General features: G+C 37.1%; 6 protein-coding genes across 6 annotated transcripts in view; 1 reads left to right on the forward strand and 5 right to left on the reverse strand.

The window, feature by feature from the left end:
* The first annotated feature begins 21,911 nt into the window (after positions 1-21,911).
* Positions 21,912-24,639, forward strand: LOC134847628 (Krueppel-like factor luna). Its single transcript, XM_063864778.1, has one exon. It carries the CDS (start codon positions 22,057-22,059, stop codon positions 24,211-24,213), a length of 2,157 nt encoding a protein of 718 aa, XP_063720848.1. The 5' UTR covers positions 21,912-22,056; the 3' UTR covers positions 24,214-24,639.
* A 10,306-nt stretch (positions 24,640-34,945) lies between these two features.
* On the reverse strand, positions 34,946-62,075 carry LOC134847900 (ubiquitin carboxyl-terminal hydrolase 33-like). The gene is made up of 16 exons (XM_063865161.1): positions 61,728-62,075; positions 54,756-55,005; positions 53,750-54,035; positions 47,532-47,682; positions 46,483-46,619; positions 45,938-46,212; positions 45,401-45,561; positions 44,598-44,728; positions 44,084-44,188; positions 43,044-43,264; positions 39,828-39,954; positions 39,131-39,510; positions 37,218-37,408; positions 36,577-36,676; positions 36,086-36,148; positions 34,946-35,357 (listed from the first exon to the last, which is right to left on the reverse strand). The coding sequence occupies exons 1-16, from the start codon at positions 61,953-61,955 to the stop codon at positions 35,227-35,229; spliced, it is 2,937 nt and encodes a 978-aa protein (XP_063721231.1). The 5' UTR covers positions 61,956-62,075; the 3' UTR covers positions 34,946-35,226.
* A 93-nt stretch (positions 62,076-62,168) lies between these two features.
* Positions 62,169-64,516, reverse strand: LOC134847872 (male-specific lethal 3 homolog). The gene is made up of 3 exons (XM_063865126.1): positions 64,205-64,516; positions 63,256-63,743; positions 62,169-62,935 (listed from the first exon to the last, which is right to left on the reverse strand). Exons 1-3 carry the CDS (start codon positions 64,508-64,510, stop codon positions 62,194-62,196), a joined length of 1,536 nt encoding a protein of 511 aa, XP_063721196.1. The 5' UTR covers positions 64,511-64,516; the 3' UTR covers positions 62,169-62,193.
* Positions 64,517-69,338: 4,822 nt separating this feature from the next.
* LOC134847786 (dnaJ homolog subfamily C member 16-like) lies at positions 69,339-71,469 on the reverse strand. The gene has a single exon (XM_063865002.1). It carries the CDS (start codon positions 71,463-71,465, stop codon positions 69,522-69,524), a length of 1,944 nt encoding a protein of 647 aa, XP_063721072.1. The 5' UTR covers positions 71,466-71,469; the 3' UTR covers positions 69,339-69,521.
* A 4,586-nt stretch (positions 71,470-76,055) lies between these two features.
* LOC134848662 (centrosomal protein of 89 kDa-like) lies at positions 76,056-78,071 on the reverse strand. The gene has a single exon (XM_063866179.1). The coding sequence runs from the start codon at positions 78,069-78,071 to the stop codon at positions 76,056-76,058; it is 2,016 nt and encodes a 671-aa protein (XP_063722249.1).
* A 7,701-nt stretch (positions 78,072-85,772) lies between these two features.
* LOC134847533 (chromodomain-helicase-DNA-binding protein 1-like) overlaps positions 85,773-144,179 on the reverse strand; it is a 118,267-nt gene continuing 59,860 nt past the window's right edge. Inside the window, exons 2-3 of the mRNA XM_063864590.1 lie at positions 88,781-88,909; positions 85,773-88,677 (exon numbers count right to left, since the gene is read on the reverse strand). Coding sequence (XP_063720660.1) covers positions 85,900-88,677; positions 88,781-88,894 — 2,892 coding nt within the window. The 5' untranslated portion in view covers positions 88,895-88,909 and the 3' untranslated portion in view covers positions 85,773-85,899. The remainder of the gene's footprint in view (positions 88,678-88,780; positions 88,910-144,179) is intronic.

Genomic DNA, 144,179 nt, shown 5'->3' on the forward strand with positions numbered 1-144,179 from the left:
TGAAGAACACTCTAAGAACATTTGATCTACAACTTGTTAAAATTTTTTTATCAGAGCAGTGAAGAAACAATCAAAATTTGGAATAAATAATTAAAACGTTTAAAAAACGATAATTATTTACTGAGAGCAAAGTATTGGTTATGGGATATTTTTACAAAAATTAGGCAGAATAATTTACAATATCATATAAACAAGAATGACAACTAAAATCTCTTGGTTGCAAGCATAGCAGAGTGTTTGGACAAATACATTCCAAAAACCCAGAAAAAATGTTCTGACTGGAAAATGAGGGGCCTCAAATCTAGTAAAAAAGCTTGTAACAACTAAAAGAGTAATAACTGGCGCTATAAAGATAATCCTGCCGCAGAAAATGAAATAGTTCTTGCAAAAATAAAAGATCATGTTAAACAAGTTTGTCGCAAACCCAAAGCAACACACTATCAGAATTGATTACAATCAAACTCAAAAAATAACATGCAAAAAAGTTACAGTGTAATTAATGAAATGAAAAGCAAAACATTTAGCAAACTAGAAAGAAATATCCGTCACCTGATGACTTTAATTCCAATTTTTATCAATTGGTGAAAACTTAACATAAAAGCACAACTGTTTGCAAATTTAACCAAAATAAATGAAAGTGAAAGCGTGTCTGTGGAAACAATTAATGCGAGAAGGAAATTTGCTGTATAATCAGGGGATTCAAAGACAATCATAGACAAAACACCCACCAGCAAAGCAATTTTCTCATCTGAAAAAACGGATCCCCTTTTTGCGAATGGATATCAATCCTCATCAAAAATAACTGTCTGAGGCATTTTCCTTAGATGCTTAAAAATTTAAGAAGTTCAACCCGTTCGCAAAAGTGGACCATAGACAGCTAAGCAACTATAGAGCAATAGTTTTAATTCCAACTCTTGCAAAAATTTTGAAACAGTTTTGTGTAAACGAATGATTAGTTTTTTTTTTATAAAAACAGTAAATTCTAGTTGACGAACAGTTTGATTAGGCAATAAACGGGGCGCAGTTGAAGCAATCAGTTAATTATTTGAATGTATTAGGCGTTTTCAAGCAAAAAAATTTACAATGAATTGTACAATGCTAGATCTTTCAAAAGCTTTTGACACAGTTGACAATGGATTTCTGGTTAAGAAATGAAGACAAAATGAATTAAGGGTGAGCACTGAAAAAATTATATCAACGTGTCTTAAAAATTGATTTCAACATGTAGGAGTAGAAGAGAGCATGGTTTCGAGTTCAAAACTTTTCTCCTATGGAGTTACACAAGGAGCCCCTTATTTTTCTAGTCTATATTAACGGTCTCCTAAATTTTTTTGTGAGTCAAAAAGAACCCTCTGTGCCAATATTTGTAATTTAGGTTCTACAACAAAAATTAGAAGTAGACGCAAAAGCGGATGCTTTAGAAGTTGTCAAACTTGGCTGACTGGAAAAAAATTAACTTACAACCAAGATAGAAAAATTATTTTTAAAAATTATCGACTCAGGGAAAGGCATTTGTTTCAATTAAGATTGAGTCAAAAAAGAAGTGAACCACGAAACTGCTCAGAATCCTCTAATAGACCAATGTGAACATTCTCAATGCGCGTGCTCACACAAATTGGCGAGTTGGTGAAAAGCGGGTCTAAAATCAAACGTGAAGTGAAAATTTAAATTAGAAAAAATAAATGAAAATTTAATCTAAAAAACTTTTTATAAACAATGTTGTATTTGCAACTCGGGGTTCAATTTTTTGCTAGTCAAATTTTTCAGCTTAAGGTTGTGAAAACTGCTTTCAAAAATTGTCAACACATTTGCATTGGCTTAAACAGTAAGCAGACAAATTCAACATCATCAAATCTGATCAGATGGGCTAACACAGGCTTTGAAGTGTCGTTTTCAAAATTGTGATCAAACCTAAACTATAAAAAATGAGTTAATTTTAAAAATATTTTGATGCTACCCCAAACTACAATTTTAGTTTGAATACATTGCTAAAAAACTAACTATCTAAATAACGCAAAAACTAACGCAAAATCAAAAAAGCGTTACAAAAATTGTCTTTTCTTTTAAAAATATCATTCGTGTGTTCTAGGAGTCAAGCTTAGCTATTTTCTGCTCAGCCAGGTTATCGTGCGTTCCTTCTAGAGAAAAATCGCAGCGAAGAAAAGCGATTTCATGATTTTCTTCTTTAGCATATTTTGTCTGCAAGTAAAAATTAAGTTAACTTATATTCTACGTTACAAGAAGTTGCTGTCGCGACTTTCTGTTTTGCCATTAATCTTAGATGTTTCTGTTCGACAAGTAAATAACTGAAATTTATAATTTTTTTCAACGACAGCTTGCCTTTTATATGTTTTCTCCTTTCAATGCAATTTTATGAAAACTATTCAAATTAAACACATCAAATCTTGGTAAAAAAAGTAGAAAAAGAAAAAAATGAACCCAAACTCGCAACCATTGGTAATTGCACTTCAGCATTCTAAAAAGCACCACAATTGAAATTTAAAAAATTCTTTTACTTGCTTTTCGAGTACTTAGCATCAATCAAAATGCAACCAAAAAACAAGAATTTACTCTGCGGCGTAGTTAAAATTGCCGTGACTAAAAACATCAACTTAGTGTCCTTTCTGAAGGACTCACTAAAAATTTTTGAACTATTACTTGCGATCTAAAACTTGAGATAGTAAACAAGGTCGATATGCCTTGATTTTTTTGCCAATTTTTATGAAGAAATGATCAGTTCAAATGATTTTTCCTACGAAAACCTGTAATCAGCGCAGTTTTCCAAAAATAAACACTGTTTTCGTGGGAAAAATATCACCCTATTAGGATGACTAACAGATTGCGGACAAAAATTGGAGTTGCCACACTCGTTTCTAAAACCTTAGGAGTTGCTTGAGGAGAGGAAAAATTATAAATTGTAAATACAAACAATTGAAATCAAAATTGATAAAAATCACCCTGAATTTGATAAAACAGTAGAGTGTATTTACAACACTATACAAAGCACCACAAATTAAATCAGAACAATTCCATTGTTTGCTTGTCGAGTACTCACTATCAATCAAATTGCAACCAAAAACACGAATATACTCCGCGGCGGTTATAACGTTAACTTGACAAAAACAACAAGGTAGTGTCCTGTCTGAAGAACACTCTAAGAACAGTTGATCTACAACTTGTTAAAAATTTTTTATCAGAGCAGTGAAGAAACAATCAAAATTTGGAATAAATAATTTAAACGTTTAAAAAACGATAATTTTTTACTGAAAGCAAAGTATTGTTTATTGCATATTTTTACAAAAATTAGGCAGACTAATTTACAAGAACATATAAACAAGAATGACAACTAAAATCTCTTGGTTGCAAGCATAGCAGAGTGTTTGGACAAATACATTCCAAAAACCCAGAAAAAAATGTTCTGACTGGAAAACGAGGGGCCTCAAATCTAGTAAAAATGCTTGTAACAACTAAAAGAGTAATAACTGCCGCTATAAAGATAATCCTGCCGCAGAAAATGAAATAGTTCTTGCAAAAACAAAAGATCATGTTAAACAATTTTGTCGCAAAGCCAAAGCAACACACTATCAGAATTGATTACAATCAAACTCAAAAAATAACATGCAAAAAAGTTACAGTGTAATTAATGAAATGAAAAGCAAAACATTTAGCAAACTAGAAAGAAATAACCGTCACCTGATGACTTAAATTCCAATTTTTAACAATTGGTGAAAACTTAACATAAAAGCACAACTGTTTGCAAATTTAGCCAACATAAATGAAAGTGAAAGCGTGTCTGTGGAAAAAATTAATGCGAGAAGGAAATTTGCTGTATAATCAGGGGATTCAAAGACAATCATAGTAAAAAAACCCACCAGCAAAGCAATTTTCTCATCTGAAAAAACGGATCCCCTTTTTGCGAATGGATATCAATCCTCTTCAAAAATCACTGTCTGAGGCATTTTCCTTAGCTGCTTAAAAATTTAAGAAGTTCAACCCGTTCGCAAAAGTGGACCATAGACAGCTAAGTAACTATAGAGCAATAATTTTAATTCCAACTCTTGCAAAATTTTTTGAATTTTTGAAACAGTTTTGTCTAAACGAATGATTAGTTTTTTTCCATAAAAACAGTAAATTCTAGTTGACGAACAGTTTGGTTAGGCAATAAACGGGGCGCAGTTGAAGCATTGAGTGAATTAGTTGAATGTATTAGGCATTTTCAAGAAAAAAAAATACAATGAATTGTACAATGCTAGATATTTCAAAAACTTTTGACACAGTTGACAATGGATTTCTGGTTAAGAAATGTAGAGAAAATGAATTAAGGGTGAGCACTGAAAAAATTATATCAACGTGTCTTAAAAATTGATTTCAACATGTAGGAGTAGAAGAGAGCATGGTTTCGAGTTCAAAACTTTTCTCCTATGGAGTTACACAAGGAGCCCCTTATTTTTCTAGTCTATATTAACGGTCTCCTAAATTTTTTTGTGAGTCAAAAAGAACCCTCTGTGCCAATATTTGTAATTTAGGTTCTACAACAAAAATTAGAAGTAGACGCAAAAGCGGATGCTTTAGAAGTTGTCAAACTTGGCTGACTGGAAAAAAATTAACTTACAACCAAGATAGAAAAATTATTTTTAAAATTTTTGACCATAATCAACCGAAATGATCAATTCAAAGGTAAAAACGTCCTAGAAAGTCTTGGCCTCTATCTGGATCATAAACTGAGTTTCAAAAAGCATATCCAAAAAGTTTTTAAAAGAACATCTCGGAATGCGTCCATTACATACCATTTGCGTCGAATATTTATTTAGAACCAACTCCTAATTATTTATAAAACTTATGTTCAACCAAGGTATCATTATGCTGTACTGATATATGGTGCTGCTACCTAAAACCGAACCAGTGAAAATTGAAAAACAGTGAAAGGTAATACTTCGAAATTGCTTCAATTTGCTGAAAAACAGAAAAAATTAAGTTGTGTTACATCAGAGAATTAAACATATATGAGCTATTGAAAAATAACGACTATAACCATGAGGAGGCAGCACCCATGCTTACTAGTTAGCTACCGAACGTAAATTCAGGCTACGAAACGCCGAAAAAAAACGAGCCACATTAAGAAACAAACTCAAAAACAGGGTTCGTTCATTCTGTAATTGTTTTAATGCGTTGTAGTAGCTCCTGAGAGAGGATCGTGTTGTAAATAAAAATTGAAATATCGGTATCCTTACTGATCTGTCTCTTTGCTAGGTTGTCTAATGACAGTACAGTTCCCGGAATCCATCAGCCAATTTGTATTGATTACTCATTGGACTACAGCTTTACGGAATCCACTTACATTTCCGGAATCCAATTACATCATTCCATTTCATACAAACATTTTCTGGACTCCACTTATTTTTGGGTTTCAAGAACAACTTGCTCTTTTCGTTTCTTTCGGAAAATCACATCTAGCGTGAAAAAATTCTGGCGAGCTATAGCGGGATTGCGACGACTGCTTATCAAAAAAAGTCTTCCTGTTCTTACTGCTGCAAATTTAAGACAATGATAAAAATGTTAAGAGTAAAAAATGTTTCAATTTTTTTTGCTGCAGCTTATAAAAATCAGGATAAGTTTCCTCTTTAAGCGTAGTGCCATTTTTTGAAAGTATTCAACCGGAATAGAAAAATGTTTCAAACGTTTTCAGATAATTCACATTGTATACAAGATTTGGTGTTCGGTAGATCAGAAGAAAGCGTAGCGTGTTTACACATGCTGATTTTAGCCTGACACTGTAAGGCTTCTTTTTTCCAGCCTAAATAACAAATAGTGCTGTTGAAGCTATTTAATAGCTTGTGCATTGACCTTTGATTATTGATACAATATATTAAAATTGATTCAATAAAATTTATTTCATAAAATAAAGCGAAGAAAGCTATTTGGTTTAAAACAACAATACAATTTAAAAAAGCTTATTTCAGAAATTTTTCAAACTAAAATTTTTAAAATTTTAAAGACAAATGTGTTTTTAAAAGTATTTGGAAGCTCCCTTTTGTTTATCGCTTCTCGCTTTTCTTTGACTTCTTCCAGCGTCAGCAGGACAATTATGTAGGGCAATCGACTAGAAAACTTGAATTCAAAGGGCCGAGGTTTAATTTCTTTTACTCTCTTTTTTTGACACTGAAAAATACTTCTTTACTTTTTGACTTTAGTTTTTTTTGCTTATACCTGAGGAGTGTAGTTTGGTGAATAGTTGGATTTTGTCTAAAATTTATCGGAAAGTCATAGAAACAAAAATTGCTGAAATGAAGCTTCAGAACAAAATTTTTTTTTAGATGGTGAACGACTGTTGTTCTAACACTAACAAAGACATAGTTTGATATAATCTGTTTAACATGAAAGTTTGACTGCAAATACGAAAGCTAGGTGCCATAAACCTGTCTTCGAGATTCGAAAAAGTTCAGGTTTGATTAGACTTCTTATAGTTAAGAACTTATTGTTACGACACTAGTAAACAAGAACACATATTTAGCCTAAGCCCAGTTTCCAATGTCTTCTTGATTAGTTTTTATCTAGTTTACTTTATAGCACTTATATTAAAGGGCATCGCTGACTGTGAGCGGTCAATTGCGTTTTTTGCCGTAATTAGGACTTATGACATGTGGTAGGGGCGAATAACAGCAGCTATTATTAACCTTGGCAATCTTTACAAAATCTCCGAAATTGATATTTCTAGCGGATGTATGTTTGTGTGCGACGATAGCGTTTGTGGTAATCGAAGGGATCATCAGCTACTATCAAAAAATATTACTGATTGCTATGCGAGCAAGACATGATTAGGCGTAATGACCCGGAGCTGTTTTGGAGAAATGCAAACGGATGAGAGGAAAAAATTTTTAGGGTTTGCTGAACAGCACAGTCTGTGGTCTGAAATCTTTTGTCTGTTTTTTTTTGGAAAATCACCGAGCAACTTACCGAGTATCGGCACCCGAAGCAAACGATTTTTAAAATACGCTTACTTTCCGGGGACAAGTTTAGCAGCCTCAAATTGAAACAGAGCTTCCATCTTTCAGTGAAACGTACACTGGGTAAGACAAGGTTCAATGATCATTTCGATGAGCAGCTGAAGTGCACCTAAAAACTCAAGTCTGCGAGCAGCTGAAAATTCAATTTTTTGAATTATCGACTCAGGGAAAGGCATTTGTTTCAATTAAGATTGAGTCAAAAAAGAAGTGAACCACGAAACTGCTCAGAATCCTCTAATAGACCAATGTGAACATTCTCAATGCGCGTGCTCACACAAATTGGCGAGTTGGTGAAAAGCGGGTCTAAAATCAAACGTGAAGTGAAAATTTAAATTAGAAAAAATAAATGAAAATTTAATCTAAAAAACTTTTTATAAACAATGTTGTATTTGCAATTCGGGGTTCAAATTTTTACTAGTCAAATTTTTCAGCTTAAGGTTGTGAAAACTGCTTTCAAAAATTGTCAACACATTTGCATTGGCTTAAACAACATAACAATCTGAGTTAGCCTTCGGACTTGATAGTTGTTTTGAATCTACTTTAAAACTTTTCTGCTAGCAAAACGGGACCAAGTTAACATCCTCTCCCCAAAGCCGTTTGGGGGGAGGATCTTAACTTGGTTCTAAGTTGGGAATTTTCAGCCGACCAGAATTGAGCATTTTACATGCAGCGCTTAGCAAAGTTAAAATGTAAAAAACTTAGCACCATGCAATTTAATAAGCGCACAAAAATTAAATCAGAAGTTAAAATGATTGTACAAATCGAGATTCAATTGAAAAACAAAAGCAGCAAGTAACCTTTAAGCAACCTAAGCCACTTGAAAAAAAGAAGCATAAAGTAACTTTCAAGCAATCTAACAGCTACATAGAAATATTTATGTTTCAACCGATAAATCACTTGAGCGTTGGCAAAAAGTCTAAACCCATGTTTTACTGATTTATCAAAAGTTCTTAATAAATCAATACAACACAGGTTTATACTTAGTGACTACGCTCAAGTGGCTATTTATGAGAGGAAAACTTTTCTCATGTGGCTGTTTGATCGAGTATGTAAAAGTTAATACAACTTTTATATCTTAAACAAGGATAACCGAATACTGTACAAGTTGCACAGAATGTTCCGACCAGTCTTAGAAAAAAAACACAAAATTTTTTAATTTCAAAATGGTGTCATATTTTTCTGCATGTTGTGATAAAAAGATCTGAACGAAAAAATAGAATTTAAGCATTTTTGAGAGTCATAAAAAATAGGTTAATTGGAAAACAGTTTTTGAAGAAAATTGACAAGGAAAACGAAAAAAAAATTTTAAACCAATTTTGAAAAAGTTTTTTTTTGCAGACATTTTTTGAATTTTCAAGTTTTTGATTCACAAAATTGCCCTAAAAAATTCCAAAAACTACCTTTATTGGAGTAAAACTAAGTTTTCACGGCTTAAGCTAAGCTTATTTAAGCTATTGTTAACATACATTGTCGCCTTATTAGCTAAAAATTAGACAAAAAATCAAAAAAATTCATACCGATTTTTCTCAATACGACTGAAAGGGCTTCAATAAAATATACCACTCAACCCAGTCCAATAATTTTTCGTGGTATCTGATTTTGTCTGGAAAACAAAACGAAATAAAGAAAAGTAAAACACACCAGAATACAAATTCTTTTGGTTTTTTTTCGCACAGCCACATTTGAGTTTTTGATTTTGAGAGTGAAAGATTTTGGGTTTTTTAGAAGTTACACAGGCTTTTTTTATTTTCATCGGAATGAATATTTTGTTTGTAAAAACAAGAATATTACTTTTCCTTATTAAAAAGTTTCTAAAAACGTTTAAAATCTGACTTTTGTTAAATTTCATTCAAACGAAACTTTTCTAACGGAGAACTCTTGCACAGTAATCGAATTTCTTGTTTTTAAAGTTTTTATTTAGAAATACGTGTAAGTGCTGACAAGCAAAACTATCCTGAAACTTTAATTAAAAACACTTTGTCATTAAAATTGTTGCTTTTAAATGTTGCAAAAAAAGTTTCTAAGTGAAAAGTTGAATTTTTCGGATTTGTTTTCTGTTTCACTTTTTGTCAAATCTTTTTCTGTTTTGTTTTTAATTGGCAACTATCCTATCAGAAAAAGCGTAAGCTTTGTTCTCAAACCAGATGACTTGGTACATAAGATATTCTTATCAAAATTTTAAATGAGTTCTGTTGAAAAATACAAGTTTTATTGTATTCACTATTTTTCCTCCTTTTTGTTGACAAAATGGGTAGCTAATTTGTTTTCGCTGTAATTTTTCTGTTTGGACACTTTTTCAAATATTGACTGTTTCATCTATAACATTCAGATATTTTAATTTACGATTGGACGCTATCATTAGAATTTTTAGGTCTAATTGGACGTACCGGCTTAGGAATGGGTGGGTAATTTTTTTCTGCTGTAATTTTTCAATGGATATTTTTTTGATTTTTTAACAAATTCATTTTGACGTATTTTGTTATACCATTTTGAAAAAATTTATTTCAAAATTTAATCAGTTTTCTAATAAAAACTGTTTTGACCACAATTTTACCTCAAATCATTTGTAGGGTTTCACAAGTGGTGTCATTGTAAAGCTCTTTTAAATTTGATTTAAAAGAAAAAATTCCTGTTGGTGTCGAAAAAAGTTAGTCAAAAATTTTCTTTTTTTTCAATCTCCTAACCAGTCTTAAAATTAGTGCTCAATTTAAAACTACTCTCACATTTTTTCACCTAAGTAAAATGCCCATTGCCAAAAAATTCATATAGTATATAAAAAATATTTCAACGCTTTTCTGAACGTTCATACTTTTTTCTACAATTAGGTAGAAAAAAACTTTGAATTAATTAAAATTTGGCTTAGTCTCGGTTGCGATCTGCAAATTATAGATTTTGAGTTTCACGCACTAACCATTCAGCCACGGACGCTTAATAAAATACAAACACTAGCCACAAATAAAGCAGAGAGCAGATGCTATGAAATTTCCAATGCTACAAATCGTGACCATTGTAAAAATGCCACCAAATGTGAGAGCCTCTTCAATGAATTTTTCTTCCAATTTAGGTTAGAAAAAATGTTCGTCCTAATACATTACGCTCTCAAGCTGTGTAGTGTAAAAAAGTTTGATTTAAGAGCCATTTTATTTATATTCATTTTTTCTCATTTGTTATATTTTTTTCTCAATTATAATTTTTTTATCTGATTATCAATAATAAACTTGGATTTCTGTAAAAATTCTCATGTAAATACTTTTTTATTTTCTTCAGTTTTTAATTTTTCTTATCTTTTTTCTGACTTATTTACCGCTTTCATGAGCTAGGAATGATTAACATCTAAATTTTTGTCTAAATGATTGAAGTTTTGGCAAAAATACTTCAAAAATTTTGTTGACTTCTTTTCCCGTGAACTAGACGTGTTTTCCCGTAAACAACTTTATTACAGGTAATACAGTGAGTAACACAGTGAGACCTTATGAAACTGCTTTTTAAGTGAACATTAGCAGTTTCGAAACTTCCTGACACTTGGCCTAGAGCTAACGCGGTTGCCTTTGTACCCTAGTAGGGTCTGTGGTTTGATGTATGAGGTTGAAACTTCTTAGTGAAAATTTTAATTTTCAGGCTATCGTTTGTTCACATATCGTTTGTCGACTTAGTGACCACGTCGCAAAATTATTTGGTGTTTTCAGCCATTTTCAATTTTCATTATAGGTGCGAGCGTTTTTCAATCATTTCTCTAATTTGTAAGATTCATAGCCCTTGAAGTTGTATATTTTCCTTGATCTTCCTTTTTTTATCGGTTTAAAGCATTCGGCCTAGACGGTTTTAGCTGATGTTTCATTGATTTTTCCCCTGAAACTTTTTAGCTGGTTCGTGTAGCAAGGTTTCAACATTTTAGACTTAAATGAGCAAGATTTTTTTCAAGAAAAATTTTAGGATAATTTTTTTTAGCTTCGCGTGCTTCTACTTGTTTTTTGTGGACTTAAAGGCCGCTCAGTAAAATTTTGAAATTTATTGAATACTAGTTTTTGTGTTCTTTGATTGTTTTTTTTTTCGAAATTATTTTTTTTTTCATTAAAAAAAAAGTTTTTTTTTTTGCAATTTTATCATTTCCGTCTTGCTTTCTATTCCCTAGCTTCAAATGCTGCCCTTGCATTGTATCGCAAAAGATGCAAAGCTCCATTTCTCCTCTAAATATAGACTTCTAAGTAGTTCTTCCTTGTCAATGAAAGAGCATTTTAAAAATTGAGGTTGACTCACTCGACATTAACACTTTTTATATAACTGATGAATTTTGAATTATAACTAGAAGCTCAGTTCATCTTATAAGGCAGCCTTAAAATTTGAATTAGTAGGGTTCTCAAACGCAATTGTTGCGAGGTAACGATTCTGACTACGGGCCACATAATGCTCATTAATTTCAATTTCGGAAAGTTAATAAGGTTCTGAAAAAATCCTGCTCAACAAATAGGTCATATAGTCATAATCAAAAATTTGATTACTAGATTTTAAAAAAAACTTCGTGTGAAACTGACACATCACGTGATGTTTTCTGACCCGGTTTTCCTCTTTCGCATTAACTTTTCGCCGTTTGTGATACTTTGTCTTGGCGTTGCAATTGATGCGACACTCTGTTTATCTTCTCTCTGATCTAAATTTAATTCTAGCGTGACAAAATTTTAAAAAAATCTGTGGGAAGAGCGTCAAATTAGTTCGAAGAAAAATTACCTTTTTTAGCTTTTATTTCAAAAAATGGTTTTAATTGAGCAGGTTTTTTTAAAATCAATTTCTCAAGCAAAAACTAACTGTTGAAGCAATTATAATCTTTACGTTTAAAATGATGCAACGCAAAAGATGCAAAGCTCCGTTTCTCCTCTAAATATAGACTTCTAAGTAGTTCTTCCTTGTCAATGATGGAGCATTTTTAAAATTCAGGTTGACTCACTCGACATTAACACTTTTTATATAACTGATGAATTTTGAATGATAACTAGAAGCTCAATTCATCTTATAAGGCAGCCTTAAAATTTGAATTAGTAGGGTTCTCAAACGCAATTGTTGCGAGGTAACGATTCTGGCTACGGGCCACATAATGCTCATTAATTTCAATTTCGGAAAGTTAATAAGGTTCTGAAAAAATCCTGCTCAACAAATAGGTCATATAGTCATAATCAAAAATTTGATTACTAGATTTTAAAAAAAACTTCGTGTGAAATTGACACATCACGTGATGTTTTCTGACCCGGTTTTCCTCTTTCGCATTAACTTTTCGCCGTTTGTGATACTTTGTCTTGGCGTTGCAATTGATGCGACACTCTGTTTATCTTCTCTCTGATCTAAATTTAATTCTACCGTGATAAAATTTTAAAAAAATCTGTGGGAAGAGCGTCAAATTAGTTCGATGAAAAATTAACTTTTTTAGCTCTTATTTCAAAAAATGGTTTTAATTGAGCAGGTTTTTTTTTAATCAACTTCTCAAGCAAAAACTAACTGTTGAAGCAATTATAATCTTTACGTTTAAAATGATGCAACGCAAAAGATGCAAAGCTCCGTTTCTCCTCTAAATATAGACTTCTAAGTAGTTCTTCCTTGTCAATGATTGAGCATTTTAAAAATTCAGGTTGACTCACTCGACATTAACACTTTTTATATAACTGATGAATTTTGAATGATAACTAGAAGCTCAATTCATCTTATAAGGCAGCCTTAAAATTTGAATTAGTAGGGTTCTCAAACGCAATTGTTGCGAGGTAACGATTCTGGCTACGGGCCACATAATGCTCATTAATTTCAATTTCGGAAAGTTAATAAGGTTCTAAAAAAATCCTGCTCAACAAATAGGTCATATAGTCATAATCAAAAATTTGATTACTAGATTTAAAAAAAAACTTCGTGTGAAATTGACACATCACGTGATGTTTTCTGACCCAGTTTTCATCTTTCGCATTAACTTTTCGCCGTTTGTGATACTTTGTCTTGGCGTTGCAATTGATGCGACACTCTGTTTATCTTCTCTCTGATCTAAATTTAATTCTAGCGTGACAAAAAATTTTAAAAAAATCTGTGAGAAGAGCGTCAAATTAGTTCGAGGAAAAATTAAACTTTTTTAAGCTCTAATTTCAAAAAAGGGTTTTAATTGAGCAGGTTTTTTTTAATCAACTTCTCAAGCAAAAACTAACTGTTGAAGCAATTATAATCTTCACGTTTAAAAAATAGCTTGTCAATTTTTTTCATTTTTCCAGCAGATAGGACTGTTTGTGCTTTTGCGCCTGATAAACATTGAGCTGCAAATAGCCCATTTGTACAAAATGTAGTTTTTTTTATTTTGATTATAATAAGTCGATTTTAAAACTAATGGGCTAAATTTCGAGGAGTAATATCGATTTTTTGAAAGATCGGAACTGAATTCTATCGTATAACAGTGATCAAATGCGTTCACATTTACCTGGTCGGGGTGCTCACTTTGTTTCCACCGTCTCGACCTAAAATCGGCATGTTTCGACCGTGCTTGACCAAAACTCGGTTTGTTTTGATCGTACTCGAGCCTAACGAACAAGCTCAACTAAAATAATGTATTTCGACCGTGCTCGACCAAAAAGAATAGGCTTGACCGTGTTCGACTCAAGCTAAATACGTTTCGAATTTCAATCATGAGTTATACCAACTTGAACGTTTTAATGCATGCTCTCTGGGTAAGATCTTAAATGTTTTTTTTTTATCAAAATGAAATAGAATTATTAGAGTTATTAGCAATATGAATGTTTTGTAAAGATGAACTATTTGTGAGCTATTTTTTTCCCATATTTTGAAATAGTGGTGTGCTTTTGCGTCAAAATGTTAAAACAGAGGCGAAGCGGAGCTTCGTATTACTCGCAATACGAAAATGTATGACTATGATTACCAGCAAATGAAAAGACAAATCATTGATTGAACGAAAAACTGTTCAAAAAAACTCGTTTTTTCTTTGGACAAAAAAGCTATGACAATTGCACAAAAAGACATAAAGCACCTGAAAGAATCTCCAGTTTTGAAAAAAACGGTCCTTTATGAAATTGAACTACCGGGATTTGTCTTCTCAAGCATAGGCGTTACCACTGCATTAAATGCACAGAAGACTTCTTGAATTAATAAAGAAAACAACTTCTAAATACTTTTAATGAACAGCTTGAAAAAAATCCGAAAAAAGCCAAAAAGTTGGCAGAACTTCTTGGAATTCAATTACTTGTCCAAAAACGGAATACATTTTAAAAAATTCAAAATTTGAGTAAACCCATGTTTTAGTCAAATTTGACGCTGCGGCAATTAAGCCGACAAAAAAGACAAACAGAAGTCGGACAAAGATTTTTTGATGCGCGGACATTTTTCCACTCACAAAAAAAAACAGATTCTAACCCTTGACCTTTGATTTTATAGGCAGGTGCGTTACCTCTTTGCCATGTGCGCGAGTTAACGTCTCACTTTTGATTTCATTTGAACCCAAGGTAAAACGATTCAAGCGATTCTGTTAACTGGGTAATTAGTTGTTAACCAGAAAAAAGTCTATATTTAACGCTTTTTTATCGCAAGCGTAAAAAATATGTTGGTTTTTGAAAAAAAAAATTCGGGTTAATCGTTGCTCGAGGTATGTTTCAACCGTGCTCAACGATATCGATGTATATTTTGAATTTGTGCTCGACCTAAGCCCCTGTCTCGACTCTTCCTTTTCGGCGAGTACTGCCATATGCTATTTTTAAAGTCTAAACATAAAGTGAGCACCTAGAGCCGGGATGTTACTGGATTAATGGTACGAATAAATAAATCAGCAGACCTACTTGATCGTTTTAAATTGTACTCATGAGAAATTTTGGTTTTAGCAACACGCACTTATTATTAAGACAGCGTAATTCCGGAAGTCTTGTCCAGAGTTGAATAGTCGACTGAAGGCAATACTGCGACTGAAAACGAATATTTGCGGCTAAGGTCTCGTAACATCGTATTTCTGCCGCGTAAGTCTGGCAACGTGTCACAAGTCTGAAACTGGCCACAATCGTCCGCTTGCCACAACCGCCAAATAAATCAAAGGTCTAAATATATAATACAAGCCAGTTGCTTTGACCAGAGTCCATCAAAAGCTATTTTTTCTGATCACACAACTTAATATACTATTTTTGCAATCTGCAGTGAAATATCATCCGGAGCTGGACTTAAACCAGTTGACAGCTAATTTTCATTTGGAACGCCTGTAAATTTATCTGTTTTCTGAGTTACAGCCATTGCAATTTTGCAGCATTGAAAATTTTCTCTTTATATTTACAGCCGTTGAAGTTTTCAATAAGACTGTGCATCATGATTGAAAAATTAACAAAATTTTTTTGTTTCGAATTTTCATAAGTTGTGTAGATTTTCCGTCTGGACAAAGCTTGAGTTAGAACCGGCAAGTGTTTACAAAATCCCTTTTGAAACGATCTTTATTAGCAGTAAGACTTCCTGTATCGAACTCTCCTACGTCCTTTTTCTCTTGCCCTGGCTGGTTTTATTCGACGTGAGGCTCAACTAGCAAGACGTTTGATGGTAATTCAATTCAAGACAACGAATAATTATCCAAATATACCAGGCCTATTTGATGGCTAAATCATAATTTATCAATTATCTAGATTGATGGGTCTGCGAGCAATCTAATTTTTCGCCTCTGGCAATTTGAATGAATATATGGTAACCTCTAATCCAGTGAATCCCTTCTTACTAAAGGAATCCTAATGTCTGTTCCGCTCACAAACTCCAACGTTTCGATTATCACTTCAACGGTCATTATTCTCGGAGATCAATTCGACTCAAATTTTTGCACTCGTGTGGCTACAGACCCCCTCGCCGTTTTAAACTCTAAATTTATTCAGCCTTTTGGAGGCTTTCCGGTACCTTCCAGTCCCGTACCTCTATTCACACTTAATTACACAACTCCCTATCAGTCCTGACATCCGTTTAATTCGCTCCACTGCCCGTGTTTTATATTTATGCTTACCCTGTTTATATTATATGCTTACCCTGTTACACTGTCAAGTGCCAAGTTCGGTTTATTTAATCAGCCTTGTCACGCTTCTTAGAAGCAGGCATGTGGAGGATGTCACAATTTGACCGGAACAAACGATTTTCATACAATCCTAATCAACTAACTTTTGACCTCCATGAACTGTAGCACCGAGTTCAACTCGACGTCCAAAGTTTACTTAGTGAGCCTTCAAAAATCTGTATTTTAATTATCCCGTAAACATTCTGATTTCCCGGGGGTAAGCTCTTTTTATAGGTAGCTTAATCAATTCAAGTATCCAAAATTGCCGTCTATACTCTATTCAAACCGCGGTCTTCTAGCTATCAGGAGTACAAAGTTCGCCTATTAGGGGTCAAATTAAGCCAAAAAGTCACCTCCGGGGAGTAAAACAAATTTTCTGTAGGTTCATAATATTTAGGAGACTGAATTCCGATACTGCAATACTATTACTGACAATCTCCTCTGGGACTGCTGTTGTTTAGCCTAGTTGAATTGCCGTTATTAGCTCATTCGCCAAGTTAACTTGAACCAAATAATTGCCAAGTCCTTGTTAATTAATTTCACTAGTCGAACACTACAGAAGAATAACAAGATATTCTTTGGGTCCTCAAGACTTCTCATATGCCCCCTACAGGAACCTTTAATCCACCATTTTTCCCACTAATTGATCAAATTTCCTCTCCAGTAGTTATTTCTAAGAGATAAATCAAGTTCCGGTGTCAACTCTAGGGGTTTTCAGACAATTTCAGGTCACAAGCCCAAAAGTAAAAGTCACCCAGGTGTCAGACCTCCTCAGTCAGACTCCTCTCAACTAGCTTCAACCAGATCTGATTAAAAATTAACAGGATATCTCACTTTAAATGTCTGGGAAAAGAACTATAAGCGCCGACAGGAGTCGCCGGCGAGGTTTCAATTAATCGGGTTATTTTTTAGAGTTAGTGTCTATTGCCGCAAAAAATTTAATAACTTGCGTAACTCCCCTATTTCCGGTGAAAGGTGTATTTTTCTCAAAAGATGTTAACTTCCAATCCTTCAAATTGCAATACATGATGTCTCTTGCCACTACCCATTGTATCTCAAGGTTTTGACTCCCTGCGTTCACTTAGAGCCACGAAATGACTTCCGGAGTTTTGGGTGGGGGACTATTTGCTTAGGGCATAACAACGGAAGTAGAGGCCAAAGGGGCCTAGGATTCTAAACTTGAGCTTCCCTCAATTAGGTCTATATGATTATAGTTTTTGATGCCATTCCACCCCAATAAACCGAGTTCCAAAAGGGTCATTAGCACTTCCGGGAAATTTTATCACCAGTGGGTCCGAGGGACCGAATTTTTGCATGCCCGTGTCAAATAATCTCTTGTATCCAACCTCTGAATTCTTGGAAAATAGCTTTGTTAGTTCCGATTTGAGTAAGGCGGGTTTGCTGATTTTGTTTTACCATTATTTTCTGGCATATGAAGGACCAATTCTTTACGGACTCGAAATATTTTAAAAAGGATCCTTTTTTATTTTTCTACTCATTTATTAATTATTACCAAGCTACGTACATCTCATTGGCTTTAATCTTACTGCATGTAATTCAGTAGGTAAAAGTGTTAAAGTTGACGTTCTCCGTTAGCCGGAAACGTACTATGATCCGCGAGTTTCCATTTTTGTTATTTCATCTCAATCAATTTTGAGCGAGTAAAAATATCAAAATATTGGCCATTTAGGCTAAAAAAAACTTTTAACTTACAAAATAGAAAACCACCTCTGGAAGCTTCGTTATGCACTTTCTTAGCCATAAAAGTTTTCATACAATTTTAATTTTTTTGTTGGATTTTTTTTTTTCATTTTTTTGTTTAATTTTCTGAAAAAAATTGTTATTTTTTGCCTGATACAGTAACTTTATACGCGTTTGTATAGTTCTATATTCACACCACGCAGAAAAAAACGCTAATTTGAAGGTAAAAAAAAGTGTCTAGTTCTATATTCACACCACGCAGAAAAAACGCTAATTTGAAGGTTAAAAAAGTTTTTTTTTTAAGTTTTTTTTTCCAAATATTTTGCGCTACTTGCACGGCAACTGGCTATTCTTGTTTTTATTTGTTAATGTTCGATGTTTCCGCTCTTTTTTGGTTCAATCGATGATTTAAAAAGGCATCAACTGTCTTAACTTCTTATTAATCAAACGTCAATGCACATGCTATCAAAAAGGCGTTACGGACTGGAACCAAAATTTGCAACTTCGGTCAGAAAAAAGAAGTCGTTCTATTTCACTACGCTTACTAAAGTGCGCAAGTGTAGAGAAAAAAAGGAAAAACTTAGTCGTTATATTACACTATGCTCAATTAAGTTCGAAAGTGTAAGAACCTTCGTAAATAGGAGACTTAATGATTGTTTTTTAAGTTTTTTAGTTTGTTAAATGGATAGCAGCATATTTTCCTCTTATCCACAATACTCAATGTGTTTTTCTTTCTTGTCCCTATCTACTGAATTAAGCAACTACAAAACAGCAAAAATGCAGCTACAGTTACTGTTTGTTTTGGTAGCTTTCCGCTATTTTTGTCTCTAATAAGACATTTTTTCGACCAATGACCAGTTTGTATTCTCAAGTAATTGCATGTTTACTATAATTTTGAATTCCCGCTTTTCGACTGGAAGATTCAAGTTTTCGAATAAATACTGCTGAAATAGTACGAATTTAATAGTTTTTAATAATTTAATTATATTCTGAAGCTGAACTCAATAAGTTTGAAACTGACATGTCACATGATGATTTTGGTGTTTCATTTCAAGCTCATTTAAAAAAAATTGAATAAAAAACTGATTTCAACTGTTTGTTAGTTGTTCCGACTTTCGAAGAAAGTGACAAATATTTGTGCTCGGGTGTTTTTTTTTCTGACAAAGCAAGTTTTTACCTTTTATTTAGCCGGACTTTTGAACACTCCGAAAATCATGCATGCAAACCATTGAAGCTTAAAAATCATAACCAAGGAGAACCATTTTTCTTTGGAGCTGACATTGCATAAGCGGGAAAAATATATTTTTTTATTGTAAAATTTATAGTTTTCGAAACAGAACCTAGTCAGATAGCTTATAGTGCGGCCAAAATTTTCAAGGTTTAGCCCTGATACAAGCCATCTTGATTGTCTTTGCTTCGCAAATAATGCCAGCTTTTTGCGCGACTCAAAAACGCCAGTTCTCAAACTTGACGAACATGAGTGAGAATTGAGGAAAAGTGCATCTTTTGCGTAACTTTCAGTTCTATTTTAATTTAACTCATGGCGTCCTTTTCTGTTAAATAAATTTTAGAGAAACTTAGATCAAAAATCAAAAGTTTCACGTTTGTAAGTTGCTGATGTTTTTTAATAAATGGCGTCATCAGATTTTCTCGTTCATTTACCACTAAACAAGGAAGCAGCTGGCATTCGACATTTTCATTGCGTCTCAATTAAGGCGAGACTTTTTGTAACTATTTTCATTTAAATTAAATTTGAATAGTTTGTTTAGTCCTCATATTGGTGACCGCCCGACTAGCATAAAAATTTCATATAGCTATGTTTCATGTTTCTCAGAAACACAAAACGACTAAGAATCCTGTCAAACTGAAGCTTGCATTTCTGAGAAATGGAAAAATATCAACAAGCAAATGAAATTCCTTGTCCCATAAATTTCTGGTAGCTTTGGGGCGGATTTGGGAGGCGGTGTTAGGGGGCGTACAGTCACCCACCCCTCCCCCCTCAAGGATTCGATCCCTTGCCGACCCAAAGGGCCCCCCTTTGATAGTAATTTAAGAATTCCTTTTTCAGAAATCCTTTTAAACACCTTTCGTGGCCTGTTTTTTGAAAATTATTTCCCTCTGGAGAAAATCCTAGATCCGCCCCTGCCCCGGCTTGAACAGAACACCGATTGAAAAGTGTGGAAAAACTGTGATTTATGTTTTTTGACGATGTTTGAATTTTGACTATGTTTCGATTTCTATGCTAGTCGATACGATTTTCATTTTAAAATTTTTTATGCCAGTCGAGCTTTATGCTGGTCGATACACTGCCCTCACATTATCAGAAAGCTCCAGGTTTTCGAAGAGTTTATCCCATCTGAAAAATTTGCACTGAAATTGTATACCAGTTATCATCTCGTACACTTTTGGCACTCTGGCAACAAGAATTATATCAGAAGACCCCATTGACGCCATAAACTCATAGCATTGCGTTGAAGAAGCTAGTATGGCAGACAAACTGATGACTGATTATCGCAGTATGACTGCTGAAATTATTACCCGTCTGTGTATTCGTTTTCAGCAACACGCACTTCGATTTAAAATAGCATACTTACCGGGCGTGGATAGGTTTTTTGACCAGACCGACCTTTTACCACACCACAATAGGGGGTTCTCTCATGATGGAGGGTCCGAATGATTGAAAACTTTAAGTAATCAATTGTAGACGTTCCGCTAGGCTAAATGATTTTTGAACAAAATCGAATTCATCATTAACAGAAAATGAAGTATAGCAAGCAGTTTAATAAACTTATGCTGTACTTATCGTGCATATATACAACAAATTTTTCGTTTTATTCAAAGTTCTATGGTTAAGTTCGGTCTGCTAAAAAGTCGACCCCTTCCGGGCGTACTGTAATGAAATTTATTAACCTTACCTAAGTGGGAACGTACTTGACGCTTTAGGTGACATCGAAATGATAAATGGAATAACGTCGAGCCTCTAGCTTGCATTAGGGACTTGACCCTTAATATTCCTAAGCTCAAGGCTATCATACTTATATCGGTTTTTGCAGAGACCCTTCTATCGCAACGCAATTGATCCAAGTCGGTTTTAAGGCTAAAGTTTTGTTTCGACTAATGTAACATAGATTGAGAATGATTATCGAGATTCGTTGCCAGTCGGATGGATACCTTCGCTTTTTTCCTCATTTGCTGATGCGGATACGTAAGGTATTCGTTCGTTGATGTCAGGTTTCTACGATTTATCTCACTGGAATTATGTTGTCGACATACTTGATAACATGCCATCTGAATTCCAATGGGTATTTGAGAAATATTATCCATGGAATTCACAATATACGATCCAAACGCTTCCATTAGTGAAATTGTAGACTGTTTCTTTCCATATTTGGCAGTAAATCAAGGCAAAAGAAAACTAAATAATCCCAGGTGCAGTAGTGTAAATTTATTACTTGCATCGCGATGCTTTTAAAATAAAAATTACAAAATAGAAATAATGAGCTGCGTTAACATGGCGGTTGACTGAGACGCGACTGTTTTTTAAGGGATCCCGTTTTTCTCCAAATATAGAAATCGTTTAAAAAAATTCAGCAGGTCATGGGAATCGGGAACGGGAAAAGTTATATCTTCTAGACCGCGAGTCGCGTGTATTCACTTGGCGACAAAGTAGTATTCTCTAAATTACTATTTTCATTCAGTCGCACATGAATAGATTCAATGTATAATGAACTGATAAAAATAAAACAAGTGTATTATTATTCCTCAGACTCGAATTCGTCATACGTTTGATTCTGGTGGTTATGCAATTGATAGTAACTTCATATTTTCACGAAGACGAATTGCCTTGTAAAGGCATAACGAACTAGAAGAATTTTGTGACGAATCGAGACAAGGAATTTATAAAAATATTAAAACGCTCTTCAATACTATGACGAAGGCAAAATGTTGTGACGAAAGCAGTTACATTACCGAACGGAAATAGTATTCACATTCAGATAGTAACGATAACAGTTAACCCCGAGAGAGTACAAGTATATAAAAAGAGCGCCGTATATGGCCAAAATCATTCCTTTTTTGGTTGAATTTAAACCGCGATTGCCTTGCTCGTCAAACGAAGAACTAGTAGAGAAAATTCATTCAGTCAGTCTTTTAACAAACGAACGCCGAACTAAGTCGGTTCCATTGACGAAAAAATACGATCTTTTATTCACGACTTCTCTCGTTTTCTCGTTTTTTGAGAAAGGGGACTGTACATCTCAAAACAGCGCCTAGAACTTGAACTTTTCAAAGTTACCCTTCTTATGAAGAATGGTAGATATCATTACATCTAACCTTTTCTATCCAAGCAGCATGGACAACTTTTTACAGTCGAATTACGGGTCTTTGGATTCCCTAAACGACATCGAATTATTCGATCCGAACGTTCTTGGCACGCCTACCCCAACTAACAAGATTTCAACTCCTAACTTGAATTATTCATCATATTCTTCTAGGACTCCAGTTCCAATAGACTTGTCGACAGACGATCAAAATACTTCGCTTCTTACTCGAAACCCGCAATCATCTCAAAGCCGTCATTTCACTTTTGATTCAACAGTTCAGCAAACTGTAATTTGTCAAAATTCTTTCTTCAATCAACAACCCCAACTCAGCTATAGTTCTTCGAACTTGTCCTGCGCCGAGCCCATTACTAACATATCTTTACCACCGGCAGGTTTCGAATATCACCCTGAAAGCTCAAAAGACATTAGCCCGCAATTTTCTGTACAAAATATTGACAATAATTTCATCGACGATCTTCATTTGAAAAATGAACCAGACTCAACTAATGTTTTCCAGGGAAATGTTTTTTTTCCCAAAAGCTACGCGGCCATGGAACCTGAAGAAGCTCGACGGAGTACCTCGAAAGAAAGTTTTCCCGCTTTGCAGTTAAACGAAAGTGGAAAAACCGTTGAAAATCGGGATAAAAGAGCAGTGCGGAACAGCACTTCTACACTATGTGATGTGGATTCCCCTGAAGTTCTTGCAATCTACGATTCTTTCAAGCAACTTGCGTCTCAAACTGAGGAAAAGGAGAAAAATGCACTTTTCAACCAGCCACCTCAGCAGAGCATTTGTTCCACATCAAGTCAATCTAACTATGCAAATACATCATCAACTTATTGCATTGGCAGTTCTGTGAGCCGTTCTTCGTCTTTCGAAGAAACCGCCTCAGCTTCCACTTCTTTACCGACAACTTTCACAACTGGACAACATCAAGCTGGTTTATCAGCTGAGAATATGTTACAGCGCCAGCGAAGTAAAAGTCTGGCTCACGTTTTCTACAATAATCCCAGCAGTCAAAATGCAATTTTGTCATCATCAAATATTATTACTACGTCATCGAATTCGAATAATTTCCATTTATGGAGTGATACCATTGTTAAACCCGACATGGACGCAACTATTGTTAGCACTCGGAATAGTTTCAGTGGGGTTATACCAGTGACCCAAACGTTCTCAACTTTCTATCAGGGCACATCTCAAAGCGTTCAGGGATCTTACTCGTCCAGTTTAAACACGACTCCCAGTCCACAATGCAGTTCCGATGTTTCCGATACGACTAACTCTTCGGCTCCCGACAACAATCTGCAACCGCAAACTTTCAGAATTTTTTCTGAAACTGGCGGTCCAATCACAACTGCGGAAGTCAGTTCGCCATATCGACAAGCTCTAAGTCAGATCGCGTCCGCAGAACGAATCTACTTGATAAAACCAAGAAAACCTGCGAATCGAGTCACGAAAGTTCCCGAACAAGACCGGCCATATAAATGTATTATTGCAGAGTGCAACCGAAGATTCAGCCGAAGCGACGAGTTAAACCGACATACCAGGATTCACACTGGCACGAAACCTTACGAGTGCAAAATTTGTTTCCGAAAGTTCACTAGATCCGACCACTTGACGACTCACATGCGTACCCATACCGGTGAAAAACCATTCAAATGTTCACACTGTGAGAAATCATTTGCACGAAGTGACGAGAAAAAACGACATGAAAAGATACACTTCAAAAAACCGAAGGACAAAAGCCGACGAAGAAAATCCACTTCCAATAGCGTAACATCAGTCGATTCGAGTGCAGATCAGCAAAACCTGTTTGGCATCAGTTTCACGGAAGATTCTGAAATGGATTGTGACAATAGTGCGATCGCAAATAGCCAAAGTGTAAATGACTTAATGACATTTCAGTTGGCAAGTACCAATGTTACGTCTGCTAATTACATAACAACTTGTGAATCAATTTTCTCCGGGAATGACATTTCGTTTGCATCGACTAATGCCCCGAGTAAGTTCTTCAACTATCAACAAGTTCCAGGTGCCACATCTGGAAACAGCAATTCAGCTATGGCTAGAAGTAGCTCCATGATCCAGAATAGTCCAATGAGACATCATCCAAATTTGGAGAACAGATTTTCTCTTTGAGTTCTGAAAAAGCTGATCATGATTGATTTGAATTTTTGAACGGACTCTCTTATAGTTCTGCTGCCAATTTTATGCTAATCATATGCTGCTAAACGTTGACATGGTATTAAATGTTTATACGTTGTTAACTTATTAGCTTACACTAAAATCGTGACATTTCAAGAAAATCAATATGATCGATATCAGTCATATCAACTTTTGTAAGGAAGCTACAGTGGATTTGAGATTACACAGAGTCTACTGCTATTGAATAGTTACGGAGCTGTTAATCTGACCATCCATGTGTGTCAAATATATTTTTATATTTCAACGTTAATTTATTTTAGACAATATTTGTATTTTCAACCCATAATATTTAATTTTCTATAAATGTTTTCACTTGCCGTCCATCTAATTTGCTCGATCTAATTTATTATTTTGATTAAATACATTTTTTTCACCCTAGTCAGAGAAAGACCTATCGCAGGGCATTGAAATTTCACTTCCATGTAATCAATCAGGTGTTTTAGGGTCCGAATTGAACAGAAAACAAGTTGAGCTCTTTTGGTCTGATGATAATTATTACGAATTGGAGGGCCGTTTTTTTAGCAGACCAACCTTTTAGCATAAAAGTAAAAACTGGCCGACCAATGTAATATAACTGGAGCATAAATGATTGACAGACGTGAAAAGATGCTTAGTCTGGGGCTGAGCTTCCCTATCACGGTTTGTCCACAACTTTTTTCTTTTTTTTTGACAAAAACTGTTGTCAAAGATGCCAAAATTACTATTACTTTTGAATATGCTTAAGTTTTAAACTTCAGTTCGAACGTATCTCATCACACCAGACAAAACAACACAAGTTCAAAAAAAAACAACTCGGTCTGAACTTTCTGCGCTTCCTGCTCAGCAACCGACTATCTTTGTTTAGCAAATGAACCTATTTGAGTCAAATTTAGGTTTGACCGGCGTAAAAACTCAAAAAGTATTTGTAATGTCCCACTGAAAAAATTGGTTCATAGACTATAGCCTTTCAAAAACTGATCCAGAAAACAGAGTAAATTCCGCCGAAAATGTAACGCTGTGTTGTCAAGTCGAGCGGCCTTGGTAAGTAAGTACGCCTGCTCTGCTGCGTTCCTATTCAGGACGAGAGGTATGGTGTGCGTCAATCAATAGTAGCCGCTTATTATTTCAACCGGCAAAAATTGAAAAAGGGTTAAATCAGACATTTGGCTATATTGTGTTTAAGTTCTGGGCTTAAATACGTATAGCTGAATAGTCTGTGTATTTTTGGCTGAATTGTCTCAAATTTCAAGTTGACTGAAGTGTCTTCGGCCAAATTGCCTGAGCGTGGAAAAATTATACGAAATGAGATGCCCTGATTACCAGTCCTATTTGGAGAAAAACTAGGTCGATTAATGCCAACAAACTCAAATGTCCTCTGCAAATGAGCCTTTTAGGAAGGAGAGCTCTAGAATGGTCTGCTCTGATTTTCTGACACCCTTCCAAACACTGACAACCGCACTTATTTTCGAAAACAACTGAAACGTCACCTCTTCAAACAATTACAATTTACTACAATTTATTACAATTAACTGTATTGTATGTTCAACACTCTTGAGTAAAAGGAAGAGTGTACAAATAATTAAATGATGATGATGATGTATGCGTATTTTGGTATGGCACTGTTAACATCAACCGTTGCCACACCAAGCCCGCGAGGAGACTAAGGGGACCAAGTTAACATGCTCCCCCTAAAGCGATTTAACTTGGTTCTAAGCTGGAGTTTTCAGCCAATCAGAATTGAATATAATTTTTTTGAGTGATTCATTTGATTCCAAAATATAATTTGGAGAGAAAAAATCTTAATTTGGTCTAGGTAGGAGGAGGATGTTAATTTGATCCCACTAAAGTAGTATAATAGACTAACACGAGTGAAATCGTCCTTAAATTTCTTTGAACACACTTGTACTTCTAAAGTCATACCTAATACTCCACCTCCTGATAGCTTCAAGATTATTTTGTCCATACTTAGAAACTTTTGTCGTAAATTTTGTTACAAAATTAGTAACTGGACGACTCATCGGTGCTAGGACTAACAAAGCCAACGCAGAAATGACGTAATTCTCGTTCACCAAAACTAGTTTTCAAAAATTACCACAAAAACATTACGAAAACAGTTCGTCATTCGACCAAATTAGTTCAACACAGCTCAACAAAAATAACAGCTGATCTGTACCATAGCAAACAAACTGCAAAAATACAAAGCCGAATAACTGCAATATGCTCAAAAAAAAAAATCATCATCACTATTTTTAGCTTGTCAGTTTTTTAGCAGTCACTGGTCAAAATTTGAACGAAAAAAAACTATTGGCAATTTGCTCAAAACTTCTTCACATTTGCACAATACAACAACAAATAAAAATCAGAACATATGGTAAAGTCATAAATACAATGAAAAACGACTATAATATTCACAAAAGACTTCATCAGTCACTTTTATCAAAAACTGCATGTCTTGCATAATGCATCATCCAGGTAACACTATAAAATAAGTCGAGTCAAAGAAAATGTGACTAAGTTAGCAACATGTGACTGAAACCTTCAGAAACTTTTAAAAGTGTAAACAGCCACTTATATAAGTTTAATAAACTCAAATAATTTGAAAAACTCAGTCTACAGACAGTTGGAAAAGAGTCAATGAACGGAAAAAAGAAGACAAAAAATACTGACTTCTTTTTGAAAAAAACTCAAAATATGAATTTCAAAGTAAAAAAATAAGGCCTTATTTTTTTACTTTGAAATTCATTTTTGAGTTTTTTTCAAAAAGAAGTCAGTATTTTTTGTCTTCTTTTTTCCGTTCATTGACTCTTTTCCAAGTAAAAAAATAAGGCCTTAAAATTCTTCGAATTTCAAGAAAAGTTAACGATCGACAATTTTTAAATAAACAAAACTCAATTTGAGAAAACTGAATCATTGAGTCAGGCGCGGATCTAGGATTTTCTCGAGAAGGGGGGGGGGGGGGCGGGGCGGATTTTCAAAAAAATTGTTTTAGGCCGACCAAATTGATTTTCTGAATTCTCACAAACCACTATAAAGACCCTAATTTAACCAAATTTTCTGCGCCGCACGCAAAGTTTTGGAAAAAGGTCAAAAAAAGGCATTTTTAGGCACTTTTTTGTAAAATTTCGACCAAAAAATCGCGTTTTTTTGTCGCGCGCTCCCCCCTCAAAATCAGTAAAACTTTAAACGCCTTAGAATAATCCAATTATTCTAACCAAAATTATAGCAATAATAGCTGCATACTTAAAGTCCAGGTTTCTCGTACTCAGATTGCATAGTTGATGAAATCCAGATTATCTAACTGATACTTAAGACCGTGCCCGAATGACATAACGCCATAAAACGCTCATTTTGAAAAATCATAACGAAAAAACACATAGAACCAAATTGCTCCACTAGTTGATCAAATCGGAAAGGTCAATAAACTGGGGAGAAAGTATGTTAGAGAGAGGACTTGTTCAAATACAAAAAATCTTGCGCCTAAGTAGGTGTTTAAATTCCAAAAATGAAAAAACAAAAATTGTTAAGGAATCACCAAAATGACAATACTGGATCAGAAGAAAGTCAAAGACCTGAAAAATAAAATATAACCAAAGAAGAACATAGCCATGTTGGAAAAGAGTAATGAACGCAAGGAAATAGAAAAAACTGACTTATTTTTTGCAAAAGTTTCAATCAACTTTCAAATTTCAAAAACAAAAAAATCGTCTCAAAACTCTTCGAACTTCCCGTAAAATTTGTGATTGACAATTTTTATAATAAAAGTCACTCAACTTGAGAAAGCTGGATCATTATGTGAAATTTTTGTTACGCTGGGAAACCTGAAAATTAAAATCTACTTTATAACTTATAAGTCAATCACGCTTTTCATGACTGAAACAATTTTGCTGTTCGATAGTTGACTGTGCCCTCGCTTTAACAGAGGAAAAGAAAATTGGAGCATGTTCAACATTTTCCTGACTTTAAAGACTTTTCCTGAAAAAAAAAAAAAAAAATGTCACGACTAAATTAAAGCCTTCACTAATGTCATTGACTCTTAACAACAAAAAGTAGCAGCACACAATCCAATGATTTGATTTGAAAAAAAAGATCCAAGAATTAAAACACTAAAACTTTGATTAACTTCTCGAAAATTTTCAAAATCTTTCAAAATTTGGACATAGCTTTTTTGTACGCCTTAGAATAACTGAAATCCGACTATTTTAAAATGAACCGGCGAGTTCTTAGCAGGGTTCTGAGCAGCCGATCGAGCAAAACATTATATTTATCACTATATTTGGTGTAAGAAAACTAAAAAAAACGAAAATTAATAAAGTATCTATCAAATGGATTTAATCCTGATAAATGAAGCCCAAAAATAGCCGAATTTTTGAAGCAACCATTTAAAAACTACGTAAATAACTTTGAGTACATGCTTGATGAAATTCAGACCCTCAAATTATAAAAGACCGTACATCGAATGACGTAACGCCGAAAAACGGTTTCCATTTTGAAAAATTAGAATCAGAAAAATGCCAACAAGCCAAGAGAACAGAGACCAAGACATAAGCCACTAAATTCGAGCAGAAAAACTTTGAAGAAATATAGCACCACGAAGCTCTTCGAATTGCCAGAAATTTTAATTAGTGATAAATTTTTCTGAGAAAACTAATCCAAGTAGCGAAAAAATTGTTTCAAAAAATAGTTCTTTTATTTCTGGTATTTCTGAAAACTTCAATACTTTTTGGAGCTAAAAACAATTCACCTTTTCTCACAAACTATTGCTATTCGCCTTCCTTTAAAGTAACTGAATTTGAATTGAAGAATCAAATTAGAATTCAAACCGCGAACAATGGAAAAGAGTCAATGAACGCAAGGAAACAGAGAAGAAATTTATTTATATAAATTAACTCAACTGGAGATAACTGGATCAATAGGTTAAGTTCTTCGTCCGTTCTTCGTCTTCTTAAGTTCTTCGTTGACAGAGAATTTCGAACTTTCCCTTAAAAAATAATCACGATCTATATAAAAGTCTCTAAATCACTACGTTCATAGACTCTTAAAAACAATAATTTAATTGCCAATTTTCTTGGGTTTGAGATTTATAATCTCTCCGGAGCACAGACAATTTTTTCTTTAAAACACCCAAAATGAGATGTATTTTGTCTGAAGTCACCAACAGAACTGAAGTTGACGAAATTATTCAAAGATTCTATTAGACAAGTTGTTTGCCGGAAGAAAGTATTCTTTTTTTTGTTATACCCCTTAAATGATGATCAAAAATGAAAACAAAACCTTTATGACAAAAAAGGATTGATATTACTATAAAAGGCACGAACCAATTTTATCTAAATAACCCTCACACCGGTTGTTAACTGTAACATTAGCTGTACAAATTTCACAAATACGAGCCCAATTGAAAGTTTAACTATCGTTTTACTATCAGTTTTGCAACTTTCCAGAATGATTCGACGCTCTGGATATCAGCTCTGCAATTTTCACAATTATATCGACCAAATCTATATCAACTCACATATCCTGAATAGGTGAAAACTCACTTTCATTCTAAGCTTCTTCCTTATAACAAAATGCTAACAAGAGGATCCTTGATCAATTTGGAGAAACAAAAAATATCCAGCCGGCGTCTGAAACTAACATTGACTTGTGAAACAGCAAAAGAGCAAACTATAGCTCAATTTCAAATTTTTATCAAATCCAGCAATTTTAGTATACTTGAAAAAAAGATAACTTGAAAGCTAACTTCAAAGCTAAAAAAACACAAACAACTTGAATATGTATTTTCAAGACATCCAGTAATACTTAAACAAACATTTCGAGACAGCAGTTTGAGGCACTGATTTGTAAAAACAAATAATCAAACGAGGTTGAAGCAGCAAAAAAAAACACGAGAATAAAAGCAAAAAATGCACGAGAAAAGGCAAAAAAGCAGCAAACATTGCACGAGAAAATGTACTTCTTAGCGACCCAGTTCAAAATTTTTAAATAATTAAAATTTTACGGCACATAAAATGGGAAAATCTAAAGTTCAAGAAAAGGACCCTTTTGCTAAAAACAGACGGCTGAGCTAAAAAATGCACAGGAAGCACGTTCAATGTACTGGGACGCATGTATACTAAAATCAGTGAACAAAAATTTTTTAGTTTTTTTCGACATTTTCGCTTTTGTAATCGGAGACTGGGATTTGCCCTAGTTTTAATAAATGAGCTTTATTTGCACTTAAAAAATCAAGTCACTCCACGATAAATTATATTTGAGCGTGAACTAATTAAAAGACCTTTTCCAGAAAAAAAGCACCAGCTATTTAAGAATCTTCACTGTGTTCATATGGCTTTTGTTGATTGTTTTCTTCTGAATATTTTTCTACCGTGTTTTGGTGCAGACTTCAAGTCTCCTAGTCGTGATTTCAATTTTGACACGATACTTGATTCTCAGCTTAGGAATGAATTCATCGGCTCTTCTACCGTTATTCCTTAGCTGAGAAAGAAGATTTCGGATGTCAGAATTGAAATCACGACTAGGAGACTTGAAGTATGAACCAAAACACGGCAGAAAAATATTCAGAAAAAAAATATATTAGCTCCTGCAAGCTAATTATTTTTTGAAAAAAAAAAACCAGTTATGGACAACTGAAAAGCACTATTCAAGTAGGATAAGAGATTAACAACCACAATTTAAATGATTGTTTCAAGCCAGCAATTTAATACAATTAGTCGAATTTTGGCTGTTCATGTCAATTATTTTAACTTTTTTGATTCCGCGGATATTTTGAAAACCAAATTCGAAACTGAAACACCATAAATTTTTTGTGACCTTTACATTATCGTTGTTCAATAGAGGAGTTTGTCTTCCTTTCAACAACGGAGATGAGCTGGACTTGAAAAGTAAACACAAGTCAGACCGCAAAAATCCAATTTGAGCCTGAATAAATTTCGACTTTTTTCTGTTACTTACAGGTTTTTTTTTTTTAAAAATCTCTGCTTTCGAATTTCAAAAAATGAAGATATAGTTGACCTTAACCCTCTTGAAATTTAAGGACCAATTTATGATTGCTACTTTTGAATATAATACACTCAATTTGAGAAAACAAGAAAAATATTTATTCCTCTGGAAAAACTAAGAACTAAATGCCACTTTCGAAGCTAAAACTCGTTCACGTTTTTTAGTGCCATTCCACATTCGTATTTGAGGAGTGCAATTTACCTTTAATCAGATGAATTTAAATTGAACACAAAAACTGCGAATATACCTAAAGGCATTCATTAAAGCATTACTAGCGTTTAACGCACCTTCGGTGCTCCGAAATTTTTCGACAACTCATGAGAAACCGCATATATTGGAAACAACAACCTGCACCCAATTACAAACTTTAAATTTTTTTAATTCCCATTTTAAAAGCGTCATCTCGAAAACTTAATGGTCCTCTGGAAAAATTTGGAGGCCAGATTTAAAACCACTGAGAGTCCCTGAGAGCACTCTACTATAGGGTTAGGAATCCAAAATTTTGTGAACTTTTTTAAACCCGAAAAAAAAAAATTGAAAAAAAACGTCTTATCTCAGAAACTAAAAGGATTTGAGCATTCATACTAAGAGGCAAAAATTGAGACGCCTGGGTGTACGCTGACAATAAGGTTGTATCTTCATCAAATTGGTAGTTTCAAATTTTTTGAATTTCTTTAGATAAGTTCTTTGAGAAATTTTGAAAAAATCAAAAATTGTCACATCTCGGAAAATAAAAGCATTTGAGCAGTCGCGTTTATCAGTAGCATGTGGCAAGATTTGCAACTCTTTAGAGTACCCTGACAACACCGAACTATAGCGTTGGGAATTTCAAATTTCGAAAAATAATTAATTTTAACTTTCTGAAAACTTTGAAAAAATCACAAAAAACGTCACATCTCGAAAAGTACAAAGAATTGGGCAGTCACATTTGGAGGCAAGATTCGCAATCCTTGAGAGTACTCTGACATGACCTAACTACAGGGTTGGTAATTTCAGATGTTTAAAGAATAATAATAACTTAAGTTTTCTGAAAATTTTTGAAAAAAATCACAAAAAACATCATATCTCGAAAACTACAAAGAATTGAGCAGTCACATTTGGAGGCAAGATTCGCAATCCTTGAGAGTACTCTGACATGACCTAACTACAGGGTTGGTAATTTCAGATGTTTAAAGAATAATAATAACTTAAGTTTTCTGAAATTTTTCTGAAAAAATCACAAAAAACGTCATATCTCGAAAAGTACAAGGATTTGAACACTCATATTTGGACGCAAGATTTGTTACTCCTTAGAGTACTCTGGCAGCAGCCAACTACAAGGTTGGGAATTTCAAATTTTGAGAAATAATCAATTAAAATTTTCTGAAAATTTTTGAAAAAATCACAAAAAACATCTTATCTCGAAAACTACAAGGATTTGAAAATCATATTTGGAAGCAAGATTCGCGATCCTTGATAGTACTCTGAAAGTAACCAGATTCAGGGTTGGGAATTTTAGATTTTGCGAAAAAAAATAAATATATGTTATCTGAAAATTTTCTGAAAAAAATCACAAAAAACGTCATATCTCGAAAAGTACAAGGATTTGAACACTCATATTTGGACGCAAGATTTGTTACTCCTTAGAGTACTCTGACAGCGCCCAACTACAGGGTTGGGAACTTCAAGTTTTTAAATTATTTTGTTATTTGAAATTTCAGAAAATTTTTGAAAAAAATCTCAAAAATCGTCTTATCTCGTTAGCCAAAATGAAAATAATTCGGGCATTCAAAATTGGAGGCCAAAATTGCAACCCCTAATTCGATATTGGGCTGCTTAATTTAAACTCAGTAAAATAACCACTAAAAATAAAATTGGAAAATCGAAAAAAAATTCTCAACCATTGCAATATACGATATAGCTTAAACATGCAAAAATAATACGTTGAAAAAGCTTAAACATGGCGAGATAGTGAAGCCCGCATTTAAATATAAAATAGATTATGTATGATTGCAAATCTGCAATTATAAGAGCATAGGCTTTTCCTGAAAAAAAGCATAGGCTTTTTCTGAGTCTTCACTGCACTTATTGACTAAAAAATCTAATGAATTTTCAAAATTGGAAAGAAATCCGGCGACAATGCCTCACTTCGCAAATATGAGCAAATAAACTGTTAAAAAACGCTGAGAAAACAACCCACAAAGAGTTTTACCCGTAAGAAAGTTACAAATCAAACCTTTTCAATAATAATTACTTGCCTAAGCCACTCAGAAATGCGACTCAGATCTGTATCATGAAGATCAGCAGCAAGGAAAAAACCTCAGCCGCCACCAATGATACGAACAGCAATGAATGTGCAAATAATACAGGCAAAGGTGTAATTCGAGAACACAAGCAGCTAAACAACTGAGGCTCGTGTTGTTAACCACTAACGCATTGCTGTTTGGCCACTATTTCAGTAACGCATACTCTACACAGAGGCAAAGCTGAGCCTCGCACCACTTGCGATACAACACAAACATAAAAAAAACATAATAAGGCGAAAAAAAAAGAAACATGTTGAAAAAAAACTACGTTCGTATACTCAATAAAAGAAAATTAAGGACCCATTAAAACTTGGAGGTAGCTGTTTGATGTTACTGGAATTTGTTTTACTTATGCTAGATGAAATGGGATTTTACCCGAAACCTTAGTTGCTTCTCTACTAAAATGAGTGAGAAGAGTGAACTTTTTCAAGAAATTACCTTGTGCCACTTCTAAAGCAAAATTTTTCACAACCAGTTCTTTCGCTTCAACCCTTCATCTTAAATTTGATAGGATAGTTTCTATGAAAATCAAAGTTTCTAAAAAACGGTCGAAAGTTCAAAAACTTGACTTTCCTATATCTATCACTTTTTTTCTACAATTAGAAGGCTTTTTCTACAAAGATTGAACCTGAAAACTTAACCTAAGAAATGGCAGGGTAGTTTTCGAGAGTCAAGTTTCCTAAAAAATGGCCAAAAAATATATCACCCTACAGCTCATCGAAATTCCCGAATCGTTATTGATTAATACTTTTTGATACAAATAACTCAGTTTCAGAAAAACGGTTCATTAAATACCTTATTTTTCATTGGGAAAACTATTATACAAAATATATTCATTTTTCATTTAATTAAGCTAATGAAGCTCTTTTGTACAGATGAAGGAATTCGAATATCAAATAATTACTTGATTTTGAGAAACGCCAAATCGAAAAAAAAAACATAATTGCCAAATCAAAATGAAGCCTACAAACGTGCTATGTGGCCGGGCCGACCGTGAACCGAGCGCAATAAAGCAAAAAATAAACAGCTCAAACTACACTCAGCATATCATTATTTCGAGACCGGACAGTAAGCCGACAGACCATGTGTTGACAGGCTTAACGCCAAAAAAAACTATTATATTTGAAAAATAATAATAATAAAACACTTACAGCATACAATAAAAACTACGCAAGAAAGCCATAAATCCAGGACTCAACCATAAGCTACGGTCAGAAGCGACCAGAAAAAACAATATTGGCAGAGCGAGCCACACTATAAATTCTCATTCCAGGTAATGAGACATTAAGTGTAACCAAAGGGGCCAGTTGGGGGGTGGCGAACAGCTTACATTTCTTAGCAGAAGGTACACTCACACCACAACCTAACTCAATTACTGATTTTTCCGCAAATGCGTTCAAGAAATGTTTAAAACAAAATCTAATTTTTGATAATTTATTAAGAAACATATGCGATATAAGAATATAAAATATTTTTTATCATGGCTGGCCTGAAGCACCTAAAAAGTCAACTGCGTCATTCAGGCTTCAGATGAACAGCGTGAATGATGAATATAAATTGATCTCAATTAAACTTTTAAATTGAGAAGAACAACACTATGCTGTTTTCATGGTTGATTTAACAATTAAATTCGACGAGCAAGCACGGAGAAATAATTCGCCGATTTGACGTCTCTGTTTTATGATTATCAACTAGTAGATGGCTGTACGTCAGAAGGGGAAACGGAGCGTTCATTTCTATGTACTAGTTCGGGTCCTCCTCCGTAAATTGCGACCAGGTAGCGCCATGTTTCAAAAGAGATTTGACCCACGTCATAATCTGAAACAAACTCAATTCAAGTTAAACAATTAACAAGTGGAGCTTCGCATCACTCGCGACACAAAGAAGAAATTTTACCAAATTTGACAAATAACAATAAACCACAACTATAATAACCTGGCTTTCAGGTGTTGAAACATTTTAAACTAATTTTATTTCTGAAGAACAAAGCATATCACATTAGAGCTCGATGCTTTTCGATTAGATGCTTTTCTTTTACGTGAGTGAAGCAGCATTGCTCGCTCAAATGGCTACAAACACGACCTTTCCTTTTAGATCACCGACACTGCAAAACACTATCGGAACTTCGACTTCAAACTTCGACTTCAGACAAGTTTGATTAATTAATCAGCTCTTGTACTGTTTGCCCACCACCTGTCATTTTTGTACGTCACTTGTAGAGAGTAACCAGTGATTTTATGGAATTGAATATGGAGAAAAATTGTGTTAGTAATTACGCAATGCAGACATGTGCCAATTTTGATGCTAATTGGAGTACGTGGACAAAAGTTTTAAAAAAAAACATAAGTAACATGTGGCGGGAAAATGGCAGAAGAACTAGCTCATTGATCTTTTCTGGATTAAGATAAACCTCAAGATTAGGTTATATCCTTATATCATTTAGACCTTATTCATATTAGGAAAGCTTTCATGTTTTGAAGAACAAACCGCATAAGATGGTGAATATGGCTAACCATTTAAGGTACAAACATGTGCGAGGGATTTACCTGACACTGAATAGCGTCCTCCTCTGTGTTGTATGGCGTGATTGTCAATCGGCCCAGGTGGATCTAATCAGAACATGAATGTACAATTACCTGAAGCTCAGATCAAAACACACCATAGTAACTGTTCTCTTCATTAAACTAAGTACGCAGAGGCATAAGCCGAAGGTTAATTATTTGAAGTTTCCAACGAAGTGGCTCAATCTTTACAGCTACACTAATAGTCCAATTCTTTTTTTTGCAGAGTCCCAAACAGTTCATAAAAAGAATAAGTAAGAAACGCAGTTCTACCATTTTCATGAAAACTCGCGTACAATCTAGATGTTTTAGACAATTTGGAGACCTGATTTCAAGTCAATTGCACTTTTCAAAGAACTCTGTGAATCGGAACTTTATGCAAATTTTTGTTAAAACAATTCGTCGATGTAATTAGTGTAAGTGCGACAAAAATTACTTGATTTGAAGTTAAAATTACATTTGCGAGATGGTATTACCTGCTTTTGCTCTGACGAACGCTTCCCATTGTTTGTACCATCGCATGTCGATCAAGTAGGCCTCAGCCGGACACTTCTGACTTCGAAACTCATTGTTCATCTAAACCAACAAATTATGATTCTACCACTTGATGAATTGGCGGGAAGAACTATTTGGCCTGTGGAGTGGCCTGTTTTCCGTCCTATTTTTGATTACAAATTTTCTATTTCAGGAGACCCTTTTAACTCTGCTGTAATTTTGAGTAATTTTAGCTGTAAATCTCTCCCAATCTGCAGTTTTGCGTTTTACCTAAATTAATATCCCTTTATGCTTTTTAGGCTTTTTTCCTTACTTTGAACTCCTTAACTTAAATCATTGCAATCGGAACATTCTGTGCCACTTACACAGCAACCGACCATCCTTGTTTTTTTAAGAAACTTTTAAGGGACGAGTTTTTCCAGAACATTTAAATTTGCCTCTTGCCCTACTACTGAATGTCCAATCGGAGCCCTTATTAGCAGAGCCCTTAAATTTGTAGATATATTTCAATGTTTGTTCGGGGTAATAGTTGATTAAGTATGTCTTACTTTAGAGAAAGAGGTAAGTATTTCAAGGGTTAGTTGAGCTCAAACTCAAATGTTTGCAAAAAAACTTGTCTTACCTTTTGAAATGCCTCCCTTTCCGCCGTTCTTTTCTGCTCTAGCGCCACTTTCTCCTGCTGACAGATGGCACATACGTGCAACTGATTCACCACCGGACCCCCTCTGAAGCGGGTGGAGAGGTACTCCCAGACCACGCCTGGAACTTCCTCAGCCATACTGTCCAGCACTGACACATACTGTGGTGGGATTCCTTAACAGGGATCATTGAATATAGACCTATGGTTCTTATTGAAAAACTTCCACTTCTATGAAGATCTAGTTCATCGGTTAACGACATCAAATTTTGAACATAGCAGGGGAGTTTCGTTTTGTTTTTGAGGGGGATAGAATTAGTTATTGAGATCCCCTGAGTAGAATAGATCATAACTATGGGTGGAGATTTACCGAATTACAGGTTAAAAATTATTAAGCTTCAGTTAATGTGTACTAAAGATGTAGACAGCATATATATCTATTGCACACAGTCAAAGTCATCGAATATGTGGTTCATGTGCAAATATGAAACACAGAGGTGAGCGAAGCTGCGCTTCGCAAACACTAGCAAAAAACAACAACAAAAAAGCAGCTCAATGAAGTAAAAAAAGAAAGAAAAGATTAAAATAAATCTTGAAAAGAAAAACTTTTGCTGTGGCGGATTCAATCCATCGACCAGGAGAATTAATCTGCACAACACAAACTTACAAACACGGGCAATTTACAAACACGTGCCACAAATAAAACAGCTGCATATGCTAAGAAGACTGCTCGTATAAGGGCAAAGCCCTGAATGTTTCGACTGCCATTTACGGCCTATGGAGCAGTTATAACATGAAAAAATTAAATGTAATAAAATAAAAAGAATTTTTTAATTTGAATTTTTTTTAATGAAAATCATCCCATCACACGCCATATAAAGTACAATGTGATAGATTTCGCTCTTGGTAACAAATCAATTATGGCAAATAAGCTTCCTTCAATCAATTTGAAACAATTTCTGCTACGGAGTAAATCTCCGCTTACGCATTAAAAGCGCGAATCTCCGCTTACGCATTAAAAGCGCGAATCTTTAATCCCCATAACTTTACGAAAAATGATCACAGGAAAAATATCTTTTTCAAATTTAAGCTCAGGACAACAATACCTTTTGAATGAAAAAAACTCCGTCAAAAATGGCTAGTTAAAAAGCCGAAATTTGTCTGAAGAAAAAAAACGCAACGAGCACAAATATTCCGTAACTTTCGTTACCACCAAATACAAATAGATACAATTTTGCATTTATAATTTGAAAAACAGCAAAGCAAAGGTATCCACCATAATCTTGGATGTACCGATTTGGAAAGCATAATGCCAAATTTGTATAAATTATTCATTTAAAAAAATAAGAGATATAATGAGTTGAAAAAATTATGAAATCGAGTTTTTATTATTGTACTGTTATTTGAAACAAATAGCTTTTTTTTGGTTCATTTAATGACTTTAAAACACATGAACTGCCTTAGCTTATTAATAATCGAATGTCAAAGCACATGCTATTAACAGCCGTAAGCTTAAGTCGACATAGTTTGGAAAAAAAAGAAGTCGTACTATTACACTACGCTCGCTTTATGTTTTGACCGGCTACCGGCTCGATCAAAATTTGGTATGTTTCGTCCGTCTCGACCCAAGCAAGATACGTTTCGACCGTCTCAACCGAATTCGGGTACGTTTTGACTTTCAATTATCATTTGTTATCCAAACTTAAACGTTGTTATTTATGCTTTTCGGGTAATATCTCAGGATGCTTTTATTTTTAATTTGACTTTGTACCTATATTTATAAATATCAAATATCGGTAAATTTTCTGCTGATAATACAAAATTGTCAAGGTTCTGCCAAAAAAATCTGACAAAATAATTGTTTAGCTCAAGGCTTTTATTGGAATAACGAATCTTACTGCTATGCTGACACAGGAAATCGGAGTTGGTTATCGGTCCCGGGTCCGCAAATGTCGTGAATCGGTTCAACCAGTGCTTCGATATGTAGTACTGCATCAATCTGTCTCCGAATTGACTTGTGTCTGAGCCAACTGAGACTGACTTCGAGTTTCTCTGACGACTACGAGTTTGACTTCGGGTCGACGCCGCTACTGAAGTCGGACTATCACTCGGGGAGGATATTAAATTTTCATGAGCAATATTCTCCATGCTTCTTGCTGAGCCGACAGCTGAATGCTTTGTTTCGTTCACGTTGTGTACTCGTCCTTCATGTCTAGCAGATCGAGATCGGATTTTGACTTGTTTACGGTGTGATTCCATTTCAGGGCTAGCTCTTTTCCTAGAATCAATTACAACGCTACGTTCGAATTGATCATTATAATTATTTAGGAATAAATTAAGGGTTGCATTAAAAATCTATATTATCTTAAATTTTAATGGGCGAAATCAATTTCACAAATCTAAAAGCACTTGACTTTAAAAGCACAATCGATGTATCTGAACCCGACGGTTCATTACCCGAGGTTACCCAGGATAAGGCCATCTAACAAGAGATCAACTTTTAAATTGCAGCGCATGAGCGAGTTCGAACCATCAACCATATCAAAAACAGGTCAAGCCTCCTACCACTGCGCCACAAAATTAAGCTTCGCTTACTTGTAGAAAAGGACATAAACTTCAGCCTTCTGAATCTGAGACGCTGACACTTGAGTCACAATCTGATCGTCGTATTCGTACCAACACTTGTTCAACTCATTCAGAGCATACGCCGTATAATGGCCGCCTGAAACATGAATACTCGAGATGAAGATATAATTACAAACATAGCCACCATACAGTTGGAAAAGGATCAATGAGGGCAAGTAAACAAAAAAAACGGACTTAATTTTTTGAAAAAAATTGAACTTTCGCATTTCAAAGAAAACATAGATAGCACAAAAGCTCTTTGAATTTCTCAAAACAATTTATGATTGACACTTTTTTTATATAAAACTAACCTAATTTGAGAAAACTGGATCAACAAGTAAAATTTTTATTTCGATGGGAAATTCGATAATTAAATTCCACTTTCGAAATAAGAAATCGATCACGTTTTTCGTGACCTTGACACTTTCGCTGTTTGATAGCGGAGTTTGCCTTTCTTTTAACACAGAAAATGAACTGAACTGAAAAACATCAAAAGTAAACCGCGAAAAAATAATTTTGAGCCTGAACAAATTTTAAAACTTTCCCTTAAAAAATACAAAAGAAAAAGCCATCACTACCTAAAGCGTGACATTACAATCTAGAGTATGAAGAAAAAATCTGTTCACAGTATTTAGCTTGTTCATCATGCCAAATTTCATTACAGCATGACAACGTTAAATTAAATAAGAAAACGTAGAAAAGAGCCAAAAATTGCAGTAGTGGCGTCTATCGCCAACCAGTCAAGTTCTCGCACGCACAACGGGCCGAGAAATGTCGGTTATTGACTTCGGCTTGGTTGACATTCTGTCAGTTTAGTTCGTTTAACCGCCAATCCCTGCTGATAAACTGCACAAATAGATAGTTTAATTCCCGAAAATTCTTTAACAATCCCCATTTAGAAAAACGGGGTGTCTTTAACTACAACCCCCTTTTGCAAAAAGGGGGATGTTCATTCCTACATATAAAATTCAATGCTTAACTGTTGATTTAATTCTTTATAGGGGGATATTTGTTAATAGGTACCCGTGGGGCGAAATAGTAAAAGATACGAAAAACTTATAATATCACTGAGTTTTCAAAAACGTTTTCTTTTCTAATTACTTCTCTCATAAATAGTCCATTTTGGCCAGAGTACATTAAGGCTCATATCTGAAAAAATGGTAGGTGAACCCATTTTAAATTTGAAATGATATCATTGAAATTTCCAATATGAAAAAAATTGCAAAACACGTTTTTATTTCAGTTATAAAAACTGAATTCAAAACGCTGAAAAATGAATTTGAGCGAGAACCGAGATTAAGCAAACAGTATGATGCCTATTTGAGTATCTTTTCCGAGTGCAGAGTGATTCAATTCCACCCAATCTACGCTAAATTGTTCTAAAAAACAAATTTTGAACTATTTTTTTCTAGACAACAAAAAATCGTTTTCGAAACGTCTTTGACAGCATGCTACAGAGCTGATTTAAAGTATTTGGACAAAATGAATAAAACTTGAAATTTAAAACGCGTTTTCCTCAGATTGGGTTGATTTTAGACAAAAATTGATGAAGACCAATCATGCCTACAAATTAATATGGTGCAATTTGTTTTTGCAAACATCGGGCCTCAAAATTTACCCCAAAAACGATCGTTTTTGGCTTTGTTTAGTCAATCAAAAATTACTCCAATTCTATTTGTTCATTTACTAACAAAACTATATCACAGCAGGCCTCTTATCTAGCTCAACAAAATTTAGGAAAGGTGTAATTGTATCAAATTTTTATAAACAAATTTAATTTTGTTTGATAGTCAAAAATGTCATTTTCACTCTATAAAACAACATTTTTTTTCAAATAAGAACATTCTTTGAGCCTTTTGGGCCACGTTTGGAGATAACCACTATCTTATACCCTTTTTATATTACACCCTTCTTGAAATTTGTTGAGCTAGATAAGAGGCTTGCAGTGATATACTTTTGTAGTACATGAACAAATAGGTGTAGAGTAAATTTTGATTGGCTAAACAAAGCCAAAAATGATCGTTTTTGGGGGTAAATTTTAAGGCCCGATTTTTCCAAAACAAATTGCAACATACTAAATTTGTTAAAAATTTAAGCTAGATTGCTCTTCATCAATTTTTGTCTAAAATCAATCCAATTTGAGAAAAACGCGTTTTAAATTTCTAGTTTCATTCATTTTTTCCGGATATTTTAAATCAGCACTTTACTTTGCTTGTGGAGTAATTTAGAGTCCTTTTAAAATCATCAAAAAATTCAAATTCATCCTCAAAAACTAAATTCAAACCTTTTTTCAGACAGCAAAACTACTGTTTCGAAACAATTTCAATATCTTCTTTGCTCGGAGTACTTGAAAATCCTTGTGAAATCATGCTCAGCAAACTAAGACCTAACCAAGGGCACAGTTTTTTCTCGCACCTAATTCGGTGGTCAGAACAATAGAAGTAAATACGGACAGATAAAAGGTAACCCAGTTCGTTTGGGTAAAACCTAGTTCGTTTGCTTATTTTGAACGGAAATGGGCGTCAAACATGCAGAGGGGAGTTCTTAACTAGATTCGATTATGGCAAACAGTTGAAGATTAATTTCAATCGAAAACAAATCATTACACAGAGGCGAAGTTGCACTTCGCATACACAAGCAAAAATATGACCGATAATGCTACTGGGAAAAACTGAATGAGTAAAACGTTGAGTCTACAAAATTTCTCAAGTGTCGCACGCCAAATATGAGTCTACATAATTGCTAAGTGACACAAGCCAATTATAACACTAGTAGTATGGTGTTAGCACTACCAGTCAATTTGAAAAAAAAGAAGTAATCAACTAACATGCCTAAATTTATAGAGCGGACGCATTTTAACTAGTACACGAAAAATTCATTAAAAACATCCACCCCTGCCCAGGTTCCACCCCTTCTATTTTGTTGCTGGTCTCCTTTCGACCTCTACGCTACAGATCCACGATACCTTGAAGCTAAAGTGCTATTTGTAATATAATAGTCTGTGTTAATATCCTTAGCATTGGCTGTGCTTAATAGCAGGTTTTTGATCACAATGAGCACTTTCAAAATGAACACATTTTTTCGCAACAATATTTGCGTCGCAACAATATTTGCGACTTAGGTTGGAAAAAATAAAGTCCATACTATAACACGAGCTTTGTTGTGTAATTATTTAAATAGTCAAACCTGAAGCGTATCCGTAGTGACAAATAGTGGCCACGAGGTCATACATAGCCGGTTGATTCTGGTCACTTAGAAAGGGAGCCAGAGATAGTCCCTCCATTGGAAATGAGACATAAGTGGACACTTTGGAGCTCAACAGGTACTCGTGTCTGAATCTCTTGAGGTGTACACACAACACCTCTGGCAGTTCCTGGACTTTGGACACCTTCAGGCCATTCCGCAACCTGCAGTTTTGAAAAAAATGAAAGTTTTTAACGATTTTTTACCATTCAAAAACAATTATCTACACAAAGGCGAAGTTGCACTTCGCATGCACAAGCAAAAATTTGACCGATAACGCTACTGGGAAAAGCTGAATGAGTAAAACTTTGAGTCTACAAAATTTCTAAGTGACGCACGCCAATTATGACGCATTAGCAGTGCCAGTCAATTTGAAAAAAAATTACCAACTAACATGCCTCAATTTAAAGAGCAGTCTATGGAGCAGTAATAACATGAAAAAACTATATGTAAAAAAAAATGAAATGAAAATTTGTTATTTTAATTTGATATTTTTTGTAAAAATCATTCCCCCACGCGCCATATTACGTACAAAGTGATAAATTTCGCTGCTAGTAACAAATCAATTATAGCTAAAAAAAAGCTACCTTCAACCAATTTGGAACAATTTCAATGACGGATTAAATCTTCGCTGACGCGTTAATAGCGCGAAATATATCGCGCGTTAATTTTCCCAAATTGGCCAAAATGGCAATTTTTTTACACCCATAACTTTACAAAAAATGATCACAGGTGAAATATCTTTCCGGATTTAAGCTCAGTTTAACAATACTTTTTGAATGACAAAAAATCCCGTCGTCAAAAATAGTTAAAAAGTCGAAAGCTGTGGGAAAAAAACCACCCCGAGCACAAATATTCCGTTACTTGCATTGCTTGTGTAAAAAAATGGGGATTAAGAAATAGCAGCCGCAATTAAATCACTGAGACTCTGGTTTGAAAAATAATGTGATTTATGAGAGAAACTGTGAGAGACTTGAACTAACTTCTGACATTTTTCGCAGCTGTACATGTTCTCTCCTTTCAATTCGTCTGCCGAGAAAAACGCGGCCAAACAATCGTTCAAGGTGATCACAGGTCCCCAGAACATACTGAAAAACCAACACAGTCTTATCTTTTGTTGACAGGAAGATTCTATAACTTCTTTAGGTTAGATATCCATTATGGACTCATGGACACATACATTTTCATCATTCCCATTTGCATTTACTAAATCTGCGTTTATCTTTTCAGTAAATTACTACAAAGTTTCGCATTATTTTTGGAGGAGAATGGCAATATGGAGGATTGTAAGCGCAAGTTCAACAATTTTCTTCAGCCCCAACATTCACTAATCTACACCTCATTGCAAAATCCCAGATGTTATTCCTTATCGAACTGATATTTGCCATGATCAACCTTATAAAAAATGACCAAGTATCAGCTTCCATCAAAATTCGAGAATTAACATTTGTTGATTATGATATGAAACTGTAAGGATGCCTGGAACAAATATCTAGCCTCTTAATCCAGTCATAAATCCAGGTGACCCATCCTTGTGTATTGTATGCTGAATTGAGTAAGCTAGCTGCAGACCCCATCGCGGTTGGTTGGACCAATTGAGGCTGATGATGAATGAGATATAAATCCTCCTACAGCAGAAATAGTTCTGAACTTGAACTAACTTCAGAATAATCTCATTTAAAATCAGTAATTTAACTTAAACACAATTTGTAATCAGAAATCTTTCTATTTCGACAACTTTTCTCTCACAGCTTCACATATGCGAGCCTAGTAAACTCAGAAGATCTAGTGTTTTCTCGAGGGGGGTTTTCTTAAGGTCGACCGAAATTGCTTTTCCCGAACTCTTATGAACACGCTTGCTTTTCCCCGAACTCTTACGAACACGCTGTAGAACCTATTTTGCCAAATTTTGCGCTTAAAGCTCTTTGAATTTCTAAAACAAATTATGATTGGCAATTTTTTGAAAAAAGTTTGAGAAAACTGGATGGCACAATGAATGTCACAATTTGAGAAAACTGAATAAATAAGTAAAAATTTTATTTCGCTGAATCTATAAATTAAATTCCAATTTCGAAACTAGAAGTCGATCACTTTTTTCGTGACCTTTACACTTTTGCTGTTCGATAGTGAAGTTTACATTCCTGTTCACAAAGGAAAGGAACTGCACTTACAAAACATCGTAGTTAAACCTCAAAAAAGTAAAAATTTGAGCCTGAAAAACCATCTTGAAAAAAAACCATCGCGACCTATATAAGAATCTGCACTACGGTCATCGACTCTTAAAAATATTACCTTCTTACCTTATTAGGTATGGGGAGAGAGAGGTCTTGGAATGTCTCGGATATTTCACTCGTCTGATGACAATGGAGACATTGAACTGAACTCAGGATCTTTCCGTTGAACACTTCCGAGATGATACTGGAGTATCTGACAGCTGACGGCGCAGATTTATTCTGTCTCGCTAAATTACAACAATAAATTTTTTGAAAACCTTCTTAAAGAGAGAAGTTATCGTAAGAATTATATCTAAAGGGAAGCACTAGTATCGAATTGAACACACAGATGGATAGATAGCTTGACCTTTTCCATTTGCATGATCACCGAAAACATGTGCCAAATCAATCCCCACTATATTGAAATGTTTAGCCCTTATAATGGTTTGTTAATAAAAAAACATTCCAATGTTATGATATATTCAGCATGAACTAAATGGTTCATAACCCCCGATTCTCGAAACATGCTCTCACTCAAGTATATCATCTAAACTTTATTTCTACCAATCCACTAAATTTAATAAAGCTTGGTTTGAGAAAAAAAAAACAGAAAACAGGCAGTACTTCCGATTGACATTGAAGACGACAACGCTGACGATGCTGATATAGTTCGTCTTCTGTCCAATCCACGCCTTCCGTCTGCAGTTCCTGGTGAGTTCGGAGACGATAGCTGCTGCTGGTAAAGGTCGGGACTCCTCCTGAGGGGCAAGTTGGAAGCGGATGCCGAGAGGAAAGATTGGTCGGAATAACCGGAGTCTGCTGTTGAGCTTGCCAGCTGACCTCCAGATGAAAGCGGGGATCTCACGGGGTCGCAATGCTCCTCATTATTTATCGAGGACCTGAAAAGTGACAGTGATTAAGGAGAATGTCTAAACGATTTGAATTACTGGGCCAAAGGGAGAGAACTTTATTATATATGTCAACTACCTACTTCGGTTACTAAAAGTTCAATTCAATTTTGATTAAGCTTAACCAAAAAAAAAATTAATATTAGGAAGAGAAAACTCGTTTATTCGTTTCGAGGCATTTAGTTCATGAAAATTTTTCATAATAAGCTATTTCCACGGCACTGATTTCGATCTTTAGAGAGGCGACTGTTTAATTCTTACTCATAAACGAGGTCATCTCTCTGCATGGATGTGAGAGAGTGGAAGCAATGTTCACAGAACTGATGTCCCGACGCAGATCCTCCTCCTCCTCCGTCCGAGAACTGTGCGTGCATTGTAGCATTACAGGAAAGACATACCTGAAACCAGATTACAGCCTTACTCCACTAAATGAAAACCTTATTTATTTCAGGGGCAATTTTTTGGCTGATCAACCTTTAGATTATTCTTTATCATAAGTTTGAGGGGGAGTCTGCGCCAAAAAACGCAAACTCATTGGCATTTTTGACATCTATTGAGTCTTTTTGCATTTATTGAGTACTATTTTTGCATTTATTGAGTCTTTTTATGTTTTCATGTGTATGTAGCATAGAACTTTCCGACCACATTTAAAAAAAATAAGTTTTTTTTTTCATTTTTTCTTCAAATTAGTGTTGCTTTTTGTGGGTAATGTAATGAAAGAACTATTTAAAAGCATATAAAATTAGGGAAGTAGGCAAGTGACAACTGCTATCTTCAAAAAAACGAAAAACAAATAAAAATATGAAAAAAGGAAAACAAAAAAAAATAGAAAAACTTTGATCGTCAAGGAAGCGCTAAATGAAGCGTCTACAACTAGTTTTTCTTTAAGCAAAATCATTTTTTTAAGCTTAATTGACCAATTTCTATCATCTTTTTATAAAACGATCGTTACTCGATCGCGTTAATAGCTCGAAATTAGACAAAAAATCAAAAATTTCAATTGAGTTTTTCTCAAGACTGGGAAATTTTTTTCAAAATCTTTTATGTCGTTCGCATCAAAACTGAAAGGGCTTAAATGTGATATTTGACTCGATCCATTCCGATGATTATTTATGGTACCCGATTTCGCGTGGAAAAAAAGAAAAAAAGAGCAAACTAAAACACATCCGAATACAAAGTTCCTCCCCATTTTTAAATGGTCGGAACAAAAAGCGATTGCAGCGGACTCCTCTTCAAAAACCCAATTGCCTGCAAATTACAGAAACAAAACTCCTATACGCAATAGATGTATGTTTTAGATGCGAACTAACAGGGTATGTTATGGGTTTCTTGAGCTCTTCGTGAAGCCTGTCCATAAAGCACCTGAGGAACTCCTGACTGTCTTGCTGATTGTATCCTCTGAACGCCGGATTCACCGTCTTAAAGCCCTGCACGAAAGTACTCGGAATGACGAAGCTAGGCCTGAAACACGGCGCTTCAAGCTATTATTGTTTATCATCACAAAAAGAACTCAAAAGCAAGAATGGCCGATTGGTATACAGAAAGCACAAAACTTTCTGACCACAAAACTTAAAACATAGCCAATCGAAGATTGAAAAAGAGTAATGAACGCAAGTAAACATTAAAAAACATGAAAAAACTCAAATATCGAAGAAAAAAACAGATGACCTTAAAGCTCTTTGAATTTCTAGAATGATTTATGACTGGCACTTTTTTGATAACATTAACCCAACTTGAGAAAACTGGATCAATAGGTAATGTTTTTATTCCGCTGGAAATCTAAGAATTAAATTCCACTTTCGCAACTAGAAATCGTTCGTTTTTTCGCGCCATTTCTACGTTCGTATTTGGAGAGTACTATTTACGACATTTTCAGCAGATGAACTTCAATTGAACTCAAAAAAAAGCATATATACCTGAGTGCATTTGTAAATGCATAATTATGTATGAATGCACATCTGTAGTTACTAGCGACTTTTAAGACTTTTTCCTGAAAAAAAAAACAAAAAAATCAGCAAGACCTATATTAGAGACTTCCTTACGTTCATTACTCTTGAAAAACGATTTTTTGGTTTTGTTAGTAGCTGGGACTATCAATAATAAATTCTAGGTTTTGAAAAAGGAAAATTCAACACGTTTTTCATCAACATTCAGAAAAAAAAATCTTACTTAACTTGAAAAGGTTAACTTGAAACTTTGTATTCGGGTGTGTTTTATTTTCTTTTTTTCCACCTTTAACAGCTACCACAAATAAACATCAGAGTGAGTTGAGTGATATATCATATTAGAGCACTTTCAGTCAAAATTCGAAAGATATTAAAATACTCTTATGTCAAGAAAAACCGGTTTGAAATTTTCTGATTTTTCGTCTATTTTCGAGCGGGTAAAGCGATCGAGTAACGTTCGTTATATATTAAATTTTTCAAATAGTTTCACTAAAATTTTCAAAAGTATTTTTTGCCCGAGTAGCGCTAAATAAGGCTACCAAAACTAAGTTTCCTTTTAGTAAAATCAAGTAAAAAAAACGGTCAAAAAATCAAGTAAAATCAAGTAGGCCGAAAAATTTTGGACCAAAGAAAATTTCAGAGCGAAGCAAAAAAAAAGAAAATACGAAGTCAAGGTATGCGAAATTACAAATTGTTTGAGTAAATCAAACACTAAAAGCAACGTTAAAGAAAAATGAGCGAAGCAAAAAAAATGTGCAAAAATACGTGTCGAGTCCAAGATGTGCAAAAAAAAATTCCAAAACAAAAACGATTCCAAGCAAAAAACGTTTCTACAAATGAGCCGAGACAAGATAAGCAGACAAATAATTGGCCGATAATTTTATTTGAAACAGAATATTTCCCGTTAAAAAAATTCCTGGTTAGATTTGAATCCAGGTCCTTTGCCGTTCTAGACGTATTCGTTACCTCCAGGCTAAGTGAGCCGGGAACGCTAAGAAAATTGAATACATTAGGAAACCACTAGAGATGAGTCCAGAAGAGTCTTGTGAGCAAAACTATTTACAGGAAAACGTTTAGTACACGATTGCAATACCCTTCCTTATCGCAAGGGTAATTACATCAGTGATTGCTGACATTTTATTCTAATTTCTACAAAACTTTAAGGTTATACAACGCCATTTCAATTTAGGGTTCGCCAATCCTTCTTGGAGCCCATATAGGTAATCTCAAATTAAATTTTCAAAATTATGAAAGACAGATATTCTGAAACAACTTGAAATCAACTTCTGGAAAATTTTACGTTTCGAGTTTTTTTAAAGAGGTCATGCTTCAAAATAGGAACGATTTTGGTTAGTTTGCAGGAATGTGCAAAAAATACGGTTCAAAAACGCTATTAAAACAATGCAGGTATCAACATGTTTTAAGCCATTATGACCACCTGTGGTTTTTGACATCATAGAAAACATCCTTTGAAGTAATTTAAGATCCAAATAGGTCACTCGAATAGCAATAAAACCTTTGATAATCAATTTTGAAATTTTCTGGTCAATTTCAGCTATACTTATTAAACTCAAATTCACATCGTGTGCGTCAACTAGTATCTCTGAACATTCGATTTCCCACAAGAATTGTTTAAAACTGTTAATCATTTTATTTATCCATGAGTCCTTGTCTTCAGCTTTTTTTGCAAACGATAACACTCGATTAAATAAGTTCAGACTAGCTTGAAAAGTTTTTAATTGAATATTTTGATTTCTTATCATTGAAAACATTGAGCATAGTCAACAGACAGTTGAAAAAGAGTAAGTAGAGCAAGGAAGCAAAAATACTGACATCTTTTCAGAAAAAACGTGAACTTTCGAATTTAAAAAAAATTTATATGCTCTTACATATCATTGAATTTCATGGACATTTTATGAATGGTGCTTTGTTGATAGGATGAATTCAATTTGAGAAAACTGGAGCGATAGATAAAATTTTCACTTCTCTGGGAAATCTGATAATTTAATTCCAGTTTCGAATTTAGAAGTCGATCACGTTTTTCGTGGCCTTTACATTTTTTCTCTTCGATAGTGGAGTTTGCCATCCTTTTACCAAAGGAAATGAAGTGAAATCAAAAAGAAACCAACATTCAAACAACCCGCAAAAAATCAAAATTGAACATGAACAAATTTTAAGACTTTTTCCTGAAAAAAGCACAAAATAATCACCAAAACCTATATAAGAGTACTCTCTATTACTCTTGAAAAGAAATTAAAAGTCAGACCGCAAAAAAAAATAAATTTGAGCCTTAAGATTTTTCCTGAAAAAAAATACAGAAAAGTACAGAGAAAAGTTCTCTTACAGAGAAAAACTTCGCTTCGCGCACTAGCGAGAACAAAAAGCAGCTCTAGAAAGCGCAATAAGAAAGAAGTAAGAAAGCCTCTAATTAGCAAAAGTTCGACTAGGTCTAGGATTCGATCAGCGACCTACTGCAATCAAGAGATTTAGTGTCTCAAGGACTCATACAAATAGACCTAAGGACCTAATACAAACAGACACAATTTTGCAAGTAATAATTTGGAATATGACAAACTGAAGGCATCCACCTTAATATTGCATGTAACAAATCGCAAAGCATAAAGCCATAATCACAATATGTATAATTTATGCATTTCAAATAATTGCAAGATCGAAATTTCTGAAATCGCTGATCGCAAGAGAAAATTTCTGAAATCGATTTTTTATGATTGTTATGTTGTTTGAAACAAACCTTGCAATTTTAGGGGACAATGATAATTTTGAATGGGAAAGCGCGCCATTTTTTTTGGTCCAAATATTCTAAAAACTTGGGATAGTTTGGTCCAAATGAGGTCTTTATCTTGATTTTGAAGAGCTGGGAAAATCAATTTGGTCGACCACAAAAAATCAACAAAGAAAAATGAGCGAAGCAAAAAAAATGTGCAAAAATACGTGTCGAGTCCAAGATGTGCAAAAAAAAATTCCAAAACAAAAACGATTCCAAGCAAAAAACGTTTCTACAAATGAGCCGAGACAAGATAAGCAGACAAATAATTGGCCGACAATTTTATTTGAAACAGAATATTTCCCGTTAAAAAAATTCCTGGTTAGATTTGAATCCAGGTCCTTTGCCGTTCTAGACGTATTCGTTACCTCCAGGCTAAGTGAGCCGGGAACGCTAAGAAAATTGAATACATTAGGAAACCACTAGAGATGAGTCCAGAAGAGTCTTGTGAGCAAAACTATTTACAGGAAAACGTTTAGTACACGATTGCAATACCCTTCCTTATCGCAAGGGTAATTACATCAGTGATTGCTGACATTTTATTCTAATTTCTACAAAACTTTAAGGTTATACAACGCCATTTCAATTTAGGGTTCGCCAATCCTTCTTGGAGCCCATATAGGTAATCTCAAATTAAATTTTCAAAATTATGAAAGACAGATATTCTGAAACAACTTGAAATCAACTTCTGGAAAATTTTACGTTTCGAGTTTTTTTAAAGAGGTCATGCTTCAAAATAGGAACGATTTTGGTTAGTTTGCAGGAATGTCCAAAAAATACGGTTCAAAAACGCTATTAAAACAATGCAGGTATCAACATGTTTTAAGCCATTATGACCACCTGTGGTTTTTGACATCATAGAAAACATCCTTTGAAGTAATTTAAGATCCAAATAGGTCACTCGAATAGCAATAAAACCTTTGATAATCAATTTTGAAATTTTCTGGTCAATTTCAGCTATACTTATTAAACTCAAATTCACATCGTGTGCGTCAACTAGTATCTCTGAACATTCGATTTCCCACAAGAATTGTTTAAAACTGTTAATCATTTTATTTATCCATGAGTCCTTGTCTTCAGCTTTTTTTGCAAACGATAACACTCGATTAAATAAGTTCAGACTAGCTTGAAAAGTTTTTAATTGAATATTTTGATTTCTTATCATTGAAAACATTGAGCATAGCCAACAGACAGTTGAAAAAGAGTAAGTAGAGCAAGGAAGCAAAAATACTGACATCTTTTCAGAAAAAACGTGAACTTTCGAATTTAAAAAAAATTTATATGCTCTTACATATCATTGAATTTCATGGACATTTTATGAATGGTGCTTTGTTGATAGGATGAATTCAATTTGAGAAAACTGGAGCGATAGATAAAATTTTCACTTCTCTGGGAAATCTGATAATTTAATTCCAGTTTCGAATTTAGAAGTCGATCACGTTTTTTGTGGCCTTTACATTTTTTCTCTTCGATAGTGGAGTTTGCCATCCTTTTACCAAAGGAAATGAAGTGAAATCAAAAAGAAACCAACATTCAAACAACCCGCAAAAAATCAAAATTGAACCTGAACAAATTTTAAGACTTTTTCCTGAAAAAAGGACAAAATAATCACCAAAACCTATATAAGAGTACTCTCTATTACTCTTTAAAAGAAATTAAAAGTCAGACCGCAAAAAAAAATAATTTGAGCCTTAAGATTTTTCCTGAAAAAAAAATACAGAAAAGTACAGAGAAAAGTTCTCTTACAGAGAAAAACTTCGCTTCGCGCACTAGCGAGAACAAAAAGCAGCTCTAGAAAGCGCAATAAGAAAGAAGTAAGCAAGCCTCTAATTAGCAAAAGTTCGACTAGGTCTAGGATTCGATCAGCGACCTACTGCAATCAAGAGATTTAGTGTCTCAAGGACTCATACAAATAGACCTAAGGACCTAATACAAACAGACACAATTTTGCAAGTAATAATTTGGAATATGACAAACTGAAGGCATCCACCTTAATATTGCATGTAACAAATCGCAAAGCATAAAGCCATAATCACAATATGTATAATTTATGCATTTCAAATAATTGCAAGATCGAAATTTCTGAAATCGCTGATCGCAAGAGAAAATTTCTGAAATCGATTTTTTATGATTGTTATGTTGTTTGAAACATAAACCTTGCAATTTTAGAGGACAATGATAATTTTGAATGGGAAAGCGCGCCATTTTTTTTGGTCCAAATATTCTAAAAACTTGGGATAGTTTGGTCCAAATGAGGTCTTTATCTTGATTTTGAAGAGCTGGGAAAATCAATTTGGTCGACCACAAAAAATCAACAAAGTTTTCAACTTTTTTGTTGAAAATCTCTCCCCTCGAGAAAATCTTAGGTCCATCCATGGTCAGTTTCATCCTAGCCGAGATTTCTTTGAATCTTCGATATAAGTTTCGAAAACCTTAAAAAGCACTTGAGGTTTTGGATTTTTTGTATTTGCGCAACTATGTAACTTTTGTTGGCTCAAACTATGCAGATGTCTATGCAACTTTTGTTGGCTCAAACTCACAAATTCGCTTATCATCAGTAGTAGTAATTCAGGGAAGAAGTGCCTTGTTACACGCCTTGTTCAACACATCTTGAGAGTAAACCAATGAAACCCGAACAAAACAACCAGAAAACCACTCAACAAAAAATTTCAATCCGTAGAAATCCTAGCTATGACTCAGGAACACAGAAGAAAACAAAAGATAAGCGATATAATTTAGGTCTGACCGATAAGCCGCAAGTCCTAAAATAATCAGCAAAAGTTCGAAAAAAACTCACTTCTTTTCGCTCCAAATATCGCTCAGCACCTGATGGTAATACTTCGCAATCGGCGGTTTCTCATCACCCGTCGGAGCATACGCGGTCAGAAAAAAATTTGTCAAAGGCGTACAAGCAGACAAAGCCTGTACAGCTGAGTTCAGGTAACAGGTGTTGCCTAGATTCTTGAGACCAGTTAATCCGACTGGGTTTGAGACTGGGAATGATTTGCAAGATCCACTGGATTCGCTCGAATTGTCGTCAGCAGAGCCGGCAGATTCTTCGTCAACGCCGACGCCATATACGTCTAATAAATCATTCATTTAACAGATTTAAGACTATTGATTTGATATTTTCAGCTGCCAACATTTTTCTAATATATTTTGCTTCAATTCGGTAGATTTTTCAGAACTTGAATTAAGATTTAGAATTTTTATAGGGGGTAATAAAGATGAAAACCAAAAACTGAGAATAACCAGCTATAACATTTCAATACGTCAAATAATGGTAAGCCGTGGAGAAGTGGTACGTCTACGCATCTCAATTTAAAGGTCGGATGTCCGAGCTCGTTGCTTGAGGGTGAGGCAACATAACCCAGCCCAGAAGTTAACCGTAAAAGTGCTTGTCTGTCATTCTTAACTAGGGGCACAACTGCGGTACTCCATGAACAGCCGATCAGCTCTTGCCCTGGGCTTTCACTCGCAGAAAATCATATCAAAACTTAATTCATGATCAGTAGCAACTAAACCGTGCTAATAACTTTAACTAAAAACTAAACAGTGCTAATAACTTGTCGTAAAACATTTTAATTTAATAGAGCTCAATTCCGGACAAAAATTGGAATTTTTGTTTTTCTTGAATAATTTGATTCACTAGTACAGCTTGAATCAAATTCACGTGCTCCCTGCCCCCTGAAAAGACCCAAATACATAATTTCTTCTCAATTCTGTAGATCATTAAAAACGATTACAAAACGAATCTAAAAAACTTCTTTGGTTCTATATTAACAGCGTCTCATTCAACTCACTTTGGGAGAATAAATGCTGACTATCTCTTGTCAATGTGCTCAGAGGACTCTTGATTTTGACATTTGACTGCAACGATGTCTCGGTTGCAACCGAGATGGGAGACTGCTTCCCTTTCTGTGTCCTTGGCATTACTCCTTTTGCAACATCACGCGAGCTGTTCTGTAATTGCTGAAGGTGTACTTCAAATTTGCATAGTATACACCAGACGCGCTTGGTTCCCAAGTTGATCATAAGTGGATGCGAGTTTTGCTGAAACAAAAATGAGCTGTATGAACTGTATGTCTATGATCCACTCAAGTTTTGATTACGATTCTTGACCTGTATTCATCCGAATAATTTTCCTAATTCTTTGTTTTCATTAAGAACTTATTCATATAACACACCAAAACTGTATATAACCAGAACTCCAATATAACCAGAACTCCAATATAACCAAACTCCCACATATGTACCGCCTTTGTGTAAGAATAAAACAAAATCATGCTCATTAATAAACAGGGAGTCAAGGTTACAGCATATTATGTGATAATTAGCAGCTGCCGCAAACTATTACACAGAGGCGAAGCTGAGCATTGCACCACTTGCCATACAACACAAGAAAAAATTTTTAAAAAAACCTAAAATGTCGAAAAAAGATCTATCATAATGAATAAGGCTAGTTTTGAAACAAAAAGATGCCGAAACAATATAATGTAAAATTACCATTGAAAGATAAATTACCAAGCGGTAACAAATACCTTGGCAGAAACCTTTAGAGACGAAAAAACTCAACGAGATTTTAAACTTATGAAAAGCCCCCGTCGCGCTCAAAACACTCAAAAAAAATATTTGCTCGTCAACTGAAACAATATGAGACAACTAAGCCGTTAATTTACAGCCCGGAACCCGAGAGTCCAAAAAAACTAATAGACCGAAGACTAATAAGAAGTTACAAGCGCATGACTCGCACCTACGGTGCTTCAAATAGATCGTTGAACGTAAAAAATAGCTTCTTAAAACGTGTACTAAAACAGCGAAGTTCTAGTGACCCTAATTTAATGCAACCGTCAAGATAAACTGGGCTCATCTATCAGGTTTCTTTTTCATAAAAAATGAAAAACTATCTCGAAAAACAGAATGATTTGAGCAGAAAAAATTGAAGGGCAGACTTGCTACCCTATATTGGTCTCTGGCAGCATCTCACCATAGGGTTAAGAACTTCAAGTTATACTACTTATTTTTAAATCTAAGTTTTCTTGAACAACTATTGAAAAAATCATGACAGGCCATATCTCAGAAACAGAAAAAATGAGCAATAAATGTTAGAGGCACTGACAGTACCCTGATAGTAAAAAACAGAATTCCTGAAAAAAAAAAGGATTTGAGCAGTCATCTGAGTGAACCCTGACAGCACCCCGCTTGCGGATTTCGAATGTCAAAATCGATTAGTTTTTTTATATCTAAGTTTTGTGAAAAACAAATGAAAAATCATTTAAAAAGCCATATCTCGAAAAGCAAAAGGATTTGAGCAGTCATTTTTGAACGCCAGATTTGTGACCCCTAAGCTTACCCTGACAGCACGCCACTAAAAGGATGAGAAAATCAACTTCGGTTACTTTAATTTATGACAAATTTTTTTATTAAAAAAAAAAAATTGAAAAAATCATAATATTGCCCACGAAAACCAAAAGGATTTGAGCCGTCAAACTTGCACGCCAGATATTCAACTCCTGAGTGTTCCCCGAAAGAACCCATTATGATGTTGAGAAAAAAAAAGTAAGTTCAATAAATGGTGATACAAAAATTTGATAGTTTTACGTTGCGAATATAGAAAAAATGTAGAGATAAAGCATTCGCCCTATCACAGATTTTAAAAGGTCGAATTGAGTAAACATTTGAAGCCTTTCAAAGTTTTGGCCACTTAACATACCAACATAGCGAATTCTTAAACAGGAGCCAAGTGAAATTTTTCAAGCATTCAATATACGACTTAGCTTAAATGTGCAAATCTTTGGTTAAACATGCAAAAAATAACACGTTAAAAAAGCTTAAATCTATCAACATAGGGACTTCTTAAGTATGTCAACAGAGGTATCTCTTAAACACACGTCGCATGAAACGCCAATTAAATAATAGATAGAAAAACACCCCCCCCCCCTCCGCCCTCAAAGCACAGACACACACACACACACACACACACACACACACACAAACACACACACACACATACACACACACTTTTTTCGCTCATCGAAGGACGCAAAATGAGGCCGATATAATAAAGGCCGAAACCTATCAAGCCGCAAAAAAGAACAAAAAAACAACAAAAGCGATGATTTATAATTGAAAATTTTGAATTTGTACTAAGATGTTAGCATCAAAAATCTGTTTCCATTGAAACAACTCGCAATTAGGTCACTAAGTCGATAAATTATAGGCTGAAATCATTTGGACAGAATAAAGTTTTTGATCGAAATATATATATATATCACAAAAAAAAACAACAGAGGTAAATAAGAAAGCTAAAACCGACTATATTGTAAAAAAAATTTAAAAGAAACAGCAGAGGTAAATCAGAACAATAAAAGCAACTATATTGTAGAAAAAAAAATCAAAAAACCAAAAAAATTTAATTAAAAAAATTTGAACGGCGAATTTATTAGAGTAACGCTAATGAGGATGCACAGTGAGAGTAATAGTCCAAAGAATGCAAATTTTTGATGACTATACTGCATGCATGCTAAAATCTGTGGACAAAATTGTTTACAGAAAAAAAGTCTGGTAATCAATTGCAATACCCTATCGCAAGGGTAACAACAATGTCCGAAAACGATCTGAAGGCTTTTGTACATAAATTCAGAGACAATTATATACCCGCGAAGCCAAGCGGAGCTTCGCGCCACTTGCGATACAACGCACACAAAAAAAACATGAGAAGCCGAAAGAAAAAGTTCAAAAAACTAGATGAACCGAAATTTTCTATAATCTCGATGCAAGGAAATTGGGAGCCAAACTAAAGCTGGAGGTACCTGTTTGATATTTTCGAATTTGTCATACAAATGCTGGTTTCTATGGTCAAATTCAAAAATTCAAGTGGACTTTGTCTAAAACCTTAGTTCATTCACTACTAGATTAAAAGAAGATTTATTAGATGTTTTTAACCTCAGCTAAATCTTCTCATTAAACAACAATGCCATGATTTCAGCAAAAGCATAAGGAAGGGCCGCTTCTGTAGGAAAAACTCTCGCAATCGGTTCTTTCGATTGAACTTCCAAAAAATTTCGGCTTTCAGAATTCCACAACTTCTTTCTGAGAAAGTAAGTGGTGGCCGCTTAACCAAAAGATTACCAAAACCAGAATTATCGATTGAAAACTTAACCTAAAAACTGGCAGCGTAGTTTTCGAAAACATTCAAAGGGTTTTAAAACTTTTTTGAAGGCTATACTTTTTTCTCAAATAAATTGAGCGTAGCCGGCTATGAATGTAGGCTTTTAACAACCTCTTGTTTCAATTAAACCATTGATTTCAGATTTGGCATAAAAGTTATCGAGAAAAGTCAAAGTTTCCAAAAAAACGGTCAACACATCAAACATATAAGCTTTTTGTGTACAAAAATGCGGCGTAGCCATTTATTCAGAAGAAATCACACAACTTGATTGTCATTGATTGAATCCAAAAACTCAGATTTGGGATGACATTTTTCGAGATAGTTTCAAAAAAAAGTAAAAAGGGACAAAAATGACTTTTCATAGGTCTATAACTTTTTGAGTGAAAAAATGAGCTGATTGTCCAGATGAGCTTTCCACAATCTCTTATTTCGATTGAAACCAAAATTTCATACTGCAGAAAAATTTCAGAAAAACAGTCGAAAAACAGCCAGAATTAATTTAAAAAATTTTTTAGCAATAACCGAGCGGCCACCAATTTGACATGAAGTAGTAACACGCCTATTGAGTCGGATACAAAAAAGTCCATAGAAAATTGATGACAAAAAAACTTTGAACAATTAAGTCTTAAAACTTCGTCAGGGCTATTAATTTTCTTAATTACAGGAGTAAATCAAAAATACTTGTATCTACAATAAAAATTGCAGCCAACACAAGAAAACAAGAAAAATCCCTGATACGGCAACTAAGACGACAAAACAAGCAAACTGACGAATATTCGATCTTCCCGAAAAACTTTCAATTTCACAGATATTGAAAACAAATAAGGTCCGGCCGGGACTCAAACCCCCGACCTTAGGGTACAAAGACAACTGCCTTACCTCTAGGCTGATTGGGAAGAACCAAATTAACAATTTCTAACAAATGTGTAAGAAAAGTTTTTTGAGGGGAAAAACAGTCTAGTTCCCGATTACAAGACACTCGCTCTGGCATGTGTAACTAGGAAATGCTGTCTCAGTATAAGATATATTTCAATAAACATTTTGTTACTTATATGGTAGGATGCTTTCAGGATACTCCCAAGGGTTGCGAATCTAGCCCCAAAACATGGCTGCACGAATCGTTTTAGTTTAGGAGACATGACGTTTTTCAGGAATTTTCTAAGAAAATCTAAAATTCCTATGAGCTGGGTTGTACAATAAATGGCAGCAAAAATATACGCGTGAGCTAATGACTTGTAAAAAAAGCATCTCAATACAAGGCAAATCAAAGACTAAAAAAAAACTTTAAAAAATCATAATAATATTAATTTTGTATATTACTCTTTCTAAAATGTTAATCATTTTTCTTTTCGTTCTGACTGTATTTAGGGTAGGCCTCTAGTGGACATTGCTTTTGCCTTTTGACTAGCCGCTCCTTTCATAAATTAGTTTTCAATAAAGTTTTCAATGTCTTCTAATTATAATTTAAAGAAATAAACCTAATCAAAAAATAAATCTTTGTTACCTGTAAGATCAAAAAAAGTTATAATCTATTTTTTCGAAGTCGATTATAAAAAAGTCTGATTGCATTTGTGAAATGTGTTTCTTTTAACGACAAGTGATTCAATATTGAGAAGCGATTCAAACCAACCGAATTGTGAATATACTGTAATGTCAAAAGTAAACCAGTTATCGAAAGTTATGCCACTCATGTTGAAATTTTCTAGTAACTATCACAAAAAAACTTGCATAGATTAAAACTTACTTAAATTGAGCATTTAAAACCATTAGAATACAAAGTTTTCAATACCCCTCCAATAAAGCGAACTTACACGAAAGAAACTTTTCTGTGCCTCCAAAAAAGCATTCTGCGGCGTCTTAGCAGACATAACATAGGCCACAACCTTTTAAGCCGAACAAATTCTTGAAGCGAAAAAATTAAACTTAACAAGAAGAGCCGGTTGCAAGAAGAGCTCTGTGCAAATAGTTAATCATTTTTCTTTTCGTTCTGACTGTATTTAGGGTAGGCCTCTAGTGGACATTGCTTTTGCCTTTTGACTAGCCGCTCCTTTCATAAATTAGTTTTCAATAAAGTTTTCAATGTCTTCTAATTATAATTTAAAGAAATAAACCTAATCAAAAAATAAATCTTTGTTACCTGTAAGATCAAAAAAAGTTATAATCTATTTTTTCGAAGTCGATTATAAAAAAGTCTGATTGCATTTGTGAAATGTGTTTCTTTTAACGACAAGTGATTCAATATTGAGAAGCGATTCAAACCAACCGAATTGTGAATATACTGTAATGTCAAAAGTAAACCAGTTATCGAAAGTTATGCCACTCATGTTGAAATTTTCTAGTAACTATCACAAAAAAACTTGCATAGATTAAAACTTACTTAAATTGAGCATTTAAAACCATTAGAATACAAAGTTTTCAATACCCCTCCAATAAAGCGAACTTACACGAAAGAAACTTTTCTGTGCCTCCAAAAAAGCATTCTGCGGCGTCTTAGCAGACATAACATAGGCCACAACCTTTTAAGCCGAACAAATTCTTGAAGCGAAAAAATTAAACTTAACAAGAAGAGCCGGTTGCAAGAAGAGCTCTGTGCAAATAGTTCAGAAGGGTCCGTCCGGCCGCAAATAATTTTGCAAAAATAACCATTAACTCAAAAACATGTGACTTGTATCGTTTTCAAGTGTTTTTTTTTGTGCCGCGTATGCGGATGAGTTAAAACGTTAGCTTAGAATGAACTACCATTGGCGTTATTATTAAACCCTAGACGCTAATTCAGCTGAAAATGAATCAATAGGAAATAAATCATTCCAAATTTAATAAAACTTCTTAAAAAATTTTAACCGGGTGGTGTTGTCGACAGATTATTTTTTCAGTCACAAAATCTAATAAACAGCGATCGAATCACGAATGAAAAGTGGTGATAAGTTACCATAGGTGGTAATTTTGAAAAACAAGTGAGTAGTGCATGCATTCAATTTGAGACCTCTGATGCATAATATAGTCCTTTCATTTTCAATCACTTGCACATACTGCTAAGATAGTTTTTGTATATAAAAATTACTCCAATATGTTCAAAAGATATGTTGTTCAAAAAATCAAATTTTACACTTCTTTTGGAATAAAATAAAAATTGGCCTTGGAAAAAAATGTTCGAAGTATAACAAAGAGCGATCCAGCCATTTAACTTGTATCTGCCACTAATTGTAATATAACACCAAAAAGGCTTTATCGTGATTTCTTATTCAAGCTCACCGGATTATATGGTACCCGATTTTGCGAGGTTATATTAAAAAGTTAAGAAAACCGATCACAAAATTCCTTTTCATTTCTAGATGGACAAACTAAAAACAATACGGGTATTTAAAATGCTTAAAAATTGACTGTTAGTTCATTGATTGTTTTAAAACAATTAAAACCAAAAAAAATAACCGCTGAGATTTACAAATGCTTGCTTATCACAGGCGTGAAAATTAAATGAACCTAAAACTCAACCTGAAGCTCAAGGTCACCTATATTGTCATATATTTTGCAACGATTATTCTTGAATTTCTTCATAAACTATCGCCTTAAAATCAACACTTTCTATTTTTCTTCCCGCTCCTACCTGAGCATGTGACTGACTGTGATCTTTGTACTTTTCTCCGCAACCGACAAATGCACATTCCAGTTGCAAACAGCGCCACAAATTAACAGTCTGTTTTCCACAGTCCACGCATCGATTTGACTGGTTTTTAACAGTCTCAGAACCGTCTAGAATATTCGAAACTACTCCAGGGTCGGTTGAGATCACATGCGGGCAGTTTCTACTCGGAGAAATGACAGTTTTCGACATTTTTATGTCAATTTTGGCGTTTGAAACCGCAGCTTAACTATTCTGAGTCCTATTAATCGCAGACTGGTTCATTGATCGTGAATAAACGTTTTCGAACTGAAAGCATAGTTCAACCATCCAATTTCTGAAAAATTCTGATTGAAAAACGAGGAAAGACTCAACACCGGAAATACTTAGGTGCCTATTTTTTTTCTCAAAAAAAAATGAGAACAGTTTAATTGACAAACGGTCGAGCCATTCATTTAAAAATATTGACATTAAACAAATCATTTCGACTAACTACATACTTTTCCAGAAACAAATTCAAATGTTTCAAAATGATCTTCACTCTGCTATCTGGAACTTCGCTGTCAGTTATCATTTGCGGAAACTTTACGAAGAACCGGAACAAATATGGAGCTCCGAAAATTAAGCAAGGGGGAATCGGATCATTTTCATTTAGAGCTTTTACAGGAATCAAACTCCAGTTTCGAGCGTCATCAAGCGCTTTTTGTACTTCAAGAGAATGTTCCAGCTTCTTGTTTGATTCAGAATCATTAGTATTCGATGCATTCTGATCTGTTGATCTTCTAGTACGAGGAGCTGCGTCTTCATCGTCAATCGATGGAGACCTCAGGAGTTTGATTTGGTTAATCAGTCGCAGCCTCTTGGATGGCGAATCCTCAATCGAATCAACGTCAGTTGCAGGGCATCCTGAATCACTCGTTTCATCTTGCAATCCCTTACTCGAGTTTCGAGTAGTTTTCCTTGGGCTCAAGCTTTTTGCCCGTCTGCGAGTTGTCGTCAACGCTTCCTCTTCTCGATTTTCCCGCACAGAAAATTCCGTCTTTATGCATCCTTTTGACTTCGTTAGAAGTCTGTTAGCCGATAAAGAAACTTGCGCGTCGAAATATAGCTGTGTTTCATTTTTGTAGAGAAGTATAGACGATAAAGCGAGGTCAAAATACACACGCATACCGTCCAAAATTTCTTTGCACAAGCTAAAAATGTAAGCTTTGTCAAAATTCACAATCAAATTTCGGTTGAAATAGCAAACTTCATTGAAATATCAAGACTAATTTATTCCAAATACCATTCATTCCACGGTAGACTGCTACGGTAAAATAATATTGCTAATATATGTCTACAATTATACAGCAGTCCTAGTTTAAGTTATGTTTTTCGAAATTTTAGACAATTTCTACGCTTATTTAACGTTTTGGGCACGCAGAATTAATGGAAAAGTGTTCTCTTTTTAATCACGGTTTACGTTTAATCACCGCTGAGATCTCACGATACAACGAGCATCAATTTGACTGACCTTATCGAGGTCAAAGGGTCGAAAACTTCGATCACTTCGCCCGTCTGCAAAGTGTAAGTGTCTCCTTTTTTCTTGAACGCCACATTGCTCACAAACCAAACCAGATAATCCTCCAAAATTCTCACAACAGTTATCTTTTGCGGCAATTTATACTGCTTATTTTCAACAGTCACTTTGTAACAATCCCACTCCAGAAACCTCATGATTCGATCTGGGAGACGCAAGGAGAAACTTCGGACGTCGGAAGTCCCTGTTATTGTCGAAACTTCCGAATACTCGCCGCTGCTTTCCACTTCTTCTAGAAACTCGCTTTGATCTGCAGTCATCAATTTGGTTGAGGAAGTGCTCGTGACGCCCAATGGCTTAATGGTGGGTATTTTCTGCTCAGATTTCAACCTGACATAGCCTCGATCGACTTTAGGCGACAAATCATAGAGCAGTTTAGAGGTGCGAGTTAGTTTGGACGAAGCAATGGTTTTAGAGTTGACCTGAAGCAAAAATGAAAAAATTAAAAGTATACAGCATAAATCTGTTAATTTGAAATGTAATACTTGTCTAACCACTTCACTAAGTGGGAAGATACAGGAACCTAGGCCATTTTGCTTGAGAGAAATTTTGTGTATCTCACAAATGCGAGCGCCATTGCAAAAAAATACTGTATCTTCGTGACTATTGAGTTTTGATGCTCCATGTTTTTACCATAGAAATTTCACACTTAAGTAGAGACTGTCAGCCTCCAAGATAATTCCTATTTTCTAAATTAAATGTCACAAAAACAGATAATGAAATTTCAATTTGCCAAGTTTCGCTACTTAGTTTTCTTTATCATTTTATAATTTAAAAAAGCAGAATCATTTAAAACTGATCTGATCTCTGGTGACCAAGTACCACGAGCATATCGAATAAAACCGCAATGGTAAGAATTGTATCTCATTAAAGTTGTCGCTACCTTCACCATCAGATTTCTATTGTCAACATTGTCCTCCAAAAGATAATCTTCATTAACCCACTGTGAATACTTTTCGGCAATGTCCAAAAACCGCACGTAGTACTGCGGTACCATTCGACGTCTTGAGTTTTCGACATACTGCATTTTCTCTATAATACATTCGTAAATGGCGTGAAGCTTGCTCCGATCTGGCTCGTAACATAGTGCCAGTTGATTTTCATTGTACTGTGCAGGCATTACTTTGCACGTTGCAATGGCTGAATTGGACGTTTCATGCTGATTCGAGGAACTCTTGGTGCGAACCATATGAAAAATCTAAAAACGATGGTGTGAAAAACTTTGCCCTCGCTTTAATAACTTTCTTTGATTATTTGAAAACGCATCCTTAATACATCTAGTTTTTCTAAGACGATCATTTTACTTTCGTCATACCCATGTTGAATAGCCATAAAATTAATATGACGTCAATTCAATTTAACTATTCTGATGGAAGCAGTGACTATTCCAAAAGAGGAGCGAGTAATTACTTAGCCGTCAGTACTTTCCTAATGTTGGCTAAACTTATCCCGTCACTACCTTACAATGTGTTGACATTACTTGCTCTCTCTTACATATTGATCAGCGCAATAACTCCCAATTTGGTTAGGGAAAAATTCATTCTGCAAAAGACAAAGACAAATCAGAGACTCATTTTATTCAGGTTAATTATAATAGATTGTCACATTTTTTTAGGATTTTCTCGAGTGGGCGGGGGCGGAGTTTCAAAAAATGTTCAAAAATTTTGTCGACCTTTTTTTAGGTCGACCAAATTGATTTTTTGAGCTCCCTCAAATCTCTATAAAGACCCCATTTTTACCAAATTTTCTAAGCCGCAGGTCAGTTTTTGAAAAAACAGGCGTTTCTAGGCATTTTAGGAACATTTTGACCACAAAATCGCCCTCAAAATTAGTATATTTCGGCGCCTTAGGAGCCTCTAGAAAAATTTAGGGGCAGTCAGCCAAAAATGGATATCTCAAAATAGTGGTCGGCAGGGGTCAGGATTGAAGCTCAGTTTATTTACCGTTTTCATTGCTTCCGGGATCCCGCACGCACATCGGAATCTTTAACTCAAAAGCAGCTAGATCAGTAACTCAAAATCCGCAAGATTAACTCAAAAGCCGCTAGATTGTAAAATAGCGAGAAAAAATGGTAAGGTAGTTTCAACAGAGGTGAATTAATTCGCCGCGCCACTTGCAAAACAAGAAACTGATAATAAAAATTTAGTAAAATATTCTATATTTAGGAGCCTATTAGGAAAGAGATGAACAAAAAAGCTACGATCTATTACCGCAAAATAAACTAATGCATAATTACTTCTAATGGGTACTAGGCTGAAAAATAAGCAGACAGACGATAGCGCGAAGAAGCAGAAAATTCGGTTGCAAAAAAAAATTGCCTCAAGCATGGGTGTTACCATGGCGCCAAATGCCAAGAAACTTTCATTGAATTTGAATTAATATAAAGCAAAATTAAAACATTCTAACACTTTCACGAGCGACATCACCGACAAAAGTTCTTAGCAAGGAATGATTGAGACTTGCATGATTGACACTTGACCAAATAAGAAAAAACTAGGTCAACAGGTGTTTTACACTTCTGCCGGGACCTCTGAACACTTAAGTCCATTTTTGATATTAAAAGTCATTCACGTTTAACGAATGATTGACAATTTACAAGGCTTTCTCCATAAATAGCTTTCGTACCAGCTTTCGATAATTATCTTAATAAATACTGAGGAAAAATCTTAACGAAAAAAATTATGAACAAAAAAGCCGTGTAACTATACAAAAAGGTAAGGCTTTCACTCTATCTAAGTGCCTACCCTATATCGAAAAAATGCCTCCTATGTTAACCAATTGAATAATCAATTCCAGTAGTCTATTGTCCAGTCTGGACAACTTCAACAGTTTTCCAAAATCAATAAGTAACCACCCTGGTGATTCTGGTATCCCTTGACAATTTTTTTATCAACTCCCGGTCCTGTCCAATGCAGGACCAACCGTGGGAAGGGTGATGTCATCAATTTCGCCGCAGCCCGTCCCACCATGAGGGGCGGATGACTCTGGGAACCCTCCAACCGTAACCGAAGTGGGATTCGAACGCATGACACTTGACAGTACTCTTGGTCGCAAGTGTAACACTTATCCAAATTTCTAGAAATAAGTCATTTGGTTCGCATATATATGCACAAATCTTACTTGAATTAAGTTATAAAAGTTGCCTGGTCAATCATAATTTTTCCGAGATACTGGCATTTCTGTAACAATTTGAACTTTCAAGTTGATGCAGTTCAACTTTTGCACAAAAAACCTTAAAAGCTCTTCAATTACGAATAACTAAAATTAAAAAAACATGTCAAGTGCATCAACTATTGAAAAAATTTAAAGATGGCTAGATTCATAGACTGAATTGATAAAAACACAATTCAATAATCATTTTTCATTTTGAAAACCTTCACACGTAGTAATATCACGTAAAAATGAGAAATTTTGCGTATATGAACGATTTGAAACGAGTATCCAGCCTCATCAATTCAATTTGGAAAAAAAATTGAGCTTCATTGAATCACTAGCGGCACGCTAAGAAAATAATGAAAATTTTGCTTGAATTCAACACCCTTAACTATGCGAAAAAAATCCCAGATGAAAATGTATTTTCAATTTCGAGCTTATTCCATCAATAATTTTCAAATTGTGTTAGTTAGAAATCGAAGTTTGTCTGGAGGAACAAACCAACTCAGCAAAAATCTTCCGCTACATTCTTTGAAAGTCAGAATTAGACAGACTGCCTTTATTTGGTAACTGTTGACAAGTTTATGAATGTAAAATACGGATGATAAACTTTTTTCATGTTTAAAAATTTTAAAACTAGATAGCATATTCCTTTCCATGAATTTTGGTAACAACTTGAAAGTGGCGTTAATTTCTAAAATTAGAGACAAAACCTGGCCAATCAACGATCAAAGCCAGAACACGCAGAAAAAAATCAACAGAAAAAAATCTTAAATAATCTTACTTCTTCAACTACCGGAGATAAGATATTCGTATTTTTTAGGGTTCAACGGGAATTCAACCCTGAAACATGGTAGTCGGTCAAATTAATTCACTTAAACTGTCAATTTTGAAACTCTATTTTTTCCTGTAGAAAAAATCGAAGATAAACAAGGATAGCCGTTTACTATGCAAGTAGCACCGAGTGTTCCGACCATAAACCTAAAAAATAACTAAAAAAATTAGTGTCATTTTTTTCTGCGTGGTGCAATAAAAGGATCTCAAAGAAAAGTACAACTTAGGCATATTTTACACTCATACTAAAATAGACAAATTGGACAACAAATTTTACAGGAAGAAGACAATAAAAACAAAAAACCATTATAACATTTTTTAAAAAAAATCAACTTTTTTGCAGAAATTTATTGATTCCCAATGTGGCGCTGAAAAATCTAACAACTCGAGTAAAACTAAATTTTAACTACTTAAATTAAGCAACAACACAGAAGCGAAGCTGAGCTTTGCATCACTTGTGATACAAATATGAATGATATGAAAAACAAATAAAAAAAATAATAAAAAAATCGTTTTTGTCTATAAAAATTGCAAAAGCCCAAAATATCCCAAACAAATTTGCCTGCACCATTAAAAACCCTACAAAGAGCTCTGGGAATGCTATAAAGAAGCCATGTTTTCAAAGAAGTCCTCTCTGCGGAACTTAGCTGACAAAAATAAGCAGACAATAATCTAACTTAGCTAAAACTTCCTATTTACAAAAAAAGTCTCAACTGGAATCAAACTCACGGGCTTTGTCGTCTCAAGCATGAGGGTTACAACAACTTGGTGCAAAGCTGAACTATTGAGCTAGGGGAATTAGGCCGACAAAAATAAACAGACAGATGATAATCCGAAAAAGCACAAAAACGTTAGTTTGCAAAAAAGGCCCGACCGCATTCAAACCGCAAATATTTGCCACCTCAAGCAGTTGGTTTACCTCTACGCCAGATGCTTGATTGGAGTTGAATTTATAATTACCAAGGGGTAACAACGTCGAAAAACATGAGTAGAAACCCTTTATGCCGAAAAGAGATTCAGAAAAATTCTAAACAAAAAAAATTTCAAGTACTTTTTCCCGTCAGAGCACACACACACGCACACAAAAACTTGTTTCAGAATTAAAGACGCAATAAGAGACCGCTAAGTCGATATTAATTAGGCCCAAATTTATTGAGCCGATAAGACGAAAAAAAAGGAAATTTTAACATATCGAGTTGGTTAAATTACATGCAATGCGAAAAACAAAATTCGATTCCGCTGGATTTTTAAAATGCTATAAAAACTGCAGTTTAAATTGTTAACAGCTAAAAAACCAATTCTTAGATGTGACAACTAAGACGATAAAACATAAGCAGACAAAATTAGGCCGAAATTTTCTTGAACCGGAACATTAACCATTTGAACAACAATTGGTACTGGGCAGATTCGAACCCAGGACCTTTTCCGTCCCAGGCGTATTTGTTACCACCAGGCTAAGCGTACAATAGACACTAAAAACTTTGAATTGATTATGAACCAAGGTACCAGCAGTTCAATGAGGTCTTTACAGGAAAAAAGTATAGAAGCAATTGCAATACCCTTGCTATCGCAAGATTAATAAGCTATGTAATTTTTCACTGCATAAACAAGCCTGCTCGCTCACTTTTCGCGCTCGAAATTAGACAAAAATTAGACCGGTTTTTGTTGACACTGGAATTTTTCTAATTCGTTAGAACCATGACTAAAAGTGCTTTATTATGATATATTACTCAAACCTGTCCGATGATTATTTGTGGGATTTGATTATGCGGGGAAAACAAAAAACATACCCGAAAACAAAGTTCCTCGCAATGTTTCAAATGGTCAGAACAAAAATCTGATCTTAGGGCAACGATATCTGACAGGTATAAAACACTTCAAAACGATTCATCAAAAAATGCTTCAATCGCTTCAATCAATAAAAGTCGCAACAATGACTGCTTTTTAATTGGTTGAACTTTTAGGATCTTCTCAGAATGAATATTTACTGGGCTACTTCTCTACTCCTTGAAACCAGATATAATCTAGTGTAAATTTTAAACTGACGGATAAGTAAGACAATAAAAGAATGCAAATAATTTATACCAATTGCAAATCTATAATATTCATGAAACTATTTTAAACATGGGATCAAAAACTCGTGCGCAGCTTTATATGTAGCGGAAGGGAAGGTCCTTTGGAATTTCTTTTAGCTTTTGGGATTTGGAAAAAGTTCACTGATTGGAGCAAGTGGATTCTGGCGATTCATTTGTAGCACTGCTTGAAGCATGGCTGGAATTTGAAGGCTCGTTTAAATCTTCCTGACTTTCTTCAACTTCATTCGCTTTTCTTTGTCTTACATCATTTCTTCCACTTGAAAACTTTTCTCCGGTTCCTGAGAGTCTGTAACTTGAATCCGAGTCTCCTCTACGAATAGCAGCCGAATATTTATCATTTAAAGTTCTTCTTTGATAGTTTGAGTTCCCGTTTGGCAAGGACGTAACCGAAGAAAACGCACTAACTAAGCTTCCTCCGAAAATGAAAAGCATCATTACCAGAACTGACATCACTATAAATCCATCTTCAGAATTAATCATCCAATTAAGCCATTCCCACACAACACCCACTGAATCAAGAATTGTATCTGCTAATTTACGAATGGCTCTCATCAAAAATCCTGGAGCTTCCTCGTCATTTATGGTACCAAACTTCGCGCTCGTAGACAACTTGGTTCGACCAGAAGCGACATTTATCAGGAATCCCTCAATATTTTCATATGCATGAGGCGAGTTCCAATTCTGCCATTTGAAGTACGCTTCGTGATCTGATATTCTAAGCAAAGTCACAATTTGCGGTTTCCCACTGTACGAATAGTTCAGAGCTGCAAGAAACTCGCTTTGAGTATTTTCAGGAGCTATATAAGAAAAGGTTGTTTTTTGAATGTAAGGCAAACCAGATTTCTTCATTTTTTCAATTTGAGAAACATATGGGCTAATTTCAGTGAAGTATGGGTGAACAAAAACAACACAGTATTTTCTGTTACTAATTGAAGTTACTGTTGGACAAATATTGTCAAAAATAACTTGATTTGATAGCCTTGGGAACTTGACTAGTTTGTGGTTTTCAACCAGAGCAAAAGTGGCTGAATAAGTAGCAGCTCTGTTCACAATTTCTACTGGTCTATCATTTGAAATATAAATGGATACCATTCCATTTCGCCCAAGAAACTCGTTTTCATTATCTCGATAATCCTTGGCGCTTACAAACCCAAACGCGTGACTCTTCTGCTTCGAAAAAGCCAAAATTTTAAGCCAGTTTGGAGGTACCTTCAAGTCTCCGTATATTATAACTCTCGGTTTATTATCACTAACTAAACTATCCAGAAAAGTCTTGATGTCAGCTTTTGAGTTCAAATTCTGAATTGGAACGCTTGGAATTTGCTCGAACAAGAACTGTTCTATGCTTGCGCTGGCCCATTCGCGTCTTTGATACAATCTAACCCTTCCATTTACAACTGCAAGAACTGAAGGCACTCTTGAGAGTCCAAGTTTGTACACTAAAGATCTATCAACATCTGCATCTGCAGTCACAAATCGGATCCCTTTGTCTTTGTACGAATTGTGAAGTTGGTCAAACATTTTTCTCACTATTTTACAATTTCCACACCAGTCTGAGTATGCGTACAATAGGTACACGTGACTGTAACTTCCAGGAAGGACATCACGTTCATATACATGACGATTTATTAATAATTCATCTGGTTCTGAGTCGAAAAATGAGGAGAAAGGACCCCCTCTGAATCCCCGACCAGGACCTCCGCGACCCCCTCCCCCGCCGAAAAAATCCGAGAACGGGAACCCCCCGTAGCCGCCTTGTCTACTATGCCCCTGTGGGTTATCGTCTGTGGTTCCAAACTGATCGTAGTTTCTTCGTTTTTCTTCATCTGTCAGAAGTTCGTACGCCTTACCAATTTCAACAAACTTAGCTTCGGCTTCTGGACTTTTGTTTTTATCTGGATGCCATTCACGAGCCAGTTTCTTGTACGCTTTTTTGATTTCCTGGCCAGTTGCTTGACGACTAACGCCAAGTACTTCGTATGGATTGTATCCTGCTGTTAACACTACCAATAGCAAGACCAGTAGTAACTTAAAACATTGTAAAGAAGTTAACGGGTCCATAGCAAACTAAAAACATTCAAATGTTACAACGTTCACTGTAAATCATAACAGATATCTGATCATAATTTTGACTGCTTTATTCAAAATCACTCGGGGAAAAAAAATCCAATCGAGAATTATTGTAAAATCCTTCACAAGCACCCTCATTATTATATTTCATTTAGGAATAAGTTTCACTGATGTGCGTGGAAAAAATCTGGCAGCAAAACAACCAAATCGGCAAAAAAGAAAAGAGTAATGAACACAAGGAAACTCAAAAAAGACTTGTTTTTTGAAAAACCTTCAACTTTTCGGAAAAAAAACAAATGGATTTAAAGCTGTTTGATTTTGTATAACAATTTATGATTGACACTTTTTTTGATTAAAAATAACCCAATTTGAGGAAAATGAATCAATAGGTAAAATTTTATTTCGCTGCGAAATCTGATACACTAGTGCGCAAAATTAAGCGCAAATTCAAGTTTTTACTTTCTTAAACACATTTTGTGTCCATACTGGACAACATTTACTTCGATTTTCTGCAAAAGTTTTACATACACCAAGAGCAAATGATCTAAGCTACTTTCTATGAAACTATCGGCATTTGATTTCAATGACTTACCAATGTAATCCTGGTCTGAAAATGCCAGAGTTTTTCATCTGCACTTAAATTTTCGATCAGAGTGAAAAATTATGTTACAGCCGAGCTTAAAAAAATTCTCACACTGGTTATTTCAATTTTCTCGCACAGAATTTTTCACGTCGCCTGAACAAATTTTTTACTCCGCTTATTCGAGAAAGAGTTCACTACGACGCAAAACTTAGTGCTGATGAGGAAAATTGGCATTTTCAGACCCTAATTATATTGGTAAGTCTTTGAAACCAAACATTGATAGTTTCATGGATGCTAGCTCTGATGATTCGCTTTTGGTCTACATAGAAGCTTTGCTGACAATCGAAATAAATTTTGTCCAAAATGGGCATTAAAAAAGGCATGTTAGAGAGTAAAAACCTAGATTTGGGCTTCTTTTTGTCCACTACTGTAATTAATTTCCATTTTCCAAATTAGAAGTGGATCAAAATTTCGTGACCTTAACAATTTTGCTGTTCGATAGTCGATTTTGCCTTCCTTTACACAAAAGAAACAAAGCGAACAAATTTTCAGACTTTTTCCCGAAAAAAAAATCACCAAGACCTATCTTTACATAAGAGTACTCACAACGCTCATTACTCGTAAAAAAGATCTTCGAAGTTTTCTAGGAAACTCGACAAAATTACTCGGAAAAATAGTTCCACATTAACTATTAACTTATGCAGCTTCTACTGATTCTCCTCAAAAAGCAAATTGAAGGCTGGTAGCATCTAAAAATTGCAATAACTAAAGATAAAAACAAACTAAAACTGTAGGTAGCTACACGTAAAGTTCGACATATCAAAACAGCCTGTTCAACTTAGCAATATTTCTTAAATTATAAGAAAAAATAGAATGGAACTGAATGCAAGGATAAAAAATAAGCTCGATGCATCCAACCGAGTTTTATAAATGGAATTTTTTAGAGAAAATCAAAATTAAGGGTCCCGAATTTTTTTCACTACAAAAAAAACTTTCTTTGTTACGCGGTTAGATAATAATCAGCTAAAACCGCTTATGTCCCTAGAAAATAGCTGATAATTAAACACCAAAATCTAAACAAGGATAGCCGGTTATTGTGCAAGTAGCACAGAATGCTCAGACCATAGTCTTAAAATAGACTTAGTCTCATTATTTTCGGCGTGGTGTGATGAAAAGAGCTAAACGAAAAACTAGCGATTAGGCACATTCGACAGTCATAGTAAAATAAGCAAATTGAAAAACAACTTTCGCACAAAACTGACAAGAAAAACGAAAACATATGTCTTGATATAAATTCATTCTAGGAAAGCATGCCAGACACTTGAAATACTCAACAAAAATTACGAAAAAAAACAAAGGTGACAATCTTTGAGCAGACACATGTTGAGCCGAAAAAAATGTTTTTTTTAAACGAAGTTTAAAGTCCTATCTTAAAAAACAATGGACAACAATTGAACTTGTAACTATAATGAAGTTGTTTACAGCACAAGAAAAATCAGTGATGCAGCAACAATCTTTGACCACTTGAACCACATCTATACACATCTTTGACCACATCTATACACATATTTTTCCGGAAACCAGAATGCACAACATCAACAATTCAATTTTCTCGAAATGTTTTTTTTTCAATTTCCTCAAAAAAAATCAAGGTCCGGCAACGACTCGAACTCCAATCCTTAGGGTATAAAGGCAACTGCTTTACCTCTAGGCCAAGTACGAAGCAACCTGGAAGATGTTTAAAGAAGAAAGAAGTGTGAAAAGAAGCCAGCTGCACAGTCCGCGGGTGATTTAGCTGATTTTGTTAAACTAGTTGTTAACTAGAAAAAAAGTCTATATTCCAGTTTGATAACGCTTGCTAATCGCCAGAGTGAACACTAATAATGGTAACTGTCTACATCTCAAACGTAACTTCACCTGGAGGTCCGTTACCAGTACTTCAACTTGAACAGCTTAAACCGGCATGGAGCCCTTTCGTTCATCTTATCAACGAATCGATTAATTCTTCTATTTTACCGCCCTGTTTCAAAAAAGTGTTTGTATAGCCTCACCTCGAGAAACCAAATCTAGACTCTGAACAATTGTCGTCATATCGACCGTTTTCTAATCTCTGTTTTTCACCAAAATTTTCGAGAAAATTCTTTGTGATCAAATCAAGGAATAGCATGCAACAAACATTTTGCTAGATACTCGCCAATGAGCTCACAAAAAGACTTATTCGACTGAGACCGCCTTATTAAAATTTTTTCTGATATGATGGTAAATCGACGCGTTCTATCAAAAGTAAAAACAGCATACGGAATTCTTTTTTGAGTGCCGTTATCTTAGTAAAAAAAAACTGCTGAGGAAAATTAGAAAAGAAAAATCTTAGAAAAACTTCAAAGCTGGTCTCTAAATGCAGCTTTTTAGAATGTATTTTACGCTGTTTGATAGCTTAAATTACAATTTTGACAAACCGACGGGCATTCATAGCCAAAAACGAAAACAGATTTAGGCCTCTATTTAATTTGTATATACAGAATAATCAATGCCACGAACGAAAGCAGTTGCCCAACACCAAAGAATTGCTGTATAAACAACCAAATGATGATGACGATGATGACCGACAGCATACAACTGCACATTACACACAATAAATCAGAAGCTCTCATATGACCAGTTGGTGTGTATAACAATTATTTTTATTGATTTAGATTCTTGTTAAACTTGATTCATTTCATCAAACCGGGCAATTTTTCTTCGCTCCCACCAATTATTTGATCAGACTACTCTAATAATTAACATAAATGACTGTTTTTTTATGAAACTTTAGGAGAAATCATGACAATATTGGAAACTAAATCAGAAAAATCATGGAGCCTGAAAAGAATTTGAGCAGTTTAATTTTGAGCCCAGATTTGAATTTGCACCCCACCATTATCTTGTCAATTTCAAACTTATTGAAAAAAAAAGACTGCTCGTATCAGGGCGAAGCCCTGAATGTTCCCACTGCCTTTTAAGGTTTGTAGAGTAGTAGTAACATCAAAAAATTAAATGCAATGAAAAATGAAAAAAAAAAATTCTAAAATTTGATTTTTTTTATGAAATCATCCCCCCACACGCCGTATAAAGTACAAAAGAATAGATTTCGCTCATTGTAACATATCAATTATGGCAAATACGCTTCTTTAAACCATTTTGGAACAATTTCAAAGACGAATTAAATCTCCGCTTACGCGTTAATAGCGCGAAATATATCGCGCGTTAATTGTCCCAAATTGGCCAAAATGTCAATTTGTTTACACCCATAACTTTACAAACAATGATCACAGGTGAAATATCTTTCCGGATTTAAACTCAGTTTAACAATACTTTTAGAATGACAAAAGAAATCCCGTGATATGAAAAATGATGAGGGTGAAATATCTTTTCAAATTTGAGCTCAGGACAACAATACCTTTCGAATGATATAAAAAAATTCCGTCAAAAATGGCTAGTTAAAAAGTCAAAAATTGTCTGAAGAAAAAAAACCACCCCGAGCACAAATATTCCGCTACTTCCGTATCGAAAGTCGGAACAAAAATTTTTTAAAAATTACATTGCGAAAAAAGAAACTAGAAGGATTTAACTTGTCGCGCAGTAACAGATGTAAGATAAAGCCCGTAGATAAAATTGTAAATATGTATTTAATTGGGCTCATGGATAAACAGACGTATTTCAACATTCATATAAAATCTTAGAAAACGTTTGCAGCTGTAACAATTTCTATTGGTGCATTGGCATTTCAACATGCCAACATAGGAACTACTGAAAACTGTGTCAAGTAAAACGCCAGTTAAGAAGTGTTTACATAAATTACAACTCCTCTGAAGAAAGACACCTTTTATTACATCTTTATTATGTACGATATAATACATTCTTATCCAAGTATTTAATACACTATTTACAACTAAAGATGACAATTTGAAAGATGAATATGTACATTTAAGAGTCATTTGAGAGTGTATTGGATTTCAAACTCAAAACGGACTCTTCGACAACTTCGATGAGCTAATTAAATGATCGCTGCGTGCAATCTCTTTATTCAAATTTTTCCTCAAACTTTCAATTTCAACTCGATAATTTTCCTCTTTTAGTTCAAACTCCTTTTTTGTCGCCAAGTGATCTTGAGCCAATCGTTTCAACTTTTCCTTCATCACCATTTTATACGCCTTCATATTTTCGTCCACACCTTTTTGAGTCATGTTTTCATCTTTGAGCTCATTTATCGTTTGGTTTTTCTCATCGATGTGAGTTTGAAACTCTTCAACGTAAAAGTCTCGTTCCTCTGTCGCTTTTTCAGCTGCACTCAAAGCTAGTTCTAACTTCTGTCCCAAAAGTTCTTCATTTTCCTGAGCAAGGTTCAATTTCTTTTCCAGAAGTGCCGCTTTCTTTTGCCATTTAGTCTGAGCTTTAAGAACGGATTCAACTTTGTGCTGTAGACTTTCAATTTCTGCTTTACTTACTGATTTTTCATTCAGTAAGTTAGCAAATTCCCGTTCTGAAATTTCTAATTTATCTAATAAATTTTCAATTTCTTCTTCGTGCACTTGCTCTAGGTTAGCTATTTTAGCGTTCAAATCTCGCACAATATTACCATGCTCTTCCAATGTGACTATTTTATTGGCGCCCATAGCTTCGAACCTTTTCACAAACTGTTCATGCTTTTCGTTAACCTGTTTCAGCTCGGAGGAGTAAAAGTTCCGGTCAGCTTCAGCAGCGACCAAACTTCGTGAAAGCCGACTAATTTCCCCTTTATGGACGTGGTTCAACTCACTTGACCTTTTGCTTTGCACATTTAGTTGTTCGATCAGAATTTGGTTTTCCTCCAAAACCAACTTTGCTTGTTCTTGAACATTTTGCCACTCTTTATCATGCGCTGCACCCTCTCTAGATAAATGCAACTCTCTATTCTCGGCGACAATTTCATTGACCATTTTCTGCAGTTCTTGAAACTTTTCCTCGTTCTCCTTCAAAATTGCGTCCTTCTGCCTAATTTCGTCTTCATACGCTTGCATGAGAGGCGATAAGAGCTCTGTATTGGTCAACCACTCAGGCTTAGTTTCCACAAAAGACTCCAGATTTTTGTGGTCTTTATCCGTCAAAACTCCGTGCTGTTCTTGGTACATCTTAAGTTGATCATTCAACTTCAAAATCGTGGCCTGCAGTTGAGCAACTTCGCGAGTTTTTGTATCTTTTATTTCACTTTCGGATAAAGTTTTTTTTCGCATCCCGGAAAGCGATTCGCGCAGTTGGTTGCTTTCTTGAGTTAGGCTTTCAACCGTTTTGTTCAACGTTCGGATGGTATATTCACGCTCGTTCAGCGAAATGACATAGTTTTCCTTCTCCTTTTGCAGTTCGTTGATCTGTTTAATGACATCACCTAGCTTAGCCTGAAGTTTTTGGTTTTCTTGTCTCATTGAGGATGAGTTTTGTAAACTCGATCCATCTCTTGGGCTGCCGATTTGACTCAAACTTAGCGCTGCATTACTGGAAGACCTCTGTTTCTCTTCTAATTCGATCTGATTTTGACTCGATTTTCCAACGGTTGCATACTGATGTTTCTGCGGCGACGAAGAAATCCCAATTGATTTATTCGTCTCATTTCTCGATTGAGTCACGTTATTATTAACCGTCCCGTCATTGCGAAACGCATCGCTATTCCGTAAGGATATTTCAGCCCCGCTTTGATTCGATTCTGAAAACTCTTCATCGTCTGCTGCAATTTCTGACTTTGGTCTCTCAAAAGTCCCTCCAGCTGACAGAAAATCGTAACCGGCATCCACTGAACTTACTCGCTTCGGATCTTTCACTTCTGAAGTTTTTGGTGAAACTTCTTTTGAAAAATCTTCATTCGGTGAGAGAAAATTAAGAGACGTCACCATATTCCCAGCGTTGATAAAAGCCAGGTGGACGGGATTCGAATTGCTCTGGCTAGCTGGTATTTCGGGCGTTATTGCCAGAAAAGCACGAGGTACAAAGGCTTGTGTTACCATCAGTGTACTTTTATCTGATTTTTTTGCTTTCTTTCCCATTTTCGGATCTGAAATACAAAGTTAAGAGAACAAAATTTATCAAAAAGATTGCCGTTATAAACAGATACTAAGCAGGGCTTATGATGAAAAAAATGTACAATAATTCCACTTGCTCGGTTCCTGGTCGTTCTTGATCATAGTCGTCGTTCCTTTTCTACTAAATTTCAAAACTTACTGGTCCTAAGAGAGTGAATTGAGGATTGTGTTCTTCAGCTAAAAGGAAAAACTTGGCGTATAAAAATAGTGCATACAGCTAGAAATGGAATATAGTTGGCGAATTTTATCTCAGTCAAAAATTATTGATGCATTTACTGATTTTTCATTGAAGATAGACGACACGTTTCTTTTAGATAACCAGAAAGAAGACCAAATTCTATCTTAAAGAAACGTGTCGTTCCTGACACTTGTAATTAAATAAAAACAGAACTGTAAGCTAGCCGAGAGAGCAGAAACGAAAGCCACTACGTCGAAGAAAGGAGCGGAAAACAAAATGATGTCAAAGAAAAACTTTGACACTCGAAGTTTTTGAGCGTCATTCCTCCTGACAAGCAAAATCAACATCTTTTTTGCCTTTCAAACGACAGAAAGAGAGGTAACTGAGACGATAACGCATAAGCCAAAACCATTTACGCGTAAAATAAATAAAAAGCCAATTGAATCAAATCAGGGATGGTAAACTTACAATTGGAGAACGACTTTCATTTCTAATTGAAATTGTTATATTAGAAGAAACATGATGCTTTTGAAGTTCCAGGCTGTGGAAAAAAAGCAGACAAAATTATACTCACAATAGTCTCGAAAAATGAAAATTTCCCAAATGTAGAAAAAAAAAACGAAGTCCTTTTGAGACTCGAACCCTAGATAAGGTTGCATGGAAAATCTTGGGCACCAACTATGAAAAACTTCGGTCAGCAACTACGAAAATTTTCGGGTACCAACCAACATATAACTACCTATATAAAAAGGCCAACCTATTCAAGCAAATGCCAAACTAACTACATCAAGCAAAGAGCCGCATTAAACAAAGTGAAAGTCCTTTCTAAAGAAACGGAAAGTTTATATTCAGACCATATAAAAAAACAAACTAGCGTGTAACGCATCTCCGGTGCTTCTAATTGTTAACAACTCATAAAAAACCGCATATATTGAAAAAAAAGATCTGCATCCTTTGAGTTTACTCTGACAGCACCCAAATACAGGGTTGTAACATGATAATTTCAAATTTAGTTAAAAAAATTTTATTCAAGTTTTTTAAATTCTAAGTTAGAAAAACCATAAAACTCTGTGAAGTTTTTTTATATCTAAGTTGTTTGAAAATTTTTAAAATGACATAAAAAACGTCATATCTCGAAAACTGTCATATTCGGATACAAGTCTCGCAATCACTGAGAGTTTTCTCACAGATCCCAAGTACAGGGTTGAGAATTTCAAAATTTGAAAAATAAATTTACGTTTTCTAAGAAACTTTGAAAAAATCACAAAACGTTCAAACCTCAAAAACAACAAGAATTTGAGCAGTCATATTCAAACTCAAGAGTTGCAACTCCTGCGAGTACCCGTATAGCTTCCAAGTACAGGGTTGAGAATTAAAAACTTTCAGAAAAGTTTAAAAATTATTTTTTTTCTAGAAACTTTTGAAAAATCTCGAAAAATTATTATCTCGTAACCTAAAAGGATTTGGTTATTCATATAGGGAGACCAATATCGCAACACCCGGGTAAAGCCTGACATCATCCTACTATTGGGTTGCTAATTTCAAACTTGGTGAACTTAAGACAGAATTCAAATAGGAAAATCTAAAAAAAATCTTAACTAATGCAAAATACGATATAGCTTCACGTGAAAAAATTATTTTGTTAAGCATGCAAAAATAAAACGTTGAAAAAGCTTAAACATGGCAAGATAGTGAAGCCTGCATTTGAATATATAATAGATTGTCACCTACAGATCAGTGATTTCTTATTTTTATAATAGAAAAAAAGTACAATCAAAAGTACTAAACAGATATCTACAATAAATTAGGAATTGAAATACCTGCAAATTAGCAACTTTGAAAATGGCAGAGCTAGACAGACAATTTTCATGCCGACAAGGCAGACAAATGTCGATAAAAATCAGATTGACATTTTCTACTTTGCAAAAAGTACAGGTATTACCCAGGCTCGAACTACAGGCGTTAGCTCTGCGACTGTACTGATTATCATTGACTTTGTACTGATTAGAAACGAATTTATCAAGGGATTCACTGATTGTGTTAGACAAGTTGTTTAACTGACATGAATGATACTTTTTATAAAGCATGAGTCAATATAGCCAACTGACAGTTGCAAAAGAGTAATGAACGCAAAGAAACATATGTTTTTTTTTTGAAAAAACTCAGCCTTCGAATTTCGAAAAAAACAAATGGCCTTAAACCTCTTTGAATGTCCAGAACAAATTAAAATGACAATTTTTTCATGAAATTAACCCAACTTGAGAAAACTGGAGCAATACGTAAAATCTTTATTTCGGGGAAATCTGATAAGTAACTTCCACGAAACTAGATATCGATCACGTTTTTCGTGATCTTTACACTTTTGCTGTTCGATAGTGAATTTTGCTTCTCTTTTAGAAAAGGAAATAGACTTTTTCGAAACACATTTTCAGAATACTTCTTTTCATCAACAGGAATTTCAAAAAAAAAATCATTAAAGACTGTTTAATTATTGTTTTCAAGTTAGTCTCGGTTTCTGAAGGTGTAGAGACAACAGAAAGGGAGAAAACCTCAGCACAAGAAAAAATGATAGCTTCAGTTGACGATATTCATATTTGCAAAATTAAAAACAAAAACCGTTTTTAAACAAAAAAAAAACGTTTTTTTTTTCTTCAATTTTTACAGCTTACTTTTTTGGATTTACTTTTGTGCCCGGACAGCGCTACCTGATGCTTCAAACACTACTTTTCAAAGCTAAAAAAAATAGTTAACTGTTTTTCAAAGCTTAAACTTTAGTTTTATAACTAAATAAAAAGCTATTCGATCTACTCGCTTGCTTTATTTGCTATAGAAAATGTGGATAAAAATGAAATTTTTTAACCGGCGCTTATTAGCATCGTTAATTTGGTTTTCGCAATGGAAATGCTCGTATATTTCACTGGTCGAAACAATACAACATTAATTTTTAAAATTGCACGATTGGGAGCATACGAGGTCACAACACAGCTCTAAAAAAACTTTAAAATTTTAAGTGGACTCTTTTTTTTTTAAATAAAAATTGGATACAAAAAAAATAAATCGCAAGATATTTCAAAACAGAGGCGAAGCAGAGTTTCGCACGACTTGTGGTCCACGAAAACAGCAGTGCAAGCTAGCAGATAGGAAAATAATGCCGTTAAGTGATTAAAAAAATCAAAAATTCACAATTTAAAAAAATTCAAAACGTTTTCTGGATTCATATTATCTTTGCGGAAAACAGATCCAGAAACACAAACGACGGCAATTAAAAAAAAATTAAAAATACTTAACAGGCGGCAACTTAGCCGACGACACTTGAATTATTTTCGGTAGAACCGAAAATTTAATTGTTGTCATGAAAAACTTAGAATTATAAATTCTTTTTTCAAAAAGAAATTTAACGTTTTGTGCGTTCCGGAATGCAGCAAAAAACATCAAATTAGGTCACTAAGTCAATAAAATTCAAGCCTAAATCATTTAAGCCCAATAAAATGTTTAAGCAAAGCAAAGAAACAGCAAAATATACGAAGTCAAGGCTAGTAAAAGTAAAAACTGCCAGAGTAACTCATAACATACAAAGCAGTTACATTGAAAATTGCAGGCAAAAAAAAACAATTCTACGATGTGGCAACTAAGCTGCCAAAACATATGCAGGCAAATTAAAGGCAGACATTTTTTGGAAAGGAATGTTTCCAGTTCGAAAAAAAACAATTCCAGGTCAGATTCGAACCCACGACCTTTGCGGGCTCAGGCGTATTCTTCACCTCCCGGCTAATTGCCGAACATGCATGAAAGTTTTATTCATTATGAACCAAACTACAAGTGATTTTGTTGAACAAGTTGTTAACGCGAGAAAAAGTCTATATTCTGATTTGATAACGTTTGTTAACCGCAAGCTTAATAATCCGAAAGCAAACTTAGAAAAAGTCCGACATAATAATCCGAAAAACATAATCCTAAACCAAATTCTGTCCCTCTTTCTGTGCTAATTATGCTTTTGTTAACGGCGAGCGTACTTTGCCTTGCATATAGCAAAGGAATTGAGGGGAAATTAAAAAAATCAAAAACAAAACCTCAAAAAAATTTATCGTGAACCGAAACTTTCCTAAAAAACGGAAAAACTGAAAAGTAAGTGTCTTCGATAAAGGTAAGTGTTTTCCACTCGTTCATCAATATTAAACAAACAATTAACTGACTGCGGGATTCTAACCCCGGACCTCCATATTATTAGCTATTTGCTTTCTCCATTGACATCTTCCTTGTTAACCTAATTAGTTTATAAATATCCTTAATACTAAAAACCAGGTAGTATAAAATGACTATTTCATAAGGCGTATGAACACATGATACTAAATGGCCCACATATAACATTTTGAGGAGCATTGCTCTATACTAAAACTGAAGACTAGTGCGAGGATCCCTTATGCGAAGACCGAAAATGTGCGAGGATCCCTTATGCTTGAAAAATCAAATGCGCTAAAATAAGGTCAGCCATTTCGAACTCAGTATTCATAAACTCGAGGCGCATGAATTTCACATATTATCATTGAACGTGAGATTTGTTTCCTAAAATACATGAAATAAATCAACGAAAATTAATGCAACCAAACTTTAATGCAACCATAATTGAACAATTTAGAACACAGAGGCGAAGTGAAATATCTGCGAAATCTTTGAACTGAAAAACCAGCACCTTTCAGAGGCGAAGCGAAACATTGCACAGCTTGCGATATAACACATACATAGAATGAAAAATCGAAGGAAATACAGATGAAAGCCGCAGAAAAAAGCATCATTTTTTTAAAAGATCAAAAAATCTTAAATTTATGTTGATTGTGTTGTGATTTTCTTTCGCAAAAACCGGCTAAAAATTACACAGAGGCGAACTTGCACCTCGCATACAAAAGCAAAAATATGACCGATAACGCAACTGGGAAAAACTGAATGATTAAAACTTTGAGTCTTCAAAATTTCCCAAGTGACGCACGCCAATTATGACGCATTAGCAGTTCCAGTCAATTTTAAAAAAATTACCAACAAACATGCCTCACAATAAAGAGCAGTCTATAGAGCAGTAATAACATGAAAAAGTTAAATGTAATGAAAATAAAATGACTTGTTTTTTTTAATTTGAGATTTTTTGTGAATATCATCCCCCCACGCGCCATATTAAGTAAATACATTTCGCTCCAAGTAAAAAATCAATTATGGCAAATAAGCTTCCTTCGACCAATTTGGAACGATTTCTATGACGTTTAATCTCAGATTACTCGTTAATAGCGCGAAATTTATCGCGCGTTAATTGTCTCAAATTGGCAGTTTTTAAACTCTCATAACTTTACGAAAAATGATCACAGGTGGAATATCTTTCCAAATTTAGGCTCAGCACAGCAACCCTTTTCGACAGAAAAAAAAAATCCTGTCAGAAAGTGCTGCTTAAAAAGTCGAAATTTGACTGAAAAAAAACCACCCCGAGCACAGATATTCCTTTACTTTCGTTACGAAAGTCGGAACAATATTAGTATGTATTTAAATCCTTAACAATGGCTGTACTTAATAGCTGGTTATTGATCAAAATGAACATTTTCAAAATGAACACATTTTATCGCAACAAGATTTGCGTCGCAACAATATTTGCGCCTTAGGTGGGAAAAAAAGATAGTTCATACTATAACACAAGCATTGCTTGAGTAATCAATTGAATGTAACTACGTAGACTACCCAGACTAAGCCAACAAAACATAAACCGAAACAGTTTACTCGAAAAAAAACTTTTCAAAATCAGATTTCGTAAAATTACAAATTACAGAACTTTCAGCAATAGTCAAATATTTTATAGTTAAAACAAAATCCATGCTACTTAAAGTGAGCAGAGCTGATACAAAATTAATACCAGATAACATAAATGTCATTTTTAAAAAAACGGAAAATGAATAGACGGAAACTAGACCGCGAAAACCACGAAGACTAAAAAAAAACTCTTTCAAAATTATTTGAAAACCAATTACTTCCCTAAACAGCCACTATCTAATTACTACCTAAATTACAATAGTTTTATTTGAATCTTCAAGAAATTGAGCATGTCTTGGAATTTATCACTCCGACAAAATTAACCATTCTGTGAAAAAGTTATTTACGGAAAAAAGAAAAGTCTATACCCGATTACAACACCCTTGCTTATCGCAAGAGTTAACATATTTAATAAAACATAGGCAACAGACAGTTGGAAATGATCATTGAAGCCACTAACGAGAACAAAATACTGGCTTATTTATTGAAAAACTCTCACTATGAATTTCAAAAATATAGATGGCCTTGGAGGTGGTTATATTTCCAAAACAGTTTATGATTGACACTCCTTTGATAAATTGAGAAAAATAACTTAGAAAAAACTGGGCCAACTGGTAAACTTTGTATTTCGCATAAAAGTTCAATTTGGAAATTAGAAGTCGCCTTCTTTTTAACAAAAAAAATGGTCTGACTTAAAAAAAAAAAAATTTGAGTCTGAACAAACTTTAGACTTTTCCTGAAAAATCAAACAAAAAAATCATCACGACTTTAATAAGAATCTGAAATACGTTCGTTGCCTCTTGAAAACCACAAAAAATGTCGGGATCTCGTAAGCTAAAATGATTTGAGCAGTCTGAAATCACCAATAAAATTACTAATTTCAAACTTTCGGAAGTATGTCTTTTAACCTTGTTTATTTTGAAAATGTTAGAAAAGCACAAAATCGTCATATATTATCAGCTAAAAAATATTTGAACATTCAGGCTTACAACCCCTGTAAGAACCCTGACACTGACCCACCATTGGGTTGCTCAATTCAAAATTTGAGAGAAACTTTTTCTAAATCATTTTTGGGCCAGATTTGTAATTCCTAGAAACCTGGCGGTACCCCACCATTGCATTGCTAATTTCAAACTTCTCAAAAATACAAGCAAAACTTGCATTCAATTGCTCGTATGCATAAAAAATGTACTTCAACATTCGTATAAAATACTTTAAAACGTTCTTTTCTGTGAAAATTTTAAACGCTGAAATATGAGGGCATTTTAACACGTCATAAGTAGGAAATTATTAAACAGCGAAAAATGTTTTTATGTATATAAACCGGTTAAAAATGTATATATAAACCATCAAAACCATAAACCATCCTTATTGAATAGTTTAAAACAAAAAGCCTTGTTAAGCTGAGCTTTTGGCGTTAACCCCAAAAATTTGAGGTTTTCATATCAAAACATAATCAACTCATAGTATAATACAAGAAGTTGCTGGTGTATATGAGTTGCTTAGCTACATTATGACGTCGAAAAAAACTGCTTTGCTACAATGTGATTTTTACACATTACACTACGAAATTAAGCAATTAAACGGGAAACTTGTGATAAAAAAATGGCCTCGTAATTTAAAAAATCCGCGTTTAAGCAGGACAAGTGTTTGTGAGATAAAAATATTCATTTGTTAATCTATTATTGACCAAAAATATACATTATGAAGGCATTAGTTTGAGAGAACAATAGTATGAAAATACACTTTGCTATCTAAAATCGATTAAATACGATAGACATTTCAACTCTAAAACTTAGGCTTTGATTTAGTTTTTATGCACTTAACGAGATCAGTGGATGAAATTACACTGGGTCTATCTGAATCGAACATTTCATTTTTCTCACTCACGTAAATATCACCATTTTGAGCCAATTCACTATCAACTATGTCTCCGTTGTAAGCAATAATATATCGAGTTAATTCTCTTTTGAGATCTTCGGTTAGAAACTTTGACAGTTCAAATGTCAAACCAGAAAAAACATTTGGCAAGGCACTGGCTTTTTTGTTAACATCAAAAATATGGTCAACTTGCAAACTTCCACCGTCAAGATCCAAATTTTCAGTAGTACCAGTAGTCTCGCAATTTATTTCCTCGTACAATTGCGTTAATTCACGACTATTTCCATTCAAAGTCGATTCTTTTTTCTTTTTGTTTGATTGGTGATTTTTCGAGAAGTAGTATACGTATATTTGCAGACCATTTCCCGCGAAATGTTTACGCATCAGTCTTTCAGCGCAATACCAATTGAAATTTTTCATCAGATGACCTAATCTGGGTGAATGAATACTTGGTTTAGAACCATTTTTAGCTTTGTTTTTAGCGAAACTCGCTATCTGAGAGAATGACTTATCGAGTACTGAATTATCAATGTCGGAAAGAATGCCTTTCGAGCTCCGTTTCTGCGCTACTATTAGAGCTATATAAACCGAAAGCTCATTCAGCATAATCAAATGAGTATCGCCAAACGTCAAATCTTTCATCTCATATGCAGTTTCATATTTTTGCCCTATTTCGGGCGAAAGTTTATTCAAAGCAGAGAACAATCCGCCTTCGCCCCAGCCTCCGGAATTGTCCACACAGTGGATTATGACAGCAAACTCTCCTGTGGTGCGATCAAAATCAGGATTTGTAACATCTCCCGAAACAAAACGAATTGCCCCAGAATTTTCATCCTCCCAGCTACGTTCTCTTTCATCGGAACTTAAAACCTCGTTATCTAGTTTCAATGAACTGTAACCGGATTCTATCCAAAGAGCCTCTAGCTTTTGCTTTCGTTTTTCTGCCCTCTCAGTCTTTTGCTCTTCTAAAATTCTAGCTCGTTTGGCTTCGTTTTGACGCATTTCTAGTTCTCTTTCTTTTCGTTCTTCAGCGGTCAAAGTTCTTTTCGGTCTTCCTATCGCTTTGAGATTTAAATTCGGAACTTCGACAACTACTGAAGCCATTAAACTACCCAAAACATCATCCGATTGCTTCATTTTACTTTTAAAGTTTTCACCTTCAAAATCGTACATTGTTTCTGGCGCCGTATCTTCCGATACCTTTATTGCGTCTGTATTGAGTTCATTCTCAGCTGTTTCTAATTCCTTCCAACAACCTGTCGAATCCGTTGAGCCCAATATCTGCTCAAAGTCGACATTCAGATTATCTGTTGATTCAACATCACTCAATATTACATCAAGACCAAATTTAACCACTTCTGAAATTTCAGAAGGAGTTTGAGCGCTCTCAATATTCAAATCGCTGCCTTGTAAATCTCCTGTGTTCAGCACTTCTGATGACAGCTGAAATTTTTTCTGAGCTCTGGCTATTATGATTTCTTCGACCGAGTTTTTGCAAACAAGTTTGATGATTTTGACTGGTTTCGTCTGCCCTATTCTGTGAGCTCTTGCTGCAGCCTGGATATCATTTTGGGGATTGAAATCATTGTCGTAAAATATAACTTTATCGGCGCTGGTCAAAGTTATCCCTTGTCCGCCGGCTTTCGTGCTTATCAAGAAAACTGAAGTTGTCTCGTTTTTATTGAAATTTTTAATAGACAAAAACCTCTCCTCGCTTCGTGATGATCCATCAAGGCGCTCATATAACAGACACTTGTATTCCAGATAGTCTTGTAAAATGTCCAACATCGTAATAAACTGAGAGAAAATCAAAACCTTGTGCTTCAAAGGCAGTAGATAACCCAATAGAAGGTCCAGCAAAACTAGTTTTTGACTAGCTAGTATCAAATGATCACCGATTACAAACGGTTCTGGCTCAACACCATGGAACAAATAAGGATGGAGGCAACACTTTCTTAACTGCATTAGAATGTTAGTCAAGGAACGCTTCGAAGTGTTTGCATTTTCATTTGACAAAGAGAAAAGAGCTTCAGAGTCTTTCAGAAGTATAGATTTATACAACTTTTTTTGTATGGAAGTCAAGCCGTGGTACATAAGAACTTGGGTTTTCGGTGGAAGCTTCAACAAAACATCGCTTTTTGTTCTTCGCAAAACGTACTGTTTTAATACGCTAAGAAGCTTCTCGTTTGAGCATCCATTTCTGACCTCATGTTCGTTTACAAAACTGTCAACATTATTTGCCGGAAACTGCTTCGCATCAATCAGGGACAACAAACTGTAGAGCTCCGTTAGATTATTTTGAATTGGAGTTCCAGTTAATAATATAGTCACTTCAAACTGAACTTCATCAAACAAAATCTTGTAAAGTACTGCATCTGAGTTTTTCAAACGATGAGCCTCGTCGACCACAAGAAGATCAAAAGTTTTCCCAAAAAACGTTTCGCGATCATGAATTAGAGTCTCGTAATTCGTTACAATAGTCACGGGGCCGATGCTATGCAGACTACTTTTGTAGCAGTTAGCTCTTTCCTCTTTAGATCCATGCACGAAAACGGCACTGCCTTTCACGGCATCGGAATAATCAATTTCTTCTTTCCACGTTTCCAACACAGACAGTGGGCATAAAATGAGACATTTGAGATTCCGTTTTGTGCATCTCATGATCGAGTCGACAACCGAAATCACCTTGAAAATGAAAATAGTAAAAAAGGAATCCATGTGAAATTATACAAGCTTTCAACTCGTTGTATAGTAGTGGAGTAGTAAGAATTAGCTTGCCTAAACTTACTTGAAATGTCTTACCCAGTCCCATTTCATCTGCCAGAATTGCTCCACTGCCGAGTTTGAATTTAGTCAACAACCAGTTGACGCCCAACAGCTGGTAATCTTTCAATGCACGCATCAGACTAAGCTAACTGAAAAAAAAGCAAAATATGGACTAAAAAAACTTTACATTCATTATACAACATATATTCAAACTGTTCATATACCTCGGTATAACAAGGCACGAACGTATCAAAAACCTAGGGTTCCTTTTGTCAAAATCCCGGGGACCAATCGTTTAGCAGACAAATCTTTTGTCATAAAAAATGAGTCTTTTGGCAGGCCAACTTCATAAAATGATGGATGATTGATTGATAGGCTCAAAAAGACGCTCAGTCGGGGGCCATGCTTCCCAATTAAGTCAATTATCTCATGATTTGTCAACAAAACTATCAACTTCAAGAACCAAAATAGTCTAAATTAGCGGCAAAACTAAGATTTACGCGCACAAAAACACTCGTGTTGAATTGAAGCGCAGCGGAGCCAGCGGTCGCTAATCGCCTATGCCACCTTCGAAGTTAGCTATCACTTTATAATTGTACTGCGTCTGCTAAAAAACCTGACTGTTATAAAACCGGTCTGCAAAAATCCCTAGCACCCAAAATCCCTTTTAAAAAATCTATCATAAATAAAGCCCCTGAAAAAGCAATGATTGGTTGAAAATCATCACCATATTTAAGAAATAAATAAAAGAACGCTTAAATTGCAAAGAAAATGTAACATTCGCCCGGAAGATACATATCGACGGAAAATAAAACTAAGTCCTAAGACGACTGGCTAACGTCTAAACAGAGCTTTATATGCTTTTCACCGTCTCTACCATGTGCCATTCTGCCAGATGACACAGCATAACCTTCCCGCGACAGAAATAAAAGTGACTAAAGGCCTTATGAACAGAAAAGTGTTGCGACGGAGGGTCAGAATGTTCTAGAATTTTTATTTTTAAAATTTCGATCGGAAGAAGAACATTTCTGAGAAATAGAAAAAAGACGGCCATTTTGAATAAAAAAGACGAAAATCAGAACCACGATATAGATTGTGAAGAACAGTTGTATCAGAGACAGAAAAATTACGGAGCCTCTTATCGTGGCAAGAACACACGATAAGGACCTTAGCGACAGATATTTGTGGAGACGGAGGCTTCAGTGGGGGGAAGAGAAATACCACGGAACCCTCCCGGGACACGAAATATAGGAGATAAGAGTGTTATCTCAAGAAAATCACGGGAGCGGAGGCTTGGTCCCCCAGAGACTGTTATATGTGAAGGGACTGTGAAAACTGACTATAACAGCTGCTGTAATGTCCTAGATCTTAATTAACACCGTTATTATTTAATATTTCAGAGCATGAGTAGATAGAAAAAGGAAAGGGTCAATCCATCTCCAATGGATTTAATATAAAACTGTCACACAAAAAATATAATAAAATAGGTTGTTCGAGCCGTGTTTTTAATGACAATCACGTAGTCTGAGGATCCGAGACTCAGCTATGTGGTTGTGTTCGCATGCAAACGAAAGCTGATCAAAAGTCGTTTGACTGATGGCCTAAAAATGGTAACTTTTTACTTTGCCCTAAACAGACCAGAAAATCAACTGGCAAGGTCGAGACGGTGAAAAACGAGTAGAATTAAGGTAACTGACGCCTGCCAGTCGTTGATAGGTACTTTTTCTACGCTCCGTCGCTGTGTGATATTTGGGCGAATGTTACATAGACGTTTTTATGGCGCTCCTGGGTGGGCCTGTTAAAGGCATGAAACTATCATGATCAGCAAGCGTAAGCCCGAGTTAGAGGCCTTAATGACCGTTGTTGTACTAGGGGGAAGGTGCGTACCCTCCGTCTAGTGCAATTTAGCTTTTTAACTTAGTTAACAGCGAAAATTCCGGGGGCCGGAGGGTTAGGTGGGAAATCTAGAGCCCGCTTGTCCTGAGGTCCCAGGACCAGAAACAATTAAAGAGAAAGCGTAAAACCAAACAAAAATAGTGTATAACCAAGAAAAAGCCAAAAAAAATAAATTTATTTAAAAACAAAAAGTACAAAAAACAGTAAAAAAAATCCAAAAAAGACCAAAAACAGTAAAAAACATAAAGTGACAGTTTATATGTTATTTCCGGACGAGATGTGATCTGACCTTCCTATTTGTTGTTGTTTCAGATTGATTTATATCGTTTCTGATAGAAAGATTGTGTGTTTTGGTGAAGGGTTGGGTACCCTCCCTCGAGTGTAATTTGAGTGTTTAAGCACGTTAATGGTGATTTTGCCGGTGACCGGAGGGTAGAGTGGCAAGCTGATCAACGTGTTCCACACTCAACAGGGACATCAAGGACAACATCCACAACGACTGTTGGGTATCGTTGAAGCAATTTTAGTATCGTTTGGGTACTATTTCCTTAAAACTTAAGTGGTGGGGGGCACGATTGGCGCGGTCCGATTGTACCCTCCATCGATTACAAATTTCCGAGTTAAGGGTCTTAATTCGAATATTTTGGTGCAAAGGAGGGTATAGTACTATTTATTAACGACTATTTATAGATTATTGTCCTTACTATATATTACTTATCTCCTATTTAGACCCAAGAAACACCCATTTTTTGTCGGAAATTACCAATTTTCGACCAAACTGTAGACCCCCAAATTTTCGGATATCCGAGCTTTTCCGATAGGCAAAAAGCTTTTATATAGAGAGTAGCCACGTAGTTCGATCCCCTTTATTAAAGAAACCGCGTGAGCAAAGATTCAGTAGAAGTTAGAAAAACGAGAATTTTTCGACCAAAATTTTGATAATTTTCTGTATTTTGTCAATCTGTTTTGGGGATCGAGTTTTTGAGTTTTTAGAGTTAGAGCAATAAAATTTTTTGCGTTAGGAGCGTGCTAGCATAACGTGCTCGGTTACTAGAGAAATTTTTGGGTAACCCTCCGAGTAGCTCCGTGGATAGAGCTAACGACTTAAGGTTTGGAAAAGGAAGGAATCGGAGGGTCCAAATTTGATAGTTTTTGGCCAAATTTTTGTTTCTAAACCAATTTTGGTCCGGTTTTTTGCATTATTCCAGTGCCGTACAGGGCTACTACGCCCATTTCAAGTATTTTTAGGCACTTTCGACCGGAATTGCGTAAAAAGTCTTTCAGAACCTATACAGGTGGTGAAAAAGGCCATTTTGACGAACGCGTTTTTGGCGATTTCTCAAAGACTAGTTATCCGATCGGGATAATTTTGGTACCATAAGTCGAAGTTTTTGACCACTTTTCCGAATCGCAACCGTTTTTGGGTTGATTATTTCGGAAAAGAAAAATTTTTTAGAATTTGTTGGTTCGGAGGGTCCAAGTAACGGGCAACCCTCCGAGCGGCAGAAAATTTTATCAAAACATCTTTTTATTCAACTGGGAAGGTTGACCGTGTCAGCCAACCTAGTTGTAAGTCAGGTAGACCGCTTTCAGAGGCTTTACTGCGGTGATTTAACCCTTTTTCTTGATTTTGGGGGAACCCTCCGAAGTGACCCTCCGGAGTCAGCTAAGCCCTTTAGCAACCCTCCTTAGTGGAAAATTTCCACGAGATCACCCTAAGAAGTTGAAACAGCTCCCCCTAGAACCCTTAGCTTATTTTGACGCTTTTTGAAGCTAGTAGGAGAACCTTCCAAGTGAGATCAGAAAATTTGAAAATTTTGGAGGTACCCTCCGAAGTGACCCTCCGGAGCGTATTAAGCATCTTATTGACCCTCCTTAGTAAATTTAGGGGGACCCTCCGAAGTAACTTGGGTGATTAAGATACCCTCCTAAGTAACTTGAGTGATTGAGGTACCCTCCGAGGTAACCCTCCGGAGTGTCTTAAGCCTTCTAGCGACCCTCCTTGTAAGAGACTTGAGTAAACCTTCTGTGGCAATTTGGGAAACGGAAAATATCCATTTAATTAGGATCATATTAGGATATTAGGCGTGCTTATCAGGATCATAAGAACCCATTCTGACCCGGAAATTCGTGATCAACTTTGGATTCTATATTGGGTGTATTAGAAGTACCCGAACAAAATTTTTTTTTTTGATTGTGATTTTGGTTGAGTGGTTGCCTTGAGCTACTTAATAGGAAAGTTCGGGCAATCCGGGAACAAATAAAGGAAGACCTCGGTGGGTGTATTAAGCAAATACACACCCACTTGAGAAGAAGAATTGTTCCCTACTCTCGTGCACTTGGAGCAGTCCGAGTGTGGGAGAGCTTTTTCATAGACTTGACGAATTTTCGACCAAGAGGTTGCCTTGAGCTACTTAGTAGGACAGCTCGGGCAATCGCAGGACACCCAAAAGAAGACCTCGGTGGGTGTATTAGGCAAATACACACCCACTTGAGAAGACTGTGTCCTGGGCTTCGTTCTTTCGGATCGTTCCGATTGGGGGAAGTCTTTTTCTTTAAGACTAAGTTTTATTTATCTATTTCTGAATCATCACTGCTTTTTATCGAAGATTGTTTAATTTTAACAAAGCAGTGACTTGATAAATTGTGTGGCGATAAATTGATACTGACAAAAGGTCGCTGTCACCTGTAGGATATTCTTATCTGATTATCGATTGTGTTTTGTGTGTCGATTATATCTTGTGGAAACTTTGTGATACTGTTATACTATACAACCGGGTTGAGTTAGCACTATATCAATACTGGGTAGACCCTGTGTGTAACTTTAGCTGAGTCACTAATTTAGTCGTGAGAGATCTAGGAGACCTTTTGATACTGACGGAATCGAGTAGGCAGCGTTAAGTGATTTAACTAAATCTTGTTTGTGGTACGTTTGCATTGCCATCAAATTACGAATACTTTCATTTCGTACAAAACTATGCAGCGCAGGGACTCGTTAGGATCGACTACTAAAATTCCCAGGCTAAGCAAGGGAAGCACGCGGAAATTTAGAACTAGGCGTAGCCAAACCTCGTTTAGCAGCGCTTCCGACGCGTTTGCTGAAGACGAATCGACTAAAGGTCAACCTGATCTTTCAGTGATCGAAATGAGACTAAGGAGCGAGAAAAACCTTGATGGCAATCAAGGGCGGAGCGCCGAGGCCGAGCCTGCGAGCGAAACGCCGGTGGATCCCTTTGACGAAGGGGAGCGAACGCTCATTCGACCCGACTTTGAGCCAGACGGGGTCCTCGAACGAGAGGAAGTCGAGAGGACAGAGGAGACCTCGGAGCGTTCCGAGGTCGAACCTCGGGAGGAAGTGTTGTACAGGGGAATGTCCAAATCAGAGACTAAGAGCTATAAATGGAGAAAGGAACCTTCACATCTGACAAGTGCACACTCATCCTTGGCCAAACAGAGTAACAACGCGATGATGTCGAGTATGAGTCCGGGTGAAGAGCAGACGTTCTCGAAGGCCAAGAAGAGTTGGAAGTCCTTGTACGACGAACGCATGGCGTCACTACCAACTGTAGGTTTGACTTCCAGTGATGACTACCCGGAGATAACCCATCCGGATGTGAACTTCACACCGTGCCCAAGGAACGACATGAGCAGGGAGGCATCTTCTGCCTCGCCGACCAGGCCTATGTCAGATGGGATAACGATGGGAGCATCATCAACGTTTGACAGACTGATGACGTCAATGCACAAGCAAAAGGGCGGTGCGTCATCAAGTACTAGGCTACAGCCACAGTTGACCTCGTCTTCTCTGGGGCTAACCCCGCCACTGGGGGCAGCTGGTGACATAAGTGATATGTTCGCTGGTGTGATGAATGGCCTGGATGAATTGAGGCGAGACATGACTAAGCGGATAGATCAAGTTGACGAGAGAGCTCACCATGGTCGAGAGAATTTGAAACATGAGCTAACGCACGTGAAGTCGCAGGCGAGGTTTGATCAGGCTCAATTGATTCGTGACACCGATCAATGCCTGGCCGAGAGCCTGGCTCAGGCAAACAAAGAGTCAGAGGAAAGAGAGGCTAGGATGACAAGAGAGATCGAGCGATTGTTGAATGATCGTGATAATACCTACGCCCAAACGATGACTGGCCTGGAAAGGAGGTTGGACGCCAAATCTGACTTGATGATGCGGAAGCTTGACGCGATCCTGAATGGGAATAATTGGCAGGAGCATTCCAACTCAAGGGAGCGCTCACGCCATGCGAATGTTGGAGATGGTACGGGCAACAGTGCCAGAGCCCAGCAAGGCTCGAGAACGAACTACGAACATAGAAACAAGGAGCGGCCAAGGGCAGCCCCGCAGAGGCCTGGCTGGACAAATCCAGTCCCACCGGAGGCAGATGCCACCCCGGAGACAAGATTGCCAACCGTGCCACAAGTCAGTTCAGTACCAGATCTGACTACAGTCTCACAAGACACAACGATGTATGCCTCGATGTTTGAGCCTCTGAACAGATCTCTTGAAACATTCATCACCAAGCTCTCGAAGTCAACCGAGAGAGGAGAGAGGTCAAGAAGAACACTGAAAAAGCCGAAGTCATATAAAGACGAGTCAGACGGCTGCATTGATACTTGGATAGAGGTGATGAAGTAACACTTTGAGGAAGAGAATCTCTCCAAGAAACAAGAGTGCAGCGCGCTGACGAGCAACCTGGAGGGTACTGCATTAAATTGTGTAATGGCGAAAAGAGCCAATGAGAGAGACAGCGCTCGCAAGATATTCGACATCCTGCTGAATCGTTTCGGCTCTGGAGTACAAGGGCACCAGGCCATGGTGAAGTTCGAGAAGAGGCGTCAGAGAGATGAAGAATCAATAGATAAATTCTTGGACGACCTTGAATTGCTCAGGAGGAGGAGCAACCCGGATGAGAGAATATCCGAACGAAACTTGGCGATCGCTTCGAAGTTCATGGATGGTGTAAGGAGTGAGGAGTTGAAGACGATGTTGGCCACTCACTTCACCCTGTCGCTTGACCAGGTACCCACGCCCGACGACTTGCGTATGAAGTCACGCGAGTATTTACTGATAAAACCGAGGGCGCAAAACCGTTACAGCAATTATGGCAACTATAGCGGGACAAACACTGGTGCGAATTCCAGTTGGTACAAACCTCGCGATGACATGGACAAGAGGAGGTCGTGTGCGAATTGTGGTTCGATGGACCATCACGTTTCTGCGTGTTCTGCATACAAACAGAACATGAAGGCCATAGGCTACTTTCTCGAGGACGCTGACGCGACCGACGAGGATCATGAAGAGTACGTGAGAGGGCTCATCATGAAATATGGTCCGAGGTGTTTCTTCTGTAATTTGGAGGGACACTTCAAGTCGGATTGTACTCAATTTTGGGACGCAGTAGCGGACGCGAAACATCCCCGCCACGATGAGGCGCTTTCGGGTGTCAAGGCCAGTCGAGCACGTCTGATGAACGAGGCTGAATCTCGGAGAAAGGAGACGACACCGAGCACTTTCACGACTAAAAAGGTTAAAACATGGCCTGACGAGGGGGTAGCCTCGAACCTCGAAACAGAGTCGTCTAGCCCACTCAAGGTGGATTACGGCCTGGCGGCAAGGACAGCTCTGCAGAATGTCAAACAGGACCTTGCCACGAAAGAAGTGGAGCAATGGGTAAGGTCGGAGCTGGAGAGCACAGATCTTCGGGAAAGTCTTAATGTCCTGAGTAAGACGACAAGAGCAGAAGATGAAAAAGAGCCCAAGAAACAGGGACTAAAACTGAACGTTATATCTGGCAAGACTTTCGGCATGACGAAGGCAGGGACCAAAATAATGTCTATCATCTCAGTCGCAGGGCACCAGGTGGTCAAGAACCTGAGCGAGCCATCCGAGATTACACTGGTCCACCTGGACATCTATGCCGACTACCTGAAGGAGAAGGATCCCAAACTGGACTCCAGGGCAGTGCGAGCGCTGCTCACAACGGGAGGTCCGAGGCTGATGAAAGTGGACGGACATTATATCGATGTCCATGGCCCTTACCCGATTCTGATGAACGTGGATGGCATCAATATCTACACGAAAGCTCACATAACTGATGCGAACGATCAGGTTGGCCGGATATACATTGGTCAAGAGGAGCTGAAGGTCAGACGAATCGGACACAACGCGATGCTCGAACAAGATGCTGTGCATATTGGTTGCGAGGCAGATCTGGCCGCACACGTTCTGGACGTGCAAGGCAGACAACTTTCTGTAAAGGGGCTGCTAGACACGGGAGCAGTGGTTAGTGTCATGCCAGTCAAAACTTGGACCGACATGGGTTTCGAAAGATCGGATCTCATACCGACAAACATCAGGTTGGCAGCTGCCAATCAGGGAGCGATCTATGTCGCCGGACGAACCCCGATCATCTCACTGCAGCTTGGAGGAAGACATCTTTGGATGAGCTTCCTAGTAGTAGAGAATTTGGATGAATCCGACCAGTTCATCCTAGGAAGGGATTTCGTTCGCAACTTTGACGTCACGATTGATCTCAATGACGGATTGATTAGGATCAAGGATCCTGAAAGAAAGTATGAGAAAAGACCCCTTAATAAGATCTTAATTAATCAGGCCAAGGTGCCGATTTTTCTGGATCGAAAAGTTAGATTAAAACCGAACCAAGCCGTAGTAGCGACGTTTAGGATGAGGAACTTGAATGAACTCAGCAATGACAGACAGGTGTGTCTGGTACCAAATCCAAACAGTAAAAGCTCGGCTATTTTAGGAAGAAGCTTCTCACTCACTCAGAGCGGACTGTGTGTGAGTGTGTTATTGAACACAGAAGCAACAACAGTGACAATACAGAGGGGAAAGAAACTTGGCTACGCTTTGCCTCTGAACACAGACTTTCTGAGTGTGGAGAACTTGAAGAAGTTTGACGTAACTAAATGTCCATTACATGCGAACCAAGAATGTATAATGAAAAGAGTAATTGAATTGAAATCTTCTAGGAAATTGTTTTCAATGAAGTCGGAAACAGATGATGGGCTGTCTAGTTGTTCCAACTTTCCTGAGAGGCCGACGGAAGCAGAGTTAGCAGCGAATAGGCCTGTCCTACCTGAGATAGAACATCTGAAGGGTAAAATATCTGACAAGGAACTAGATTCGCTCAGGGCGGTGCTAGATCGGAACGCAGACGTTTTTTCAAAGCATAAGGCCGAGATAGGTTGTTGCAATTTTGTAGAGCACGAGATTGAGATAGAAGAGGGCTCGGTACCTCACAGGGAAGGGGCGAGAAGAATGACCCCAAATAAGTCAGAAGCGTGTAGGAAGGAAATTGAAATGTTAATGGAGTACGACATGATTGAGCCGTCGAAGTCCCCATGGGCTTGTGGCGTGGTCATGGCGAAAAAGAAAGGGGGACAACTCAGATTTTGTTGTGATTTCCGTTATCTGAACGCAGTGACTATAAAGGACGCATACCCGATTCCCCGCATCGATGAGAGCCTATCCAAGCTGGGAGACGCTAAGTTCTTCACGACGTTGGATTTGGGCTCCGCATTCTGGCAAGTGCCACTCAGAAAGCAAGATCGAGAGAAAACAGGTTTCGCGTGTGAGCTGGGACTCTTCCAGTGGAAGAGGATGCCATTCGGATTGTGCAACGCGACGGCCACATTCCAGCGACTGATGGCCCAGGCACTCACGAGCGTCACTAAGAAATACGGGAATCTCATCATGTGTTATGTCGATGATGTTGTGATTGCAACACCAACCCTAGAAGACCACATAGAGAGGTTGGAGGAGGTGTTTTCTTGCATGAAGCAGGCGGGTCTGAAATGCAAACCCCCTAAGTGTGAAATCCTCAGGGATTCCATAAAGTATTTGGGCCGCCTGGTTGACAAACATGGAGTGAGACCAGATCCCGAAGCAGTTGAAGCGGTGTTGACCTGGAAGGCACCTAAAACAGATACACAGTTGATGAGTTTTCTGGGATTCGCCAATTATAATCGTGAGTTCATCAAAGGGTATGCTGACAAAATATACCCTATGCAGAGATTGATGAGAAACAAGGGCAAAAAGTTCACCTGGACTGATGAGGCACAAGTCTCATTTGAAAACATCAAACGTGAACTTTGCGAGGCACCGGTCCTCGGCATGCCAACGGAGAAGGGAATGTTCGTGCTGGACACGGATGCATCAGTGGTTGCGATATCAGGCATACTTCACCAAGAGCAGGAGTGGAACGGGAGAACGGTTCTTCGTCCGATAGCTTATGGAAGTAAAGTCCTGAGTGACACTGAGATGAAGTACGGCGCACCAAAAGCGGAGATGTTTGCTGTGATCACGTTCGTGGAAAAATACAGGGCCTACCTGGGGAGTGCTCCATTCAAGTTACGTGTGGACAATCGTGCCCTTGCCTGGCTGAAAACCTATTCGATGGATCAAAGCTACATTGGTCGTTGGATCGTGCGCTTGGATGGATACCACATGATCATAGAGCACCGTACCCGTGACAAGCACCAGAACGCAGATAGCCTCAGTAAAAAGACAGAATTTTATGAGCGCCTCGAGGAGAAGCAGGCTAACCAATCAGAGATCAAAGACGGGTTTTCCTTTCTGGACAAAGAAACCTACGATAAGCTGCCACTTACTAGGTGGTTAGACAAATCAGGACATCCTATACCTGGACACCCTGACCTTCCAGTGGAGACGGCCGCGGAGATAAAGCTTTTAGCCAGAGGCGAACCCGTTCCGTTGGACCTGCTAGTCCAATCCAACTTGGTACAGCAAGAACTGACCAGTCTGGGTATAAACAGCATCGCTTTATTGAATAAGACGGTGAACGTGGCGCCGGACGTCATGGGAAAACTCCGTGACTTGTTGGATAGGGAAGTGAATAGGCATGATCGTGAATGGATGGAGACCATGCAGAGGTTGACTGTCACCGAGAGAACAGAGAAGATGCCAGTGTCCATTCGCAGCCGAGGCGTTGAACGGGATTGCAGGTCGATCGTCAACCAGCTGGTGACCTCGATGCCGAAAGAAGTATTGTTGAGAACTTCGTTCACTGAATATGGAACATCGAATCAAAACCAAGCTACTGAGGAAGTCAGGATCAGGTCGAAATCTAGCTTCACGAGGAAAGTGCACTTCACGGATGCAAAAGAGGAATATGAGCCAAGCCCAGATTGTTCGTCCATGGACGAGACAATGTCCGGGGAGTCTGACACCTTCGAGCCAGTCAAGGACGTCTCCTCTGATGAGTCAGACACCTTTGAGCCCGTGCAGGACGACTTGTCCGGGGAGAGGTTGACTAGACCACCTAGGGGCAGAATTTTGTCCGGGGAGTCGGGTTCAAAGCGACCGATGGACAGAGTTTTGTCCGGGGAGTCAAGAAACATCTCAGACAACTTGGAATATGATGTTGAGGAATCAGTCGTTTCAAGTGGTGACTCGAGACCCCAGTCCTGGGACAACACGTCTGAAACAACTTCCAATTCCGATGTGTCAGAGATCGCAATCCACTCCTTATTGGTAGACTGGAAGCAGCGTGGGCTGGACCGAGAAACACATCAGGATCCAGACAGGGACAGATACACCTCAGATGAAGAGGGCACTGTGGTAGATAATGCCGCAGACGAGCTCGAGCTGATAGCAGTTTCAAAACGCCCAACCAGATTGCTGCCACATGGTACGGTCGTCCGTACCAATCTGGAACCATCTGTGCAAGAAGCGACGCCTTTGAAAAAGATATGGTGTGTCAAGTTGATGGACGATGCTCATGCTCCGGAGATAATGAGTGGGCAAATGAACGTGGTGAAGACGTATTTGAAAGCCAGGTACAGGCTGTCGGATCTCCTGAGGGCTCAACGAAATGATAGAATGACGAGCAGTCTGAAAAGATGGATCGAGAATGGAGCACCTGACAAGGGAGACTTGGAAGAAGACAGCTACAAAATCCTGAAGCAATTTTACCTGAAGAGGAAAGACTTGTTGTACCTGAATAAGGACGGAATCGTAGCCTGTAAGCGCAAGGAGGAGGACAAGGTCCTTTATAAATACAATTCAATAGTGTTACCACAGTTGTACCAGACTGAATTGCTCTTTCGCTCACATGATCAGATGCGACATCAAGGCGTGGACAAAGTGTATAACAGGATACAAAAACGATTCGAATGGCCGGGATTGAAGAAGGCTTGTGAGAAATGGATAGCCGCATGCCTGTCTTGTCAACAGGCAAAGGATCCCAGGAAACTAAGGTTCCCCCTACAGTCAATAGAATCGTCAGGTTTCAACGAAGTGGTGCAAATTGATCATCAGAAAATCTGCATGACAGCAACGGGCTATAATCAGGTGCTGGTAATGATCGACCATTTTACAAAGTATGCGGAGGCAGCACCCTGCATGACAGCGTCGGCAGAAGAAACATGCGATCATTTGATAAACGTGTGGATAGCAAGGCATGGCTGCCCCATCACGTTCCAATCGGACAATGGCAAAGCATTCGTAGGTGATCTCACGAAAGAGTTAATGAAAAGGTCGCAGGTAGCGCAGGCCCACTCGACCACTTATCACCCGCAAACGAATGGCCTAGTCGAGAGGCAGAATCGCACACTGGTATCCATGTTGAGAGTCTACTGCTCACGCTATATGGATGACTGGGACAAGCACTTGCCGCAAGTGATGGGTGCTTACAACAGCACGGAGCATTCCACCACGGGAATAAGTCCGCATATGATGCTGACGGGTCATGAAAAAGCACTCCCGTTAACGTTCTTCTACCCTGAATATGAAGGGAAGAGGACAGCACCGCAAACGTACGTGCGGGACGTTATTAGAAGACAACAGGACCTCAATGACTTATGCAGGAGGAATACGCAACAGGCGCAAATTAGACAAAAAAGGAGGTTTGATAAAAGAACAGCCGATGCAAAAGCCTACTCAGTTGGCGATTACGTCTGGGTGTTCCAGGAAGTGGTTCCACCAAAAGGAACCAAGAAACTATTAAAGAAATGGCGTGGTCCATTTCAGATAACAGAGGTGCATCAAGGAGGTCGTTTTTATCGGCTGAGCACTGGAAGAGCGGCTCATTACGAGAATATCAAACCGCACAATGCCTCGTCAGAGGATTGGTGCATCCCAGCGGACATGCAAGAGGGAGACTATTTAATTGTGGATCCTGCTTGTGAAGTGAATGAGAGGGGTACTCGCGACAAGAACGACGGGAACGAGGTGGTGGACGATTGCGATCTACCACTGGATCTCGAGTTGACTGAGCGAGTAGAGGTGGACGATGAAACTCTACCCTATGCCGAAGAAAACTGGGATTGCCCGGAACAAACCGAAATTGACAAAGGAATACAGCCTGACTTTCCTCTCACCATGGAAACACGCCAAAGCAAGAAAGGAAAAAACCAGAAGAAATACAATCCGTATGGCGAGGACTTCGTTGTAGATCGGATAGTAGTTAGTGATGTCATAGACTCGCTGGTGGGGCTGGACGAAGTAGCGATGCTAGAAGAAATCGACCTTGTGAACGATATGGATCAAGATTGGATCGACGATCGATCAGAACCGGAAGTGGAGTTCGAACCAGAAGCGGAACAGACTCATGAGCAAGAACTAACAAACTTGCGCGTGCTCGAGTGGCTCCACGATCTGCCGACAGATCCAAAAGAGACGATCCTGACGATTCAGGACGTCGACAGAGACGGCGTCAAATACATCAGTCATGACAATACCGAGTCCAACTGGGTCGCCCCAGATGGTCCTCTACGTGTTCCACAATCCAACCTCGGTCTCCTAGACTTTGGGCGATCGACGGGGACGTCGATGGATATTTTTGTCCGGGGAGTGGGGGTAGGACTCACCCACACCGAAAACCTCATAATAAAAAAATTGAAATCGGCAAGAGAAACCGGAGAACTAGAGACAGAGGGCGAGAATGCTAAGAAACCACCTTTTGGACGAATCTTTGAATCGTATTTTGATCTCCCGAACCACTATTCGAACAATATCGTTATAACGGACAGCGATTTCATACTGACGGAACGCACGTGCGCCATAGCGATAACTGCGGACGTAAGCTTCAAAACAGCACTAGCAGCCGACTTTAAAAGAGAGTACAAGAATATCGAGTTTTTGTGGAAACAGAGGCCTGGTGTAGGAGGAATGATAGCGTTACCCCCTGTTGCATCACAGATACCAGGGAAATATTTGTGTTTTTTGGTTACGAAAGCTACTGATAGGCAACACGTGAATCCGGAGAGCTTGGTATTGGCCTTGACTCGACTTAGGGATTTCCTGGTTGAGATAGGTGTGACCTCTCTCTCGTTGCCAGTTTATGATCCCAATAGGGGAAAGCTACATCCGAGAGAGTTGTATGCTCTTGTGCATGTGATATTTTCAGAGACTGACATAGAGGTTTACTTACATAAAAAATACTATCTGAGCATATGCTAAGAATTGCGCTCGGCGATAAGTGGTTTTTATTAAGTTGCTCGATAAGAATTAGAGTCAAGTTTTAGGTTAGGTTTTAGGTACAGTATTAGGGATCAGGTTTTTATATGATAGTATAGGTGTGTGATGTTTATGTGTTTATGTTATGTTATTGTTATGATATGTTTTATGTTTGTGTCATCAAGGTGACAGCGCTTATTCGTGCTACTCTGACAAAGATAAAGGTGGACGATCCACCTTGGTGCTAAATTTTAAATCAGAATTGAAAAAGAGAATCTGATACCCCCTATGCTCTTGGCAGGTCTGACCGTAACCGCCACTAGATCGAAGAAGACGGCGCGAACCCTGGCAGACACTAAGTTAGAAATGGAAGTAATCAGTCAATGTGGATCTGGAGGACTTGAAGATTATAGGCCCTCGCGAATCAACATGGCCAAGTTGAAACTGGAAGGACAACTCGACGTGGTCGAGTACAGTCGAATAACTGTGCCGGAATCGGTCCACATGGGAGATCCGGCAGGGGGTTATGAGGAGATGTTGAAAGCGAGGAACTCCGCGAGAGGGCACCTGATGGCTTGGAGCGAGAAGAGAGCCATGCAAGAATATTTGAAGGGGCTTACGGAGAACTCTAACTTCAATCGAAGAGAGTATGGCACAGTGATGTCATCAGAAGCGAACGAAATCGGATTGGAAAAACTGCTAGAAATTTCTTGGAGGGCGGCCCTCCAGAAATACTTCGATGAGACGATGAATGCACCTGCTACTGTGGCAGCATACCTGGCTCATCCTTGCGTGAGAACTGATCTGCAAATACGACTGGCTTGGTGCTTGATGGGCATCAAAAAGGCGGAGTATGAAGCCAGTAATGACTCGAAATCACGAGAACAGGAACTAGAGTTAATGGAAGCTCTACGAGCATTGATTTCGAAAGACGATTCAGCGATAGCATGGGCTAAGCGTAAGGATGCCCTTTGCTTTGTCAGGTTCGTGGTGGATCGCATCCCCACTCCTGTGTTGGGAGAATGTATAAAGATCATTCGGCAAAAGGGAGTTGATTGCGAAAGGAACTTCCTTAGGGCACTCCTAGAGCTATATCAGGACATGCCATTGACCGTGCCAAGCAAGGAGTCGAATGATATGGAAAGCTATCGCAAGTTGGAAGAGGTGAGAAGATACTCCAACAAAGAATTGAGAGTGAGCAGAGACTTGATTGAAGCGGCCAGAGGACAAAAGGAGTTTGCAACACTAGGGAAACTGAAGTCGTTCCAATACGTGTCTGGTATACCAGTGATGGCGTATAATCCCTTCGTGAGCGAAGAAGCCAGGGAAGCATACTTCGACTACGAGCAAGTCACAGTGCTCAACTTCTGGGTTGAAAGGATTAAGGAAATTGGAATGTTGATGGTGGAACAACCCAAGCTTGGAATTATTTTGGAAGAACGAGTAGTCGAGCCCTCGATTCCCGAGCTAAAAGGGCAAGTGAGTTTTGATTGTGGTTCTTGGGACGGTCCCTTGAAAACCAGTCTAGTAGTGATGTGGGAACTCATGAAACCTTCCTGGTGTCCCCATCCTAACGCAGGCTTAATCTGGGACATGACCGCGGATATCATGTTAGACCGGGATGATGATGCGAGTCTACATGATCTGGCCATGATACAACACCTGCTGGCCATGAGATTGACGAAGAAGAAGAGCAACCCGTCCACGGAGCTGTCCGAGGAAGGTACATCGAGTAATTGGTTGAAGCAAGGCACATGCTTGGCTCAACACAGTGGGATGGAAGGACATGTTTGTAACCTGGGACACTGCCTGATTACGCTAAGCGAGCAGCATCGACAACTGGCACGATTGTACGGAAGATTGAGCATGTCAGATAAGAGTGCCATGGAGTTGGTCGCAGACTGCCATGGGGTGACGGACGTAAACCTGATCACAGCCTTGGGATTTTGCAGCATGACGAGTTCGATAGAGTCGCTCGAGCGCTTGGAGCGTGCCCATGAGCTAGTGACGTCCCTCAGCGTGGAAACATTCCCTGGAGCATTACAGACAGAACAAAAGATTGGAGGCTGGCGAGAAGCCCTAGAGAATGAAATGAATCTGAAGGATAGTGAAGCCTATCACAGACCTACTGGTTCAAAATATATGGTGGGTTCAAGCTCAGCGCCGTATTGTAATAGCAAGTATCCTACGCACATGGTGGTGATGGATGCGAGGACGCAACAAGTGTTGGTTGACCAACTTTTCTCTGTGCCAAAGTGCGTGAGGTTGGCCAGAATGTCAGAGAGGTCATATGACTTGTTGGCAAAGATCTTTCGGGCAGTCCCGAAGAGATCCGAAGGCGAGTTGCAAGACGTTGTGGGTGAAGAGTTCATGAGACTGAACGAAGGCAACGTGAGTGAGTTCCAGAAACAGAAAGCGAGTGGAGCGTTACCCACTGAATTCCCCACCATAGAAGAGAAAGACGATTTACATAGAATCCTGGTGGAAGTGGAACCGTTGCTGGGAGCCTCAGGGTATCGGACCCGAAGGAACATAGTGAGAACCCATGGGGAGTATCCTTGCCACTGCTTAGCGCAGACGTTGTGGTACCCCAAACGCGGGAATCTGATCCTAGTCTGGGACGTGGAGGAGTTGTACTCCACGGGGTTGCCCGATCAGAATCAACAAGTGTCAATCGTGGTGGTTAGCGCCATGCTAGCAGTGAGATGGTTGGAGGCTAATGCAGACACCAGTGAGCAGGAGACGGCCGTGCCGACTCCTGAACAGCTGAGCAACGTGAAAATGAGTAGTGAATTGGATCTTTTCAGAACCACCTGCAAGGTTCTGAGAATACCTAAAGCCATTGAAAGAATATGGTCAAGGCAAAGATTGATGCCTTGGTTCCGTGCAGTGATGACATCTTGGATGTATGAACGCGCGAAGCGTCACATGTCAAGGAACACGGAGGCCTATCAATCTTTCCAGCTAGATATAGGACCAGGAGCCTATAAACGAGCATTCTTGACGCACAGAAACGCGGTCACCACAGCGGTGAAGCGGGTAGCTGGAACGCCTTGTGTTACTGAAGATGAGAAGAAAGAGGTCTTAAGAGCTGACCTAGAACGAAACGTGAGCCTATGTCTTCACAACAGCTTTTGCAGGAACCGGGAGCAGAAGGTGAATGTGGACTTGCTACCTTGTTGCAAACCGAGGCTGTTGGAACAGGAGGGTTGGGGCACGGCCCGCAACTCTCTGGACATGTTAGAGAAAGTTCTGGAAGACAGTGACGCTGAACATCAGGATGGAGAAATGATGGAATGAAGATGACCGAAGAAGAGAAGAGAAGGAGAAAAAACTTGATTGTCTTTGTGTGTAAAAACTTGAACAAATCAACCAAGTTTTGATTATTGAACTTGTTAAACTTTTTGTTTTGATTTAGTTTGGTCAGACCAAACTTTGAAAATTGTTGCAATTGTTAAAATTGTTGAAATTGTTGATTTTAGTTACTACTATCTATGTATGTATATAAGGCGCATAGGTGAGTATATTTACCTATTTATTCCCGACTGAAGTTTTTAACCTGTGTAAGACACAAATTCACTGTGTGGCGACATGGTAAGTTTGAGTAAACTCGCTCGGGAAGGGTGGGTAACTCAAGAACTTTCCTAGCCACAGAGTTTCTTAGTTTTAATATTGAAAGGACCGCATAAATGACTGATTATACTTGGTGAGTGGAGTTAAGTTAATTTTAACGGGTGCGTGGCCGTGCCACGTCCCACTTTTTAATCACAAAGAGCGAAAAGAAGTTTTATGGCAAGACGACGTAAGTAGTCAGAAAAGAAATTTTATCTAGGACACTCCTCATGGTGCAAATTTTGTGAAAATGTTGAAAGGCAGTGAGATGTAGTACGATGCCATTTGTGAACACGTAGTGAGTTGAGGTGGAGTAGATAAATTTCATTTTCTTATGCGATTTGTAAGATTGGTTACAGAAAACTGGATACCTACTTGACGATAACCCGGTGTTGTGCGATCAATAGGGACATTGATGGAGACTTGTCCGGGGAGTATGTGCCATTCTGCCAGATGACACAGCATAACCTTCCCGCGACAGAAATAAAAGTGACTAAAGGCCTTATGAACAGAAAAGTGTTGCGACGGAGGGTCAGAATGTTCTAGAATTTTTATTTTTAAAATTTCGATCGGAAGAAGAACATTTCTGAGAAATAGAAAAAAGACGGCCATTTTGAATAAAAAAGACGAAAATCAGAACCACGATATAGATTGTGAAGAACAGTTGTATCAGAGACAGAAAAATTACGGAGCCTCTTATCGTGGCAAGAACACACGATAAGGACCTTAGCGACAGATATTTGTGGAGACGGAGGCTTCAGTGGGGGGAAGAGAAATACCACGGAACCCTCCCGGGACACGAAATATAGGAGATAAGAGTGTTATCTCAAGAAAATCACGGGAGCGGAGGCTTGGTCCCCCAGAGACTGTTATATGTGAAGGGACTGTGAAAACTGACTATAACAGCTGCTGTAATGTCCTAGATCTTAATTAACACCGTTATTATTTAATATTTCAGAGCATGAGTAGATAGAAAAAGGAAAGGGTCAATCCATCTCCAATGGATTTAATATAAAACTGTCACACAAAAAATATAATAAAATAGGTTGTTCGAGCCGTGTTTTTAATGACAATCACATAGTCTGAGGATCCGAGACTCAGCTATGTGGTTGTGTTCGCATGCAAACGAAAGCTGATCAAAAGTCGTTTGACTGATGGCCTAAAAATGGTAACTTTTTACTTTGCCCTAAACAGACCAGAAAATCAACTGGCAAGGTCGAGACGGTGAAAAACGAGTAGAATTAAGGTAACTGACGCCTGCCAGTCGTTGATAGGTACTTTTTCTACGCTCCGTCGCTGTGTGATATTTGGGCGAATGTTACACCAAGCCAGTACTTTCGGTGGTCTTTTCTAACATCGGGTCGACAAAAAACGTTACTGCCATCGGCTTCGGTCAAAACACTCAAATTAACTTAATTACATGCAGAAATAGTGAGCTCATGGCTGGGTCTCAGTATCCCCAGACCACGAGGTCACTCCTAAAAACAGGGCTACTACTATTTATTATATTACTATTGTTTTTGTTCAGTAGATAAAAATCATCATCTCCATCGAAGATGGATCAACCCTTTCCCCCAACTCCTAGCTTCTCATCCTTATCAAAATGAATCCAGTTGTTAATTAAATTCAAATCAGGACATGACAAGAAGCTAAAAGTCTATATAAAAGGATAAAAGTCTCAGTTCCGAAACCCTTCCGGATTCTTGAATCCACTGAATCAAGCTCGTTAATCTTGATTTCTTCTTAATCCGGAAGGCTGTCCTCCACCCTTCACCGTTGTCCGCAACGGCCTTGCAACTATTGTAGCGACACAATAGTTGCAACTCGGAACCTTCTCTGCTATTCCTGCAATCTGCTGCTGTTTTTTTTATCACGATTCTCGTAGTTATCGTCCGCGCAACTAATGTTGTTGTGTTTTTCTTCGACCTTTTTGCCAAAATGGCCGTTTCTGACGTTTCTCAGAAATGTTACGTAATCACTTCGAGAATTTAAAAATTAGCAATTCCCGAATCCTTTACCTTTCACGTTTTGTCCAATCGTTCAAATAACGTCGTTAATCCTTTAAAATCACTAATTCGGAAGGTTCGCTGCTAAAATTTCGAATTCCGCAGAGATTGCATTTTTCACATTCTGGTCGAATGTCACATACTCCCCGGACAGTCCGGTCAATGTCCTCATTGAATCACGCAATGTTCTTAAAACAGATACAGTGTCATCGAACAGAATTTACAAAATGCACGAAATTACTTTTATCCACGTCACATCGACTCACTGCAGAATACAAATGGCATCATACTACATCACTATAGCCTTCAAATTCTTTCATTAATCTGCCCATTGAGAATATGACTTAGGACAAAACATATTTTCTGACTTCCAGTGTCAATGTCCCGATTAAAACTTTTTCTCTTAGATTTAAAAGGTGCTGGCTTGCAGGACAGTCCTGCCAACCAACAAGCTAAAATTATCCTACTATGCTTCTCCCTTCGGAAATCTTGCTTGTTATTGTCCTGAATAGTAAAACTAAGAAACTCTGTGGTTAGCAAGAACAATGAAACAATCTCCCTCTTCGAGAGATTACTCAAGCCTTCCATGTCACCACAAAGTGATCAGTTCTCCTAGCTGATTAAAAACAGTCATGCAGGCTGGAATATTTAAATATACTCCTTCACTTGAGCCTTTCTAAATAAATAGTAAGTGAGTGTCTCTAAAGCCACTCCACTAAAATCAAAATGCAAATTTATAAATGCAACAATTTCAAAACTCAACTAAATGTTTCAGTTTTCAATTACAACTTGGTTGCTTGGTTTCTCACTTGAGTTTTTTCACACACATAAAACAATTCTGAATTTTAATTTTTTCTTCATTACTCCTTTGTTTTCTTCTTTTTCCGTCGTTTAGAAGTTCTAAAACTTCTAAATTCTTCTAATTTTTGTCTCTTTTTCCATCTTGCTTTTCGGTCTTTCGTCAATGCTCCATTTCTTCCTCCTGTGATACTGACTCTGCACTCTCAGTCTCCCAGTATCAGATGAGATGTCCCGAGTGGTGGTTGCTGCAGGTTTACAGTCGGGCTCCAAGTAGCTCGGTTGAAGCAGGCCCTCGGATTTGTCTCCGGAACTCCCGTGAAATTATATTTCAATTGATTATTCTTTTGCACGTCTATTATGCGAGACACTTTCTTCGCTGGCATCTTCCGTACTTTCCTCTCTGGGATTCTCGAGCTCCCCATGAGTGGTGTCACGTCACTTATCCCCTGTCTGATCACGGTCTGGGAGAGTCGCACTTTGCCCGTATCGTCAATCGTTCCATAGGGTGCAGTCACCCCGGAACCTGGCGCACTCTTGTTGGCGACCAGTCGTCCAGCTTCCTCACTGTCTATTCCACGACGGGGTCACCCAAGGTGTCACTAGGATCCGGGATCGTTACTCGATTTGTCTCTACTGGGAGCCGTGTCTCCGTTGTTTGACTCATTTCTCGAGGCGTCAAGAGCTCCATCGGGGACTGCCCACAAGGAATATCCCTTGCAGGTATCACTTTCTCCACGGCCGTTGTCAACGCCATCTGCTCCGATCGCTCCTTGTATTCCTGCCTTAAGCGCTCAATCTCTTGGCCCTGCTTTTTGTTGCAGTCTTCAAACAACTTTCTCCACATGTCCCGATCTTCCTCCATCTGGAGCATGCTTCTGGTCATCTCGTCCAGCTCCTTCTTCGTACTTTTCAGTTCATCGTTCATCTCATCCAGATCTTGCATCGTTTGGTTCGTCTGAACTTTCTGTCCTACTTTCGCCCTTTTTGGTGGCACAGCTGCTCTCAGTGGTGAACCAGACGAGGTCGCCTCGCTGTTCATCTCCCGATGCATTCTCGTCAACCCGATGCATTCTCGTCCCGATGCATTCTCGGCATTTTCAGTTCATCGTTCATCTCATCCAGATCTTGCATCGTTTGGTTCGTCTGAACTTTCTGTCCTACTTTCGCCCTTTTTGGTGGCACAGCTGCTCTCAGTGGTGAACCAGACGAGGTCGCCTCGCTGTTCATCTCCCGATGCATTCTCGTCAACCCAGGTTTGGGCTTGGAGGGCATTGGCATCTCACCTGGTTGGTAAGTCCTAGAACTTCCCAATCCAGGCTCGTTCGCCAAGTCACTCCCTGAGAGAGCCCCGTTTCTCCACCTCGTCACTCTCATGTTCGGGCGGTCTAGTACTCCTCTTTCTCCATATGCTGCCATCAACAGGACTTCCGTGGGGCGGTCCCCACGGTTGTCGTGCCCCAAGATGTTGATCAGGGCGGTCAGCAACATGACTACCTCTGGGTCCTCCAGAGCAAAATTTCGATCGACAGCCGACGATAGATCGCATCTATCATCGTTCCTACATATGCCTCTGCCAGGTCCATCAATTCATCCAAGTTGAAGTTATCCATTCTATTCTTTCAAGTTTGATTTGATTCGATTCGATTCCAAGGTTTTGACTCAAGTGAGTAATTAAATGATCAATCAGGATCTAGAAAAGAAGTCACAAATATCACACTTGTCAGTTTCACCTTAACATATATCGTTAAAATTTGCTTAAAAACAGTTCAGATAAAAAGATATTTATCCTAAGAGTTTATTAAAATCAATTGGTCTCTAAAATTTTGAATTCGACCTAAGATTGGACAGTCCAAACTTTGGATCTATTCCTAAGATCGTCATTCAGTTGTTCATGGTCACTAACCCCTACTTACCCATGATCTTAATAACCTAACACATAACATAACATAATATAACGCATATTACATACAACTTAGTTTTTGGCCTAACACCCTCTCGCACATCACTCAGCCTATACTTAAGTAATATTTCTTATGTAGATATACTTGTATGTTCGTATCAGAGAATATCACGTGTACAAGCGCGTACAGTTCCCGAGGATGCAGTCTTCCTCTGTTTGGATCGTACACTGGAAGCGAGAGCTCCTTCACGTCCATTTCCACAAGGAAGTCCCTCAGCCTCGTCAAGGACAAGACTTGGTTCTCTGGGTCCACGTGCTGCTTCTCCGTCGCCCTCGTTACCAAGAAGCATATGTATTTTCCCGGTATCTGCGACGCCGCCGGAGGTAAGGCTGCTACGCCCCCTACTCCTGGTCGTTGCTTCCATAGGAACTCTATGTTTTTATATTCTCTCCTAAAATCTGCCGCTAACGCTGTCCTAAAACTCATGTCTGCCGTGATTGCTATCGCACATGTTCTATTTGTGAGTATGAAATCACTGTCTGTTAGTATTATGTTACTTGAATATTCATTTGGTAAGTTAAAATATGACTCAACTACCCTGCCTATGTCAGGTTTCTTAGGCTCTTCACCTGTTTCTGCTTCTAAGTCTCCTGTTTCTCTTGCTATTCTAAATTTTTTTATTATCAAGTTTTCAGTGTGGGTGAGTCCTACCCCCACTCCCCGGACAAAAATATCCATCGACGTCCCCGTCGATCGCATACCGGGTATCAAGTCGAGGTTAGAAGCTGGAATGAGTAGTCGTCCTTCCTGGGCAGCCCAGGAAGGATCATCTCGTTCGGTCTTGATGTATTTCATGCTTTCACGATCCACGTCTTGAATCGTGACGCTGGTCTCCTCAGGATCCGAGGTCGTTTCATTCAGCCACTCTAAGACACACAGGTTCGTCAAGTCTTGTTCGTATGACTGCTGTTGCTCGTCGTCGAATTCTACCTCGGGTTTTGACCAGTCGTCAACCCACTCATCGTCGTGATCATCGACTATGTCAATGTCTTGTGACACAGTTATTTCCTCTAGACCCACTACTTCCTCCACTATCTTCTTCAGATCTATCCTATCCACTACAAAGTCGTCACCGTAAGGATTGTATTTCTTTCTTGGTCTCATCCCGTCCTTCAGACGAGTCTGTATCGTGAACGGAAGATCCGGTTCCAAGTTCTTGGGAACCTCTATCTGTTCGGGATCCTGCCAATCTTCCTCTGCGTAGGGAAATGTTTCATCGTCCACTTCGATCTGCTCGTTTGGATCCAGGTCCAGCGGTGTATCCGTACCTTCCTCTACGACTTCGTTTCCATCGTTCTTCTCCCTGGTGCCCTTTTCATTGACCTCACAAGCAGGATCCATCATTAGATAATCCCCTTCTTCCATGTCTGGAGGTATACACCAGTCTTCTGTCGATGGATTGTGTGGCTTGATGTTCTCGTAGTGGGAGGCTCGGCCAGTACTCAGTCTATAAAAGCGTCCCTCCTGGTGCACCTCTGTAATCATGAAGCGTCCCCTCCACTTTTTTAGGAGCTTTTTCGTCCCTTTCGGTGGTATAACGTTCTGAAATACCCATACGTAGTCTCCCACCGAGTAAGCCTTTGCACCAGCTGCTTTCTTGTCGAATCTTTTCTCTGCCTTGCCTGTGCCTGCTGAGTATTTCGTCTACACAAATCGTTCAACTCCTGTTGGCGTCTGATCACATCCCTCACGTAGACCTGTGGGGACGTTTTCTTTCCATCATACTCTGGGTAGAAGAAGGTTAATGGTAATGACTTTTCGTGTCCAGTTAGCATCATGTGTGGACTGACTCCGGTGGTGGAGTGTTGCGTGCTGTTATATGCTCCCATCACCTTTGGAAGGTATCTGTCTCAGTCGGTCAGGTACCTGGAACAATATACTCTCAGCATCGACACTAACGTCCTATTCTGTCTTTCCACTAAGCCGTTCGTCTGAGGGTGGTATGTCGTGGAGTGAGCTTGAGCGACCTGTGAGCGTCTCATAAGCTCTTTCGTAAGCTCTCCTACGAAAGCTGTTCCATTATCCGATTGAAACGTCATCGGACAACTATGTCTTGCTATCCACGTATTGATCAGGTGGTCGCATGTCTCTTCCGCCGAGGCAGTTATGCAGGGCACGGCCTTTGCATACTTCGTAAAATGATCTATCATGACCAGCACCTGATTATAACCATTGTCTGTCATGCATATCTTTTGGTGATCTATTTGCACCACCTCGTTGAATTCAGACGAGGTGGTGCAAAATTCCTTGGATCCTTGACCTGTTGGCATGACAGACATGCTGTTACCCATTTCTCGCATGCCTTTTTCATCCCAGGCCACTCAAAGCGCTTCCGAATCCTCTGATATACTTTGTCGATCCCCTGATGGCCCATCTGATCATGTGACTTGAATAATAGTTCTGTCTGATAGAGTTGCGGTAACACTATCGCGTTATACTTGTATAGGACTCTGTCTTCTTCTCTTCTCTTACAAGCCACAATCCCGTCTTTGTTCAAATATAACCTCCCTTCCTTCTGCATGAAATATTGTCTCAGGATGCGATAACTATCTTCCTCGAGGTCCCCTTTATCCGGCGAACCATTCTCGATCCACCTTTTCAGGTTGCTTGTCATGCGATCATTTCTCTGCGTCCTTAGAAGGTCCGAGAGTCGGTATCTCGCCTTTAAGTACGTCTTCATGACCCTCATCTGACTATTCAGCTCGTTGGGCTGGTGTGTGTCTTCTTCCATCTTAACGCACCAAATCTTCGCCAACGGCTGTGTTTCTTGTTTAAACGGCTGAAGATCAGTCCTGACTACCTCTTTCTGTGGCAGCAGGCTTATCGAGCGTTTCGATACCGCTATTGTCTCCAAGTCATCCGCTGCGATGTCAAAGACTCTTTTGCTTGGTATTAGGTAGCGATCACTGTCAGGATCCTGGTACACCTCTCTGTCCAGGTCCCTTGCCCGAGTTTCCATAAGTAGCGTGTGTATCGCTAGTTCTGACAGCTCTGATCCCGAACTCGAGTTCCTGTCTGAATAGGTGTCCATTCCTGAGTTTCGGGAATCATCATCCGTCGAAGAGATTGTGCTGGAGACTGCACGCTCCTCCAGATCATGTCTAAGCCTTCTTCGCATCCATCTGAACTCCCCGGACAAAACCTTGTTCTCTAGGTCCTGTTTCTCATCAGGAATTTTGTGGTCTATCTCAGACTCCCCGGACAAACTTTCTATTCCCGGGTGTTGATCTTGTGATCGCTGGTTCTTCTCATCATTCGTCTCCCCGGACAAATAGACTTGCAGCAGGTTTTGTTCTACCTTTTCACCTTCCTTATCCTGGTCCACAAAGGTGACGGTTTTCTTTCGCTTGCTGCTCCCCTGTTCTTTCTGCCCGTAAGAAGTACTGGTTAAAATCTCTTGGGGTATTGAGGATACTAGTTGCTGAACTATCGTCCTACAATCCCTCTCGTTCTCTTCGTGCTGTCGTCTGGACGGCATGATCTTCACCTTCTCACCAACTGTTAGCGATGCCACTGCTGATGTCCACTCGGGGTCATCTCTGGTCACTTCTCTTTCTAACAATCCACCCAGCATCCGCATCACTTGCGGTGTGACTTGCACCGTTTTATCCAATAAGGAGAGGCTGTTTATGTTCATGCGAGAGAGTTCTTGCTGGACCAGGTTTGAGCGCAGCAACAGATCCAGGATCTTTATATCGGCTGCTTTCTCTACAGGTAACTCAGTGTGCCCTGGAATTGGATGTCCAGACTTATCCAACGATCTCGTTAAGGGAAGCGCTTCATAAGTTTCTTTGTCCAGAAACGAGAATCCCTCCTTTATTTCCGCCTGATTGGCCTGCTTCTGTTCCAATCTTTCAAAAAACTCAGTTTTCTTGCTGAGGCTGTCAACATTCTGGTGTTTATCACGCATCCTATGTTCGATTATCATATGGTAGCCATCCAATCTGACTATCCATCTACCAATATAACTCTGATCCATCGAGTAGGTTTTCAACCAGGATAACGCTCTGTTGTCCACGCGTAACTTGAAGGGAGCGCTCCCCAAGTATGCACGGTACTTTTCCACGAAGGTGACTACTGCCAACATTTCTGCTTTTGGTGCGCCATATTTCATCTCTGTGTCACTCAAGACCTTGCTGCCGTATGCAATGGGACGGAGAACTGTTCTTCCGTTCCATTCTTGCTCTTGATGCAAGATTCCTGAGATGGCTACCACCGATGCGTCTGTGTCGAGAACATACATAACCTTTTCTGTAGGCATGCACAGCACTGGCGCTTCGCACAGTTTCCGCTTTATGTTTTCGAAAGCAACCTGTGCCTCATCGTTCCATCCGAACTTTTTCCCCTTGTTGCGCATCAGCTTCTGCATCGGATACACATTGTCCGCATATCCTTTTATGAATTCTCGGTAGTAATTGGCAAACCCTAGGAAGCTCAGCAGCTGTGTGTCCGTTCTGGGGGCCTTCCATGTCAACACTGCTTCCACTGCTTCCGGGTCCGGCCTCACACCATGCCTATACTCCATTCTTCCTAGGTACTTAATCGAATCCCTAAGGATTTCACATTTCGCTGGTTTGCACTTCAATCCAGCTCTTTTCATGCATCCAAAGACCTCATCGAGCCTATCAATGTGGTCTTCCAGGGTCGGTGTCGCTATGACTACGTCATCCACGTAACACATCACGAGATTCCCGTACTTCTTGGTCACTCTCGTCAAAGCCTGAGCCATCAGTCTTTGAAAAGTGGCCGTTGCATTGCACAAGCCGAAGGGCATCCTCTTCCACTGGTACAATCCCAATTCGCACGCGAATCCGGTTTTCTCTCTCTCCTTCTTCCGCAGAGGGACCTGCCAGAAGGCAGAACCTAAGTCCAATGTGGTGAAGAACTTGGCATCACCAAGCTTAGATAGGCTCTCGTCTATTCGCGGTATCGGGTACGCATCTTTTATCGTTACCGCGATCAAGTAACGAAAGTCGCAACAAAATCTAAGCTGCCCCCTTTCTTTTTCGCCATTACTACCCCGCAAGCCTATGGCAATTTCGAGGGTTCTATCATGTCGTATTCAAGCAACATTTCTATTTCCGCTCGGCACGCTTCCGATTTGTGTGGCGTCATCCGCCTTGCGCCTTCCCTATGGGGAACGGCGCCCTCTTCTAGTTCGATTTCGTGTTCGACGAAATTACAGCAACCGATATCCGCCTTATGTTTTGAAAATACATCTGCGTTCCGATTTAGGAGGTCCCGCAATTTATCGAAATCTCCCTCACCTTTTTTCCCTTTTAAATGTTCTATCTCTGGCGAAACCGGTTTGTCAGATTCTAGTTCATATGACGAGGGGCGTTCCGGAAAATTCGAGCAGCTTGATAAGCCGTCGTCCGTTTCGGACTTCATCGAAAACATTTTATGAATAGATTTTAATTCATTAATCCTCTTTAAAATTGTATCTTTATTGGCATGATAAGGACAGTCTTTCACACTATATTTCTTCAAGTTTTGTATCTCCTCATAGTTGGTCCTGATCGGCAAAGCGTAGCCAAGCTTCTTTCCACGCTGGATTGAAACCGCAGTGTCCAGTGTGTTCAACAACACACTGACACACAGTCCATTTCGCGTTACCGAGAAGCTCCGGCCTAAAATCACCGAACTCTGACTATTCGGATTCGGTACTAAGCAAACCTGTTTACTATCACTTAACGAATTCAAATTTCTCATTCTAAAAATTGCTACCACAGCCTGTCCTGGTTGTAATTTTACTTTTCTATCCAAAAAAAATTGGTACCTTGTTTTCGTCTGTTATTATCCTATTAATTGGTCTCTTAACATACTTTCGGTCCGGGTTTCTAATCCGTATCAGACCGTTGTTCAAGTCAATCATCACGTCAAAATTCCTGAAAAAATCTCTGCCCAAGATGAATTGGTCGGCGTCGTCCAGATTCTCTACCACCAGAAAGTTCATCCAAAGATCCCGTCCTCCCATGTGGAGGACCGTTATTGGTGTTCTTCCGGCCACGTAGATAGCTCCTCGATTGGCGGCGGCCAGTCGGAGATTCGTTGGAATTAGATCTTCCCGCGTGAAGCCCATTCTCTCCCAAGTTTTTATCGGCATCACACTCACTACCGCTCCTGTGTCCAGAAGCCCTGTGACTCTGAGTTTTGTTCCGTTGATGTCGAGCAGATGTGCAGTCACATCTGCTTCATACCCAATGTGTACTGCGTCTTGTTCCATCGTGGCGTCATGGCCTATCCTGAGGACCTTGAGTTCCTCTTCTCCCAAATAGATCTGCCCCATTTGGTCATCATCTGTTGTTACATAAGTCCTGGTGTAGATACTGATTCCATCCACGTTCAGCATTACTTGATACGGCCCATAGACCTCTAGGTAGCGTCCATGAAGTTTCTTCATGCGAGGGCCACCCGTCGTTAGTAGTGCTCGCACAGCTCTCGACTCGGTGCGTGGCTCCACCTGCTTCAGATAGTCTGCATATGTGTCCAAATGCATCAAAGTGAACTCGGATGGTTCACTCAGATTTCTGATCACCTGATGTCCAGCCACTGAGATTATCCACTGGATCTTGCTTCCTTTGCTGCACCATGCCGAACCTCTGACCGGAGATCACATTAAGTTTCATGTTCAAACTGCTTGGTGCTTTCGTTTCTTCGAACTCCGTTGCTTCGAAGGTATTCAGTTGCTCCTGAAGTTTCTCATTTTCCAGTTCAAGTTTCACTTTTTGTTCGATCTCTTTCGTCACCAATTCCTGCTGTACGCTATTTAGAGCATCCCTCGCGGCTGCCCTATAATCGATCTTGAAGTCATCAGCCGCAGTTGCTGGCTCCGGCTCACGTGTCTCCTCTGTTACCGCTTGCATTTTCTTCGCCGCCAGATCTTGAGGTTTATCCTTTCTGCGTGCCTCTGCTTCACTCAACAGTCGAGCCTTGCTGGCTTTCACTCCTGACAAAGCTTCTTCATGTCTTGGATGCTTGATGTCTGCCACTGCATCCCAGAATTGCGGACAATCTGATTTAAAATGACCTTCCAAGTTGCAAAAGAAACACCTCGGTCCGAATTTCGCAATTACTCCTCTCATGAAATCCTCATGGTCCAATTTTGACGCATCTTCGTCCTCGAGGCTAAAGCCTATTGCTTTCATGCCTTGTTTGTAAGCTGGGCATGCTGACACATGATGATCCGTTGAACTGCAATTGGCACAAGAGCGTCTCTTGTCCATATCATCCCTCGGTTTGTACCAATTGTTCCCTTGGTTTGCTGGTCCGTTGTTGAAATTGCCATAATTGTTCTTGTAGTATCCAGATCTCGAAGAAGGTTTCAACAAAAGATACTCTTTTGACTTGAGCCTCAACTCCTCCGGTGTTGGCGCATTGGTTGATAGTGGTGTGTAATGCGTTGCTAGCATCGTACGAAGTTCATCATTTTTCACACCATCGATGAATTTTGAGGCTACGGCCAGGTTCATCCTTCGGTTTGACTCATCCGGTTGGCTGCGTCTTCTCAGCATCTCCAAATCATCGAGAAACTTGTCTATCGTTTCATCTTCTCGTTGCCTCCGTTTCTTGAAGCGCATCATCGCCTGGTGCCCCTGCACCCCTGATCCAAAACGGTTTAACAAGATTTCGAAGATTTTCTCAGCAGTGTCACGTTGATATGGCTTCTTGGCCATGACACAGTTCAGGGCTGTCCCTTCCAAGTTGCTGGTGAGCGCACTGCATTCTTGTCTCTCCGACAAGTCCTCTTCCTCGAAATGCAGCTTCATTACCTCTATCCAGGTATCATTACAGCCATCAGATTCATCTTTATAGCATCTTGGTTTCTTGAAGACTCTTCTGGACTTCTCACTGCGTTCATTGGTTCTGGATAACCTTGTCAGGAATGTCTCCAAAGACCTGTTTAGGGGTTCAAATGCTGTGGCCATTGCCGTAGCATCCCTTGAGTGTCCCGCTTGAGTGTCCTCACACCTCGTCAAAGGCTCTGTATACGGTATATCCCTGCAATCCGAATCGCCGTGAGTGTTTCCCGCTTGACCCACATGACTCCTCCTCGGGCTCGCATGCCCCCTGTTGCCGGAATCACTTCTCCCAGTCGCATGTGTGCCTTGCGTTGGTCGTTCGTTAGAGGTTTGTCTGTTCCCCGTTGAACTTGTTCTACTGTTCGGGCCCCATGTTCCATTACCCCTTGTGGCATAGCCTGATGAACTGCCCCTGCCTCTAGTGGATCCATACGTCTTCCTCTTTTGATGTTCATTGAAGTTCACCCTCGGTTCCCTGCTGGGTCCCCCCGAGTTCGGTTCTCCTTCTTTTGGTCCACTCTTGCTGCTTAGTAGCCCGTCCAACCTATCCATGATAGCCTGAGTTCGCCTCTCCATCATCGCGTCTATCTTTGTGTCAAGAGTCCCAAGAGACTGCTCTTGCTGAATTCTTAACTTCTCCATGTCGTCTCTTAAGCGTAACTCTCGCTGTTCCGCTTCTCTTGTCACTCGCGACAAGTTCTTCGCCATATGCTCGTCCGTTCTTTCTTTCAAGCGTTTTTCGCTCCTACCAACTTCTTGTCTATTGCGGTTTATTTCTTCCCGCAGACTTTCTCTTTCAATGTGAACTGCTCTTTTTAGTTCACTCATCCTTATTGACATCTGTTCATTTTGTTCTCCTAAACTGTCCACTATGTTTTATAAGGCTTCTTCTAGTGCGGTCCCAGGTAGCTTCGTGCTGGTCGAGATCCGGGCCTTGACTCTCTGTCTCGACGTCTTTTCCTTATCTATCTCAGGATCCGCTAAGGCGTTGCCTAGCCCTCTGGTTCTACTCTCTCCAGTTTGTGGCTCTGAACTTGTCATAATCGCGAAGTCTTCTGACTGGCCCGGTGTGTTTGCCTCTTTGCTTATCGTTGTCACTACACCAAATTTGTCCATGGTCCCAGTCTCTCTTCCGACATATGCCTCATTCTCCTGGATTGAACTATCGAGGCTGACTTGAGATCCAAAGTCCCCTTGCTCCTCTTCATCCTCTTCCTCCTGGGATTCACGTTAGTTTCCTGCGCCTCCTCCCATGGTGAATGGAAAGATGTTTCCGAAGGTGTTCTTCATTCTTTCTGAGAACGATGATGACGTTGTTTGTTTCCCAGTTCCGCCTGCCATCATAGTGTTTTCTGTCGGAGATCTTCTCGTTGCCGCTATTTCAGTTGAGATGTCGGACAGTTCCGACATCTCTTCACGATCCAGTGTCCCGGTGGAAGTGGCAAAATCATGGCCTTGTTTTACCGGAGTAGACTCACTCGCCAGCCTTCTGCCTCTCCCTTCCAGTCCCTGTACTTCCTGGTCGTCGTTCATGGCATGGTCCGTATTGACCTCCACTTCTAACAGTTCTTTACGCTCTTCTGAGGTCTTCTGACTTCTCGTTTCAACCATTCTGCCTGAAACCGTCTCCTCTTTGTCGGACCGGGATCGCTTGATCCAATCCACAAAAGGATCGGTCATCGTTTTTCTTTGCTTTTCAGGTATGAATTTCCTAGAGCTATTACCTCGTTTTGGTATCCTTGACTTATCTAGACTCATTTTCTATTTGTCACTTCTTAATGCCTATACACCTAATTCGATTGCTAGTGATCTTATAGTTTGACTATAAATAATAATGACACAACACAATAAATTTCACAAGATTCTATTAAATAGTGACCACGAATCCCTGTATGTTTTCAGACTACAGTTTGTATAAAATTTTTTCACACTAACCGATTATCGGTCGTAAGATTCGAAAACTAGCACAATATGATGTTATCAGTCAATTTAAAAGATAGTGTACTCACTACCCAATCAAGCACAGTTTATGTTGATTTAAAATCCAAAACAAAAAAATATATAATGACAGAATATTAAAGCCTCTATGAAAGAAACTTATGTGTAGTGTACTTTTAGTCTGTCACAGTACAATAGTCGAACTTGTCTTTTTAAAGAAAAAGCTTTCCCTGCTTGGTGCTGCACCAAACAGACAAAACTTTGAAGGCAGTACTTTTATCATGTGGGCGTCTATTGCACCCACCGAGTACTGTGTTACCTATCTGCCTTCGGACTGCCCGAGCTAGACCTACTAAAATCCTCAGGGCAGTCACTTTTCACAAAAACGTATTATGTTACAATCCACACAAACGAATCACGCTCTTTTTAATATAGACTTAGTGTCGCGAATATCCGAGTTCGGACCTGTTTTGTTTGGTCTGGTTCTTATTGAAAGGCAAGTTACCAGTGCAGTAGCTGATTCCTAGCCTGTGTGCTAATAACCTAATACCTCTCACTTTGGTCTTTCTTTCGCCTACCTAAGTCCTTTAATAAAATAATACCCCTCCGGATTGGCACAAATAGGACCCTTCCGGACTAACAAAATCTAGACCCTTCCAGAATGGGACCCCTCCGAGTTAGTTAACACAAGACCCCTCCGGATTTGGACCCCTCCGAATTAGCAACTATAAGACCCCTCCGGATTCGGATCCCTCCTAACTTGAAAAAAATTTTGACCCCTCCGGATTGGGAGCCCTCCGGTTCCGTCAAAGTAGCTTTTCGGAGATTTCCTTCTTTCAACCTGTACCCCCCCGGATACGTTCTCCGATGCAATTGTGATTTTTCAATTAACTAGGAAGGGTATGTACTACTTTCCTAGACCCTTCCGGATTGAAGTTAAACCTCTTATTTTACAATTCACACTAACGGTGAAGGGTCTTGTCGGTTGCCTAACTTCGGCTCGATTAAGGTTTTGCTGTGCCCCTAGCCTTCCCTTTTTGTCTAGAACGGCCTAAAGTTACTTTATTCAACCGCTATTACCTTTTAGTAGGGGTATAAGGGCTTTTCTAAAAGAAATTTGTAAAACGTGAAGGGTGTACCCTTCCAAATTGAGGAATTTGCTAAAAACAATCTCAAACAAAAGTTTCACGCTTACTTTTCCGAAATTTTTTTGTCCCTATCAGTAAGCTCAGCTAATTTCTGATCTATTGGTACTAAGATCAACACAATATGCCTAGTAGTTCCAAAGTTAATAACCAAAACGTCTTTTTTCTAAAGTCAAGAAATTTCTCTCTTATAGGTTCCGCCTAACTTTTTCCGCAAATCTGGTCCTTTCGACCTAAAAATTGTTGATCCGAGCTCAGAAGGCCTATACTCTTCTAGTTCAATGCAAAAGACCCGATCTAAAACGCTTTAGTTGAAAAAATTTGCAAAAAACTATGCTACCTGTACCCCTCCGGATTGATGAATCCACCAAATCAAACACGTTAAGTTCGATTTCTCTGCAACCCGGAAGGCTTTCGGGTAGCGGGTTTTAAAACTTGTAGATTCACTAGTGGAAGTTGTCCGAACAACTACTTTTACTGTTGTAACTCAAAAATTTCAAAACATTTTCTGAATTTTTAGTGTTTCGGTTTCTCAAAAATCACGAAAATTCGGTTTTTGGTTCCAAAATAGTTCCAACCACTTCCCAACTAAACTTAACCGGTTCTATCTATTATGGTAGTGCAATTACGATGTAACACACTACTTTAGCGCCTTTTTCCGTTTCAAAAATTATCGATATCTCAAAAATCGCGACTTGTGGGGGGGTCAAAATATCGCTATTTTGACCCTAAAAACCGGTCTGTTTTCGTTGTTTTTCACTGAAAAACGATATAAGACTATTAATATAGGCTATATAAGTAATAATATTAGTAATACTATACCCCTCCGGGTTTGTTTATTTTCCGCTTTAAGGTGCTTAACTCGGATATTCGCAGTTCGGTGAAGGGTCACTACAGTGCAGCACTGTCGAGCCCCCCACAGATTAATATTTTAATTTTTGTACCAAAAGGGATACAAAACTTGGTAACGATACCCAACAGTCGATTGTTGTTGTCGTTGAGCCTCTTCTTGTTGCTCCTTGTACTGCCTGCCGGATCAGCCTTCTCCCAGGACCCCTCCGAATTGAGCGCAAATCAGCTGACCCTTCCGGATTGAGCGCAATTTATCATTAACGTGCTTAAATGCTCAAATAACCCTACAGTACAAGCCTCACAAACGGGCTACAAAAATGATCGTAACAATCCTGACTGATATAAATGCCTGTAACAACAATATATCTATCAACAACAACGGGGGGTCGGATCACATCTTGTCTGGGGTGATGATTTCTACTGATTTTTTTTAAAACTTTTTTACTGTTTTTGGTTTTTCGGTTATTTTTTATGTTTTTTGTTTTTCTTGGGTACTATACTACTTTTTGTTTGGTTTTATATATATCTTTAAGTGTTTTTGGTCACAAACCTCTCAGGGAACGAGGGAATGGCCGATCCCCCCACCCTTCCTGGTTCGTGAATTTTCGGTCTTAACTAAGTTAAAAATCTATTCACGGTAATCCGGAAGGCTTCCGCGTTCCAAACTACCCTTCCGCCCCGGCGGTGTAGGCCTATTAAGGGCGTTAATGTGAGCATCCGCTCGGCGCGGAGTGCTCGTTAACGGTTCTGCCGGTCATGATGTTAAAAAAAATAACACCCAGGAGCGCCATAAAAACATCTATGTAACATTCGCCCGGAAGATACATATCGACGGAAAATAAAACTAAGTCCTAAGACGACTGGCTAACGTCTAAACAGAGCTTTATATGCTTTTCACCGTCTCTACCAAGCCAGTACTTTCGGTGGTCTTTTCTAACATCGGGTCGACAAAAAACGTTACTGCCTTCGGCTTCGGTCAAAACACTCAAATTAACTTAATTACATGCAGAAATAGTGAGCTCATGGCTGGGTCTCAGTATCCCCAGACCACGAGGTCACTCCTAAAAACAGGGCTACTACTATTTATTATATTACTATTGTTTTTGTTCAGTAGATAAAAATCATCATCTCCATCGAAGATGGATCAACCCTTTCCCCCAACTCCTAGCTTCTCATCCTTATCAAAATGAATCCAGTTGTTAATTAAATTCAAATCAGGACATGACAAGAAGCTAAAAATCTATATAAAAGGATAAAAGTCTCAGTTCCGAAACCCTTCCGGATTCTTGAATCCACTGAATCAAGCTCGTTAATCTTGATTTCTTCTTAATCCGGAAGGCTGTCCTCCACCCTTCACCGTTGTCCGCAACGGCCTTGCAACTATTGTAGCGACACAATAGTTGCAACTCGGAACCTTCTCTGCTATTCCTGCAATCTGCTGCTGTTTTTTTTTATCACGATTCTCGTAGTTATCGTCCGCGCAACTAATGTTGTTGTGTTTTTCTTCGACCTTTTTGCCAAAATGGCCGTTTCTGACGTTTCTCAGAAATGTTACGTAATCACTTCGAAAATTTAAAAATTAGCAATTCCCGAATCCTTTAATCTTCACGTTTTGTCCCATCGTTCAAATAACGTCGTTAATCCTTTAAAATCACTAATTCGGAAGGCTCGCTGCTAAAATTTCGAATTCCGCAGAGATTGCATTTTTCACATTCTGGTCGAATGTCACAAAATTAGTTTCAAATGTGCAAGTGTATGTCAGATATTAATAAAAATTAAGTGAAAATGAGATTACATTGATAACAAGGAATAATTTAAGCATGTATATTATAGATCTAAAAAATGACAAAAGAGTTACTGTTTTTCCTAATATGAACTTTAAAATTTTCTGTAATTATCTAACATATGATGGATCTACCTTAAATAATAATAAATTAATTTTTAAATTTGATTTTCGCTTGTTTGTACGTTAGTATATCCCATAAGTTAACTTTGGCATCTGAAATCTTATTCCAAGAAGAAGAAGAAGAAGAAGAAGAAGAAGAAGAAAGAACACCTGAATTGCTATACAATAAAAGCCGAGGCATCAGTATAGCAAAGTGTAAATAATAAAGTTGGTTAAAGTTCATTCGTTACATCAAACAAAAACACAGCGTCCGAAAACAAGCAATAAGCAAAACAAAACAAAACAAAACAAGTTCGGTTACAGTTCAGAAATTGGTTGATTAAAATATATGAAGTTACGGATACTAAAAAAAAAACATCAGTTTTAAGAATTAAGAACGAGCTGGTATTAAAACTTTACAAACTATTTTACAGATAGTCCAAACATACAGCGTATATACAGAGTATATACAGATTCTCTTTCAAACAATGTGTGTGAAAAATTAAACTAAATTAAAGCATATAGAACTAGCAAAAACGGAAATCACGCCACGTATTTGTATTTGTACATATTGGATTGTTTCTCAATTCACTCACGTAAAACTCTTTCAATTTTTTCTTGAATCCTGTTCTCGATTTTTCTAAATTGCGCAAAATTATGGGCAGTGAATTCCATTTTTTAGAAGTCAAATGAAAAAATGATTTTTGTAGAGAAACGGTTGAACAATGTTTGTCAAAAATAATTTGTTTGGTTCTTTTGTTGAGCCTATAATTGGCAGTCGGTAGTCTCAATGTATTTTGAAAAGCCTTCTTTTTGTTTGTAAGATAAGATATTGGTATAAGTATGTTATACACTTTAACTCAATTCTTTTCTCGATTCCAATGAACGATTTGCTAATGCGAAGAAGGGAAGATTTAAACTTCGATCTGAAATATGTTCTTTTTAACGCCCAGTTCAACTGTTTCTCTAGAGATAGCATCAAAGTAGCTTTAATTTGTATTTAAAATATTGCTGAATAATCTAAATGTGATAAAACAAGACAATGAAGCAAGGTCGGCACAAACTAATGCTAATGTCGGCAGTTGTTGTCCATTTGTATCTATAGTTTTAATTCCTTGTGCCATTTTTTGGAGAATTGTTTTGATTTAAGCATGAAAAGATAAACTTGAATCAAGAATAAGGCCTAAATATTTGCATTCTGATTTTTTGGCTACATAATGCCCATTAATTACTTTTGTATCAGTAGCTACATTTTTACGATTTTTTTTTTGACAAAATGTTATAAATTCCGATTTAGATGCATTCAGATTCAAGTGGTTCTCTGCAAAAAATTCCGTAAGATTATTGAGTGATTTTTGCAATCGATTAAAAGCATTTTCCGAAATTATAGAAGACGAAAAAACCATACAGTCGTCAGCATATTGAACTAAAGTACAACCTTCATATAATCGCTCTTGTATGTCATTAACATATAAATTGAACAACAACGGACCAAGTACCGTTCCTTGTGGGACACCTCGTTTGATTTCAATCCAGTCTGAAAAGATTCCATTGACGTTTACTCTTTGAATACGTTTGTTTAGGAAGCTAGCAATTAAAGCATTTGCTCCATTTGAAAAACCGAGAGAAAATATTTTTTCAATTAAAACTTCATGCGAAATAGAATCAAAAGCCTTGGACAGATCTAATAAAGCTGCATGCACAATTTTTTTTGAAGCTATTTGATTTCGAATACTTTCTGTCACATAAACAAGAGCATCTTGTGTTGAAATGTTTTTGCGAAATCCGAATTGAAATGGTGTGATTATTTGAAATTTGTCAGGATGTTCTGTTATTTGGGCATGCAAAATTTTTTCAAAAAATTTAGAGAAAGCACAAGTTATTGATATTAGCCGATAATTTTTTGCATCCATTGGGTCATCTTTTTTAAACAAAGGGGTTATGTGTGCTTTTTTCCGTTCGATCGGGAAAATTTTCTCATCTAAGCAAGTATTTATGACAAAAGTTAAATGTGGAACTATAACTGATTGACCGTCAATAATTGCCCAAGCAGGTACGGTACAAGGTCCGAGTGGTTTTCTGACATTGATTTTTTGAACTATATCAAAGCATTGCTTCACGGTAATGTGTTGAAAATGGAAAGGCGTAGATTCAGAGGCAGATTTGTTGTAATTCGGAGGGTTTTTAGCGCCGAAAAATTCGCCTAAGTTTGAAAAAATATAATTTAAATGATTGGCAATTTTTTTGTCTTGGGTTATCATTTCACTAAAGGAATTTCTGAGAACTGTAATTCAATTGTTGCCAGAACATGTACCTCTAACTTGGTTAATATATTTCCATTTTTGTTGGATAGTGCTGAGAAGTGAAAAACAATTTTTTGAATGATCGAGTTATTTACTTCTAATCAATTGGCTCATTTGATTACGTAAAAACTGGTGCTTTGACTAATTATCGCTTGTGCTTTGACTGCGATATGATCTGAGTGAATTCTGTTTCTTAATCAACAATTGCTGCCATTCTGATTCGAACCATTTCGTTTTCAACACATTTTTTGGTTTGAAATTACGAACAAATTTTTTTTCGATAGGAGCATGTTGCTGAAGAGCACTAGAAATTAAATAAATCATCGTCGAGAACATGTTTTGTGCGTCTGTACATTGATATAAGAGATACCAAGGAAGAGCGGAGAGTGTATTGCAAAATTCATTTTTCTGATAATTTTTCTTATTGAAAGTCGAAATTATCCTCGGTAAACTTTTGCCGCATTTTCTATCCGTCAAAATAAATGAAGCAAAATGGTCGGTTTTATAAGGTGTATCAAAACAAAATTCAATGCCGTTTGTTTCATGGTCACTGATAATGTAGTCGATATGAGTTTTAGTTGAGGAACTAATTTTGGTCTCATCGTTTGGACAAAAAACCTTCAATCCATATGGAATAATTATAGAATCTAAATTTCCTTTTTCTTTGCTATCCAGGTAATTTATGTTATAATCACCCAGAAGCGTAATTTTATTAGAAACTGAAAATGCATTATCTATGTTAAGCGTTAATTGTTCCAAAAAATCAATAAAGTTTGATCTGCTTGGTTTATAACACAAATTAACTAACATTTTTTCTTTACTGGAAATGTTAAATGTAGATTTGTACTCAACCCACACTGACTCATATTTTTCTTTATCAAATAAATTCAAATCAGGCCTCAATTTCGGAGCCAATTTGACTGGTATATATAACAAAACCCCACCGCCTTTCTTTTTTACCGCTGATTGCCTATCATATCTGAACATCGCATGCGTTCTAGGGTGGAGATTCCATAAATTGTCACTATCTTCTTTTTTAAGCCACGTTTCGGAAATTCCTATAATTGTATTTTCGCCCATATCATCAAGAACTTTTTTAAATTGCATCCGTTTTCTAATAATACTTTGAAAATTCAAATGAACAAATTTAAGATTTGCACAATTTTTTGAGCAGATGCCGTAGACTGTTTCAATGGTTTCAATAGGACCAGGGTTTTTTTCAACATCCCCACTTTGGGTTAGTAACAACGCAAAAAGGAAAAGATGAATCAGTGTGGTAGCTCTCCGCTCATTTATCCCACATTTTGATGTTAATATCTTTTGATGGCAGCTTAGATAGCCCCAGTAAACAATGGTTTTTTCTATATTTTCCATCCGAGCCTTGGAAATTAGAAAAATTGCACAAAACAACCAGAATTTAATATTCAGCATAATAAATTAAATAATCGCCAAAATTTGCACCAAGACAAAATGCGAAACTAGTATTTCCTAAAGAATTTTGCGCCGTTTTTGAAAAGTTGTATCATTTCTGCCGTTTTTGGATCTAAATTTGATGATTGTTGGGTTTGCTTCATTCTGGGGCGGGTTGTAACCTCACATTTGTTTGCATTAATATCAGAACCTCTAAAAGAATCTCTAAAACTTTGCACCAAAATTTCAACACCCCCGTCAGAAGGATGCAAACCATCCGAGCTAAGCGCATCGGTATTTTGACTAAAATTTTTGTTTATGTCTAAAATATCCAATTTTACTTCGCCCAAGTCTTTTACATTCCGTACTAAATTAAGAATTTGCTTGTTTAGCTTCTGTACATTTGGATTAAAATCTTTTCTAAAACCGCCTAAGGGAGTTACAGTACATAGTGAAATTGTTTCTGGGGAGAATTTATGATTTACGAGATAAATTTGTTTTTCTAAGCTTCTCACGGCTTCCATCGCGTCAAAATCATTTGAGAGGCAGTCATTTTTTCCAATTAGCGTAGTTATATGTTTAAAATGTCGCGATTTACTACTTCTCACGCGTTCCAGCAATGCAGAAATTGTTTGCCCACCAAATCCTCTCGCCAACACATTTTCCGATATTTGTTCCCCATTGATTCTGTTAACAATTGAGTCTCCCAGTAATATTCTCCTTCTCGTGGTAAAAATAAATGTTTTTGTTGTTGGTCGAATTTTTCTTCTTGAATATTGGTTGCTTGTATTTTGATTTCTTGGTTATTATTGCTTTCTTTGTTATATTCGCTTCGTTTGTTCTGATTTCTGCTCCGAGTTTCAATCTTGCTCCATTCATTTTCAAATTTGTTTTCTGCAATTTTCGAATTACTCGTGTTTTTAAATTTTTCTAGATCAATAAATTTGTTTCCTTTTTCTTCATCTTTCGTTGATACAGTTAAGTTTTCGATAATTTGTTTAAAATAAGTAACATTTTTGATCAAGTCTTTATACAGCTCGTATTTCAATTCGTTGTTCAAATTTCGGAAAGTTTCGAGGTGAAACATGTTGGCGATTAAAAGCGAAATTAAAAATAAGACATTAAAATGAACCGACTGATCGCTAGAAATTTAAATTGGTTGTGTGAATTACCAGTTCCATATCATTACTGATCGTTTAAAAAACGAGTTTTCTATCGTTTTCCGTTACACCTTTCTACGAAGTTATAATGGGCTAGAAAACGCGCGATGAGTTTAGGAGCAGGGAGTTACCACTAAAATTTATTCCCAAACTATTTTTGGTTTTTTATTTAAAACGTACATGTCTAAATCGAAATTGTGACTCAGAAACTTCAAGACAAATTAATACAAAACGGTTTAATTAAATTGAGAGCTTAAAAGTATTTTAATCTTAATGGTAATTTAGAGGTCAACTGTGATTGGCTAATTTTTTAACATGATGTTTTAGAACCAAAATGTATGTGAATTATTTTAAATGATATTTGTAAATTGACGTTTTATCGTCATTTAGATTAGTTTATTGTAAAAACACTGACGATGCATATAGTTGTGAAAACGTTTGAAAATTACATTTTGGCAAAATTTTCTAAAATTTTTTGGTTCTCATATTTTTGTCGATATGGTAGCTTTCGTCTTCAAGTTTTGAATAGGCAGGTAACAGTTCGTTGTGACAATCGACCAGAATGGCGTCCTAAAGACATGAAAAAAAATCGGAATTTTATCTGGAGCAGTTAAGTGGGAGAATTGGCTAATTCAGAGAACTAACGCTCTTATTTGATAAACTGAACGAATTGCGAGAAGTCGGTTTTAACTGACATGTGAAATTTTAAAAAATCGTTTGTCAAGACACGTGACCATTTTTTTACCGCGAATGCAGAAAAAGCGCGAAAACCTGAAGATTATTTTTTGCTAGTCAGAAAAAGAACGACAAATTTTGCAAAAACAAATGTGACATTCGACCAGAATGTGTCAAAATGCAAGTTCGAATTCGTAAATTTTATTAAAGAAGCTGAGCTGGAAAATTGGCGGTTTTAGCACATAAACGGTGTTAATCATTCATTTTGACGAACGGGGAATGATCAAATGGGTGTGACATGTGAATGTTTATAATTTCTTTTGAAAAGATAGACAAGTTACAATGTCGAAATTTTGCGACAACTGAAAACTGCAAAAAACACAAAAACAACAGAAATTAATGAGAAAACGGTGAACGGCAATTGTGCGATACAGATCGAGACTGAAGTAGAAAATTACGATCAGAAGACCATTCCGAGTTGTAATGAACACAACAGGATTGCCGAGAACCAGAAGGGGTATTGGGATGACGTGTCCAGCCTTCCGGGAAGAAATTTGACTGTTGTTTGCTCGGATTCCAGAATCCGGATGGGTCTCGGAAAAAAACTGTAACTCTCTGTTTTTATGAACTTTTAGCTTCTGGTTAGGTCCTGAATTGAAATAATAACATTTCGTTTTCACATTATGAGAAGCTTGGAGTTGAGAGAAAGTGTTGATCCATCTTCGATGGAGATTATGACTTTTATCTACTGAACAGAAACAATAGTAATATGATAAACATGTAGTAGCCATGTTTTTAGAAATGACCTCGTGGTCTCGGGATACTGAGACCTAGCCGTGAGCTCACTATTTCTGCGTGTAACTAAGTTAAGTAGAGCGTTCTGATCGAAGCCGGAAACAGTAAGGTTTTTGTCGACCCGATGTTAGAAAGACAACCAAATGAACTGGCTTTGGCAGAGATGGTGAAAAACATGTAGAGCTGTGTTGAGAGGCTAGCCAGTTGTTTTAGAACCTAGATTTAATTTCCGTCGATTTGTGCTTCCGGGCGAATGTTACAAACTTTTTATTTTCCAAACGTGGCATATTAGTTTTCAATCAAGAAAAAGTAAAAGCATTATATTATATTTCATTTTTAGATCAAACAATGAGTCAATTTAGCACAATCGCAGCAGGTTTAATGGCTCAATTTTGTTATTTTTATGGTGAAATCTTTAGATTTGCTGCCATTCTGATTCAAGAGTACGGCCGGGTAATTAGGATTGTTGACTGGAACGGTTTTTTTATTGCATTGAATTGATTCCGCAGGCCATTTATCTTAAAACCTTCCTAACTTCCTCTTGAAACGATAGAAATTGATCTAATATTACTCCGAGGTGTTTGACCTTGCCATTCTCTTGAATGACGTTTTTGTCTAAGGTAAATGAAATTTTTTTGTCTTCATGGGTTCGCGAATGTTTTTTTTTGCTGAAAAGGATAGTTTCTACTTTTTGGTGTTCAGTTGTATGGAATGCCTGAAAAATTGTTTGATAGAATCCTGCAATCATTTTCTAGCTCGTTTAACGCTAGATCAGCAATTTGATTTTCGCGAAAAAGTAGCATGTCATCTGCATACTGTAGTACTATTTTCACGAATTAGGTAACTGTTTGTCTAAGTCGTTGATATACATATTAAAGATCAGGGGTACCAAAACCGTACCCTGAGGGACACCTTGGAGCAATAAAGTTCAATCTGTTTCAATGTTGCTGACAATTTTTTTCTGGTGTCGGTTGCTGATGAAAGAGTTTATCATTTTACTTGTGCTTTCAGAAATTTTCAGAATCTCCATTATAATGGCTCAATTATGTTGTTTTTCTATTGAAATCGTTAAATTTACTGACATTTTGATTCAAGAGTACGGTCCGGTAGTTTGGATGACTTGTATCTAATGCGTTTATGATTGATAGGAGATTTTTCATTGGATTTTTGATTTTAAATTTGATCTTCGCTTGTTTGATAAGTTAACTTTGGTATCTGAAATCTTATTCCATATCATTACTGTTTGTTCAAAAAACGAGTTTTCAATAGTTTTTTTTATACTTTTCAACAAAATTATAATGGGCTTGAGCACGCGCGATGCGTTTGGGAGCAGGGAGTTACCACTGAAAACTTAGTCCTAAATTTTTTTTGGTTTTTTTGTTAAAACGTACAGATCTAAATCAAAATTAAGACTCAGAAACTTCCAGACAAATTAATATAAAGTTGTTTAATTAGTTTTAGAGCTTAAAAGTATTTTAATCTTAATAGTAATTTAGAGATCAACTGTGATTGGATAATTTTTTAACATGATAGTTTAGAACCAAAATGTATGTGAATTATTGTAAGTTTTTTTTGTAAATTGATGTTTTATTGTCATTTAGATTAGTTTATTGTAAAAATACCGTCGATGCGTATAGTTGCGAAAACGTTTGAAATTTACATTTTGGCATAAGTTTCTAAACTTTTTGGTTTTCATATTTATGTCGACATGGTAGTTTTCGTCTTCAAGTTTTGAATAGGCAGGTAACAGTTCGTTGTGACAATCGACCAAATTGGCGACCAAATTGCATGAGAAAATCGAAATTTTATTTGGAGTAATTTAGTGGGAGAACTGGCTAATTCAGAGAACTAACGCTCTTGTTTGATAAAATGAACGATTTGGGAGAAGTCGGTTTTAACTGACATGTGAAATTTTAAAAATTCATTTAGAAAGACTCGTGACCATTTGTCTTTTTGCGAGTGCATAAAAAGCGCAAAAATCTGGAATTTGGTTTTAGCTAGTCGCAAAAAGAACGACAAATTTTGCAAAAAAAACGCGACATTCGACCAGAATGGGTCAAAAAGCAAGTTCGATTTCCAATTTTTATTCAAGAATCTGAGCTGGAAAATTGGCGGTTTAAGCACCGGGCGAATGTTACAAACTTTTTATTTTCCAAACGTGGCATATTAGTTTTCAATCAAGAAAGGGTAAAAGAAATTGCTTTTTTTGTGTTTCTAGTATCATTAAAAATATTCCTTTAATCACGCTCAGTTTTTTTGAGCTGAAAAGCTGCAATATGAGGCTTTCATCTTGGAAATTCATTCTTCATTAATCGTTACGGACAAAGATTGATTTTTGTGGGGCACATTTTTTAATTTTTAGTACAAACTAATTGGTGAAAAAAATGTGCATTGAATCAGGATCACATTGCCTGAAAAAATTTTGCACTCCGGATGTTTTAATTTCTTCAATCGTGTTTTTTCAAACAATATTGATGATTTTCACTGGTCTCCTCTGCCCTGTTCTGTGAGCTTTTTCTGCAGCCTGGATATCATTTTGAGGATTGAAATCTTTGTCTTAAAAATATAACTGTACCGTCGCTGGTCAAAGTTATCCCTTGTCCGCCGGCTTTCATGCTTATCAAGAAAACTGAAGTTGTCTCGTAATTATTGAAGTTTTTAATAGACAAAAACCCCTCCTCGCTTCGTGATGATCCAGCAAGGCGCCCATATAACAGACACTTGTATTTCAGATAGTCTTGTTAAATGTACAACATCGTGATAAACTGAGTATTTTTCTATAGTAATTGTCTATAGTAATTTACATTTGTTGCCACTAATGGATCTTCCTTAAACAATAAGAAAGGTGGTTTTTAAATTTGATCTTCGCTTGTCTGTATGCTAGTATATCACTTTGCCATAAGTTAATTTTGGAGTCTAAAATCGTAATCCATATCATGACTGATCGTTTGAAAATGAGTTTTCTATAAATTTTCCGTTATATCTTTCTACGAAGTATATACTTTTTCGTGTCTAATATTCTGTAGATATGGTAGTTTTTGTGATAAAATGTTGAATAGGCAGGTAACATTCAGTTTCTTTCTCCAAAAATGGCATAATAATTTTCAATCAAGACAAGGTAAAAGCATTATTTTATTTTTGATTTATAAATCAGACGATGAGTCAAACTTAGAACGATTGCAGCAGATTTTAATGGCCCAATTCTGTTGTTTTTCTATTAAAATCAATAAATTTACTGACATTTTGATTCAAGAGTACGGTCCGGTGGTTTGGATGACTTGCATCTAATGCGTTTATGATTGATAGGAGATTTTTCATTGGATTTTTGATTTTAATTTTGATCTTCGCTTGTTTGTATGTTAGTATATCCCATAAGTTAATTTTGGCATCTGAAATCTTATTCCATATCCTTACTGATTGTTTAAAAAACGAGTTTTCTATAGTTTTCTTACATACCTTTCTACACGCGCGATGAGTTTAGGAGCAGGGAGTTACCACTGAAAAGTTAGTCCCAATTTTTTTTTGGTTTTTTAATTAAAACGTACATGTCTAAATCAAAATTATGACTCAGAAACTTCCAGACAAACTAATATAAAACAGTTTAATTAAATTTAGAGCATAAAAATATTTCAATCTTAATGGTAATTTGAGGTCAACTGTGATTGGCTAATTTTTTAACATGATTGTTTAGAACCAAAATGTATGTGAATCATTGTAAAAATTATTTGTAAATTGATGTTTTATCGTCATTTAGATTAGTTTATTGTAAAAATACTGACGATGCATATAGTTGCGAAAACGTTTGAAATTTAGATTAAGGCAAAATTTTCTCATATTTTTGTCAATATGGTAGCTTTCGTCTTCAAGTTTTGAATAGGCAGGTAACAGTTCGTTGTGTTCGCAGGTAACATCGACCAGAATGGCGTCCTAAAGGCATGAAAAAAATTGGAATTTTTAATTGGAGCAACTTAGTGGGAGAACTGATTAATTCAGAGAACTAACGATCTTATTTGATAAACTAAACTGTTTTACTGTCGAAGTAGAAGAGCATTCCGAATTGTGACGGCTGTACAGCTACGATTGTTACGGAGTAGTTCCCGAGGATTCATAGCGGTATTGGGAAGAATTGCTACCTTTTCTGATCAAAAACAAGACAGCTCTTCGACCGGATTCAAGAATCCATAAAAGGTCTTGAGATGAGACTTGAAACTCATTTTGAACAACTTTTAGCTTCCTGGTATGCCATGAATTGAATTACCTAACATCAGTTTCTTTTTCAGATGATGAGAAGCTAGGAGTTGAGGGAAAGGGTTGATCCATCTCCGATGGCTACGATGATTTTTATCTACTGTATCTACTGAATAAAAAAAATAGTCAGAAGATTATAAGTAGCAGCCCTGTTTTTAGGAGTGACCTCGTGGTCTAAAGATACTGAGACCCAGCCATGAGCTCACTAATTTTGCATGTAATTCAGTCAATTAGAGCGTTCTGATCAAAGCCGGAAACAGTAAGGTTTTTGTCGACCCGATGTTAGAAAGACAACCAAATGAACTGGCTTTGGCAGAGATGGTGAAAAGCATGTAGAGCTGTGTTGAGACGCTAGCCAGTTGTTTTAGAACCTAGATTTAATTTCCGTCGATTTGTACTTCCGGGCGAATGTTACAAACTTTTTATTTTCCAAACGTGGCATATTAGTTTTCAATCAAGAAAAGGTAAAAGCAATATATTATATTTCATTTTTAGATCAAACAATGAGTCAATTTAGCACAATCGCAATAGGTTTAATGGCTCAATTTTGTTTTTTTTATGGTGAAATCTTTAGATTTGCTGCCATTCTGATTCAAGAGTACAGCCGGGTAATTAGGATTGTTGACTGGAACGGTTTTTTTTATTGCATTGAAGAGATTCCGCAGGCCATTTATCTTAAAACCTTCCTAACTTCCACTTGAAACGATTGAAATTGATCTAATATTACTCCGAGGTATTTGACCTTGCCATTCTCTTGAATGACGTTTTGGTCTAAGGTAAATGAAGTTTTTTTGTCTTCATGGGTTCGCGAATGTTTTTTTTTTGCTGAAAAGGATAAGTTCTACTTTTTGGTGTTCAGTTGTATGGAATGCCTGAAAAATTGTTTGATAGAATCCTGCAATCATTTTCTAGCTCGTTTAACGCTAGATCAGCAATTTGATTTCCGCGAAAAAGTAGCATGTCATCTGCATACTGTAGTACTATTTTCACGAATTAGGTAACTGTTTGTCTAAGTCGTTGATATACATATTAAAGATCAAGGGTACCAAAACAGTGCCCTGAGGGACACCTTGGAGCAATAAAGTTCAATCTGTTTCAATGTTGCTGACAATTTTTTTTTGGTGTCGGTTGCTGATGAAAGAATTTATCATTTTACTTGTGCTTTCAGAAATTTTCAGAATCTCCATTTTAATGGCCCAATTATGTTGTTTTTCTATTGAAATCGTTAAAATTACTGAAATTTTGGTTCAAGAGTACGGTCCGGTAGTTTGGATGACTTGTATCTAATGCGTTTATGATTGATATGAGATTTTTGATTGGATTTTTGATTTTAAATTTGATCTTGGCTTGTTTGTATGTTAGTATATCCCATAAGTTAACTTTGGTATCTGAAATCTTATTCCATATCATTACTGATTGTTCAAAAAACGAGTTTTCTATAGTTTTCTTTTTTACTTTTCAACAAAGTTATAATGGGTTTGAGCACGCGCGATGCGTTTGGGAGCAGGGAGTTACCACTGAAAACTTAGACCTAAATTTTTTTTGGTTTTTTTGTTAAAACGTACAGATCTAAATCAAAATTAAGACTCAGAAACTTCCAGACAAATTAATATAAAGTTGTTTAATTATTTTTAGATCTTAAAATTATTTTAATCTTAATAGTAATTTAGAGGTCAACTGTGATTGGCTAATTTTTTAACATGATAGTTTAGAACCAAAACGTATGTGAATTATTGTAATTTGTTTTTGTAAATTGATGTTTTATCGTCATTTAGATTAGTTTATTGTAAAAATATTGTCGATGCGTATAGTTGCGAAAACGTTTGAAATTTACATTTTGGCATAAGTTTCTAAATTTTTTGGTTTTCATATTTATGTCGACATGGTAGTTTTCGTCTTCAAGTTTTGAATAGGCAGGTACCAGTTTGTTGTGACAATCGACCAAAATGGCATCCAAAACGCATGAAAAAATCGAATTTTTAATTGGAGCAACTTAGTGGGAGAACTGAATAATTCAGAGAACTAACGCTCTTATTTGATAAACTGAACGAATTGGGAGAAGTCGGTTTTAACTGACATGTGAAATTTTAAAAAATCGTTTGTCAAGACACGTGACCATTTTTTTTACCGCGAATGCAGAAAAAACGCGAAAACCTGAAGATTAATTTTTGCTAGTCAGAAAAAGAACGACAAATTCTGCAAAAAAACGCGACATTCGACCAGAATGTGTCAAAATGCAAGTTCGATTTCCAATTTTTATTAAAGAATCAGAGCTGAAAAATTGGCGGTTTAAGCACCGGGCGAATGTTACAATCTTTTTATTTTCCACACGTGGCATATTAGTTTTCAATCAAGAAAGGGCAAAAGAAATTGTTTTTTTTGTGTTTCTAGTATCATTAAAAATATTCCTCAGTTTTTTTGAGCTGAAAAGCTGCAATATGAGGCTTTTATCTTGGAAATTCATTCTTCATTAATCGTTACGGACAAAGATTGATTTTTGTGGGGCACATTTTTTAATTTTTAGTACAAACTAATTGGTGAAAAAAATGTGCATTGAATCAGGATCACTTTGCCTGAAAAAATTTTGCACTCCGGATGTTTTAATTTCTTCAATCGTGTTTTTTCAAACAATATTGATGATTTTCACTGGTCTCCTCTGCCCTGTTCTGTGAGCTTTTTCTGCAGCCTCGATATCATTTTGAGGATTGAAATCATTGTCTTAAAAATATAACTGTACCGTAGATATTCTGTAGATATGGTAGTTTTTGTGATAAAATGTTGAATAGGCAGGTAACATTTAGTTTCTTTCTCCAAAAATGGCATAATAATTTTCAATCAAGAAAAGGTAAAAGCATTTTTTTATTTTTGATTTTTAAATCAGACGATGAGTCAAACTTCGATTGCAGCAGAACGATTGCAGCAGATTTTAATGGCCCAATTCTGTTGTTTTTCTATTAAAATTAATAAATTTACTGACATTTTGATTCAAGAGTACGGTCCGGTGATTTGGATGACTTGTATCTAATGCGTTTATGATTGATAGGAGATTTTTCATTGGATTTTTGATTTTAAATTTGATCTTCGCTTGTTTGTATGTTAGTATATCTCATAAGTTAATTTTGGCATCTGAAATCTTATTCCATATCCTTACTGATTGTTTAAAAAACGAGTTTTCTATAGTTTTCTTCATACCGTTCTACACGCGCGATGATTTTAGGAGCAGGGAGTTACCACTGAAAACTTAGTCCCAATTTTTTTTTTGGTTTTTTAATTAAAACGTACATGTCTAAATCAAAATTATGACTCAGAAACTTCAAGACAAATTAATATAAAACGGTTTAATTAAATTGAGAGCTTAAAAGTATTTCAATCTTAATGGTAATTTAGAGGTCAACTGTGATTGGCTAATTTTTTAACATGATTGTTTAGAACCAAAAGGTATGTGAATCATTGTAAAAATTATTTGTAAATTGATGTTTTATCGTCAATTAGATAAGTTTATTGTAAAAATACTGACGATGCATATAGTTGCGAAAACGTTTGAAATTTATATTAAGGCAAAAATTTCTAAAATTTTTTGGTTCTCATATTTTTGTTGATATGGTAGTTTTTGTCTTCAACTTTTGAATAGGCAGGTAACAGTTTGTTGTGACAATTGACCAAAATGGCGTCCAAAACGCATGAAAAATTCGAATTTTTAATTGGAGCAGTTAGTGGGAGAACTGATTAATTCAGAGAACTAACGCTCTTATTTGATAAACTGAACTGTTTTACTGTCGAAGTAGAAGAGCATTCCGAATTGTGACGGCTGTACAGCTACGATTGTTACGGAGTAGTTCCCGAGGATTCATAGCGGTATTGGGAAGAATTGCTACCTTTTCTGATCAAAAACAAGACAGCTCTTCGACCGGATTCAAGAATCCATAAAGGGTCTTGAGATGAGACTTGAAACTCATTTTGAACAACTTTTAGCTTCCTGGTATGCCATGAATTGAATTACCTAACATCAGTTTCTTTTTCAGATGATGAGAAGCTAGGAGTTGAGGGAAAGGGTTGATCCATCTCCGATGGCTACGATGATTTTTATCTACTGTATCTACTGAATAAAAAAAATAGTCAGAAGATTATAAGTAGCAGCCCTGTTTTTAGGAGTGACCTCGTGGTCTAAAGATACTGAGACCCAGCCATGAGCTCACTAATTTTGCAAGTAATTCAGTTAATTAGAGCGTTCTGATCAAAGCCGGAAACAGTAAGGTTTTTGTCGACCCGATGTTAGAAAGACAACCAAATGAACTGGCTTTGGCAGAGATGGTGAAAAGCATGTAGAGCTGTGTTGAGACGCTAGCCAGTTGTTTTAGAACCTAGATTTAATTTCCGTCGATTTGTACTTCCGGGCGAATGTTACAAACTTTTTATTTTCCAAACGTGGCATATTAGTTTTCAATCAAGAAAAGGTAAAAGCAATATATTATATTTCATTTTTAGATAAAACAATGAGTCAATTTAGCACAATCGCAGCAGGTTTAATGGCTCAATTTTGTTATTTTTATGGTGAAATCTTTAGATTTGTTGCCATTCTGATTCAAGAGTACAGCCGGGTAATTAGGATTGTTGACTGGAACGGTTTTTTTATTGCATTTAATTGATTCCGCAGGCCATTTATCTTAAAACCTTCCTAACTTCCTCTTGAAACGATAGAAATTGATCTAATATTACTCCGAGGTATTTGACCTTGCCATTCTCTTGAATGAAGTTTTGGTCTAAGGTAAATGAAACTTTTTTGTCTTCATGGGTTCGCTGAAAAAGATAAGTTCTACTTTTTGGTGTTCAGTTGTATGGAATGCCTGAAAAATTGTTTGATGGAATCCTGCAATCATTTTCTAGCTCGTTTAACGCTAGATCAGCAATTTGATTTTAGCGAAAAAATAGCATGTCATCTGCATACTGTAGTACTATTTTCACGAATTAGGTAACTGTTTGTCTAAGTCGTTGATATACATATTAAAGATCAGGGGTACCAAACCAGTGCCCTGAGGGACACCTTGGAGCAATAAAGTTCAATCTGTTTCAATGTTGCTGACAATTTTTTTCTGGTGTCGGTTGCTGATGAAAGAATTTATCATTTTACTTGTGCTTTCAGAATATTTCAGAATCTCCATTTTAATGGCCCAATTATGTTGTTTTTTTAATTGAAATTGTTAAAATTACTGACATTTTGATTCAAGAGTACGGTCCGGTAGTTTGGATGACTTGTATCTAATGCGTTTATGATTGATAGGAGATTTTTCATTGGATTTTTGATTTTAAATTTGATCTTCGCTTGTTTGTATGTTAGTATATCCCATAAGTTAACTTTGGTATCTGAAATCTTATTCCATATCATCACTGATTGTTCAAAAAACGAGTTTTCTATAGTTTTCTTTTTTTAATTTTCAACAAAGTTATAATGGGTTTGAGCAAAATTATTTGTAAATTGATGATTTATTGTCATTTAGATTAGTTTATTGTAAAAATACTGACGATGCATATAGTTGCGAAAACGTTTGAAATTTACATTAAGGCAAAAATTTCTAAAATTTTTTGGTTCTCATATTTTTGTCCATTTGGAAGTTTTTGTCTTCAAGTTTTGAATAGGCAGGTACCAGTTTGCTGTGACAATTGACCAAAATGGCGTCCACAACGCATGAAAAAATCGAATTTTTATTTGGACCAACGTAGTGGGAGAACTGATTAATTCAGAGAACTAACGCTCTTATTTGATAAACTGAAAAATTTGGGAGAAGTCGGTTTTAACTGACATGTGAAATTTTAAAAATTCATTTAGAAAGACACGTGACCTTTTGTCTTTTTGCGAGTGCATAAAAAGCGCGAAAATCTGGAATTTGGTTTTAGCTAGTCGGAAAAAAAACGACAAATTTTGCAAAAAAAGACGCGACATTCGACCAGAATGTGTCAAAATGCAAGTTCGATTTCCAATTTTTATTAAAGAATCAGAGCTGGAAAAATGGCGGTTTAAGCACCGGGCGAATGTTACAAATTTTTTATTTTCCAAACGTGGCATATTAGTTTTCAATCAAGAAAAGGTAAAAGAAATTGCTTTTTTTGTGTTTCTAGTATCATTAAAAATAATCCTTTAATCACGCTCAGTTTTTTTGAGCTGAAAAGCTGCAATAAGAGGCTTTCATCTTGGAAATTCATTCTTCATTAATCGTTACGGACAAAGATTGATTTTTGTGGGTCACATTTTTTAATTTTTAGTACAAACTAATTGGTGAAAAAAACGTGCATTGAATCAGGATCACTTTGCCTGAAAAAATTTTGCACTCCGGATGTTTTGATTTCTTCGATCGTGTTTTTTCAAACAATATTGATGATTTTCACTGGTCTCCTCTGCCCTGTTCTGTGAGCTTTTTCTGCAGCCTGGATATCATTTTGAGGATTGAAATCATTGTCTTAAAAATATAACTGTACCGTAGATATTCTGTAGATATGGTACTTTTTGTGATAAAATGTTGAATAGGCAGGTAACATTTAGTTTCTTTCTCCAAAAATGGCATAATAATTTTCAATGAAAAAAAGGTAAAAGCATTATTTTATTTTTGATTTTTAAATCAGACGATGAGTCAAACTTAGATCGATTGCAGCAGATTTTAATGGCCCAATTCTGTTGTTTTTCTATTAAAATCAATAAATTTACTGACATTTTGATTCAAGAGTACGGTCCGGTGGTTTGGATGACTTGTATCTAATGCGTTTATGATTGATAGGAGATTTTCCATTGGATTTTTGATTTTAAATTTGATCTTCGCTTGTTTGTATGTTAGTATATCCCATAAGTTAACTTTGGCATCTGAAATCTTATTCCATATCCTTACTGATTGTTTAAAAAACGAGTTTTCTATAGTTTTCTTTCATACCTTTCTACACGCGCGATGAGTTTAGGAGCAGGGAGTTACCACTGAAAACTTAGTCCCAATTTTTTTATGTTTTTTTAATTAAAACGTACATGTCTAAATCAAAATTATGACTCAGAAACTTCCAGACAAATTAATATAAAACGGTTTAATTAAAATTAGAGCTTAAAAGTATTTCAATCTTAATGGTAATTTAGAGGTCAACTGTGATTGGCTAATTTTTTAACATGATTGTTTAGAACCAAAATGTATGTGAATCATTAAAAAAATTATTTGTAAATTGATGATTTATCGTCAATTAGATTAGTTTATTGTAAAAATACTGACGATGCATATAGTTGCGAAAACGTTTGAAATTTACATTAAGGCAAAAATTTCTAAAATTTTTTGGTTCTCATATTTTTGTCCATTTGGAAGTTTTTGTCTTCAAGTTTTGAATAGGCAGGTAACAGTTTGTTGTGACAATTGACCAAAATGGCGTCCAAAACGCATGAAAAATTCGAATTTTTAATTGGAGCAACTTAGTGGGAGAACTGATTAATTCAGAGAACTAACGCTCTTATTTGATAAACTGAACGAATTGGGAGAAGTCGGTTTTAACTGACATGTGAAATTTTAAAAACTAGTTTGTAAAGACACGTGACCGTTCGTTTCTTTGCGAGTGCATAAAAAGCGCGAAAATCTGAAGATTGATTTTAGCTATGCGGAAAAAGAACGACAGATTTTGCAAAACAAAACGCGACATTCGACCAGAATGTGTCAAAATGCAAGTTCGATTTCGAATTTTTATTAAAGAAGCTGAGCGGGAAAATTGGCGGTTTAAGCACCGGGCGAATGTTACAAACTTTTTTTTTCCAAACTTGGCATATTAGTTTTCAATCAAGAAAGGCTAAAAGCATTATATTATGTTTCGTTTTTAGATCAAACAATGAGTCAATTTAGCACAATCGCAGCAGGTTTTATGGCCCAATTTTGTTATTTTTATGGTGAAATCATTAGATTTGCTGACATTCTGATTCAAGAGTACTGCCGGGTAATTAGGATTGCTGACTGGAACGGTTTTTTTTATTGATTGCATTGCATTGATTCCGCAGGCCATTTATCTTAAAATCTTTCCAACTTCCTCTTGAAACGATAGAAATTGACATCTAGTATCACTCCGAGGTATTTGACATTGCCATTTTCTTGAATGACGTTTTGGTCTAAAGTAATAGAATTTTTTTTGTCTTCATGGGTCCGCGAATGTTTTGTTTTGCTGAAAATGATAAGTTCCACTTTTTGGTGTTCAGTTGTATGGAAGGCCTGAAAAATTGTTTGATAGAATCCTGCAGTCATTTTCTAGCTCGTTTAACGCTAGATCAGCAATTGGATTTTCGCGAAAAGTAGCATGTCATCTGCATACTGTAGTACTTTTTTCACAAATTAGGTAACTGTTTGCCTAAGTCGTTGATGTACATATTAAAGATTAGGGGTACCGAAACAGTGCCCTGAGAAACACCTTGGTGCAAAAAAGTTCAAGCTGTTTCAGTGTTGCTGACACTTTTTTCTGTTGTTGGTTGCT

The sequence above is a fragment of the Symsagittifera roscoffensis genome, chromosome 6, assembly GCF_963678635.1.
Source record: "Symsagittifera roscoffensis chromosome 6, txSymRosc1.1, whole genome shotgun sequence".
NCBI lineage: Eukaryota > Metazoa > Xenacoelomorpha > Acoela > Convolutidae > Symsagittifera > Symsagittifera roscoffensis.

Bases quoted from the DNA above. Each gene is read 5' to 3' on its own strand.
- LOC134847628 (XM_063864778.1), top strand. From the start codon at position 22,057: ATGGTAGATATCATTACATCTAACCTTTTCTATCCAAGCAGCATGGAC.
- LOC134847900 (XM_063865161.1), bottom strand. From the start codon at position 61,955: ATGTCGAAAACTGTCATTTCTCCGAGTAGAAACTGCCCGCATGTGATC. The intron at 39,511-39,827 runs GTAAGCGAAGCT...AATTGATTCTAG, and splicing joins GTTTATGTCCTTTTCTACAA to GAAAAGAGCTAGCCCTGAAA. The intron at 36,677-37,217 runs GTAAGACAAGTT...TTGTTGGTTTAG, and splicing joins AAAGGGAGGCATTTCAAAAG to ATGAACAATGAGTTTCGAAG.
- LOC134847872 (XM_063865126.1), bottom strand. From the start codon at position 64,510: ATGGTTCGCACCAAGAGTTCCTCGAATCAGCATGAAACGTCCAATTCA. The intron at 63,744-64,204 runs GTAGCGACAACT...TTTTTGCTTCAG, and splicing joins ATAGAAATCTGATGGTGAAG to GTCAACTCTAAAACCATTGC. The intron at 62,936-63,255 runs GTCAGTCAAATT...TTACATTTTTAG, and splicing joins GACCCTTTGACCTCGATAAG to CTTGTGCAAAGAAATTTTGG.
- LOC134847786 (XM_063865002.1), bottom strand. From the start codon at position 71,465: ATGGACCCGTTAACTTCTTTACAATGTTTTAAGTTACTACTGGTCTTG.
- LOC134848662 (XM_063866179.1), bottom strand. From the start codon at position 78,071: ATGGTAACACAAGCCTTTGTACCTCGTGCTTTTCTGGCAATAACGCCC.